This window comes from Xenopus laevis, chromosome 9_10L (genome assembly GCF_017654675.1).
Source record: "Xenopus laevis strain J_2021 chromosome 9_10L, Xenopus_laevis_v10.1, whole genome shotgun sequence".
NCBI classification, from domain to species: domain Eukaryota; kingdom Metazoa; phylum Chordata; class Amphibia; order Anura; family Pipidae; genus Xenopus; species Xenopus laevis.
In genome coordinates this window covers 130618688-130762866 of record NC_054387.1, presented here as the reverse complement: position 1 = coordinate 130762866, position 144179 = coordinate 130618688, and the positions used below count along the sequence as shown (strand labels likewise).

The 144179-nt window shown below is 39.4% G+C and overlaps 5 protein-coding genes and 1 long non-coding RNA gene across 7 annotated transcripts in view; all 6 read left to right on the top strand.

Annotated features, from left to right (window-relative positions):
• Positions 1-7335, top strand: part of LOC108703965 (serine protease 27) — a 13399-nt gene extending 6064 nt beyond the window's left edge. Inside the window, exons 2-7 of one of the 2 annotated variants that reach the window (XM_041576998.1) lie at positions 1534-1560; positions 3462-3630; positions 4110-4375; positions 6130-6299; positions 6515-6714; positions 6745-7335. In XM_041576998.1, coding sequence (XP_041432932.1) covers positions 1534-1560; positions 3462-3630; positions 4110-4375; positions 6130-6299; positions 6515-6714; positions 6745-6826 — 914 coding nt within the window. In that variant the 3' untranslated portion in view covers positions 6827-7335. Of the gene's footprint in view, positions 1-1533; positions 1561-3461; positions 3631-4109; positions 4376-6129; positions 6300-6514 lie in introns of both variants that reach the window. The other variant, XM_018240277.2, reaches the window with a different exon arrangement.
• An 11291-nt stretch (positions 7336-18626) lies between these two features.
• LOC108703964 (transmembrane protease serine 9) lies at positions 18627-50830 on the top strand. Its single transcript, XM_018240276.2, has 12 exons — positions 18627-18993; positions 25081-25107; positions 27528-27696; positions 27829-28094; positions 29012-29181; positions 30862-31140; positions 43374-43482; positions 43867-43893; positions 47218-47380; positions 47519-47790; positions 49068-49237; positions 49324-50830. Exons 1-12 carry the CDS (start codon positions 18954-18956, stop codon positions 49660-49662), a joined length of 2031 nt encoding a protein of 676 aa, XP_018095765.2. The 5' UTR covers positions 18627-18953; the 3' UTR covers positions 49663-50830.
• A 12790-nt stretch (positions 50831-63620) lies between these two features.
• On the top strand, positions 63621-73721 carry LOC397829 (serine protease 27). Its single transcript, XM_041576999.1, has 5 exons — positions 63621-63888; positions 66267-66477; positions 69943-70214; positions 71200-71369; positions 72787-73721. Exons 1-5 carry the CDS (start codon positions 63846-63848, stop codon positions 73042-73044), a joined length of 954 nt encoding a protein of 317 aa, XP_041432933.1. The 5' UTR covers positions 63621-63845; the 3' UTR covers positions 73045-73721.
• A 6930-nt stretch (positions 73722-80651) lies between these two features.
• On the top strand, positions 80652-110221 carry LOC108703887 (transmembrane protease serine 9). Its single transcript, XM_041576334.1, has 9 exons — positions 80652-81286; positions 83744-83954; positions 85879-86150; positions 87053-87222; positions 87526-87925; positions 104749-104959; positions 106334-106605; positions 107313-107482; positions 109346-110221. The coding sequence occupies exons 1-9, from the start codon at positions 81244-81246 to the stop codon at positions 109634-109636; spliced, it is 2040 nt and encodes a 679-aa protein (XP_041432268.1). The 5' UTR covers positions 80652-81243; the 3' UTR covers positions 109637-110221.
• A 16338-nt stretch (positions 110222-126559) lies between these two features.
• On the top strand, positions 126560-128555 carry LOC121398256. Its single transcript, XR_005964209.1, has 4 exons — positions 126560-126726; positions 127209-127258; positions 127402-127748; positions 128274-128555. It is a non-coding gene; the product is annotated as an uncharacterized LOC121398256 (long non-coding RNA).
• Positions 128556-130660: 2105 nt separating this feature from the next.
• Positions 130661-131738, top strand: LOC121398214 (protein FAM135A-like). Its single transcript, XM_041577080.1, has 3 exons — positions 130661-130726; positions 131028-131138; positions 131463-131738. Exons 1-3 carry the CDS (start codon positions 130687-130689, stop codon positions 131636-131638), a joined length of 327 nt encoding a protein of 108 aa, XP_041433014.1. The 5' UTR covers positions 130661-130686; the 3' UTR covers positions 131639-131738.
• The last annotated feature ends 12441 nt before the right edge of the window (positions 131739-144179 follow it).

The window sequence follows — 144179 nt, the reverse complement described above, 5'->3', positions numbered from 1 at the left end:
CAATTAGATGGTGAGGAGAGAGGGGGGAATGTGAGGAGGGCAGTTACATTTCGAGAGTGCTGAATGGAAAGTGAAAGTAATTGCCTGCCCTGAGTACTGGAGTTTTGGTTTTATCCAATAAACACATATCAGTGACTGGATCTTGTCGTTTTCTGTTTTTGTTAATTTTTTTTATCTTTTCTCATTTGCTCTTGAAGTCACTTTTATAGAGAAGTGTCTATAAATAAAGAGCACAGAGTACAAAGTTCATAGGCTTAAAGATTGTTATTGAAAGACAGGCAGTAAAACATATTTAACTATGCAGAGCAGTAAACTTTCTGAACAGGCTATAGTTACACATTGCATTTCAGTCATGTTGTGTCTATGACAACCACTTGGAACAAACTCTAGGTCCTTCCCTGAGACCCTCTTATAGGAGACACATTCTGTCCCTCTCTCTACAGAATCCTGATCACCCCCTTGGTGAAAATATTGGTGTATTTAACTGGATAAGAGTTATATATTGCCAACTATTGTTCCACAACTCTACTCAAGCCTCTATCTTCTCAGACAACAAACCAGAAGTCCCCAATTGCTCTTTCTTGTGCAGATGATGGTTCAACAGTTACAACTCTGGGCATATGTTTTTAAAGGGAGTTTCTGGATACTTTCAATTATATTTATTGGGTTCATTTACCACCACAACCTCACATATTGAAGACATTCATTAACTTGTTTCCAAAGCTGGTTTTGCACCCAACTCTGTTGCACTTATTGACTTAGCTATTGTGGTTTAAAATGTAGTGGTGAGCACAGCTTTCCTTTTTATAATTTATACAGGAGCAGTGGGCAGCACCATGTTGTAGCTCCTATTATTCTCAACTGTGGTCAGGTGATCCCAGTGATGGGCGAATCTGTGCGAAATGCATTGAAGTCAATGGGCATCAAAATAATTCTGACGCTCAACAATTTTGATGCAAGCGACAATATTTATACACGCGTTTTTGTTGCTGGCGGATTTTTCCCGGAATTTTCATAGCAGTTTTGCGAATTTATTCGCTGGCGGGGAAGCACAGACATTCGCCGCAAATTTGTGTCTGCCATATTTATTCTCCCATCACTATTGGCCAATATAAAGTATAAATATAGGAACTATTTGCGAGTTTAAACCTTGGAAAGTAAGTAAAAATGTAGTAGTAACAGAATTCTTAATGAATCAGATGAAAATTAAGCGTAGGACTGGCCAGACCAGGAATGACTTTGATGTAGTTGTTCAGCTTAAATATATTGCAATATATGGACAAACAATCCCTGTTTTGTTTAAAGGGTAAGGCATTTTTTTAGTAGCTTAAAGCACAAAATGGCTTAATGTCCTTAGCATAGTAATTATGGTCAACTGCAAACACATGTTTTGACTCATCTGCTGTAATTTTAACAGACACAACCCACCCTTGTCAGAGGGATCTGGTACTGATTCCTCCCTGTGACTAATTATCCTACTCTTTTATTACCAGCATAAATACTCATTTGTGTCTATATATTCTCTTCCTTCAGGTCTCCTTGGGATTACTGGAGCTTCAGGTGAGTGTGAGGTGTCATTAGACCTGTGCTGTGAGTTTCATTCTAAGAAAAATCTATGTTGTATTGTTAGAAATACTTTTTCATGCTTTTGGCACCCACAGTCCTACCATTTTATACTTAAAAATGTATTAAGCATTTTTGGCGTCAATAAAGCCTTTCTTACCACTGAGCACCTGAGGATGCACAAGTATTGTGGTTTTAATAAGAAAGAGAAGATCCTAAAATGTAACTTTCTAGCAACCTAATTGTGTGGCTGTTGATTCAATGAATATATTTGATGCATAGTAATGTAGGAATGGGAATTTAAACACAACAATATGTCACAAGAACAGAAGATAACAGAAAAGTAACAAAGTACATAGTAACATAGTAAGTTAGGTTGAAAAAAAGACACTCTAACTCTATTTTAACCTGCCTAACTGTTACTTGATCCAGTGGAAGGCAAAAAAAAACTTTTCAAGCCTCAGAGGGGGAAAAAATTCCATCCTGACTCCAAAATGGCAAAGGGACCAGTCCCTGGATCAACTTGTACTATGAGCTATCTCCCATATCCCTGTATTCCCTCACTTGCTAAACACCATCCAACCCCTTCTTATACCTATCTAATGTATCAGCCTGTACCACTGATTCAGGGAGACAATTCCACAGTTTCACAGCTCTCACTGTAAAAAAAAAAAAAAAACCCCTCTGAAAACCTCTTTTAAATATTTAGGCAGAACCTCCGTTCTTCTAATCGAAGTGACCTTGTGTCAGCTGGAAAGACATAAAAATGATATCACAAAGACATCTTAGAGGAAAAGATAAATGGTAGATGATAGATAGATAACGTATAGGTGGGTTGATGGATGGATGGATGATAGATGGATGATGAATGGATTAAAAGATAGATGATGGATGGATGGAGAGATAGATGGGTGGGTAGATGAATGGATGATAGATGGGTGAAAACATAGATGATGGATGGATGGATGATGGATAGAGAGATACATAGATAGATGAGTAGATGGATTGATGGATAAAGAATTATATACATAGGAACATAGATGGATGGGTATATAAATACATGATGATGAATGGGTTGGTTGGATGGATAGATAGATGGATAGAGAGATGGATAGATAGACTGATAGATGATAGATAGATAGATAGATAGATAGATAGATAGATATGGGTGGGTGGGTGGGTGGATGGATGATAGATGGATGGAAACATAGATGATGGATGGATGGAGAGATACATATATAGATGAGTGGATGGATGGATGGAGAGATAGAGAGTTAGATACATAGGTAGGTAGATAGATGGATGGTATATAGATAGATGATGACAAATGGTTGGATGGATGGATAGATGGACAGACAGATAGATAGAGAGAGAGAGATAATGGATGGGTGGGTGGGTAGATGGTGGATGATGGATGGATGGAGAGATGGATGATGATTGATGAATGGATGGAAACATAGATGATGGATGGATGAATATATAGATGGATGAATAGAGATAGTAGTGTATAGATAGTTGATTCACAAAACTATAGATACATTTCTTCTGTGTTATAAACTCATAGGAAACAGTTTTGCAGTGCAGCTGTGGTTATAAATATTGGATTTATAAACCAGCTAAAGCCAAAAAGCACTTGGCCTTATTTATCTTGTTTATCAGTAAGTAATGCTTAGAATAACACTTGCTGCCCTTATCATAAAAATAAGTCTGCCTGGAAAGGAATTTCAAACATTACTTTTATAGATGCTTAAAACTTCCACCTTCAATTAAATCTTATGAACAACTATTGCAATGAGATGTAAATTGCAATGTTATAAGCGCAGGTATTTGTTCTCAAGTACATTAAGACAAAGAACAAATTATTATGTAAAACATAAAGTTCCCACATTTCCCTGCAGAATGTGGAACACCGTTGGTCTCAAGTCGCATTATGGGGGGGCAGGATTCACAGGAAGGACGATGGCCCTGGCAAGTCAGCTTGAGGAGGAATGGACAAAACTTCTGCGGTGGAACTCTTATTTCCAACCTGTGGGTCGTCTCTGCTGCTCACTGCTTCCCTGATCCTAGGTGGGTAAATGTGTGTAAACATGTAAGTGAAGGGCTTGGGGGTGTTTGTGTGGAGTAAAAAGTCTGGTGAGAACAAGCTGTGGTGTCAGGCATATAGAATGTGTTGAATTAAAGATGGCAGTTGCTGTATGGTTTGGACATGGACTTTGGCAAGGAAAATCACCAATTCAGCAAATTAGTTTTTTTTTTCAGGGGAGAAATAAATGCATTAATGTTGGCAGATGTAGTGTTTATGATGATCGCTGAACTAATAGGACAAAAGTTAATTCATTCAGTGGAAAATAAAGTCATTAATTACAAGAGAGAAAAGTCATTATTTCCATAAATTAGAACATCATGGCTTAGAAGATGTCTTCCGCTATTCTCCTGGTGTAGGTCAGTAAATGCTAGAAGCTAATGCTTTGCTAATAGATGCCATCGAATATTTCCATGGATTTCTTTTTTAAAGAGTAGTAAAATATATTTATGTTCTTTTCTAGCACTGCAAGTTCTGTCACTGCGTTTTTTGGGTCCCACAAGATAGACCAGCCAGATGACAATGAGGTTCCCATTGCAGTTAAGAGCGTATATAATAATCCCGATTACCATAAAGAAGGAGACAGTGGGGACATCAGCCTTATAGAACTTGTGAAGGAGGTCACCTACACTAACTACATCCTCCCAGTTTGTCTACCTGATTCTACTGTGACTTTCCCCAGAGGCCTAAAATGCTGGGTGACCGGCTGGGGAAATATCATGTCTGCATGTAAGTATCTTTGCCTGTTAAGGGTGATCTATCATCTTCAAAATTATAAAGAAAAAAGTACCCCGTATGTAACAACCTAATCAGTATCCAGCATACGTTAAATCTCTTAGGATTTAAATTAATTAATTAAATAAGTAAGTTAAAATGAAAAAAGTGCCCAATCAATTAATGAATTAATTGATCAACTACTTGATTTTAGAATAATTCATAAATACTATAAAGTGCCAATTAGTGCATAATACCCATTAAGTAGTTTAATTAATTATCATTCTCCAATAAATAACAATTCATGGTTGAAATCAACCAAAAAAAAGCTAAAAAGGATAAAAATGACAAAGTTCATCAAAGGAGTGCAATTAGCTGGGAAAATTGCTTGAATTAAGTGAGGATTATTGAAAACACGAAAAAAAGGATATATTAAATTAATCAAGTGCTATTATTTATATAAAGAGTGCTGGAAATTAAATTAATTGAAAGGATCCCATTAGATTAAAAAATGACCACAATTGGGTAGAAATGATACCAATGCTACGGTCAGCAGAAAAGAGAGAGGATATAATGAAATATAAGAAGGTGGAGTTGTCCCAAAACTAACTGCCTGTTGTTTTCTAAGTCTGGGACACCACAAAGAGGAAGGCAGGACAGGGTAACCGAGACTGTGGCCTTGGTATATTAACTTGCCCTGATCTTGGAGAGACTAAGTTAACCCTAATAAGCCACAAATCACCGGCCCCTTAGAATGGAAGGAAGATTGTTTAAGATAAAAGAAAAACCGTAGCAATAAGGATTAGATCCAACCCCTGTAAAAGCACCAAGATTCAATAATTAAAATATAGGATTTGAGCGACTCGCCAACGCGTTTCGCTTAATAGCTTTCTCAAGGCGAAATAATTGATCCGTTTGGAGACGCTGTAGAAATAGGTTCCGGGTTCGTTGTCAGAATGCGTCATTACGTTTGTAACGTGATCTTAGGATTCTTCTGATTCGTAGTTACAGCTAAAACGTCAAGCGTATCATCAGAACGTTTGACGTCGGGAGGTGCAGACCCATGCGCAAGACGCACACCCCCCGGCAAACCCATCTCATGTGTCAGCACAATCATGACACTAAACGCATCATTAGGATTTCATGATTACTGATTAGGTTGTTACCTACGGGGTACTTTTTTCTTTATAATTTTGAACATTTTTGACTTTCTGACGGTTGTCAGCCCTCGTGTGTAACCTTTGAGATCCTGTTTATTTTGGGAGTTAAGAGTTCCCTTTTTGTTTTAATTTTTCAAAGTGATCTATCATCTATCATCTATCTATCTATCTATCTATCTATTGCCGATCTACAGTGTTATGATTTTGCCAATATTATTTCTGATATGTTGATATATAGAGATAGATAGATAGATAGATAGATAGATAGATAGATAGATAGATAGATAGATAGATAGATAGATAGATAGATAGATAGATAGATAGATGATAGAGAGAAAATAAATAGATAGATAGACAGATAGATAATAGATAGATAGACAGATAGATAGATAGATAGATAGATAGAGAGAGAGAGAGAGAGAGAGAGAGAGAGAGAGAGAGAGAGAGAGAGAGAGAGAGAGAGAGAGATAGATAGATAGATAGATAGATAGATAGTAGATAGATAGTAGATAGACAGATAGATAATTGCTGAAAGGATATAATTTATATATATATTAGGAAATTAATATTCAAGAGTCCATGTTTCTGGTTCTTCATCTAACTTTTCAGCCAGTCTACCAAGCCCAAAGACCCTGCAGGAAGTAGCTGTGCCTCTGATTGGTGCAACCGAGTGTGATGGTTATTATCAAACCCCAACATCTGCTGGAACAAGTACCCTAAGGGTTCACAATGACATGATATGTGCAGGGTACCTCAATGGCGGCAAAGACTCCTGCCAGGTGGGTTGTTTTTACTCGTAAGCCAAGACTGTGGTGCAGATCAGGCAAACGTGATTCATTTTAACTGATATAACTCTGTCCATGTTAGAATGTTGAATATGCTCCGTGGAGCCTTAGATGATACACATTCTTGATCTGCCCCATTGAAATACCAAACATCTCCTTGTTACAACAACGCATATTTATAAAGCTGCATAATCTTATTTCATTTTCAGGGAGACTCTGGGGGACCGTTGGTTTGTTCTACAGGTCACCAATGGTTCTTGGTCGGTGTGGTGAGTTTTGGTGAGGGCTGTGGGGAGCCGTACCGCCCAGGTGTATATACTCTCCTGCCTGTGTATAGTGACTGGATAGTGTCAAACGTTCATAATGCCTCTGTGAATGTGAAGTCTGCAACATTTTCAGGACCTATTATTTCTCTTGATAACACAGCTCCAGCTACCAGTTCTATTGATAACACAGCTCCAGCCATCATTGCTTCCACCCTACATATCAGTTGGATAACTATCCTGCTACTTTGCTTATGATGTCCTAACGAAGTGAATCACATCTTTGCATTTTGGTAAATGTAAGAATTGGAAACCAGGTTGGTAGAAACACCAAAGATGAAGCTGGAATTGATCTTCACCAACCATTAATGTTGATGTATGAATAAATAGCATAGATTGCCTTCTTCTGAAATTTTTTCTTGAAGAAGTTCAGTAATGATACCTGTGTCTGCAATGATGGTGGTGTCTTAAACAACTGATTTCAGTAATTAAAACAGGTGACCACAAATGCTTGGCCATATGTGATTTGGAAAGGGGGGCCAATCACTCCTTAGCACAAGCTAAGGGGTTCCTGCCAGCGCTGATGTCATGTTGATGACATCACTGTGTCAGGATAATAAATTAGCCGTTCCACCATGTTTGTTTCATAAAATGTTGTTGATAAAATTTCATACATCAGTTTATATTTCTGCAACTGTAAGACAATGTTCTTTTTGTATTCTTGTAAAAAATATCATGTTTTTAATAAAATGCCATATTATCAAGTACATTGTGAAAACAACAGTCATGTCGAACAAGATGGAAAAGGGAGTTGTAGCATTTAGCCCAACAGAAAATGTATTTGGAGAAATGCTTTGTTTTTGCTCTGGGTACCCCTGGAACTATAGTAGGGTGACTGTTACCCCAATTTTTCTATATATCTGTAACCTTGTTATGAGCTAAGGGGGCCCAGTCTGAAGGTCAGTTAGGGGGAGATTTGGGGTGAGTGCTTATTTGTACCCTGGGTACCCTGGAACTATAGCAGGGTGACTGTTACCCCAATTTTTCTATATATCTGTAAACTTGTTATGAGCTAAGGGGGCCCAGTCTGAAGGCCAGTTAGGGGGAGATTTGGGGTGAGTGCTTATTTGTGCCCTGGGTACCCCTGGAACTATATCAGGGTGACTGTTACCCCAATGTTTCTATATATCTGTAACCTTGTTATGAGCTAAGGGGGCCCAGTCTGAAGGTCAGTTAGGGGGAGATTTGGGGTGAGTGCTTATTTGTGCCCTGGGTACCACTGGAACTATAGCAGGGTGACACCCCAATGTTTCTATATATCTGTAACCTTGTTATGAGCTAAGGGGGCCCAGTCTGAAGGTCAGTTAGGGGGAGATTTGGGGTGAGTGCTTATTTGTACCCTGGGTACCCCTGGAACTATAGCAGGGTGACACCCCACTATTTCTATATATCTGTAACCTTGTTATGAGCTAAGGGGGACCAGTCTGAAGGTCAGTTAGGGGAAGATTTGGGGTGAGTGTTTATTTGTGCCCTGGGTACCCCTGGAACTATAGCAGGGTGACACCCCAATGTTTCTATATATCTGTAACCTTGTTATGGGCTAAGGGGGCCCAGCCTGAAGACCAATTATTGATAAACACCCTGGGGTGCACTGTGAGGTTTATGAAGTGAAGGAAAGGATACAAAGACTGAACATGAATGGCAGAATGGAGATGAGGAGAGGCAACAAAAGTGTCTGAGGCATGAACAAATTGTGCCTTTGGATGTGTTTTCTTTCAATAAAATCAATTTGGAACTGCATCATTTACTTTGAGATGGTCCAGTTTGCGCCAACTTGCCGTTTATGAAGAAACTTTTTCTTATTCATAATGGTTTGTAGGAAATAACTATAAAATATAGCCGATATCCATACTATGGTTAAACCCCCAGAATCTTCAAAAGTTACCCTAGATGTCTTGTTGGATAATGACACATCATATGTAAAGGGAAAACAGAATGGGAGAGAGGAGAGGAGCTGAGAATTTCGGCATGACCCACTGACAAACTGGAGATGATGAAGCTTGATAAACAAATAAAGACTATGTTGAGAACTTTAGTCACTTAGGGGTTATGTGACCATATGAAGGCACAAGGCTGCAGGCTGAGTTATACAGGAAACTCTGAGTATCACGCATTTATTATAAGGGATAATGTACCCCCTACTGTAAATGATAAGGATATTAGAAGTCACTGAGGGGTTGTTCTGTGACCATATAAAGGCACAAGGCTACAGGCTGAGTTATACAAGGAACTCTGAGTATCACTCATGTATTATGAGTGATAATGTACCCCCTACTGTAAATGATAAGGATATTAGAAGTCACTGAGGGGTTCTGTGACCATATAAAGGCACAAGGCTGCAGGCTGAGTTATACAGGGAACTCTGAGTATCACTCATGTATTATAAGGGATAATGTACCCCCTACTGTAAATGATAAGGATATTAGAAGTCACTGAGGCCTTTATCACAACAGGAGACACGCTGGATCTTTTTTCTACACTCCCACAGGCAGACTCACGTGGGGGCTCACACAGAGCTGAAACAGGCATCCATGTGATGACATCCTCAGAGGCTCCAGGCTCGCCTAGCTGAGCACACACTTGCTTTATCCTCCGTAGCTGAACTATAACACCCATCACTGTCCATAGCGCAAGCACAAAAAGTCCAGGTTTTGCATTTAGGAGAATCAGACCCTCCTGGTCTAGCTGCCGCACCCTAGCCATCCAGGGCTCCTGCCCCTACATCTTTGCAGGAGTCTCTGTCCACCCTCTCTCAGTGAAAGTGAAAGCAGGAATGGCTGTGAGTACATGGCATCTCCTATATATACAAAGATTGTGCAGAAGCAACACCTTGTGACACCCTCCGGTATCTGCCAGACACACTGCACTGGGACAAGGGCTGCATCCCCTCCCAAGACTCTAGGAGACCCTGTAGCTGCACAGGCAGGGGATTTCCACCATAGGGGAATTAACCCTATGGGTCCCTACACATTATTTGTGGTCTTTGAGTTATTTAGCAGCTCTCCAGTTTGCAAGTGTAGCCATCTGGTTGCTAGGGTCCAAATTACCCTGGCAACCATGCATTGATTTGAATAAGAGACTGGAATATGAATAGGATAGGCCTGAGTAGATAGATAAGTAATAAAAAGTAACAATAACAATACATTTGTAGCCTTACAGAGTATTTGTTTTTAGATGGAGTCTGACCCCCATTTGAAAGTTGGAAAGAATCTGGAGAAAAAGGCAAATAATTCAAAAACTATGAAAAAATAAAAAATGAAGGCCAATTAAAAAGTTACTTAAAATTGGCCACTCTAGAACATACTAAACAGTAACTGATTGGTCAACCACCTCGTCTGCAGCTTAAATATATGCTCACATCATTACGTCCAAAAGCTGTCCCAAGGAATAAAAAACGAAATGTAAGCTGCAGACATTGGAAAAAAAGCTTAGGTGCTCTAAGTCCTGATGTAAAGCTGACTTCCAGTTCACCCTACAAAGAAATTCAAGCTGCCGTTGCCTTTTTGCTCCTATGGGGAACTTTACAAGTCAAATTCAAGTTGATTATTTTAAAAAAATCCTAGGGGAAGTGAGCCATACCCATTATTATAGCTGTTTTGGGAGAATTAAGTATTAAAAATAATTGGTGTTACTGGTCCTTTAAAAATGCAGCTTTAATATCCTTTGGGAAAACTTAAAATAGTTGCATTCTTTATTTTCACCAGCAGAGAGCAGCTCATACAAATTTGTGAATTTGTTACAATAGTGCATGTATTAAGGTGGGGAAAACAGGAAAATAGCTGAGCTGGTATTTCTAATTGGTATCTCTCTGTACAGACTATGAGCAAACTTAGGGACTGTTCCTGCTGAATTGTACTTAGTACAGGGAATACCTTTGGGATCTCTCTGTACAGACTATGAACAAACTAAGGGGCTGTTCCTGCTGAATTGTGCTTAGTACAGGGAATACCTATGCTGCTATAGTTTTATGGGATCTCTCTGTACAGACTATGAACGACTTAGGAGCTGCTCCTGCTGAATTGTGCTTAGTACAGAGAAATACCTATGGTGCCATAGTTTTATGGGATCTCTCTGTACAGACTATGAGCAAACTTAGGGACTGTTTCTGCTGAATTGTGCTTAATACAGGGAATACCTATGCTGCCATAGTTTTATGGAATCTCTCTGTACAGACTATGAACAAACTAAGGGGCTGTTCCTGCTGAATTGTACTTAGTACAGATAAATACATATGCTGCCATGGTTGTATGGGATCTCTCTGTACAGGCTATGAGCAAACTTAGGGACTGTTCCTGCTGAATTGTGCTTAGTACAGGGAATACCTATGCTGCCATAGTTTTATGGAATCTCTCTGTACAGACTATGAACAAACTAAGGGGCTGTTCCTGCTGAATTGTACTTAGTACAGAGAAATACATATGCTGCCATGGTTGTATGGGATCTCTCTGTACAGACTATGAGCAAACTTAGGGGCTGTTCCTGCTGAATTGTGCTTAGTACAGGGAATACCTATGCTGCCATAGATTTATGGGATCTCTCTATACAGGTTATGAACAAACTAAGGGACTGTTCCTACTGAATTGTGCTTAGTACAAGGAAATACCTATGCTGCCATAGTTTATGGGATCTCTCTGTACAGACTATGAACAAACTTAGGAGACTGTTCCTACTGAATTGTGCTTAGTACAAGGAAATACCTATGCTGCCATAGTTTTATGGGATCTCTCTGTACAGACTATGAGCAAACTTAGGGGCTGTTCCTGCTGAATTGTTCTTAGTACAGAGAAATATGTATATATATTTGGACAAGGGTCCTCTTTATAGTTCTGAAATATATGTTACTAGGCATTTGTCCCCTCCAAATCTAGCCCTACTCGTCCTACAGTCCCCCCATATTCAGTAGTAGTGGACCTTCCTAGAGCCGCCCGTCACATAGTGAATATAATGAGAGGGGGACTTACTGTGATTAAATGTACCTATAAAATCAATATGTGTATCGCTTTATGATGTCATTACATCTAAGAACAATACTTCTGAAAAGTGGAACTGTTTATTTCCCTCATAATTAAAGCCTTTTGCCCTGAGTCATGTCACTATTGTTATTACTCCTATTACTCTAACAATGATTATTGTGTAGTGCATTGTGTATGTGTTTCCTTCCAACAGGGACAATAGCCGTCTCATCATCTCCCATTCTATCACAATAGCACTGAGTTATTATAAAAGGTATGTTTGCCTCCAATTATATATGAAAGTGCCGCCACTCTGTTTATTTTGGCTGCGGAAAAGCCTCTCATTACCCAGTACTAATGAGTCAGTGCATAATTAATAGTCGCTGTCATGTGACTGGCGTGCAACTCATGTGCTGTTTTACACTATAACCTGTGCAGCAGCTCCGTGCTGAAGTATGACTGGGCTAGTGTTTCAGGAAGCAAAAGGAATGTTAGAAATCGTTGTAAGAAAACAATTTGCAAGAAGGAAAACGACTCAGACTTTTAGGAACTGTAAATCCCCTGTGACTCTGAAACCTCATGATGTATAAGGAATAATTTAACCCCTGTTGCAAAATATGAGGATATTATGACATCAGGTAGTAAGTGGTAATAAGAAAAAGTCATCTTCAAGGTGTAATGAAGTTAATATAATGAAATTGTTTGCGCCAGATCTAGTAATCCACAGCAACCAATCAAATATTTGCGCCAGATCTAGTAATCCACAGCCACCAATCAAATATATGCGAAAGAACCGGTAAATTCTTAACGGTTTGCTCAGCTTGATTACATTGAGCCTGGACCTGGGAAAAGTTGGCAGCTTTTGCGGTTGATGACATTTAAATATAAGCTTCACCGTACTGAAATAAGAAACTTTGTAAATACAATCAATTAAATATTCTGCATCATTTCTGAAAAAAAATGAAGTTAATCTTCACCATCCATCTCTCAACATCTGTTTCTCTTCATTCTGTCTTCATGCAGCAGTTGGGTGTCAGATGAATGATCCAATATATCTTATAGGGGGGCTCCTTTTGCCTAGAAGATGTATTAGAGCTCACTCAGATAACTGATTCCAGTACAAACAAAATCTAACAAAATAACTGCCTTTTGCACAAATCCCGCATGTAGAGAGACTTCGGGGCAAATTCACTAAGATGCGAAGTTGCGCCAGGCGCAACTTCGCCGCACTTCGCCAGGCGTAGTTTCGCCAGCGGTTCACAAATTCACTAAAATCCGAAGTTGCGCACAGGGGTAGCGTAAGGTTGCGGAGTTGCGCTAGCGTTGTTTCGCTATATAAAGTGAAGTTGCGCTAGCGAAGGCTAATTTGCATACGGCGCGAAATTCAAATTTCAATGGAGGAACACGTATCTGCACTACAAATGCCTAGAAAACCTTCAAAACATCAAATAAAAATTTTATTTTGCCCTACACATGTGCCCACTGTCTAGGTAAGTTGCCATGAGTCAGGAAATGTAGGGGGGAGGAAGGGGAGCCCCAAAAAATTTTCGATCTTTTTCAGCCTATCAGCCATCATGTAGAAAACACGCCAGCGTTTTTTGGGATTTAGAAAAAATTTTGACTTTTTTTTTAAACAATCCCTATCTACTCTATTGCGCTTCGCCAGGTCTGAGGTGGCGAAGGAAGTCTAGCATAAAAGGTAGCGTTCAGTACACTGCGCAAGTTAGTGAATTTGCGTAGTTTCATCGCTAGCGAAGATTCGCCTGGCGTAAGGTTGCGAAGTAACACTAGCGAAACTACACCAGCGTTCGTTAGTGAATTTGGACAGTAGCGAAAATGCCCAACGCTAGCGTTCGGCGCTTCACGCGTTAGTGAATTTGCCCCTTGATGTCTGGTGAGTTTAATAAAGTGAGCTCTAATACATCTGCTAGGCATGTTCTAAGCATATGGAATTCTAATCCTAAGCAATCTAGGAGATATTTCCTATAGTAAATATGGGTTTATAGACCTAGGTAGAATTAGAAACTTTTATGGTTAGTATGGAATTGTAGACCTGGCCAAACTTTAAGACATCAACGTCCATATGTAATAAAATGCACTAAAATTGCCCAGAAGCAGTAACCTATAGCAACCAATGAGATGTTTGTGTTTCAACAGGAGACCAGTAATTTCTACCTGCTGATTGGTTGCTATCCGTTATGGCTCCTGGGCAAAATGAGTGCCTTTTTATAACACAACCCTTTTTTTATAACATAACCCTGGTTGGTATGGGTTTCTAGACCTGGGTATATCTGGAGACTTTTTTGGTTGATTTAGGTGCTACACCTGAATAAACTAGGAGGCTTTTATGGTTAATATGACATTCTAGACCTGGCTAGGAGGCTTTTATGGTTAATATGACATTCTAGACCTGGCAAAGTTGGACACTGTGATGGTTGATAAATAATTCTAGACTTGGTTGCTATGGGTTACTGCTCCTGGGCAAACTTTCTGCCTTTTATTACATTAACTCTTTGTGGTTGGCATGACATTCTACACATGGGCAAACTTGGAGACTTTAATGGTTGATATAGTATCTCGGCCTGGGCAAACTTGAAGACTTTAATGGGTGACATGGCATTCTACACATGGGCAAACTTGGAGGCTTTCATGATTGAAATGGGATTCTAGATGTGGGCAATCTTGGAGGCTTTCATAATTGATATAATATATAGGAATCTATGACTGGGCAAACTTGAAAACTTTAATGGTTGACATGGGATTCTAGATGTAGGTAAACTTGGAAACGTTCATGGTTGATATAGTAATCTAGGCCTGGGCAAAACTGAAGACATTAATGGGTGACATGGAATTCTAGATGTGGGCAAACTTGGAGACTTTCATATTTGATATAGTAATCTAGGCCTGGGCAAATTTGAAGACTTTAATGATGGAAATATAATTCTGGACCTGGGCAATTAAGATTATTATTTAATTAGCATCAATGAGAGGACGGGAAGTGGTCAGGAAGAGAGAAAGATGGGTGATAGGGCGTGGGTAAGTATCTAAGGATAAGGTAGTAGTTGTCATCTAGGGATAGATACCTAGTTCTCTTAGATAGCTAGAATCTCATCTATAAAGCAAAACAGAACTGCACACTTGTAGATGTGAAATACAACCAGGAGACCACATTGGCAACATGAAAGTTATTCTATACATAAAGGACCAGATTCAATTCAGTGAGAAAAAGTTATCGCATGGTTTATCACATAAAAAGTCATGGACAATCTTCAATTCAAAGAGAAATACATTTTCTCCAAATCCAGTTTCAGTTTTTTCCCATAGACTTCAATAGAGTTTTCATGTGATAAAACATGAGATGTTTTTCTGAATTGAATGGCATCTCAAATCGAATCTCAGCCATGAGTTTTCACGTGAGAAACCTTTTTCTAACCAAATTGAATCTGGCCCATAGTGTCTGTAGGTGTTCAGGGAATAACAGAAAACTAAAGGTGACAGATAATAAACGGGAGGTCAGGGTATGACATAGGATAGATGTTTATTAGAAGGGATTATGCAGATTTCCTTTCAATGGAAGCGAAAGTACACAGAGACTTCTATGAATTCATATTGTAAAGATAATCCTTAGTACAAGTACACTGAATCACTGGGGTATCATTTATGAAGTTCTCATGCACACAGTTGGGTTCATCTACAAAGGATGGAGATAAAATATAATAACATGACTAATTTGGGTTAAGACAACAATCATCTGACAAATTCAAAAAAAGGGGGCACATTCCAGTTTTGTGGCCTCTGCCCTTCTGCTCTATAGGATTGGAATGTGCTGTTGTTGTACTCGGATCGTGGGAGGAGGGCAGGGTTAGACTTCGTTTTTAGGTTAGCTGATAAGAATCTTGAAGTCAGGTGGTGACAAATAAAGGGGATGAATACTGAGGAATTAGATAGAGGTGTGGTAAGGTCACAAGGAGGTTCCTGGGCAGGTTGATGAGAAATTGCAACATACAGTAGTCATTGTTTACTATGAATATTTATATAGACAATCTTTTAACATGTTTTTACTGTTTCACTATAATATTTCCTGTGATATAACCCCCCCCCCCCAGTGGCCAGTTAGTGTTAGTAGGTTGAGATTTTGGGAGATGCTAATCTGTATTCTTGGATAAGTCTGCAAAACCACAGCAACACGGCTGTTTTATCATATTTTTATGTAACATTGGGGGCATCCCTAACAACTGTTAGACCCAAAATGTGGTTTTTAATCCCAAAAGTGTAAAAACATCTGGTTAAACACAAGAGCAAGAGGAATATTACATTGAATATAGACAGAACCTCACCTCTTAAGTGAGCTGGCCTTAGGGGACCCAAGTAGGCCATATCAATGTGGTCCTACTTTAGGTCCTTAGGTACTTTAGGTTATCAGATATCAATTGAGAGAACATTGTGTGCACCCACTTTACTCTGTTTTCATGCAGATCTGCCCAACTGGAGATCTTCAGGATGCATGTGGTCCCCATGCCTCTGAATATGGAATGCGTTACATCACTGAGGACAGATTAGAAGAATGGAGTTCAGAAGCCATACTGAGATACCGGCAAGTAAAACAAAGTCCAGTCAACTGGCCAAACATTGGGCCAGGCAGCTAGCAGCAAAAGTCCAATAAACAAGCCGAGGTTGAGACAGGCAGATGTCCAGAGGGAAAGGTCCAGAGAGTAGGCCGAGGTCAATACCAGGAGTTCACATGAAGTAGGCAGGGAGTCAATGAGAATGTCCAGAGAGCAGACTGAGGTCAGTACCAGGAGATCCACACAAATCAGGCAAGGAACCAGGACAAGAGTAAAGGAACAGGGAGAGGACTCAGAGACTAGGAACTTGTAACTTGGCAAAGAACAAGGTGTTGCAGGCTAGATCTGGCTGGGGAGCTCAATGATCAAGCAACTTGAAGCATAAAGGGGGTAGATTGCTAAAAGTAAACAAGGAAGGTGGAGCAATAGAGCAGCAGAGAGCCATCATATTAAAAAACCCGCGCTAATTCAATCAGGCCCGGTGGCTCAGGAGAATAGTGCCAGTATACGTCACCATCCAGACGAGGGTTTATTTTCCATGTTATTGTCAGTTCTTATCTTAATACATGGAAAATGGTTATCAACACCAACCTACTTTATAACAAATAAATATTGCAAGATGTACCTTCTCTTTGTTGAGTCTAGCAAAGGTCTTTGCCAGGTTATGCAAAGGTTTCTCTGTTTTCTTTGCTGAATTTAGAAAGATTTCAGCAAAAAATTCCATAACAGATTTCCTGACACTGCACTTATTAACATTTCATGACATCAACATATACAATCTCTATATTGTGTTGTGGAAGGACTAATATTATCACCTCATTTCCCTTCAATTAATCTTGCCCTTTGTGTTTTTCTCATGCTATATGAATTTCAATTATATAATTTCAAAGTGTTTTGCATGTGATGGCTCATCTCTGCTTGACATTTCTGAGCTGAGACAATAGAGTTTAATCAATACCTTTTCATAGAATAGAACAATAGCACTTTCATGTCTCTGATCATTGTTCTTCACATGATTCATGTTCTCATACACAGATATTTGGAATGCCGATTGCCTTTTTTCAAAATGAAGAAGTAAGTAAGATGGGGCCTGTTTTATAATGAAAGAAATATGACAATTTCACAGCCTATTGATGTTTACAGTGATCTTTTATTTACAACGCTTCAATAAAGAGGGTAGAGTTCTGGAGTAATGACATATAAATGTCATATAAACTCAATAGTGGACTATCACTTTCTCCTGAAGCAGTGAGCATGGGGAGTAAGAGAACCACTGGACCTTACAATGCCCATGCGCCATCAATCCTCCTCAAAAAGTAAAGCCCCTTATTTGATGCAAGGTACAGTGTAGCCAATAAATACAGTGGCTGTACAGTAGGAACAATCCTCGCTATACCTGTGTTAGAGGTTTATTGTAGTCCTTTCCAGCAATCAGTCTGTTCTAAAACAATATATAATCTCTATATATTTACTATATGGAGTCACTGACTGCCCTAGAAGTAAAGTGGAATCACATTTCTGTCCTGCATTCCTCAGTGTTGGACTGGGTCTCCTAGGGCCCACCAGAGAACCTGATGCCCTGCACCCACTCTTACAGCAACAAGACCCTGGCTTATCTTAATTAATTCTTGTCCACTGACCAATGGAGCCAAGTAGCCTAGGGCAGTGGCTCCCAATCTGTGTGGCTGGCCTATCTCAAGGAGACCTAGACAGTGGTTGGGTGGGCTTAGCCTGAAGGCATCAGCACGACATTTGCTATTTCTTATCTGGACATTCTTGGAACCTTACTGAGAACTTCAAGTAGGAGTTGAGGTCAGCACTATGTGAAAGTTGTTGGTGATGGAACTGTTGTTGATACAGCAATGTTTTAATATACCTTTAACTTTGTTATGAATTCAGTGGCGTCATTTGCTCTTGGCTGGGGTTCCAAAACGTTTTAACCCATGCATGAAAAATGTTCCAGGCAGTACTCCTGATTTTATGCAACCAAAATTCCAAGCCTGGAATTCAAAATCAAGCACCAGCTTTGAGGCCACTGGGAGTAACATCCAAGCAATTGGTGAGCAACATGTTACTCATTAGCCACTGGTTGGGGACCACTGGTCTAGAATGTCACCTTGTATTCTGTAGCATTTCTACTGTGAGACATCAGAACTATCACTGGTATGGCAGGTCTATTAATGCTTGGTGTTTACAGCCAAACTGTTGTTCTTCCAAATATCATAACACTTCAAAAATATAGTCTGTTTTAAATGAGAGATGTACAAAAGGGGGCTTATTTACAACATTCTACAGTTTCCCTTATCTAAGGATAACCCTAAAACTGTGCTTTAATGATTGGGATTTACTTCTGGATCTTCTTTTACTGGATCTCAATTCATTAACAGAGTGTGACATGTATGAATATAAAATTTGCACTTGTTATTTGATAGGTCTCAGGTGGTGATACTGAATATACATAAAGTGAGATTAGCCCTAGGGCACAGACGAGATGCACGAATGGACAGGGGGAGGGTAGGACAGTGCAAATCTATGGCACCTGCAACATCTTTGGAGATGAATGGGAAGAGGATGGGCTTAGACAAAGAGCAACGTCAGAAGTATAAATTAAAACTAGACGTCCAGAACTCACACGTGAGGAGGTTTTGGGCGTGTTTCATTATTTGTATACACAGACAGGTTCAATATCAATAAACAGGTTGACCAACATTCTTACAAAATAAAAGATGCAATAGGCTAGCTATTAGCTATAATAACGAGACTGACTGTTACTATTACCAGACCTGTCCCAGCAAGAGAAGAATAAAGATGATTCCCCTACCGCAAGCTCTTCTGCTGTTCACCTTGGGTAAGTAACACTCATATATATATATATATATATATATATATATATATATATATATATATATATATATATATAGTGGGATGGTTAAGGGTTTGAACATTGAGATATTCTGTGTATATAGAAATTCATTTTTACATTTGTGTTATGTATTTAACAGTAGGGGTATATTATTTCTTAGAATACCCAGGTTTCTATTAAACTAGTGAAAGTGACATCATTAGGCTCAGCTTTTAGGGATAACCTATTATACTGGTATTCATGGCTCAAGCGTATTATATATTAACATGTGAAGATAGAGATAGATATATTTGCATCTGACATGTGTTCTGGAAGATATTACTTATTAAGCTATCAATACATTTATACTACAATGTGTCCTGGGGTTATTATCAACTGACATTGTATTCATCCTGGGGGCGGGGGAATTATACATTGAATAGGCAAGGCATTTGTCCTGCCCTGTGTTCCATGAAATAAGAATTTACTGTATTTATCTTCTCATGTACTCTGGAGTATTCTACATGAAATTGTTAGTGCATTCATCCTGACATGTTCTGGGGTTTTCTACATTTAACTGAGTACAGCAAATGAATCCAGGTAGAAGGTAGCTACAGCCTCCCCAAACTCAAAAATCACCCTTCAGCCTATGGGATAGTAGAATAAGTGTTGAGAGAATTTTAGCTTCTCTGTGAGGGATTGGAAGCTTACTGGACTGTTATATGACATTAGTTCCTGGGGACTTCTTAGGTGGACATTGGTAGAGAAGGACTTTCTGGTCAAAGGTTTTCATTCGAGTAGGATCTTCTTTTGTGATAAGAGTAAGATCTTTTTTTTTATAAGAATATGTTTAAAAACACTCACTTTGTTTAGTCGAGCAAATAGGGCAGTATACATGGAACAGGCAAGAAATTTGTCCTGTTGTTTCCGTAAAAAGAAGAATTCACTGTATTTATCTTCTCGTGTACTCTGGAGCATTCTACATGAAATTGTTACTGCATTAATCCTGGCATGTTCTGGGGTTTTCTACATGAAACTGAATACGGCAAATTAACCCAGGTAGAAGATATCTACATTTAGCCTCCCCAAACACAAAAAATCCCCCTTCCGCCTATGGGAGAGTAGAAGTAGGTGTTGAAAGAATTCTTGCCTCTCTGTGAGGGATTGGATGCGTAATGCACTATTATGTGACATTAGTTCCTGGGGACTTCTTAGAGGGACATCGTCAGAGAAGATCCTTGTGGTCAAAGGTTTTCGTTCAAGTAGGATATTCTTTTGTGATAAGAGTAGGACCTTCTTTTGTGATATGAATATATTTAAAGGGATACTGTCTTGGGAAAAACATTTTTTTTTTCAAAATGAATCAGTTAATAGTGCTGCTCCAGCAGAATTCTGCACTGAAATCCATTTCTCAAAAGAGCAAACAGATTTTTTTATATTCAATTTTGAAATCTGACATGGGGCTAGACATATTGTCAATTTCCCAGCTGCTCCAAGTCATGTGACTTGTGCTCTGATAAACTTCAATCACTCTTTACTGCTGTACTGCAAGTTGGAGTGATATCACCCCCTCCCTTTTCCCCCCAGCAGCCAAACAAAAGAACAATGGGAAGGTAACCAGATAACAGCTCCCTAACACAAGATAACAGCTGCCTGGTAGATCTAAGAACAACACTCAATAGTAAAAACCCATGTCCCACTGAGACACATTCAGTTACATTGAGAAGAAAAAACAGCAGCCTGTCAGAAAGCATTTCTCTCCTAAAGTGCAGGCACAAGTCACATGACCAGGGGCAGCTGGGAAATTGACAAAATGTCTAGCCCCATGTCAGATTTCAAAATTGAATATAAAAAATCAGTTTGCTCTTTTGAGAAATGGATTTCAGTGCAGAATTCTGCTGGAGCAGCACTATTAACTGATGCGTTTTGAAAAAAAAAATTCCAATGACAGGATCCCTTTAAGAAAAAAGCCCCAAGTGGAGCTTTTAGTGTCTCACAATCCCTACCTTTTCCATTCTCTGTTGCCTTTGATTAGGGGAACAATTGCAAAAATGAAAATTTAATATAAGCTTCATCATGCTGAAATAAGACATTTTCTTAATATATTCAATTCAAAATTATTTGCAGTTTCTGAAATAATCATGTATATCTTCAATCACCCCCTCTCAGCATCTCTTTCATTTCATTCTGTCTTTATAGAGAAGTTGGGTCAAATTTTGGTTGACAGTTAGATCCAATTTTTCTTCTATGGGGAGCTTTTTTTTCCTAGCAGATGTATTAGAGCTAACTCATTCCAGCACAAAAAAATCTACAAAAATAATAAAAATAATCATTTTGGCACAAATCCTGAAACCCAAGAAGGAAGCAGGATACAACATGGCCAGGAAGGTGGCACCCCCTCTCCCCTTTTTTCTAGATCTACACTGGGTTTGATTGGCTAAGGCCAGGGGAGCAATAAGCTTATGGGGTTAACACTACAAGTTTTTCATAGGAAAATAATGGGAAATGATATCCAGTCTAGTTTGGGCAGCCCTGACACCATCCCTCACACCCTCCCAGTTGTTTCATTCATTGAGTAGTAGAAGGGGTTTGTAGTGAGTGGATGAAGCCATGTGGAGTCATTCATTAATTATGAATAAAATTATTATGAATAATCAGGGAAGGTCGGAGAACTTGGGGACAGATATGGTAACTTGATTAGGTGGAATGTGGTTAAAACTCATCAGGAATCAGGGATTTCTGGGGTTGGTCACACTAGGGGGTGGGGGCTGAACTTGATGTTGCTCTGGTCATTCAAGTAGAGAGAAGGGATGTCTGGTGATTTTGAGTGAGCCCTAAAACATCTTCTAGCAAAAGGAACCCTCCAAAGGTTTTATTAGACCCAACTGTCCTTCAGAATCAGGTTCCCAACTCCGGCATGAAGAGAGAATGAATAGAGACAAATGCTGAGAAGCGGAATAACTGATCAAATTTAGAACATTGTGTATTGCAGTATGATGAATCTTATTATATAATTTTTTTATTATCATGATAGTTCCTCTTTAATTAATTCCTGTGTGACTAAGCACTTAGAATAACCATCTGCATAGTATAACCCGTGGGAACAAAACATTTCTACAGTGGCACACGTTCAACTTGTTTTACTTGGGGACCATTAATCGGCTTTGAGTCACCGTGTTAATCACAGCCATGTGCAAAGTACGGGGTGAGACATACATGTACAAATGGTGTTTGAGCCTTATGTTTATCTAGAGCTAGAAGTCATAACAAAACACCATTCTGGTAATTCTGCTTAAAATAATTCCAAGAAACTTGACTCTGGTTTTTAGATGTGCATTTGGGGACGCAAATTCACTAACCTCCGGAAATTCGCCAGCAACAGCTTTGCTCACATCTCCACACTTCGCTAGGTGAAAATTCGCAAGGACAACGCTAATTAACTAAAAAGCAAAGTTGTGTCCAGGACGCTGAACAATGGCAAAGTTTCGCTAGCGTTAATTCAGCAAGCAAAGCGAAGTTGCGATATCGTTGGTTACTACTGCAGGAAGTTAAAGTTCAATGGACGTATATGTTGCAGCAAATACATTACACTACACATTAATAAAATAAAGTTATTATATTGTGGTACACATGAGCCCAGTGTATAGTTTATGTGCCATATGTTAGGAAATGTAGGGGGGGAAGCCGGGTACCCTAAAAAAAAATTGCGATCTTTTGCAGCCTATCACTCTGAAAAACTAAAAAGTTGCCAGCGTTTTTTGGGACTTAGAAGAATTTTCGAATTTTTTGGAACTCCTTGCTACTCTATTGCACTTCTACATCTACATCTTGGTGAATTTGCCTAGTTACGTCCATTTTCCAAAGCGAAAATTCTCATGGCGTTAGAGTGCGAAGTATCGCTAGAGTCTATCTTCTTCACTAGCGAATTAAAGCCATCGCCCGTAAGTAAATCGGCGAAGTCCCGAAATGACGTCATGCTGGCGAATTTGCCCCATAGTGATTCAGGGAAAGTTTGGCAAGCACTCCATATGCAGATTAAAAGGATCATCTTTCTTTCAGCAGTTTAAAAAATCCATGTCCTGGATGCGTTTCATATACAAAGACACGTAGTCATAGGCCTAGGTATATGGAGTGCTTGCCAAATATTCTTCGATTGCATTTCACCTTCAGCTATAAGTTTGGGACAATGCACCCGGGCCACTTGTCTAAGCTGGTGAGTGTATTCTTCCATTTAAGATCCATACTTTATTATATGTAATGGAGACTGGGACCTGGGGTATATACATACAACACCGCCGTCAGGGGGGGACAAGTGTCCCAGGCCTGGGCCTAAAGAGGGGCCTGGCAGTGCTGCACTTTCGAAAGAGCCGGGTCCCCCTTGACAGCGCCAAAGCCGTGCCACCATTTCCGAAAAAAAAAACCAACAGCCAAAGTCCCGACTCGAAAAGACCCGAATCGGCGAAAACACCCAAAGTCACGAAAACACCTGAAATTGAAGTCCTGAAGCAGCGAAAACACCCAAAGTCACAAAAGGAGGTGAAGTTGAAGTCCTGAAGCCACGAGTTCAATTCTACTGAACACCAATTTGTGTTTTTTTTAATCCCCTGGCGACCAATGTATTATTTTAATATTCTATAGGCCCCTGGTGCCAATGTTTTTTTAAAAAAATATTCTTTGCTGCCCCAATTTTTTTTTTAACTTGTAAGGGGGGCCCTGGCGCCAATGTTTTTTTAAAAAATATTCTTTGGGGCCCCATTTTTTTTTTAACTTATAGGGGGGCCCTGGTCATCAATTATTTTTTTTTAACTTGAAGGTGGGCACTGACCACCAATTTTTTTAAAAACTTTTAAGGTGGGCCCTGGCACCACAGTTTTTTTTTTTTAATTTATAAGGGGGCCATGACTATCAATAGCTTTTTATAACTTGTGTGTGTGGGGGGTTACTGTTGTGTGGAGTGGGCACGATCTGCGGTGGGGCTTGGGGCCCGGGTGTTCGGGGCCCAGGGGATAGGCGGGCCCAGGGGGTCCCGAAAATTTTGTTGTATACACCCAGGTCAGAGAGTTTATTGAGTGAGCAACTTAAGCTATAAAGAAAAGCCATCTCCACGCATATCGGATTTTTAAAAATGTATAGCCTCAAATATTGAGTTTATTATAAGTAGCAATTATGGTTTTTTGGAATGTATAATATGAACTGAGCTGTACCATATGACGTAGTGTATCTATAGAGATTCAGAGCTGGTTTTCCCTGCAAGGAAGTTCCGGGGTCTCTAAACATTTATTTACCCATCAAATGTTTCACTGTTTCTTCCTTAATAGTCAACTGAATGACTACACAAGAAGTGCACACAAGTCCATTGATATTTTTGGTTTCTTCCTTAATAGTCAACTGAATGACTAAACAAGAAGTGCACACAAGTCCATTGCTATTTTTGGTTTCTTCCTTAATAGGAAATTGAATGACTACACAAGAAGTGCATGCACGTGTATTGCTATTTTTGGTTTCTGATGCACTGACCTTCCTGGAGAGTTGTTGGATCAAAAACCTAGTATTATCAGTCTAAAACTGCTAAAATATCTTAACAATAATGTAAACTGCAATAGAACCCAGAAGAGAAAACATTACTTAATGTTTTGGCTTTAGATTCCCTTTAGTTTAATGCTGACATAACATTTGCTAAAAACAAGCCACCAGGTGGCCATACATTAGAAGAGGACAATGGGTGCAAAGTTAAAAAATCATGCACAAAATGCTGCTCATCAGGACAGAAATGGTAAATTGTTATCTAGGGGAACAACATTAATTAGCAATGTTAACACAAACAGTGGACTTTAATGTGTAGGTTGCAATTATATTAATTCCCTCTATACATGTTGGGATTATGGGGAAAATGCTGCGTTGTGAATAAAAAGTACTTTTGATCAGATAACGTATTTTACCTACATATTCCAAATAATCTGAGGTTGCTTGTGGTTGGTGCAATAGATTAATGGGAGAAGGATCTGTTACTGATACCTCCCTTGCACTAATTACTTATCCTTTCATTACACGCACTGATACTTATTCATGTCTCTGTATATTCTCTTCCTTCAGGTCTCTTTGGGATTACTGGAGCTACAGGTGAGATATTATTAGACTTGTGCTGTGAGTTTCATTGCTAAGAAAAAAATTTTTCTTTTGTTCCATAAAGAACAAAGTTTTAAAGGTTCCCACCCTTCTGTCATTCAAATGGATCAGGTGCTTTGTGGTATCGATCAAATGATTCCCATCAGTACGTGAGGATACACAAAAGCCTACAAACGTTTACTCTCAGTGAAACTCTTTGTGTGGCTGTTGATTCGGAGTGGAAATGTACTGCATCATTAATCAGGAAGTAAACACAGGAAATTGTCACTACAGCAGATAATAGAGAAGTGATATCACTAAGAGTTCTTAAAGCGAAACTATAGATAGATAGATGATTTATAGATATATTATAGATATATGATTCAGGGGCGTAACTACCGGGGGAGCAACTGGGCCAGGGCCCGCACCCCCGCAGGGCGCCCTGGCAGATTGTGCGCGCTGCAGCCGCAGAGAAAGATGACACGGACGAGGGTGGTGGCGGCCCCCGCTTCACGGCCCGCACCAGGGCCCGCCCCCACCTAGTTCCGTTACTGATATGATTATAGATAGATAGATAATAGAAAGATAGATAATAGATAGTGGACAAGCCTAAGGGATCCAAAATATGTTATGGAATGTATCTGTCAATAAAGACCAATGGTATTTTACCGCTCTTGATGGGATTTTTGCTAGTGATGGGCAAATTTGCAGCGAATTTCCACGTTTTCCCCTCCAGCGAATACATTTTCAAAATTGGCATGAAAATGTTTTGATGCCGACAGACAATTCTGATGCCTGCGACAATTGTCATCAGCGTCAAAATTCACGTTTTGCAAATTTTCTGCCGTTTTGCAGGAAATTCACTAATTGTTTGGTAAAACGAAACGGGAGAAATTCGTCGATCACTTGTTATTGCTTATACTTATAGTTTTGCAAGATTAAAGGACTAACAGCTTAGAAAGCTCCTTCTTGGGCCTTGCAAACCCTCTGATCTATTATATTTCTTATATCTTTGTTATCATTTCTTTTTACATGCCCATGTTTTCTGCCCTACCCCTATTGTTTCCTTTGCTTTTGCCCTTATATGTCTTGTCAGGGATCCCTTCCCTGTTTACATACTGTAGCTCCTTCAGCCATAATGGTGTGAAAACAAGTATCTCAGGAAGCCATAGTTTAGTGAGTCATGTTGTGCCCCTTGAGATCCGGTTGCTCAGTGGGTTTGTGATGAGAACTGTGCATATTTCTATTTAATAGTGTGACTGCAATGGGGACTCCGCATTTAAATGCACGTGGTGGACCTGTCATGGTGTTGGTAGATCATTATATTTCAGCTGGTTGATAGACTAGAAGTGTTCACCAAAACCCAGGTTCCTTGTGGCTCGGTCCACTCATGAACAAGGTTCGCTCTGCAGAATGTTCCAAACCTTTATGATTTAATAAAATTGTATTGGGCAATAAAACAAGCCCTTAGAAATAGGCCATATAGTCCCTTCAGAGTGATGTCTGCCACTGCCCAGTACCACACCCTGCTGGTTAATGTTGAATTCATTTTCAAGATAATTATCCAACTGCAATCTCATTCTATTGTTCCATTGTACTCCTGCTCATACAGTCTACTGGAAATACACATCTCATATTTGCCATCAGCCATTTAGCTTGTGAAGGACTTTATTGTGCCAGGCAAGTTGCTCTTGGCACAGAACCTGACAACAACAATGGCTTTTCCTGATCATTAGGTTCTCATCATTAATGGTATGATCCTATCCTGTTGTCATATACTTTTATACAATTCTATATTCTTTGTATTCTGTTGTTCCCTCTATTAACCAACACATGAGCTCACTTTGTCCCTTAATTAATAATGCAGCAGTGGTGGTATTTATTAAAAAGCTAATTGTTCGGTAATTTTCAGCATAGTCAAATACTATTGTCCATTCTGGTTTCACTCAAAGGTCTTCTCATGACTTAAAGAGCACCTTTATCAGAGAGTTGAATCCAGCTCACTACTACAGAAGCAATATAATATATATATATAAAAGCAATGGGGGAGTCATGGGGTAATGATTTGAGAACTCTGATGTTGTAATGCATTTCACTTTCTGTTTTGGCTTTTTTTAATCAGGAACAACACAAGGCATTGTGGGTAAAAATGGATAGCACTTTTCCCTCATTTATCACATTTCCACGAGGTGCAGGGTACATATTAGTGCATAAAACCATCCTTTCTACGATTACTATGTCAAATAAATCGTGCTGTATTTCCAGCATTACTTTTAGATTTTATGGATGCAATACATTTCCACTTTAAATTAAGTCATATCAAAATGTAAATGAGGTGCCAAGGGCAATATTAGAAGCCCAAGAACTCTTTCTCAAGTACATTTAAACAAGCAAAAACTTTAGGTTCCCACATCTCATTGTATATTTCCCTGCAGAATGTGGAATACCGTTGGTGACCAGCCGAATTGTGGGGGGGCAGGATTCACAGGAAGGACGATGGCCCTGGCAAGTCAGCTTGAGGTTTAATGGACAACACTTCTGCGGTGGAACTCTTATTTCCAACCTGTGGGTCGTCTCTGCTGCTCACTGCTTCCCTAATCCTAGGTGGGTAACAAAAACGGCAGTTGCTGTGGTATGGTTGGGTTTGGACATAGAAGGTCAACTAATAATGAGTTATTATTTCCATGGATTACATTTTTTTAAAGAGTAGTAAAATATATTTATGTTCTTTTCTAGCATTGCAAGTTCTGTCACTGTGTTTTTTGGGTCCCACAAGATAGACCAGCCAGATGACAATGAGGTTTCCATTGCAGTTAAGAGAGTATATAATAATCCCACTTACCATAATGAAGGAGACAGTGGGGACATCAGCCTTATAGAACTTGTGAAGGAGGTCACCTACACTAACTACATCCTCCCAGTTTGTCTACCTGATGCTAATGTGACTTTCCCCAGAGGCCTAAAATGCTGGGTGACCGGCTTTGGAAATATTAAATCTGATTGTAAGTATCTTTAATTGTTAAGATATATATCAAAGTCTGTCATCATGAATGTACCAGATATACTGCAACTGATATTGTGACCCCTCCATGAAAACTGGAATTCAATCCAAAGCAGATAATTTAATGTTAAGGGCAGCCCATCCCTCAAATGTTGCCTCCTCCATAAACAACATCTGGTAAGATCAGTCAAAACATAGGCTAGCTATGGTACTCTAAGGCAGGTCTGTCCTTCTTTGGAACAGATAGATGATAGATAATGGATAGATAGATGATGATAGATAGATAGATGGATGGATGGATAGATAGATAGACTGTAGATAGATAGATAGATAGATAGATAGATAGATAGATAGATAGATAGATAGATAGATAGATGGATCAGTCAAAGATCATTCAAAACATAGGCTAGCTATGGTACTCTACGGCAGGTCTGTCATTCTTTGGAACAGATAGATGATAGATAATGGATAGATAGATGATGATAGATAGATAGATGATAGATAGATAGATAGATATATGATAGATAAATAGATATATGATAGATAGATAGATAGATGATAGATAGATAGATAGATAGATAGATAGATAGATAGATAGATAGATAGATAGATAGATAGATAGATAGATAGATAGATGGATCAGTCAAAGATCAGTCAAAACATAGGCTAGCTATGGTACTCTACGGCAGGTCTGTCATTCTTTGGAACAGATAGATGATAGATAATGGATAGATGATGATAGATAGATAGATAGATAGATAGATAGATAGATAGATAGATAGATAGATAGATAGATAGATAGATACTAGACAGACAGACTTCGGATGGATGGATAGATAGATGATAAATTGATAGAAAGATACATTAGGAAGAATATACTTATACCATCTTTTCCTAACTGAACATTTTATTTCTTAGCCATTCTGCCAAGCCCAAAGACCCTGCAGGAAGTAGCTGTGCCTCTGATTGGTGCAACCGAGTGTGATGGTTATTATCAAACCCCAACATCTGCTGGAACAAGTACCCTAAGGGTTCACAATGACATGATATGTGCAGGGTACCTCAATGGCGGCAAAGACTCCTGCCAGGTGGGTTGATACAGTGACCTATTTAATCAACAAAAATATAAAATTTTGTGTCACTTCTTAAAGGTCCAAAAAACTGTAAAACAATGGTTTATTTCAATGACACACCAGCTATTATTCCTCTGTATGTGTTGTCCATTGTGCACAGTGGAGCCTTAAAGGAACACTAACACCAAAAAATGAAAGTGTTTTTAATGGAATGACAATATAATTTACTGTTGCCCAGCACTGGTAAAACTGGTTTGTTAGCTTCAGAAACACAGTAGATAACAGGATAATATATAAGCAAGCTGCTGTGTAGCCATGGGGACAGCCATTCAAGAACAGGATACACAGTAGATAACAGATAAGTACTACTATAGTTTATATAAACAAGCTGCTGTGTAGCCATGGGGACAGCCATTCAAGCACAGGATACACAGTAGATAACAGATAAGTACTACTATAGTTTATATAAACAAGCTGCTGTGTAGCCATGGGGCAGTCATTCAAGCACAGGATACACAGTAGGTAACAGATAAGTACTACTATAGTTTATATAAACAAGCTGCTGTGTAGCCATGGGGGCAGCCATTCAAGCACAGCATACACAGTAGATAACAGATAAGTACTACTATAGTTTATATAAACAAGCTGCTGTGTAGCCATGGGGACAGCCATTCAAGAACAGGATACACAGTAGATAACAGATAAGTACTACTATAGTTTATATAAACAAGCTGCTGTGTAGCCATGGGGACAGCCATTCAAGCACAGGATACACAGTAGATAACAGATAAGTACTACTATAGTTTATATAAACAAGCTGCTGTGTAGCCATGGGGGCAGCCATTCGAGCACAGGATACACAGTAGATAACAGATAAGTACTACTATAGTTTATATAAACAAGCTGCTGTGTAGCCATGGGGGCAGCCATTCAAGCACAGGATACACAGTAGATAACAGATAAGTACTACTATAGTTTATATAAACAAGTTGCTGTGTAGCCATGGGGCAGTCATTCAAGCACAGGATACACAGTAGGTAACAGATAAGTACTACTATAGTTTATATAAACAAATTGCTGTGTAGCCATGGGGGCAGTCATTCAAGCACAGGATACACAGTAGGTAACAGATAAAAGTACTACTATAGTTTATATAAACAAGCTGCTGTGTAGCCATGGGGGCAGCCATTCTAGCACAGGATACACAGTAGATAACAGATAAGTACTACTATAGTTTATATAAACAAGCTGCTGTGTAGCCATGGGACAGCCATTCAAGCACAGGATACACAGTAAATAACAGATAAGTACTACTATAATTTATATAAACAAGCTGCTATGTAGCCATGGGGGCAGCCATTCTAGCACAGGATACACAGTAGATAACAGATAAGTTCTGAAGAATTCCATTGTATCCTACAGAGCTTATCTGTTATCTGCTGTGTATCATGTGTGTTTTCTCCTTCTTCGGCTGCTCCCATGGCTACCCAGCAGCTTATTTATATAAACTATTGTAGAGTTTCTGAAAAAAACACACCAGTTTTATCAGTGCTACATGACATTACATTATATTGTCATTACTTGAAAAGACTTGTATTTTATATAAAATTATATGTTCACCTCCCCCAACTGAAATATTGCCAGAGTGAACATATCTATAAAAACAAATCATTAAAATGTTATTTCTTCTTTCAGGGAGACTCTGGGGGACCGTTGGTTTGTTCTACAGGTTACCAATGGTTCTTGGCCGGTGTGGTGAGTTTTGGTGAGGGCTGTGGGGAGCCGTACCGCCCAGGTGTATATACCCTCCTGACTAAGTATAATGACTGGATAGCGTCAATAGTCCGAGACATCTCTGTGAATGTGAAGTCCGCCACATTTTCAGGACCTATCATTTCTCTGAATAACACAGCTCCAGCCATCATTGCTTCCACCCTACATATCAGTTGGATAACTACTATTCTGCTACTTTTCCTATGAAGTCCTAATGAACTACATGGTAACTTAGAAAAGACACATATTTGTCAGATGGAAGTATCAGCAACCAGGTTGGTAGAAACAACCAGCTGAAACTGGGATTGTCCTCCACCCACCACCAAAGATGTTGATCTATAAATAAATTTCTTCCAATGCCTCAACCTTCTTGAAGATAAAAGAGAAATTGAAAATGACCAAACAGTTTTAGGTTACATCTATCAACCATATCTAGTATAGGTCAATCTAAAAACTGGTGTCTTCATAGTCATCTATCAACCATAATGAAAAAGTAAATAAATAGAATGTAAACAATTTGAGTCATTGGAAGTCAATTACTGAGAACTCACAAGTCTAAGCACACTTCTGGAAGCATTTCAACTAGATGTCGGTGGGTTTGGTTTCTATTCATAAGAAGTTGGGCACCGATGTTGTTTGGGGCGATCAGTCTTGACTTGGCTCAGTGTTCTAATTCATCAGATGTTCAGTTGGGTTGAGGTCAAGGTTCTGTGCAGGTCGGTGAGGGTTTTCCACTCCTGTCTCTGCAAACCAGTTCTGGACTGACCTTACTTTGTGCATGGGGTTATTATGGATAGAGACCTCCACAAACTATTGCCAAGAAGTAACAGAATCGCCAATAATACCCAATTTCAGTTATTAGAGGGGCAGATACAATAGTTTTGGTTTGCCCATTTAAAGTATTTCATGATGCATTATAGAGCTTCTAAATAAAAGATGGACCCATTTGCCTCTTCTTGGTGAAAAGCACAAGCCAATGGGTTCTAAACCTGCTTTTGTCGGCACTGATGTCATGTAGATAATGATGAATAAAGACATTACACCGTGTTTGCTGTTAATAAAAAGTTATTTGTCAGCTTCTATTCCTGTAACTGTAAGTCACTGCTGTTGTTGTGTATTGTATATTTTGAAAAATTATTTTTTTATTTTTAATAAACGGACAGTATTTAAATGTTTTTATGTAAATAGTATTTAATGGAAGGCACAAAATAAAACAATAACAACCTTGAGTAGTCCTGTGCATGGAGAATGGAGAAGGTTATTGTAGCAATAAGCACAGCAGAAGATATATTTGTGGCAAATGCCTTGTTTTTGCTCTGGGTACCCCTGGAACTATAGCAGGGTGACTGTTACCCCAATGTTTCTATATATCTGTAACCTTGTTATGAGCTAAGGGGGCCCAGTCTGAAGGTCAGTTAGGGGGAGATTTGGGGTGAGTGCTTATTTGTACCCTGGGTACCCCTGGAACTATAGCAGGGTGACTGTTACCCCAATGTTTCTATATATCTGTAACCTTGTTATGAGCTAAGGGGGCCCAGTCTGAAGGTCAGTTAGGGGGAGATTTGGGGTGAGTGTTTATTTGTGCCCTGGGTACCCCTGGAACTATAGCAGGATGACACCCCAATGTTTCTATATATCTGTAACCTTGTTATGAGCTAAGGGGGCCCAGTCTGAAGGCCAGTTAGGGGGAGATTTGGGGTGAGTGCTTATTTGTACCCTGGGTACCCCTGGAACTATAGCAGGGTGACTGTTACCCCAATGTTTCTATATATCTGTAACCTTGTTATGAGCTAAGGGGGCCCAGCCTGAAGGTCAGTTAGGGGGAGATTTGGGGTGAGTGCTTATTTGTACCCTGGGTACCCCTGGAACTATAGCAGGGTGACTGTTACCCCAATGTTTCTATATATCTGTAACCTTGTTATGAGCTAAGGGGGCCCAGCCTGAAGGTCAGTTAGGGGGAGATTTGGGGTGAGTGCTTATTTTTACCCTGGGTACCCGTGGAACTATAGCAGGGTGACTGTTACCCCAATGTTTCTATATATCTGTAACCTTGTTATGAGCTAAGGGGGCCCAGCCTGAAGGTCAGTTAGGGGGAGATTTGGGGTGAGTGCTTATTTGTACCCTGGGTACCCCTGGAACTATAGCAGGGTGACTGTTACCCCAATGTTTCTATATATCTGTAACCTTGTTATGAGCTAAGGGGGCCCAGTCTGAAGGTCAGTTAGGGGGAGATTTGGGGTGAATGCTTATTTGTACCCTGGGTACCCCTGGAACTATAGCAGGGTGACTGTTACCCCAATGTTTCTATATATCTGTAACCTTGTTATGAGCTAAGGGGGCCCAGCCTGAAGGTCAGTTATGGAGAGATTTGGGGTGAGTGCTTATTTGTGCCCTGGGTACCCCTGGAACTATAGCAGTATGGCTGTAACCCCAAATGCTGCAATATTTCTCTAACCTTGTTGATATACTGTAAGGTATCCCTTAGAAGTAAGTATCACTGCAAAGACATTCAAGAGTAAATTGTTAATGGTGTAACATGCTCACCAATTGCCACCACTTGACAACTGCCTTTACCAAACAAATCAACAGCAAGTTGCAATTTACACAGTTCCTTGTGCAAGCACAGTTATGCTCAAATTTGGGGGGGGGGGCTGCTGCATTGTGATCAAACAATATTGACTTGTACTGTTTTTTTTGTGCTGCACATAGCATGGGTTTAGTAAATTAGGTCTCTGGTGTTCCAGGCCAAGGAATACACAGCACTGAGTAATAGGTCTTTAAGGATAACTTTGCCTTAATGGTACAAGCTAATGACCTATTTTATTCAGAGTACCCTGGATGAGTACTGAATTGTTGCTACAATAGTAGTAAGTCTCTGCATTACATATTGCTCCTGTATAAATTCCTGTCTTCATAGGGATTCTAATAAAGTGAAAAGATGAGATCTCATCTGTCTGTGAAGTGTTATTGCTTATTTTTCTCCTACCTCTGCAATAAATCTCTAGAAATAAGTCAAATCAACTGGACTTGCTGTGTTTTTTCCTTGAAGACATTTCACCAGTTGGATATACCATGACCTGGATGAATGGGAATCTACACAAACACCTCTGCAATTAAATATCCTGAGACTAAGAAAGTGCAGAGGAAGGGTGGAGGAAATATATGTCAGGAGGCAGGGTTAGAGCAGTGGATGGAGAATATAGAGAAAGAGACCCCAAGTGGGATATGAGGGGGGGGGGGAGGTAGGATATACCAGAAGGGAGAAACTGGAAGATGAAAGAGATAAAGCATAGGGTATATTTATCAAAGAGTGAAGTTAATAGTGAAGTTCCGCCACTAGAGTGAAATTCTGCCACTCTCCATTCATTTCTATGGGATTTTTATAGGCGTATTTATCAAAGGGCGAACTTTCACTTCACCCATTGATAAATACGCCTTTCAAAAGAAATGAATTGAGAGCTGTGGAATTTCACTCTAGTGGCGGAACTTCACTCTTTGATAAATTTACCCCATAGTGTATGAGAGGAGTGTGGTGAGTGTGTGAGAAGGTTGCAATAAAATAGGAGTTCAGGTAGGAGGGTGAAGAAGTGAAGGAAAGAACACAGAGACTGGACATGGGTGGCAGAAAGGAGATGAGGAGAGAGAGGACAAAAGCACCCTAAAGCACAAACGTCTAAGGCTTGGGATGCTTTTTGGAAGTGCATAGACATAAATGTTTCTAAAGAAAAAGTAATCATAGATCTGGGGAAAAAATGGGGGGAAATATCAGACCTAGTTCGGTTTTCTTTACGTTAAATAATACATTGGTGGTGGAGTAATTAAGGATCCCTTATGTCATCCAGTGTTAGAAGGTGATGTTCAACCAAATCAGACATCCTTTTACCTATAGCTCACATCCAATGGAATGTGCATTTTCACATTAGTAAGTAAGGTTGAAAAAGGACACACGTCCATCAAGTTCACACTTTTTTTTTTATATATATATATCTGCCTAACTGCCAGTTGATCCAGAGGAAGGCAAAAAACCCATCTGAAGCCTCTCCAATTTGCCTCAGAGGGGGAAAAATTCCTTCCTGACTCCAAAATGGCAATGGGACCAGTCCCTGGATCAACTTGTACTATGAGCTATCTCCCATATCCCTGTATTCCCTCACTTGCTAAACACCATCCAACCCCTTCTTATACCTATCTAATGTATCAGCCTGTACCCCTGATTCACTTCCCAGCTCTCCCTGTAACACCCCTTTCCCTCCTCTAATCTCATTGGCTCCCTCCTGTCTGCTGGGAGGAGCTACTGGGGAATAAAGCATCCAACCCCTTCTTATACCTATCTAATGTATCAGCCTGTACCACTGATTCAGGGAGACAATTCCACATCTTCACAGCTCTCACTGTAACAAACCCCTTCCCAATATTTAGGCGGTTAAACCCCAGAAAGACGTAGGGTCCATAACACATAATTAATTATGATATTTTGGAAATAGAGGAATTATCCAATAAGCAACATGGATGATAACATTTAGGGAAATAAAAAAAAGTCTGTGCTTAGCCATTGGGCTATTTAATTATACCTTGAAGAACAGAATCTGACCTACAGGCCTTCATGAATGGTACTATCCTAAGTCTATGGTCCAGGGCCCACAGTATTCATTACCCCTTTTATACATAAAATTGTATGGGGGATTGGGACCAATGCTCACCTGTTGTTCCACTTGACTCACCATAAACAAGATGGAGGGGGTTGCAGAGGTTCTCCTCTGGGGGGGGGTCAAAATCACTTTTTCCCAGGCAAAGTATTCTACATGAAGAAGTTGTACCAAACACACAAGGGCTGGTGAAGTGGGGCGAACCCCTGCACGTTTATTGGCATCAAGTGATGTAACATTTGGGGGGCGGACCCCTTTGTCAGACATGTATTTTACATGAACATGGAGATGAGACTTTCTAAGTATTCATTTTCTATGAGTTTAGTAGAAATGGATGTTTGTGCCTTGAGTAAAGTCAGCAATTATTTGCATTAATCTGCGTCTCATCCTCTTACAGACAACATTTTGTCTAATTATTGTTGTTTGTTATGAGCCAGGGATGTTGTGTGTCGTATCCTTGTGTACATCATCATCCCATACTGATTCCTGCTGACCTGGCTGTGTGCTCTCCACAAACAATATCACTTTGCATGGATAAAAGCACAGCCATCTCTTCCTTCAGGTACATCTTCATTTTGCACTGACTTGTCTCTCAGCATTTTCATTATAATTCATGACTAGTTCTATCATCTTGGGTGGTCACTTAAACAAGTTCTATATTGTGCAGATATTCTTACACAGGTACCTCTCACTGGTCTCATGGACCCTCTAAATACGATGCTGCACATTACCTTTCTCCTTCTCACTGGTAAGTACACTGAGCTAGTACTTGATTCTGTTCATTTTATAAGTGGGTTTAATGGGGATTTCTCTCTTAAACTTATAAAAAAAAACTCAATCGCAGAAAAAAAGTTGAGCTTCTTCAAGTTTTTTGCAGTTAGAATTTTGGTAAAAATAATAGAATTAAATAGGCTTTCCTCTGTGTGCCTATACTCAACAGAAACTAGATCATGAAGACTTTTTTTAGATATTCATATATTGAGGGCACTCAGTGCTATGTTGTATTGACCAAAACGTTAAGATTGTTTACATATTTTGTGATGATTTCCAGAGCCTTCAAAAGTTTTTCTGCCTCATTTTTTGGACAAGGACACATAATATGTTAATGCATCGATTCCAGTCTTGGAAGGCAAGTTTTGGTTTAATAAAAACCAGATTCGCAGTCAAACAGAGCTCCTTGTAGGTTGCCAGTCCACATAGAAACTGCCAAATAGCCAATCACAGCCACAGGAACTATTTTCATGCTTGTGTAGCTCCCCAACTCTTTGACCAGAAAGTTAAGATTGCTTAGATATATTGTGATGATTTCCAGATCCTTCAAAAGTTTTCCTGTCTGCCTTTTTGGACAAGGACACATAATATGTTAATGCAGTGATACCCAACCAGTATCTTGCCAAGCCCTTGAATTTTGCTCTCAGTGGCTTCCAAGCAGGTGCTTATTTTTGATCTCCTGGCTTGGAGGCAAGTTTTGGTTGAATAAAAACCAGTTTTGCAGCCAAACAGAGCTCCTTGTATGCAGCCAGTCCACATAGAGACTGCCAGATAGCCAATCACAGCCTCAGGAACTATTTTCATGCTTGTTTTGCTCCCCAACTCTTTTTACATTTGAATGTCTCTCATGAGATAAAAGGTAGAGGACTCCTGTGCTAATGGAACAGATTGAGAGGGAGGAGAGGTTCTAAGCATTTTAGCATGAACAATGTCTCTGTCCATAATTCCTTAATTAGGGGGGTAAAAGCCTATAATTATTGTTTGTTAGACAGGGGCCTATTTACTAAAATTCAGATTCTATTTTTTATACAAATTGTATTTTTTTCTCTAAAAATGTGTGGTTTTATTATTATTGCTCCAAAACTCCAAAAAATTGAGATTTATTAAATGTAAAAACTACAAAAAAAAAAACCTCTCCAAATAAGAGTAGTCAAGGTTCCATAGAATTCAATGGGAGCTGTGCTTATCCTATTGGACATTTTCAGACTTTTAGAGGTTTTTGTATTTTTTCCCCTAGTAATTGTCCAAAAAACTTGAATTTTTAGAAGTTTTAAAGATATTTATATTTTTTTAGTACATCTTTCAGCAATTTTCGTGAAACAGAAAAAAATTTTATTGGAAGAAAAACCAGCCTATTGGCTTTATTTACAGTTCTCATGATTATCTAGTAGACAAGATATGAAGATCCAAATTACAGAAAGATCCATTATACGGAAAACCCCAGGTCTTGGTAACAGGTCCCATACCTGTATCATCATCTTTCACCTAGAATGCTGCTATAATGTGTATAATATATTTCATTTTTAAATTAGTACATTCATTTTCTTATAAAACTGAAATGGGAATTTTTATAACTTTTATTTGGTTCTCTCCCCTGATTTAAAGAAATGTAAGCTGACTTTTTCCATAAATCATTGCGCTAGGAGATCCGTATTCCTCAGATATAGAGAGGACCACATGTCCTGTGAAATTCATTAGGGCTCTTACACAAGGGCGTTTTTAATGCATGCTGAGAGTGTAAAAGTGGATTGGAGTTCCACATTAAAGGCCAAATAATATAGCTAGGATGGAATTCTCTGGCTCAATGTAGCAAACTACACCTTTAGATGTGTCAGGCACTAGCAGGTAGTTACCCCTATCTGCCTGGGACCATTGCAGACAGCAAGCGACAAACACAACTATAACATTGGATTCACTTGCTCCAGATTGCGGTTTCTTGAAGGTCAACTAGGATGTCATTTGGGGTGAAAGCTTTCTTGCTAGATGTCTTAGATGTTCATAAAATATAGTAAACTGACTGATATGGCAATGTAACCTTGCTAAGTGGTGGGTCTGTCCAAATGTTGGACCAGTTAGGGTGGCCTGTACCCAAAACAACACTGATATAAAGCATATAGTAGATCAGTGGTCCCCAACCAGTAGCTCGCGAGCAACGTGTTCTCACCAACCCCTTGGATGTTGCTCCCAGTGGCTTCAAATCAGGTTCTTATTTTTGAATTCCAGGCTTGGAGGCAAGTTTTGGTTGTATAAAAACCAGATGTACTTCCAAGCAGAGCCTCCTGTAGGCTGTCTGTCTACATAGAGGCTACCAAACAGCCAATCACAGCACTTATTTGACATCCGAAAATTCTTTGAAACAGGCATTCAAAAAGGCAGACTTCCACCAGGCAAAGGTTTTCAAAGTGAAAAGTAGTTTATTATATCCATAGCCTTACGCGTTTCGTGTTAGCAAACACTTAATCATAGCCTATAAAATTATTCGGACGCCCATTGACTAATGCATTTGGACAAAATAGTCGTGAGTAGAAAAATTTTCACTTGCATTAAAATTGTCACGCATTAAAATTATTTTGACGCCCATTGACTTCAATGCGTTTTGTGAATTTTTCTCTGCAAATTTGCAAATTTTTCTCTAAATTCATGAATATTTCTGCAAAGCTAATGACTAATGTCTACCTATTTCAGGATGGACCAAACCCTAGTGCAAATGCCCTTTTAATTAAATCTTGTCATTTAATATTGATAGTCACACCAGCGGCAGGGTTATGTTCTACTGTTTCTGTCTGTGCACCAGCAACTGCTTTCCAATTGTGTTTCCTACAGTATTTCAGCAGAGTTCTCTAACTGTATAATCCTAAAGAGGGTGGATTTAAGGACAATTAAAAGTTGTCTTACCTTAGAGCCTCCAGTAGGCTGGAATCAATTAATGCAGGAGGTGGAAGGACTGCTTGAGGGAGTGACTAGGTTTTGCTAGACCAAGGATTTACAACCCAAGTCCATGAAGTACCTCTAACAATGCAGCTTTTAGGGTTATTTCTAAGTGAGCACATGAGCAGCTGTCTAATCCCTGCAATTAATGCTAATAAAGATTGATGCTTTGCCCTACATGTCTGCTTGACTTCTAGGAAGAAGAAGTTAATTAGAAAATACTAGAAAATAAGTCCTTTACAAGTGTCGTACAGAGGAATTATCTGATGGTCAACCTCAGATAATGTTAATTTGTGCAGTACAAACAGAGGATAGAGAGAAAATGATTGTATTGGCCCAAACTAGCTCCAGCATCTTATTCAGCATCCTACTGGAAAGTGCTTCCAGAGATGTACTAGGAGGCTTCCATGAATGTCTATCCCTCTAACACAGAGCAAAGGAGACCCTTGAAACCCAACCTCCAGGGACTTGTGCTGAATATATAAAATATATGAAACACTGAACATTCCTAATTACTTTTTAATTGTTTATTTACATTATATTTTAAACCTCATTTTTGTACACTTAGATGATTTGTATAGAGATACCCAACAGGTTTTAAATCATCAACCTAATCCCTTTCTCTGAGACCATTTCTGAGCACTTCCATTTATCAGCTAAAGTGGACTTGCAATTAATTAAATAGCATGGGTGCTAAAGTGCATCAGTGCAGTTACCCATATCAACCAATCAAATCTTTACTTTGATGTTCTAACTTATTGTAGGCTAATAACTAATTGCAGATTGGTTTCTATTGGTAACTGTCGATTAAATCATGTGCATCCCTGCTGTTCTCTTCTAGTGGCTTCAGATATTTCCTAAAAAATACTGCCAGGACTCTCTTAAGGACAGTACAGGCAATTCTATAATTAAAAATGAGATTGAAGTGCAAAAAAGTGAAACAACTTCACATTGCAAAATGATATACCAGAATAATCGTCAAATAGGCCTAGGAATCATAAATGCACCTTCATGTGTTGCTTTTGGGATGTCTGTAAAACGAAAGAAGTTAATTTCTCTTATTTGCTAAAAAAGTTAATTATAAGCAATACAATAAGATCAAGATTCTTCAGAACACGAAGGTTTATTTATGAAGGTCTGGTGGAAAGAGGAAGAAGATCTGAAAAACCAAGGCTATTAGAATTCCATCTACTAAGCACTTGCACCTAAACCTTCCAGCAAAAGGGAGCCATGTATTTAATTACTGCCATAAGTAGGGTTCCCTATCACTTTGTGTCTCCCAAGGTTTCTCACTTGGTCATTTAGACTGAATGGCTATCATGGAGCTTTCCAAGAAATGCTCGTGTGCCACCACCTCATGTCCTTCTGGTTTGAAGTAATGGCAAATGTGTGCCACACAGAGATGGGAGAACCTATTGGTGCACATAGTGTTTCATCTTCAGGAGCTAAGAGCATATCACATTGGAGTAAAGTGCAAAGTAGAAAACATATTTAACTTTGCACTCATTCATCGATTTTGCATCTTGCCCCTTTTTATTTTGTACATGAGGAATGCTCATCAAGGCCCTATAAGCATAAACACAGTTTAAAAAAAATGTTTGGGAAAAAAAATAAATGAGAAAAAAAAATGTAAATAAGCTGTAGGGATAAATGTGAAGATTTGATAATATTGTTGTTTAGAGGATTTACATGAATCTGCCCAGACTTTCAATGTCCGCAAGAACTTCTGGAATTAGAAATGATGCTTCTTACTGAGAAATTCAAAGCCCGGGGCACATTTATTAGTACAAACTGTCAGCTGGGAAAACAACTCATCCCTCAGAACTTGTTGGGCCAGAATTCTCCTCTTTGTAACACGTGTGTGGCTCCATGTGTAGCTACGCAAGTCAATGGGTTGAAAACAGGTAACCTTAATCTCGCAGTCTGAGCAGTTTCCAAACTGTATAATGACTTTAGTGATGTTCTCAACCCACTCAGACAGAATACTGTAGGATGGAAGGAGTTAACCTTAGCCACTCTTTGGGCAGGAAAGTGGAAAAAATGTTGACATAATGATTTGAAGTTTTTGTAAGGGGCAATATATATACAGTATTTACTGTAGATAAAGGGGTTGTTCACCTTTGAGTTAACTTTTAGTAATCCTGACAATTTGCTATTGGTTTTCATTTTTTTCTTATCTGTGTTTTTTGAGTTATTTAGCTTTTTATTCAGCAGTTCTCCTGTTTGCAATTTCAGCAATCTGGTTGCTAGGTTCCAAATTCCCCTGGCAACCATGCATTGATTTGAATAAGAGACTGGAATATGAATAAGAGAGGCCTGAATAGAAAGACGAGTAATAAAAAGTAGCAATAACAATATATTTGTAGCCTTACAGAGTATTTGTTTTTAGATGGGGTCAGCGACCCCCATTTGAAAGCTGAAAAGAGTCAGAATGATAAAGGCAAATAATTCAAAAACTTTAAAAAATAAATAATGAAGACCAATTGAAACATATCTATAACAAAGGCTAACTTTGAAGCAAGTCGTGATATTTTCCTTATCCTTGTTATTTCATTAAAGATACATCTGATCCCTCACTTGGCTCTGTTTCTCATCTACCCTCTCTATGCCACTGTTTTGTAGTGTAAACTTGTCTCCCCCGGTCACCCACTTATTGGAAATCTCTATAAAAATGTATATTTATTGTACTCCAAGGTACGGCACCTACCTCCTCATGTGAGCAAAGCCCATCCTTACATTAAAGAATAAAGGGTGTAACCAACAGCTGAGTCATTCAAATATCTAATACAAGTATGGGATCCATTAACCGGAAACCCATTATCCAGAAAGCTCCAAATGATACATCTCCCATAGATTCCATTTTATCCAAATAATCCACATTTTTAAAAAACTTCTTTTTTCTCTGTGTAATAATAAAACAGTAACTTGTACTTGATCCCAACTAAGATATAATTAATCCTTATTGGAGGCAAAACCAGCCTATTGGGTTTATTTCATGTTTACATGATTTTCTAGTAGACTTAAGGTATGAAGATCCAAATTACAGAAACATCTCTTATTCGGGAAAACTCCAGGTCATGAGCCTCCTGGATAACAGGTCCCATACCTGTACTTGATCCCAACTAAGCTATAATTAATTCTTATTGCAAGCAAAATCAGTTTATTGGGTTATTTAATGTTTACATGATTCTCTAATAGACTTAAGGTATGAATAATGGAAAGATCCCTTATCTGGAAAGCCTCAGGTCCTTAGTATTCTGGATAACAGGTCCCTTACCTGTAAACCATAAGTCACATCTTACAGATCATTCTTATCCACCTATTAATCTTTATCTACTGCCCCCAACATAATATCATCTTGTTGTCTTCTCACAACATTCATTTTGCCTTTAAACATTCATTATGTACATTGTATTATAATTTATAAACCCAGCCTAAATTTCCTGTTGTCAGGCTGCTATGCCTTTTATCAAAACCAAATAAGTAAAATAAATATATATGTGTGTATTTCTGAGTAACATTCAGGGAACAATTTGTCTTTGTTCATTAGTAGAACACTTCAAGTATCTGTGCCATACCTTGAGTGTGAAGTAAACCAGGAACATATTCATATGAAAACATAAAAGATATAACAATAGGACAAGGGGTGGGATGTGACTAGAGAAGATATTGATGAACCAGGAAGAATTTTCAGAATAATGATGGTACCAAGAAGGCAGATCTTTGAGGAGGCGCAGAGCGAATAAAGAGAGAGCAGAATAGAAGGGAGATAGACTCAAGGGTCAGAACTACCAGGTCATAGTAAAGTGAAAGATCAGGAGGAATAATGGAAGAGGATATTTAGAAGGAAAGTTTGAAGACATAAACGGGGAGATGCACGCCAACCAATGTCTTAACCCAAGGCATAATAATTCTCAGTGGTGAAACAAAGGACAGATATTTGAAAAACAACTACATAGAGATGTGGGTTACTGTCTAGTTATATTCCGCCAGATATTTACTAAAAGACTGGCTGGTTTTGGAGAGTTAGAGTAATACAGACCCTACGGGAAGATACTGGGTGTGAAATCCGATAGAGAGGTGTGACAGGGAGGCAACAGAAACAGAAAACTTCATCCATCTCAAGAGACTCGCTGCTGTCACACCGACAAGATGAGGCTGTGTCTCTGGGCAGTGGCCGGGTGTTGCCTTCTCGCTGGTGAGTAGACGTCCAACTCTTGTATAGACTTAGTATAGACTTAGCGAGCTATGGGCCCATTCTGTAGTTTGTCAAGCCAGCACCTTCTTGTTTCCTATGTGTAAGTTTAATGTAACCAGTTTTGGTGATTGCAATTTGCATAAGCTAAAAAGGTTGAATTATTAAGGTGTAATAGGATCATGGTGCATTGTGGGTCCATCCTGGAGGTTATTTACTAACACCTGGAAGGAGTGAAACACAAGACATGTATGGGGAGTGTGTTTTGTCTCAAACAAAGGCAGGTGTTAAATGTCACAACTCGTGTGTCTATTTATCTCTACCGGTGATACCGTTTGTGTTTCAGAATCCCCCAATAATGACCATCTCTTATTTTGACCCCTGCAGGTTGTACAGTGACGGCTGCTTCTTCAGGTAAAAGATTTTCTTAATTGAATTCATTGTTATGGAAAGACTGAACACGTTTTTAAAAGAGATTATTCACCTTTAAATTAACTTTTACTGTGATGCAGTGTCTGGTTTTTATTTTTTGTGGTTTTTGATTTATTTTGCTCCTCATTCAGCAGCTTAGAACTTAAGCAATCTGGTTGCTAGGGTCCAAATTACCATAACAACCATGCAATGATTTGAATAAGAGGGATATGAATAGGAGAGGCCTGAATAGAAAGATGAGTAATAAAAAGTAACAATAACAATACATTGGTTGCCTTACAGAGCATTTGTTTTTCAGAAGGGGTCAGCGACGCCCATATGAAAGCTGCAAAGAGTCGGAAGAAAAAGACAAATAATTAAAGAAAGAATTGATAAATTGCTTAGAATTGGCCATTTTATAACATAGTAAAAGTTAACTTAAAGGTGAACCGCCCCTTTAATTGAATTTACATATAAAGAACTGTACATTTAATATAAATACCCAATTGTTTATTTATATGGATAAGGTTGGTGCATTCAATTGGCTGTGCGGGGAAACATAATGGATGTTCTTTACACGTTGCTCAAACATTACTCACGTGTGAGAGCCAATAACCTCAGCAGCTGCCAGTGACTTTATTATAAAGATGAATAAAGCCATAAAGATGCGTCACCTTAAGATATTCATGTCTGTATTGAGCAATGTATTTATGATCCGCACAAAAACAACCAAGACACTATATTGCAGTTTATTACAGGTCTATAATAGGAATTAAATTTTGCAGCCATAATTCAGCTGGGAAGGGATCAAAGAGGAGTAAAGTAATAAATAAAGTTAAATAATCTTAGTCATGAGGAAGGAGGATAAGATTTTGTTTCCAGAGAAGTCGACCACAATATACAAGACAGTACATAACATCAGGTATTGTGCAGTCAACACAAAGTCTAAAATATAATAAATCATTTTGAGTCTAAATTCTTCCAGCAAAACCATGGCACAGTACTGTAAATTATAAGGGATAATGTACCCCCTACTGTAAATGATAAGGATATTAGAAGTCACTGAGGGGTTGTTCTGTGACCATATAAAGACACAAGGCTGCAGGCTGAGTTATACAGGGAACTCTGAGTATCACTCATGTATTATAAGGGATAATGTACCCCCTACTGTAAATGATAAGGATATTAGAAGTCACTGAGGGGTTGTTCTGTGACCATATAAAGGCACAAGGCTGCAGGCTGAGTTATACAGGGAACTCTGAGTATCACTCATGTATTATAAGGGATAATGTACCCCCTACTGTAAATGATAAGGATATTAGAAGTCACTGAGGGGTTGTTCTGTGACCATATAAAGACACAAGGCTGCAGGCTGAGTTATACAGGGAACTCTGAGTATCACTCATGTATTATAAGGATAATGTACCCCCTACTGTAAATGATAAGGATATTAGAAGTCACTGAGGGGTTGTTCTGTGACCATATAAAGGCACAAGACTGCAGGCTGAGTTATACAGGGAACTCTGAGTATCACTCATGTATTATAAGGGATAATGTACCCCCTACTGTAAATGATAAGGATATTAGAAGTCACTGAGGGGTTGTTCTGTGACCATATAAAGACACAAGGCTGCAGGCTGAGTTATACAGGGAACTCTGAGTATCACTCATGTATTATAAGGGATAATGTACCCCCTACTGTAAATGATAAGGATATTAGAAGTCACTGAGGGGTTGTTCTGTGACCATATAAAGGCACAAGACTGCAGGCTGAGTTATACAGGGAACTCTGAGTATCACTCATGTATTATAAGGGATAATGTACCCCCTACTGTAAATGATAAGGATATTAGAAGTCACTGAGGGGTTGTTCTGTGACCATATAAAGACACAAGGCTGCAGGCTGAGTTATACAGGGAACTCTGAGTATCACTCATGTATTATAAGGGATAATGTACCCCCTACTGTAAATGATAAGGATATTAGAAGTCACTGAGGGGTTGTTCTGTGACCATATAAAGGCACAAGACTGCAGGCTGAGTTATACAGGGAACTCTGAGTATCACTCATGTATTATAAGGGATAATGTACCCCCTACTGTAAATGATAAGGATATTAGAAGTCACTGAGGGGTTGTTCTGTGACCATATAAAGACACAAGGCTGCAGGCTGAGTTATACAGGGAACTCTGAGTATCACTCATGTATTATAAGGGATAATGTACCCCCTACTGTAAATGATAAGGATATTAGAAGTCACTGAGGGGTTGTTCTGTGACCATATAAAGGCACAAGGCTGCAGGCTGAGTTATACAAGGAACTCTGAGTATCACTCATGTATTATAAGGGATAATGTACCCCCTACTGTAAATGATAAGGATATTAGAAGTCACTGAGGGGTTCTGTGACCATATAAAGGCAAAAGGCTGCAGGCTGAGTTATACAGGGAACTCTGAGTATCACTCATGTATTATAAGGGATAATGTACCCCCTACTGTAAATGATAAGGATATTAGAAGTCACTGAGGGGTTGTTCTGTGACCATATAAAGGCAAAAGGCTGCAGGCTGAGTTATACAGGGAACTCTGAGTATCACTCATGTATTATAAGGGATAATGTACCCCCTACTGTAAATGATAAGGATATTAGAAGTCACTGAGGGGTTGTTCTGTGACCATATAAAGACACAAGGCTGCAGGCTGAGTTATACAGGGAACTCTGAGTATCACTCATGTATTATAAGGGATAATGTACCCCCTACTGTAAATGATAAGGATATTAGAAGTCACTGAGGGGTTGTTCTGTGACCATATAAAGGCACAAGGCTGCAGGCTGAGTTATACAGGGAACTCTGAGTATCACTCATGTATTATAAGGGATAATGTACCCCCTACTGTAAATGATAAGGATAGTAGAAGTCACTGAGGGGTTCTGTGAACACATAATCAGAGCTACTGGTCTTTTCACTCCAGTTACAGTAAATATTGTCGCCCTCCAGTGTGTTATAAATACATTAAAAGTCACCAAGTAGGTGGGACATCCAGGTATGAATTCAAACACTTGCTTTAGTTTGCTTTAATTAGTCACAGAACTCTATTATTACTATTCATATTCAGGTCCCATTATGAGAATATAATTTACAGGGTAGGAGTAACTTTTTTGTCTCTTTTGCTGGGCAACAGACAGGATATTAAACATATATTAGATGATCATAGTTTTCCTTTCTCTGATGCAGTTGAGTTTACAGCTAGACAGTCACCTCTGAACAAACATACTGTATGTTTTCATGGATTATTGAAACTTACTGTGTATCTTGTTTATAACAAAGGTTGTGGCCAGCCCATCTTCTCAGACCGCATAGTAGGGGGCAATAATGCCGTGTTTGGAAAGTGGCCTTGGCAAGCCAGCATACTCAATCAGAATTCTCATGTCTGCGGAGGTTCCCTTGTGTCCAGTAACTGGGTGGTGTCAGCGGCACATTGTTTTCCCAGGTGAGAAACCGGTAAAATGGAATTATATGACACTAGGCGGATTCATGTGTTCCTATGGCAGTTGCAGGTGGACTAACTAAGGGTTCTTTGTATTCTGGTTCTTCAACCAATTTAATTTTCCTCTATTTTATGTTTCAGGAGCTTCAAGATAGAAAATCTCCGGGTGTTACTGGGTTGTAACAGTCTCACAAATCTAACCTCAGAAGCAGTCATCACCCGTGTGAAACGCGTCATTACCTATCCATTGTACAAGGGAGATGGAAGCAGTGGAGATATATCTCTGGTGGAAATGGAGAGTCCCATCATCTATTCCAGCTACATCCTACCCATCTGCGTCCCATTCCAAAATGATGACTTTCCATCAGGAAAGATGTGCTGGGTGACAGGCTGGGGAGACATTCAGACTGATGGTGAGGACAAGCAGAACGTAGGACATGTTCTTCCCCTTTAGATGTAATATTTACTGGTTTCTTGTTGGCTCTAACCTTGCTTCACCTCCTCATACATACATAATTCTCACTGTTGATGTTCACAATGGATGCCTTGTATACACTAAATTATCTATATGTAGCACCCTAGAGAAAGAACCGAGTAAAGATGGATGTAATTTTTAATATTTTACTTTATCTGGCCAACAATGTACAACAAAGTGGCAGAAAAAAAAACTTGAAATGATCCAGCTTTTAAAAAAATTTAAAAAAGATTTATTATACCCTGACCCTGGAAATAGCTCAAATTTGAAAATACACCACCTAAAACCTATGGAGGTTCTGTAGAAGTCAATGGCAGAGGTTCGTTGAGCATATGAAGAGGTCAACAGCCTGGTTGATGTTCCAGTATTTTTTTTGGGTTAAAAAAAAACTTGAAATGATCCAGTTTTTTAAAAAAAAAGATTTATTATACCCTGACCCTAGAAATAGCTCAAATTCAAAAATACACCACCTAAAACCTGTAGAGGTTCTGTAGAAGTCAATGGCAGAAGTTCCTTGAACCATTTGAAGAAGTTAATGGCCTGGTTGATGTCCGAGTATTTTTCGGGTTAAAAAAAAAAACTTGAAATGATCCAGTTTTAAAAAAAAATCAAATATTTGAGATTTATTCTACCCAGACCCTGGAAATAGCTCAAATTCTAAAATACACCACCTAAAACCTGTCGAGGTTCTGTAGAAGTCAATGGCAGAGGTTCCTTGAACCATTTGAAGAGGTTTTGCGCAAAACTCAAATAATGATTCAAATGTTTTTTTTTACCGAAAACTTGATCAAGTCGAGTTTTTTGGTTGTGGGACTGAAACTCGCAGAATTTGTTTTTTCACATTCGAGTTTTTTCTTAAATAAGATTCGATTCGAGTTTTGATTTCATTGGAGTTCATTAGAGGTCATTTGAGGTAAAAAAAAACTCTAATACCCCACCTTTGATAAATAACCAACCAAGTCTCAAAAATAGCCCCTCATTTAATAACCCATAGCAGCCAACCAGGTATGGTCTCTTTAAGAAGTGGTCAGCAAAAACTACCTGCTACCAGTTAATACTACCTCCTTTTTGTATGCTTTTCTTGTTCCTTGCAGCCACCAAGTTTTTGGGATGGAGTTGGTTCAGATAAGCTCAATAATGAATGCTATAGACCGTATTATTTTGTATTATCTCAGTGTAAGACCCTCAGTTTAACCCAGATTTGTTCTACTGCAGTGAGTCTTCCCCCACCATATTCACTCCAGGAAGTAGAAGTACCTCTCATCAGCGCTTCTTCTTGCAACAATATGTACCACTACAACTCTGACCTTGACCCTGCCACTAAACTAGTGTTTGAAGACATGATCTGTGCCGGTTATCCAGAAGGCCAAAAAGATGCCTGTCAGGTATATATAGCTATCTATTGGTGATACGGTTTAGATGAGGATACCAGGGAAGAGAGTGTTTCATATTATCTCTTCTCACTCTTTAGGGAGACTCTGGTGGTCCATTGGCTTGCAAATCAGGTAACTCTTGGTTCCTGACCGGAACTGTGAGCTGGGGGGATGGCTGTGCTGAACCCAACCGGCCAGGAGTTTACACAAAGGTCTCCAGTTTTTCTTTCTGGATTAATCAGTACATAAGTTTGAATGCCAATGTTACCATGCCAACTCCATTTGGCAGCAGCAGTCTCACCAAGAGCAGCCCAGCAAAAGAAGTTGTAACCAACACTGACTATAAAAGCAGCATTAATTCAGTGGGACTCGGTGTCCATGGCCCTGCATGGCTTTTAGGAGCCACGCTCCTTGCGTCAATTTTTAGAGGCTTCTGAAGAATGGATTTGGAATATAAATAGCTCAGAGGCACAATTTATTTTGCATATTATTCCCTTTATTCATACCTTCCCAAGCGAAGATCACAAACTAGAGACTTTTCTACTGCACCTGAAGATGTTTCCTTGGTCTTCAGAAATGTTTTGGATGTATTATTAGCAACTGCTTTTTCTCTATGATCAATTTTGAGCTTGACCAGGATCCATCCAACCTGATCGCCTGATGCAACTAACTTTTATACTATCCTAATAATATCCTTCTGTAAAAACCTTAGGTCCAATAGCTCACTGTATTGTTGCCTTCATCCTCTTGCTTGCTCCTCCTGCTATTCACACATATATCACATTTTGTAGCTGTGCTCCATCTCGTGGTCAAACATATGAAATGAATAAATTACCTTCATGATGTATTTCTATAAACTGCATACTGTCCATTTCTGGGGATGTCACATGTAGATATGTTATATGTATGCAGAGATGCTGAACTCAAGGCTTAGAGGCCACACACATTATTATTAGTATTATCATCTGTTATTGAGTTATATGTTGTTTAGTAGGTACTAGATACTTATATGTTGTTTAGTAGGTAGATACTTATTATTCACACTATCTGGGACTGGCATCACTGTGCAACACTGATCTACTCTATTCCCTCTGCATATGGAGTCAGGGGAACAACAATGAACAAAGCATACTGCCCCCCATAATAATAACTGATGAAGCTGAAGGAGCAAACTGTTGGCAATAACAGTAATTCAGGTTGGGACCAAGGCAGGAGAATTAGCACCGGAGTGGCTCCATGAGGCAATATGCAATAACTTCCATCATCATGGCGGCATAAGCAAAGAAGAGTCACCCACATACCATCAGGGACCAATGGGAGAAGCTGCTGGGTCTTCCTCTACCAAGCTGAATGTCTGAATGGTCTTGAACAAAGTTATGGGCCCATAGCTTGCTGACAGCTCTTCTTGAGAACATAAGGACATTCTAAAATATGTGTGTGTGTGTGAAATAATTGGTAATTTGATAATGTCTCCTTGTATGTCTCAGAAGCACCTCAGCACACACTGTATATATGATTATTTATCAGGGGAATATAATAAACTGTCACATTGTAAATTGCACCTGTATCATATTTAGGGAATATATAAATACATTTTGAGTCATATATTGGCGTGGCACTGGGTTTATTTAGCAAACACAGGTCCCTTTGTGCCGGTTCATTAGATGAGAGGTCTCCTTCATATCCAGATGCAGGGATACCTAAAACATGATTTTGTGACTTCCGTGTAACATCTGGTAAGTTTTATACTGGTCTAGTAACCTATAGCAACCAATTAGCCAGTGGCATTAATTGGTCAGCTGGTTGAAAACGAACATTTGAATAGTTGTTAGAAATCAACATTGTGCCTTCTATTACCCTTTTTGTCTAAATGTGCCCATAATTCAGAGAAGACTGTGGGGGTCGTTTATGGTCTTGCAACCCTTGTTGCCCTTGCACTCAATGGGGCTCATTTATAAACATTGGGCAAATTTGCACCTGGGCGGTAACCCATAGCAACCAATCAGTAATTAGCTTTCTTAAGCTAACTGCAGGTTGAGCACTGAAAGCAATCTTCTGATTGGTTGCCATGGGTTACTGCCCAGGTGCAAATTTGCCCAATGTTTATAAAGAGACAATTCGCTTGCATCAAAACGGGCGCCAGCATCAAAGTTGCTGGCAAGCAAGGGCTGGCAAGTCTGCTGTTAGGGGTATCTGTTAAAAGGGTGGAGCTCGGGCAGTTTGGTGCTTGGTTGTGAAGGTCAAGGGGTGAGCAGACAGCTTGTCTAACTCTAAGGGGCCCATTTATTAAGCTTCTTATTTTTTTTTGGTAGTCTCTTCCAGATATTTATTATACCCCAAAGCTGCTAAAAATCCGAATACGAAAACACTCCATCTCAAACCTGTCGAGGTCATGTAGAAGTCAATGGCAGATGTCCCAGAAGTTGTTTCTTGATCTGTGCTGGATAATCCGCTAAAGTCAGGGGGTTTTGTCCAAAAATCCAATAAAGTCAAGTTTTTGCAGTGACAATTCGAGCAAGTTGAGTTTTCGGAGCACCAAATGTAATTGACTTACAAATTTGTCTCGATTTTGTTTTCGCTCCTACTTTTTCGAGAAGAATTATTGATAACCAATTTGGGGATGGGAGTTAGGTCGACTTTGTTGTCTTAAAAAAAATTGATTAATTTGAGTTTTAGTAAATTAACCCCCTAAATGTGAGATTAGAGCTCTCTGGAAAAAAACTCACACATTTTCTAATCATTCCTATGGGATTTTTAGAATCGTATTTATCAAATGTGAAATCAACCTTTAACTCATTAATAAATGTGATGCTAAAATCCCATAGAATAGAATACCATTGAATAGAAAGTGGGTGAGTTTTTCTACAGTGAGTTCTAATCTCACATTTTGCTAAACCTGCCCGTGAATGTTAGTTGCTCCCATAGCCATAATAAAGGGAAGCAGAATTGGACAACTGATGCCAATAGGCAATTTTACTGCAGTTTTTATATATAGTTGAACTACAAACAACTGCTGACTCAGCGACCAGCAACTGAAGATACAGATCAGGAGGCAGGAGTTTGGGCACGCAGAGAGTGACGTAGCAGTGAAAGCAGAGACTGCCGTAGGCTAAGAAAGACAACACTGATGTTTAAACCAAACTGATTCCCACCGCAAATTAAAACAAAAAACTTGTGGAAAATCCCAGGGTGCGGTGTGTTAGAGTTTCAGCATCTCGGGTGTTGTCCTGTGCTCACATTTTATTCAATTGGTAACAGCAGGGGACGGGGTCTCACTGGGTCCAACTGCAGCTCAAACGAATTCCCGAGCAGGGGCTTATGAATACACTACACTGAGCTTTGTCAACACTTAGGCACTTTCACAACTACCATGGGCTGAATCAAAAAAAAAATTCTTAACCCGAAAATGTGATTATTGACCAAAATAAAAAAAATTCTATGAAAAATTAAATTTTCGTAGAAAACACAACCGGATCCTTAATAAATAATCCCCTTAGTCTCAAATCTCCAATCAAGAAGAGTACTACACATCTCCCCTTGCCATGCAGTGGCTCTGCCTTTGGTGCCGTCTCAATACAGGAAAGCACAATCCAACAAAACACAGAACAATAATGCACAGTACAATAAGGCAAAATACTTTAGGTCTACAATGGCCCCTGGGGGTACTGTTCTTGTTTTATGCAGTTCCTATTTTGTTTTACACCTGTAGAGAAATAATATGCCTCGACGGGTCTTTAGAGTTGGTCTGTTCTAGTGAGAACTTGCCCGGCACAACGCAGCATTAGTATTTGTGCAACAGTAAAACACCCACTTGTAGTCATTACACAACAGATACTATCAATGAAAGATACACACAGGTTAAGAAGAAAAAAAGACATGCCCTAAGGAAACCTGCAACAATAAAAGCAGCTACACAATGCACACAATGCATGTAAATCCTCAAGAACAACCCCTGAAGTGACAGAAAAGAAACAAGGTGACAGTTTTTGCAAGACGATAATATTTGTGCCTCCAGTCTGTATTTACCAAAGTTTGGGTCTTAAGGTTTCCGTTGTGATGTTAGGAATTTAATGTAACAATGCGGTGAATTCTCTACTGAAGCAGCAAGAAAACCAGATATACCTGAGGAGTAATAGAGTCTCTGATCTTCAGGTACTGGTAAAGGAAGATTCCTCACGGATCCCAGGAGAAGCTGACCCACACGCTGACAGAAGAGTGGCCTGAGCTTCCAGGAAAGTAAAACTGTAGCGGGAAGATAATTCCGACTGGAGATATGTGGTCTTAATGATGACCTCTTCCTACAGGTATTTGGAGAAAAGGGTCCTTCACAAGGTGAAGCTCCTTGTGGGAAGGGATGGGGTTAATCCATACAGCTGAGAAGAACACAGATTCTCCTAGAGATAAGTAACCATGGACCGTTGGAAACTTGGGTATGTATGCAGTCCCAGATTTAGGAGCCATCAATGATGTAAGCCCCCCCACTTAGGTAGATAACCATGCAATCAAAATGGAGTAATGCAGTAATAAGCTAAGTCAGAACCCAGAAGATCTGTACCACCGATGCTGAGATGCCAAGGGAGAAGAACTGAGCCGAATCCAGAACCGAGCCGAAGTCAGGAACCGAGAGAACCACGGAGAATGCAGACGCCGAAGTTACTTCCGGATTGACGTAGTGCCCCTTAAATAGTCAGAGGAAGGCAACTGCAAGCTCCGGCACAGAGCTGCCTTACATATGACTAACAATATGACAGTACAGATATGGGACCTGTTATCCAGAATGCTCAGGACCTGGGGTTTTCTGGATAGCAGATCTTTCCTTAAGATGGATCTTTATATCATAAATCTACTAGAAAATCATGTAAACATGAAATAAACCCAATAGGCTGGTTTTGCTTCCAATAAGGATTAATTATATCTTAGTTGGGATCAAGTACAAGTTACTGTTTTATTATTAATGAGAAAAAGGAAATCATTTTTAAAAATGTGGATTATTTGGATAAAATGGAGTCTATGGGAAACGGCCTTTCGGTCTTTCTGGATGATGGGTTTCGGGATAACGGATCTTTCTGTAATTTGGATCTTCATTTCTATTAGAAAATCATATAAACATGAAATAAATATAGGCTGGTTTTGCTTCCAATAAGGATTAATTATATCTTAGTTGGAATCAAGTACAAGTTACTGTTTTATTATTCCACAAGAAATCATTTTAAAAAATGTTTATCTTCATGTTTATTTGGATAAAATGGAGTCTATGGGAGACGGACATCCTGCAATTCAGAGCTTTCTGGTATATTTGGTTTCCAGATGACGGATCCCATTCCTGTACTCTCAGAGGACTGTTCATTGAATGCAAAGCAGCTTAATCCTTTCCATTCAGTCCTGCAGGCAAATTCCTTTTGATAATAAACTAAAGAACAAAGTAAAGAAGATCCTAGTCCAATCAAGGCATGCTCCTTGGCCACTCCAGGTCAGTAATCATGGGACCTTCCCCCAGGGGACCCTTACTGTTATCCCACTGGTTACCTGGCTATCAGGGTGATAAAGTAAACTGGAGACCCCGATGAAAAGAAAATGTTTCTGCAGGCACAGTCCACCCTTGTTCCACCCACTCCTTAGAGGCCTCACCCTTTCATGGCGTTTGAATCACATCTTTCCATCTCAAGCCCCACCTCCGTCTTGAGGACCCTGACTTCAGTACCAGCTCTACCCCCCGGATGGCAGCTCTGGTATCATAGGGGAAAGAGCACGTTATTGGAATTGTTTTTTAAGTGTGGGAGGGAACCAGAGTTCCCTGGTGGAAACCCACAAAGACTGTACAAGCTTGGTTGGGGGGACAGGTAACAGTGGAAAGGGGGCACCCTGCCTTCCCAGTGGTAAATGACCCCTTTAGCCTTGTTAGTTAGTCTTCAGACTGTGTCACTTCCAATAACTAGCAAACATATGTTAGTTACCCTAAATGACTTTCCTGCTTCACTCACCTTCTATTCTTCTAGGGTAAAATCCATGAGTATTCTATACCCATGTTCTATATTCGCTAAGCCCCATGCTAGTGAAATAGGAAGAAGACTAAGACAGGTATGTGAACGTTGGTTGAGATAAGATTCGATTTCAGCTTACCTTAAAAAAAGGTTATTGTGATTTACTTGCTTTATAAGTAATAGTCAAAATTGAACTCTCAGGTTGGGGGGGGGGTGAAATTAAAAAGTAATGTGTAGCCTTTAGCCCTATTCTGAAAAATACAGAAGAAAGCTCCTTAGGGGCAGATCTTCAATACAATACACGTTGGAGCAATGGTCCCCAACCAGTAGCTCGTGAGCAACATGTTGCTCTCCAACCCCTCGGATGTTGCTCCCAGTGGCCTCAAAGCAGATGATTATTTTTGAATTCCAGGCTTGGAGGCAAGTTTTGGTTTCATAAAAACCAGGTGCATTGTCAAACAGAGCCTCAATGTAGGTTGACAATCCATATAGGGTCTTTCAAATGGCCAATCACAGCACTTATTTGGCACCCAAGAACATTTTTCATGCTAGTTTTGCTCCCCAACTCCTTTTACTTCTGAATGTTGCTCACAGGTTCAAAAGGTTGGGGATCCCTGAGTTTGGATACCACTTAGGTGAAAGGAGTGGCTGATTGTTGAATATTCACCCAGTGCTTGTAGAGGCAAAACATTTGTTTCTATAGTCCCTCTAGCATAATTGTCCCCAACCAGTGGCTCACAAGCAACATGCTCCTCACCAACCCCTTCGGATGTTGCTTCCAGTGGCCTCAAAGCAGTTGCTTATTTTTGAATTCTAGGCTTGGAGGAAAGTTTTGGTTTCATGAAGCCAGGTGTACTGCCAAACAGTTCCTCCCGTAGGCTGCCAGATAGCCAATCACAGCCCTTATTTGGAACCCCCAGGACTTTCTTCATGCTTGTGTTGCTCTCCAATTTTTTTTTCATTTGAATGTGGGTCACAAAAGTAAAAAAGGTTGGGGCTTTAGCTGCATGTTGAGATTGTAGCGGCATGTAGGTGGTACTGTATCTGTGTATGGGCAATGAACCCTATAATCTATAAAGGCCACTATACTGTATGTTGTTAATCTTAGGTACCATGTCTTCTATACATGAATCTTTCTCATGAAGTGCAGATAATATAGTAAATCCTATACTGTACTTTACAGATAATACAGCAAATCCCACCATGTGTAGGGCAACTACAGTACACTTGGACTCAATGAATCTGCAATAAAATTGGAAATTAAATTAACAGACCTGGATTGAGAGACTGGTTATTCGGGCCTGTTTGTCTGACACAGGAAGTAACTATCTGCCAGTTTATCTGATTCTGTGCTGGCTGTCACCTGGATGTGTGATGCACAGATATCAGATGTTTGCTAAGACAGTGGGGGTCATTTATCAACACTGGGCAAATTTGCCCATGGGCAGTAACCCATGGCAACCAATCAAATTGCTGCATTCATTATTCTACTTGCAGCTGGCTTTAAAAAGCTAACCACCGATTGGTTGCTATAGGTAACTGCCCATGGGCAAATGTGCCCAGTGTTGATAAATGAGCCCCAGTGTCACTTCTTGCTAGCCAAATCAAGCGCATTGTTTCCTGTAGGTAGTTTCCTATTCTATGCTATTTATATTGTGATAAGGATGCCCCACCTGCATTCTATGTGTTATAGAACTACAACTACCACAGAGATCCTTCATTTTACTGACACCGATGTTTAGGAACCCTGTATATTAGTTCCCCAATATGTCTTTTTTTAAAGGCGCTATCAAGCTTTGGGCCATATTTATGAAAAACAAATGCTTTGTAAGGCTACAAATGTATTGTAATTACTACTTTTTATTACTTATTTTTCTATCCAGGCCTCTCCTATTCATATTTCAGTATCTAATTCAGATCAGTACATGGTTGCTAGGGGAATTTGGACGCTAGCAACCACACTGCTAGCAGTACAAACTGGAGGGCCGCTGAATAAAAAGATTATCACTCTCTACATCATATTTAGGGGCACATTTACAAAGCTCGAGTGAAGGATTCGAATTAAAAAAACTTCGAATTTCGAAGTGTTTTTTGGGCTACTTCGACCATCGAATGGGCTACTTCGACCTTCGACTACGACTTCGACTACGAATCGAACGATTCGAACTAAAAATCGTTCGACTATTCGACCATTCGATAGTCGAAGTACTGTCTCTTTAAGAAAAACTTCGACCCCCTAGTTCGGCAGCTAAAAGCTACCGAACTCAATGTTAGCCTATGGGGAAGGTCCCCATAGGCTTGCCTGAGTTTTTTTGATCGAAGGATATTCCTTCGATCGTTGGATTAAAATCCTTCGAATCGTTCGATTCGAAGGATTTAATCGATCGAACGAATAATCGTTCGATCGTAGGATTTGCGCTAAATCGTTCGATATTCGAAGTCGAACGATTTTAGTTCCTAGTCGAATATCGAGGGTTAATTAACCCTCGATATTCGACTCTTGATGAATCGACCCCTTAAAGTTACAGTATATAATGAGACTGCTCTTGAAGGTGTCACTAAGTGATTACTGAGTACTTTCCTGGTGACCCAATTCATGGATTGACTCATCACTTTGATGTTTGATGAAGTTTGTCAATGGCTTATGCACAGTAAGTTATCAATCATTTCCACACATGTTCCAGATTTCATTCCTAGAAAATAGAATGTCCCTTAGCTCCTTCATCCACATTTGCCTCCACTTGATGTATTTCCCACCAACTTGTAGGCAAGTGCTTAGTACAGGGCACATGGTTGCAAGGACGCCTGGATGTGCCTAGACGTGCAATGGAAGCCATTTACTGGACGTGACGTAATTCCAACAGAACTTGTGTAAGAAAAACTTAGCTTATTTGTTTTGCAGTTTCTGTTTCACTTTGTATCCTTTGAGCAGATATTCATTCACCAATGGACAGCTATCATTTTTACCTACTGAAATTTCACCTGTTAATATGATTCTTTGACTTGGCCCAATAGTCGAATACACAGTCGGCCATGTGACCGGAGAAGTCCCTTTCCTGGAACACAAGTAAACTCCTGAGGATGGCCCTGAAGTTCCTCATTTTGTGCTACTGATAAAATGGTTCTGCTCCTGTAGACAACTGCTTCCTCCTCTCATTACTGAAGGGAGTAGAATAAAAATCATTTGATTACCAGGATTTATCCGTAGCATCGCCTGTCAACCAAGAAAATACGTTAAAAAGAAACTTTTCTCCACATTTGTGGCAAACTCTTGTCACTGAACAATGACTACGTGGTTCTACTGCTGGAGACAAATGTTTCCTCCTCTCGGTACTGAAGTGAGTAGAATAAAAGTCACGTGATTAACAGGAATTGACTTAGTATCTCCAGTAACTCTAGAAGTCAAAAATAACTTTTCTCCACATTTGTGGCAGATATTTTTCTCTGAACAGTGACCACAAGGTTCCAGGTCTGGACTGGGAGTCAAAATAGGCCCCTGGCATTTAAAGTACCCAGAGGCCTAACCAATCTCCCACCAGCCCACTCCACAGTGATTGTCTATGGCATCTTACAGCAGCCCGTCTGACATTTGCCAGGACTCACAGATTACCAGTCTGGGCCTGCCTGGAAGCAACTGTTTCCTCTTTTTGGCACTGAAGGAATAGAATAAAAGTCATGTGATTAACAAGAAGCAACATAGTATCTCCAGTCAATTAAGAAGATACTTTAAAAAAAATAACTTTTCTCCAGATTTGTGGTAGATCTCTTGTCTCTGAACTGTGACCACATGGTTCTACTCCTGGAGGCACCTGTTTCCTCCTCTCGGTACTGAATTGAGTAGAATAAAGTCATGTGATTCACAGGAATTAACGTAGATTATCTCCAGATAATCAAGAAGATACCTTAAAAAAGAAACTTTTCTCCACATTTGTGGCGATCTCTTGGTCTCTGAACAGTGACCACATGGTTCTACTCCTGGAGGCAACTGTTTCCTCCTCAAGGCACTGACGGGAGTAGAATAAAAGTCATGTGATTAACAGGAATCAATGTAGTACCTCCAGTCAATCAAGAAGATACTTTAAAAAAATAACTTTTTTTTGTGGTAGATCTCTTGTCTCTGAACAGTGACCACATCATTCTACTCCTGGAGGCAACTTTTTTCACCTCTCATTACTGAAGGGAGTAGAATAAATTCATTTGTTTACCAGGAATCTCATAAAGCTTAATTTTTATATTATATTGTCCAGTAAAGCTTAATGTTAATAACATTTTATGGTATATTGCGTTGGCCTGTAAAGTGGTTTTGTTTCTGGTCAGATTCAAACTCTTCCGTGTTAATAAAGAAATGCAAATGATATAATGGAAATAACCAGTGGGAGACATCCTTATATCTGTTACTTGTCAGGGATATTACTTATTCCTTATAATACATGAATGATACTCAGAGTTCCCTGTATAACTCAGCCTGCAGCCTTGTGTCTTTATATGGTCACAGAACAACCCCTCAGTGACTTCTAATATCCTTATCATTTACAGTAGGGGGTACATTATCCCTTATAATACATGAATGATACTCAGAGTTCCCTGTATAACTCAGCCTGCAGCCTTGTGTCTTTATATGGTCACAGAACAACCCCTCAGTGACTTCTAATATCCTTATCATTTACAGTAGGGGGTACATTATCCCTTATAATACATGAATGATACTCAGAGTTCCCTGTATAACTCAGCCTGCAGCCTTGTGTCTTTATATGGTCACAGAACAACCCCTCAGTGACTTCTAATATCCTTATCATTTACAGTAGGGGGTACATTATCCCTTATAATACACGAGTGATACTCAGAGTTCCCTGTATAACTCAGCCTGCAGCCTTGTGCCTTTATATGGTCACAGAACAACCCCTCAGTGACTTCTAATATCCTTATCATTTACAGTAGGGGGTACATTATCCCTTATAATACATGAGTGATACTCAGAGTTCCCTGTATAACTCAGCCTGCAGCCTTGTGCCTTTATATGGTCACAGAACAACCCCTCAGTGAATTCTAATATCCTTATCATTTACAGTAGGAGGTACAATATCCCTTATAATACATGAGTGATACTCAGAGTTCCCTGTATAACTCAGCCTGCAGCCTTGTGCCTTTATATGGTCACAGAACCCCTCAGTGACTTCTAATATCCTTATCATTTACAGTAGGGGGTACAATATCCCTTATAATACATGAGTGATACTCAGAGTTCCCTGTATAACTCAGCCTGCAGCCTTGTGCCTTTATATGGTCACAGAACCCCTCAGTGACTTCTAATATCCTTATCATTTACAGTAGGGGGTACAATATCCCTTATAATACATGAGTGATACTCAGAGTTCCCTGTATAACTCAGCCTGCAGCCTTGTGCCTTTATATGGTCACAGAACAACCCCTCAGTGACTTCTAATATCCTTATTATTTACAGTAGCGGGTACATTATCCCCTACAGACAGAGATTTGGATCAATTCACAATAAAAAGAGCTGAATGAGACCAACCATATTGCCATGCGTATTGCCAGCTTTGTGTACTGTTAGCTCTCCTGTAAAAACACAAAAACCTCATTATCATACAACTGCCTTCCCTTTATGGACCTCACAGATCATACTCTAGTCACTAAAGTGCTTCAATTCCTCAATCTCCATCTAAATCCCTGAGGGGCTTTGGGGCTCTTCAGGCAAGTTGATTTTCAAATCCACACCTAGACCTGGTGAAACCAGTCCATTGTTCTGAAGTGACCCATTCATATGAGATTTTTCGGACTGTTTGGTGTTATTTTAACAGTCAGTATATGCATTGTATCATTGATACCTGCTTCACTGACATTTTGAGGAACAGCAATGGGTTTCTTTTTAGAGAGTTCATGAATTTTACTCTATTTAACAGGGCATTGCGCAATCATATTAATACCTGAGATTACTGGGATCCAAGTCCTCTTTATGCAGATATGTTTACTTGAGATGATGATATGGACACATACAAACCAAGTAGTAACTGATGAGTTACCTTACTAACTGGTGCTTATCCTTTACAAAATTTCTGCCTTGGTTTATGAATATTCTCTTCAGCCTCATCCCTACACTGTCACTTAGTAGAACAAATATCCACCTGCCTCACCTTTAGCTAAATTAGACTCCTAAAACACATTATTACAGGATCTCACTTAACCAGCTACTAGCTAACTAGCAATTTAACTGTAATCCTTTCTGAGGCTGGCCTGGAAGATTCCACCCTGACTCTATTAGGAACAACCAAAAACAATTGCAGATAAAGAGATTATTTCTTATGTTGAAGAAGGTCAAGAGACTTATTATAAAGTAGGTGTCTACAGTTTACCTAGGCAGTCTAAGTATAATAAACTAGTATTAAGTAGATAGAGTAATGGATAAAGAAACTGGTACTACAGGGATAAAAATAAGAACATATTTAATAGAGTCAGGGTTTTATTTGAAATGGTTTTATAATTGAGTAAACTGGGGAGGAAATATATTCATAAATATATTATAGCTGTATAAGTCTGGAAGAAATTTCCCGTACAACCAGGAACTGATTTAATTCCCCTGCAGGTCAGGACACGCCATCTCAAATGAAGAGAGAAAAGAGTGCCTGCTTGCTGAATCATCTTGGGTAGAATCGAAACTTCAAGTTTCCCTTAATCTAGGAGACTACACCGTCTACTTCGCTACTGTCCAGGGTATTTGTAAACAATCCAGAAAAGCAGCAGGCGCTCACAGATCCCACAAACAGGCTTGTAAAAGAACTTTTTTTCAGGCCACAAAGTATGATTATGATTAAGTGCCTAATTGCACAAAATGCGTGAGACTATGTATTAATTTACTTTGTGGGCTGAAATAAAGTTCTCAGTTCTTTTACAAGCCTATTTGTGGGATCTGTGAGTGCCTACCATCCATGGTCGGACTGGGATGCCTTGGGCCAACCAGAAAACATTAGACTGTGGGCCCACTTTCCAAACTATTATTCCTCCTCACTCAACCTCTTTATTCTCCTAGTCTTTTATATTTACTTAATCTATTCTTCCATTATTAAGCATTTTTTCCCCATAAAGAAATAAGGAATGACCATGAAATTGGCCACATAGTAAGAAGCAGAAGGGCCCATTGGGAGTTTTCCTGGTATCCTGGTGGGCCAGTAACATAGTAACATAGTAAGTAAGGTTGAAAAAAGACACACGTCCATCAAGTTCAACCTTTTAGTTTTTTGGGTTTTTTTTAATCTGCCTAACTGCCAGTTGATCCAGAGGAAGGCAAAAAAAACCATCTGAAGCCTCTCCAATTTGCCTCAGAGAGGAAAAAATTCCTTCCTTCGGAATGGGTGACCTTGTGTCAGCTGGAAAGACCTACTGGTAAATAAATCATTAGAGAGATTATTATATGATCCCCTTATATATTTATACATAGTTATCATATCTCCCCTTAAGCGCCTCTTCTCCAGTGTGAACATCCCCAACTTGGCCAGTCTTTCCTCATAGCTAAGATTTCACATACCAGCTTAGTTGCCCTTCTTTGTACCCTCTCTAATACAATAATGTCCTGTTTGAGTGATGGAGACCAAAACTGTAAGGCAAATTCTAGATGGGGCCTTACAAGTGCTCTATAAAGTGGAAGAATGACCCCCTCCTCCCGTGACTCAATGCCCCTTTTAATTCAGCTCAAGACCTTATTTGCCCTTGATGCTGCTGACTGGCATTGCTTGCTACAGACAAGTTTATCATCTACAAGGACTCCAAGGTCCGTCTCCATAATGGATTTTCCTAGTGCAGTCCCATTAAGGGTATAAGTGGCCACTGCCATCTTCAGTTTGGTTGGATACCTTCACCTTGAGCTGTAGGTCTGGAGCATGTGCACCCAGACCCCACTGCTAAGATTATAAATTTATTGGCCTTGCATTGGGAATATGTTTCTTTGAATGCTACAGCCTTATAATTAAACTTAGATTGAGAAATTCCAGCATTCCCCAATAATTCAAGCATACATGCAACCCAGCCAAAGAGGTGGGCACAACGATGATACACTGGGTAAAGGTCCCAACAAAATGTTGGCCATAGAGCCATCCAAAAATATGCAACAATACGACAACCAAAGGTGCATTATGCTGGCATGACATAGACATATTACTGTAGTAGATGGAGCCCACTTTATTTCGACTGCTGACTTGTAAAGCCAAGTTACTGAATATTATTTCCCTTATTTACTTTTTTTTCCCTAAAATATCTTTCCTGGCTCAGCCCCTGCAACTGGATGACCTGGTTTGCTTTTGGTTTTAAAAACAAAACCACATGTAATAAGGTTTCTATGAATCTCCTACGTTCCTCATTGTTGTGTTCCAGTGGGCCAATCAGGGAGACGTTGGCAGAATGGAAGAGACAAAGGAGAGGAATGCCTCCAGGGATATGAGACACCAGGAACAAGCCAAACCACATTCCTAGGTGAGGGTGTAAGCTGATAGCTTCATCCTTTAACAAGCCAGATCAAGCCAAACACTTGGAACCAGAGCACACACAGTCGCACAACTGCTCTGCACAGCAACACATTGGAAGCTCTGCTGCATCTGCACCAGCAACGCTACTGTTTAAGGAAGAATAAAATGGGGAAATGGCTGCTTTATGTGACCACTCTACTGCTTTTTGGTAAGTAATACAAATATATATATATTCTTTTTAATCAAAATGTTATTTTTGGTGTCCCAAAAGCAATGAGGGCAGTGTTTTCTTTTTTCTTAAAAAAAAGGTTCAGATTACATATTAGATAGCAGAGAAGCTCTGTAGAATATAATGGTGCTCCGTTATCCATTATTTGACCTGTGGTATTAAGCCCAATTTCAATTGCCTCCATTGCAACAAAGAACTGTGTTTATATACACAATAGTAGCGTTTCTAACACTCCAGTTGCACCAGTGCAGGTCAGCAGAGCATTATATATGAATTACTTTAAAACACTATGTTTTTTTTTATTAAAGTCTGAATGCCAAAAACTTTTTGGGTATTTATTATACCCTGAGGATGGAAAAAGTCATAATCCGAAAATCTGCATCTCAGACCTGCCGAGGTTGAATATAAGTCAATGTGAGAATTCCCGAAGATATCCTGATCTGCGCTGGGTTTCATGCAATCAGATTTTCCAGGTGGAAAATCAGGAGAATTCACCCAATTCGAATTTTAGGACGACTTTCACGATTTTTCAAGTTTTTTCCCCACACTGGAATTTTTCAGGAAAATGTGTTATTAAATAAGGGGAAATAACCCATGCGGATTTGGTCGGAGTATATTTTAGAAAATAATGAGATAAATTCAGATTTTGATAAACAACCCCCTATGATTTTTTGGTGATACTGTTCATTTAAGAACAGTCACATGGGTTTGCTGTTAGGGAACGCCGGCAGTTGTAGTTTAGTAAGCAGAGGCCCACTCAATGCTGACTGAATGTCAACTGTCATATTTGAAAGAGGCTATAATTCCATTAATTGTGGCACTTTGACCGGTTGAAGGTACCTTTAGATTATCTGCCTCTTCTTCCGGATCAGGAATTGAATTTAGGGTTGAATTTGATTGGTGTGTCCTTTTCAGCCTTGAATTGATATGATAATTAAGGCTATTACAGTATGTATTTAAGAACCATGGGATTGATAGGGAATTTATGATGACTAATCTAAGGCAGTCATCATTCCAAGGAATCATATCATTATTCATTGTGTAACTGGTGAATTCACAAGTTTAATACAACAGCTGTGGGAATTTACTGTTATTTACTCATTTAAATGCATCAAATAAATCTGGATTTCCTCATTTCAACTGATACTAAGGAGTCAACAAAATAATCTAAAACAGGTGGTGTAATGATACTGGAAATATAAGAAAGTTCTACCCACTGTTTTGTAGGAGGTGATACCCAGGCAAGCTCAGACAGATTTAATATCAATGTTGTGACAACTGGGAGGCAGGGAGAACATCATAAATATATACACACTTCCAGTAATGGAAAATTATTCACTTTCTGGAATATTGCCTACCCACAGCAACTTGTCTTAGTTCCAACAGTTTTGGCCAACCACCATGGTTAAGTAGTTAAAGGGATCCTGTCATCGGAAAACATGTTTTTTTCAAAACGCATCAGTTAATAGTGCTACTCCAGCAGAATTCTGCACTGAAATCCATTTCTCAAAAGAGCAAACAGATTTTTTTATATTCAATTTTGAAATCTGACATGGGGCTAGACATATTGTCAATTTCCCAGCTGCCCCCAGTCATGTGACTTGTGCCTGCACTTTAGGAGAGAAATGCTTTCTGGCAGGCTGCTGTTTTTCCTCCTCAATGTAACTGAATGTGTCTCACTGAGACATGGGATTTTGCTATTGAGTGTTGTTCTTAGATCTACCAGGCAGCTGTTATCTTGTGTTAGGGAGCTGCTATCTGGTTACCTTCCCATTGTTCTTTTGTTTGGCTGCTGGGGGGGGGAAAGGGAGGGGGGTGATATCACTCCAACTTGCAGTACAGCAGTAAAGAGTGATTGAAGTTTATCAGAGCACAAGTCACATGACTTGGGGCAGCTGGGAAATTGAAAATATGTCTAGCCCCATGTCAGATTTCAAAATTGAATATAAAAATATCTGTTTGCTCTTTTGAGAAATGGATTTCAGTGCAGAATTCTGCTGGAGCAGCACTATTAACTGATTCATTTTGAAAAAAAATGTATTTTTCCCATGACAGTATCCCTTTAAATGCTTGAGGTTGATAATAAGACAACATGTCCATCAAGTTCAACCTTTTGATGTCCTATAGACAGGTCTACTGGTGATTAAAACATCAGAAAGTTTATAATAGCATCCCATTATATATTTATCCATAATTACAGTTGTTAAGGGGCAGATTTATTAGCGGTCTAGTTATATTTAACTAGAACTATGTCAGTAGGTCAGTTGCACAATATGTACAGTATTTCACTGTGATATGGCTAAACTTTATAGCAGTCTTTATCACTTAAACATCCTTTTTTTTATTCTCTCCTTTAGTTTCACCGCACCCGTCACTATCCAACATCACCACAGCTGCCCCTCCTCTATGTGGCAGTCCAGTGTTTTCAAGTAGGATTGTTGGAGGAACTGACACTAGGCAAGGAGCATGGCCTTGGCAGGTCAGTTTAGAGTTTAATGGCAGCCATATTTGTGGGGGGTCCATCATCTCCGACCAGTGGATTCTAACAGCGACCCACTGCATTGAACAGTAAGTATATAGTTACATAGTTACATAGTTACATAGTTAAATCGGGTTTAAAAAAGACAAAGTCCATCAAGTTCAACCCCTCCAAATGAAAACCCAGCATCCATACACACACCCCTGCCTACTCTCACATAAATGATATATACCCATATCTATACTAACTATAGAGTTTAGTATCACAATAGCCTTTGTATTATGTCTGTCCAAGAAATCATCCAAGTCCCTCTTATAGTCATTAACTGAATCAGCATCACAACATCACCCGGCAGTGCATTCCACAACCTCACTGTCCTGACTGTGATGAACCCCCTACGTTGCTTCAAATGAAAGTTCTTTTCTTCTAGTCTAAAGGGGAGGCCTCTGGTACGTGATTCTCTTTATGGGTAAAAAGGTCCCCTGCTATTTGTCTATAATGTCCTCTAATGTACTTGTAAAGTCTAATCATGTCCCCTCACAAGCACCTTTTTTCCAGAGAAAACAACCCCAACCTTGTCAGTCTCCCCTCATAATTTAACTCTTCCCTCCCTCTAACCAGTTTAGTTGCACTTAGTCTCTGCACTCTCTCCAGCTCATTTATATCCCTCTTAAGGACTGGAGTCCAAAACTGCCCCCATACTCCAGATGAGGCCTCACCAGGGTCCTATAAAGAGACAGAATTATGTTTTCATCCCTTGAGTTAATGCCCTTTTTTATACAAGACAGAACTTTATTTGCTTTAGTAGCCACAGAATGACACTGCCCAGAATTAGACAACTTGTTATCTACAAAGACCCCAAGATCCTTCTCATTTAAGGAAACTCCCAACACATTGCCATTTAGTGTATAACTTGCATTTATATTATTTTTGCCAAAGTGCATAACCTGCATTTATCAACATTGAACCTCATTTTCCAGTTTGCTGCCCAGTTTTCCAGTTTAGACAAATCACTGTGCAAAGTGGCAGCATCCTGCATGGAACCTATAGTTCTGCACAATTTAGTATCATCTGCACAAATAGAAACAGTACTTTCAATGCCCACCTCCAGGTCATTAATAAACAAGTTGAAAAGCAAGGGACCTAGTACAGAGCCCTGCGGTACTCCACTAACAACACTGGTCCAATTAGAAAATGTTCCATTTACCACCACTCTTTGTAGTTTATCTTTTAGCCAGTTCTCTATCCAGGTACAAATACTAGGGGGCAAATTCACTAAGATTCGTAGTTGCGGCAGGCGTTACTTCGCCACACTTCGCCAGGTGTAGTTTCGCCAGCACTTCACAAATTCACTAAAATCCGAAGTTGCACTCAGGGGTAGCGTAAGGTTGCGAAGTTGCACTAGCGTTGATTCGCTAAGCGAAGCGAAGTTACGCTAGCGATGGTTAATTTGCATACGGCGCCAAATTCAAATTTCAATGGAGGAATATGTAGCAGCACTACACAAGCCTGGGAAACCTTCAAAACATCAAATAAAATTTTTATTTTGCCCTACACATGTGCCCACTGTATAGTTAAGTTGCCATGAGTTAGGAAATGTAGGGGGGAAGGAGGGGAGCCCCAAAAGATTTTTTTATCTTTTTCAGCCTATCACCCATAATATAGAAAAAACGCAAGCGTTTTTTGGGACTTAGAAAATTTTTTAACTTTTTTCGAAGAAATCCCTATCTACTCTATTGTGCTTCGCCTGGTCTGAGGTGGCGAAGGAAGTCTAGCGTAGAAGGTAGCGTTCAGAACAATGCGTGCGTTAGTGAATTTGCGAAGTTACACTAGCAAAGTTACGCCAGCGTCCGTTAGTGAATTTGCGAAGTAACAGAAATGGCCAACGCTAGCGAATTGACGCTAGCGTTAGGCGCTTTGGCGCATAGTGAATTTGCCCCTAGGTTCCAGACCAACATTCCTTAATTGAACCAGTAACCTTTTGTGTGGCACTGTATCAAATGCTTTAGCAAAGTCTAAGTAAATCACATCCACTGCCATCCCAGAATCGAGGTCTCTACTTACCTTCTCATAAAAAGAAATTAAGTTAGTCTGGCAAGATCTATTACGCATAAAACCATGCTGGCACAAACTCATAGTATTATGATTTGCTATGAAGTCCAGTATCTTATCCTTTATTATATGTTCTGATCTGTATTCCTTCAAAGGACATTGTGTTTTTTACTTTCTCTAAGTAGTGATGGGTGAATAAATTTGCAAGACACAAATTAATTCGTGAAACTGTGCTGACAATTTACCGTAGAAGAATCCGCTGCGACAAAAATTTGACGCTCGTCAAAATTATTTGGACGCCCATTGACTTTAATGCATTTGGATCAAATAGTCGTACATATAAAAATTATCACTTGTGTCAAAATTATTTTGATGCCCATTGTCTTCATTGCGTTTTGCATATTTTTCACTGTTTCGCGAATTTCTCTGTAAAAAAAAGTGGCAAAGATTCTCCCATTAATATCTCTATGTCCTGTGCCCCCAATTACACAAGTAACTGTCCAATTTTCTGCACTTGTGGTTATAGCAAGAGTTTTAGATCACATTAGACATATGAGGGTTTGATTACTCTATGCTGTGCACCTCTATTAGGATAGCATGCACTTACAGGGATTCTGGCTGTGCAAACAGATTTTTTTTTTATATTTGATCTTGAAATCTGCCATTGGGCTAGACATGTTGTCAGTTTCCCATGTGCCCTCAGTCATGTGACTTGGGCTCTGAGGTGTATTCAGTCACTGCTGCACTGCTGGAGTTGGAGTGATATCACCCCTCCCTTCCATCCCCAGCAGAATAATGGGAGTTTAACAAGATAACAGCTTTCTGACACATAATAACAGCTCTCTGGTAGATATGAGAATAACACTCAACAGTAAAAATCCAAGTCCCACTGTGACTCCTTCAGTTACATAAAGTAAGAGAAACAATAGCTTATCTGAAAGCAGTTCCATTTTGAAGTGCTGGCTCTTTCTGAAAGACATAAAAACTAGGCTGTAAAAATCATGAAAGAATCCCTTTAAAGAATAAGTCAACCTCTACATGCAAAAATCCCTCCCCCCTTTCCCTGTGTAGCAGGAGGGGTAAATAACAAGTTAGGGGCATTTGCAGGGGGGGGGCAAGTAGGCCGGGGGAGGAGGGAGGGGGCCTACACAGGGGAGGGGTTTTGCATGTAGGGGTTGATTTCTCCTTTAAAGGGGTCTTTCACCTAAAAAACTATTTTTGCATTATAAATTAAAATGTAGTTCTAAACCACATTCCAATATATGTTTAATAAATATGCTTGAGTTGTTTGTAAATGTAATAGCTATTGAAAGCAATAGTAATAGTTTGGCTGCCAGGGTCAGCGATCCTCGTCACTGCTTAACTGTAACTTAAATAAGCTCATGAAAAGTCAATAGAAGTCTACTGGAAAATATAGAATTAAATTAGGATTCATGAGATCAATTCCTTTCATCAAATTGGGTGTTGTCCATTGTCTAATACAGAACCTATTTTCTTTCCAGCCCTGATTTACCTTCTGGTTATGGAGTCCGTCTAGGCGCCTACCAGCTGTATGTGAAGAACCCTCATGAGATGACAGTCAAGGTTGACATTATCTACATTAACTCAGAGTTTAATGGCCCTGGCACAAGTGGAGATATTGCTTTACTGAAGCTGTCTAGCCCCATTAAATTCACAGAATACATTCTCCCAATATGCTTGCCAGCTTCTCCAGTCACCTTCTCTTCTGGGACCGAATGCTGGATAACAGGATGGGGACAGACTGGTTCTGAAGGTAAGTGTTGAAGGGTAATTCTAGCTACCAATAATTAAAGAAGCAGTGAAGTGTAACAATCAATGACTACATATCCATGCTGCATGGTGTGATAAAGTTGTGTTAAAGGAGACGTAAACCCAAAAAAGAAATATGTCATATTTTATATAATGAACTTATTAAAACTATTGAAGCCTAAAGTTTCAGCATATCAATAGCAGCAATGATCCAGGACTTCAAACTTGTCACAGGGGGTCACCATCTTGGAAAGTGTCTGTGACACTCACATGCTCAGTGGGCTCTGATTGGCTGTTGAGAAGCTAAGCTTAGGGCTCGTCACTAATTATCCAGCAGAAAATGAGCTTCCCTGGCTGTAATATAAGCTGATGCTACAGGTTTGCTGATTATTAAATTCTGATGCTAATTGCACTGGTTTCTGTGCTGCCATGTAGTAATTATGTGTATTAATTACTAATCAGCCTTATATTGTGACATTTCTATTCTATGTGTACTGTATATTGTGAGTGGGTCCCTAAGCTCAATAAGTGACAGCAGCCCAGAGCAATTTCTTCCAAGAGCAATTTCTTCTCCATCAATACCACCCAGACAGTTCCTTATATAGTGGGTGACCTGGAGAGGACTCAGATACCATTGGCTGATGTGGAAGGCAAGGGATGGATAATAATAACATTTGAGATTTTTTTTTTAATTCCTGGCTAAACAGATCACATTTTGTTTCCCAGTGAAACAGACCACTTGGCAAAAAATGTAGCTGCTGGCAAAACTATAAATTCTATAATGAAAATTTACTAGGCAGAAAAATGTGCTCATCTCTACAATGCATCAAATAAGCCTCATTCTTATCACATTCATTTTCCTGCTAAGGGCTCTTTGTAACTAACATTATCAACACATTGTTCCAGAGTTATAGAGAGATTAGATGGGGTAGTAGAATCAGGGAGTCAAAGGCCTTCACAAACTAATCATGAACTTTGTCCCTGCCCAGTTCCACTGCAATATCCAGCAACTCTTCAGAAGGTGATGGTGCCCATCATCAACAGGGATTCATGTGAGAAGATGTACCATATCAACTCCGTCATCAGTGAGACAGAAATTCTGATCCAAAGTGACCAGATCTGTGCCGGCTACCAAGCAGGACAAAAAGATGGCTGCCAGGTGAGTCTTGTATCATTTGAAGGCCATTCTTGGTTCCGGTGTACGGATGCCGGTGCTAATACCTTGAAATCTTCATCATTTAGAAGTAATTAATATTGGTCATTCTGGTTCCAATAAAAACTCTTTCCCTAGTTTGTATTATCATTTATTGTTATTGGTGTCTACAAAAGTCACGTTTTCTTCTTAAAAAGCCCAAGTTATATCTTGAATTGTCTTTATAATTGGACACATTGCATGAGTACCATAGGTCTAACTCCCTGTGACCCATTATCCATAGCAGTGCTTACTTTAATCACTGTAACAATTTCTATGATGGGAACATTCCCAAATAATTGTCATGTACTAACAGAAAGTCAATAGGATGAAAAGAAACACATCCATTTCTCTTCATATTTTTGACTTACGAGTGTATGGAGGTGTGTTTTTTTGTTTGTCAACGATAGTGATGGGTGAATAAATTAGACAGACACGAATTTGCAGTGAGTTTCACGGCAAATGAATTAATTTGCGAAACTACGGCACTGGCGAAAAAACTGCCATGTCAAAAAAACATTGTCGTGCCTCAAAATTATTTGGACGCCCATTGACTTCAATGCATTTGGACCAAATAGTCGCGCTTATAAAAATTGACGTTTTGAGAATGGCACCGATTCGCCCATCACTAGTCAACAAATATTAGGAATCTTTTATCTCTGTGGAAACTGAGGGGCACATTTACTAAGCTCGGGTGAATGAATAGAGGGGGAAAATCTCAAATTTCGAGGAGTTTTTTGTGCTCCTCGACTATCGAATTGGCGTAAATTCGCCTGAGTAGAATGATTCGAATAGATTGAGCGGAAAAATGCTGCGATCCAGTACTTCGACTATCTCACATTATTGTATAAATAACTATTTTTCTTTTGAATTAAAAGATCTATTCCGATAGAAGAATGAAGAATGTAAGGGGGTATTTATCAATGGTCATATGTTTTTCTGCCATTCAAATATTTTTGAGCTAAACATCATGAATGTGAAAAAACTACATTTTTGATATTTATTAAGCAAAAAAAACCATGAAGAACTTTGGTCATCTAAAATCATGGGAGATCATGTAGAAGTCAATGGGAGCTGTCCTAGGCAAAATGTATACTATCCAATTCGAGTTTTTTCAATTTTTTTTAGCTTGTAAAAGGCATTAAACTGATGAGTAAACCACAAATTTGAATTTTATTCATTAAAGTTTTATATATATGATTTTTAATGAATATGGTAAATTTGTGGGGGGGTTTTGAAGTAGAAAAAAAACTCAAAAATTACTCAAAAATATATCAATAGGCCTCCTCTTTTATTTTAAAGAACAGGCCTAAAGTTCATTCAGATGACAAAACAATTACTGGCCAGACAGTCAATTAAGTTCTTTTTTTTTTTTCCATTACAGGGAGACTCAGGGGGACCACTCGTCTGTAAAATACAAGGGTTCTGGTATCAGGCTGGTATTGTGAGCTGGGGAGAAAGATGTGCCGCTAAAAACCGTCCTGGTGTTTATACTTTTGTTCCAGCTTATGAAACATGGATCTCTGAACGCAGTGTAATTAGTTTCAAGCCTTTCACATCGTCATCATCACCATCATCATCATCAGTTCTCAGGGCATCAGCCATCTTACTTGGAGTCAGTTTGCTTTTGCATGACTGGTGAAATGTCGGACCTCAGATAACATTTTTGAACTATTTTGGACTGAAAATGAGTTTCATTTACTGGAAACTTTTGTGATGAAACCATGCACGTCTATGGGGCTTTGTTGTGATGTGCACCATTAGACTGACCAAAAAATGTGAACTGTACAGTATTGCAGATTGGGGAATATTTTTTTTTTTTTTCAACCTTGCAAAATCCACTCGTTTTTGCATCTTGACAAAGTTCAAGGTTGTTTGAGGCTTGTTTCAAGAACGCAGGTCAGTTACAGCCAATTGACTTCTAAAATTGATAATAAATAATGGTATAAATTGCAAGAAACAGAATACTATAAATGCTTTATATTTGTATTATTTCTGTGCTTATTTTTGCACATTTGTAATGTGCCAAGACTTCCCACAATGCTGTGCATTTGTGGCAATATGTGTGTGAACCGCACTTGTGAGAGCTGATAGTACTCCAAATAAATATAAAAAACAAGCATATTTAAGCTGCAAAATACAATTTTGTGATAATGAAATGAATTTGTCAGCAAAAAAAAGTAATGAGCACAAATTAATATCAGCAGAGATGTATTATAAATTATGTTAGCACAGAATTCTCTAAATTGCAAACGTTATTTTTCTACTGTATTCAGAGACGACATTTTTGTTTAAAAAATAAATCAGGATTGCATTGTGTTTATAACATTCATTTTGTGCTAGGGAAATGTGTTTTGTGTTTAAAATATTATTTTGTTAGTATAAAATGGTTGGGATGGATTTTATTTTTAGGAAGTGCATTTTGTTACAAAATGTGGTGCAAATGGAACCTAGTTATAGCAAGCAAAAAAAAAAAAAAAATGCAAACAAATTCATGATTTGCTTATTACGCTATAAAATATAATTTCTTATAACAACATTTAAGCAAGTGATCATAAAATGAATCCTTTAGATTGCAAAAAAGTATTTTCATACTTAAATTATAATTTGTATTCACAGAATGCACTTTAAAAAAAATGTAATTCTTTTGCTTATAGCATTCAATTTTTGATCATGTATTTATCTATTTTTTTATTACAAAATGTTGTCAAATGGGACCTTGTTGTTCCAGCCCGCCATTGTCACAAAATACATTTTGAAATGAAATACCAAAAAAAAAAAAAAAATGTTAGTTAAGCTGGAAAACATCTTTGTGGTCACAAAATTAAGTATATGAATCACAAAAAAATGTACTAAAAAATTCAATATTTTTCAAATGTTTTTTTGTTTATAGAAAACATTTTCTTTACCTGTAAAATCGAATGCATTGATTTTATTGACATGCATCTTGCAGCACAAATGGTACCTTGTTGTTCCAAGCATCGCCTTTCTAACTTTTCAAAAAGTTGGTAGGATTTATTTGAATAACACTAGTGACTACTGTGGACTAATTTATTTGTGTTGTCACTCATGCCAGTCTTTAAAGCTGGGCTTTATCACTATGTTATTGTTCTGTAAAACTGGACTTTAGAAATACATTTCAGACATTGACTGAAAACTGAATTTTTGATACATTTATATGTGACGTCAGTTTTTTTTTGTTTTAGGGGCCGATTCACTAAGGGTCGAATATCGAGGGTTAATTAACCCTCGATATTCGACTAGGAATTAAAATCCTTCGACTTTGAATATCGAAGTCGAAGGATTTAGCGCAGATAGTTCGATCGAACGATAATTCCTTCAATCAAACGATTAAATCCTTCGAAATCGAAGGATTTAAATCCAACGATCGAAGGAATATCCTTCGATCAAAAAAAGTTAGCCAAGCCTATGGGGACCTTCCCAATAGGCTAACATTGACTTCAGTAGATTTTAGATGGCGAACTAGGGGGTCGAAGTTTTTTTAAAGAGACAGTACTTCGACTATCGAATGGTCGAATAGCCGAACGATTTTTAGTTCGAATCCTTCCATTCGTAGTCAAAGGTCGAAGTAGCCCATTCAATGGTCGAAGTAGCCCAAAAAAAACTTCGAAATTCGAAGTTTTTTACCTTCGAATCCTTCACTCGAAGTTAGTGAATCGGCCCCTATTAATGTTTTGTTGGGGAGTGCTGTGCTAAAGTGTCCAATATGATCCTTGGCAGGTAAATATTTCTGTGTTTAACAAACTGTGCAGTATTAACCCTTCTGTTTAATAGCAAAACACAGATCTTTTAGTCTTCAACTCATCAACAATCCCTGTATCTTTAGAATGATCCAGCCCTAGCCAATAATGGATTGAAAAAAGAATTTTAAAAAAGATGTTTATTGTTTAGAGAAAAAACAACAACAAAGTTAATGAGATCAAGATTTATTAATAATTAATAGATGTGTCTCATAATAGTGACATAGGGTGAGGTCTTAAATACATCTGGAGTGGATCACCCTAATGACAAGGGTTAGCTGCTGTCTCTGTTACTGGAATAGTACAGACTTAAAAATAAAATAAAAAAGCCACTAGATGTCCCCATATAGTCTTCTAGGAGCAAAGGCAATAGCTCACAGAACCATAAAACCTTTATAGTAACGAACACAAAATATACAACTAGAGATTCTCAAAGCCCCATTCAAGTAACCTACCCAACCCTCTACCATGAAAAGTTTTTATTTTTCACCTGGTATCTCTGTTGCTTTGTTGATTTTGCAATATTTTTTGTTGTCATGACCGCAGAAGACTATTAGGTAGTCATTTAGCAATGGCAGCCATACTGCCTAGAAACTGTCTTGGAAGTCAGGTGACTAAAACATAGTTGACTGGCAGTTTTAGGGTTGATCAGGACCCTGTACTACAGTCAAAATATTTTAATATATGCAACTTAGATATGCACTGCTGGCCTTCAGCTGTTTTACCTACAATGAGTTGTTGTTGTTAAAGTTTTTCACGGCAGTTTGGGCATTACTGATTTGTGTCCAAAAGAGATTGGGGGACCAGCCATCTCTAACTCTGGAACCATGGGTGTCCACATAAGGGGGCAGTTGTCCCACCCTGACTTCTCCAGCTAGTTCCAAGAAATTGTTGGTACATTTAATTCCCAACAACACAAAATGTTTTTTAAACTTCCCACTTCCCAAGGCAAGTCTTAATCAGATTATCTTCTACATTGTCATGAATAGGTTCATCTACAGTCAGATACTACCCTATGTGATATAAGCTTACTTACCCCCCCCCACCCTGAAAAATGTCTGCGGAATCCCTTGTCTGGAACTGCCAATAAACAAAGGGCACACAACAGAAGCAACTAAAGACTGAAATAATGACCTCTGATTACTTGAACCTGTAGTGTATTTCTTGTTTCTTTGTATGTTTTTATAAAATAAATCTGTAAAATATATGAACATTTCTGGGTTTTCATTTCACAGACTATTGGAAACATCTATATGTTTGCCTTTTACTCGTTCCTCTCATGACACTCACAGAAAAAAGACTACCAGGCACTGGCTCTAGAGCAGTTGTAGAATCTTGATCCCCTCTGGTTCAGGGAAATCACTAGTAACATATTGGACCATCCTTCACCACTTCACGGATGCAAGTGTTCGAGCACTAAGGGGTTCAAAATCTTGGGGTCTGTTGTTCTCTGCACCAAGTGCTGAATTGGAAACCCCCTCTACCCCTCCTCCTGTGGACCCTGCACTTTTTCCCTTTTGTCCACAATTAGAGGGAAAGTTAGACACCTGTGGCAATTCAGAAAGGTACAGGGCAGAGTGAAATTGTGCAAAAAGCACATTTAATTTGCACCCATTTTTTGCACTTTGCACTCAGACTTTATAAATGACCCTTCTATCTTCAGAAAGGTTTTGAGAAAATGTAGTGTACCTTAGTAGAAACTGTAAGAGAGACCTGCTCAGGTTTGGGCATAAAACCCAGAACTGCTGACCCACAAACCAATTAGAATGTGCCAACTGGCAATGGGCACCATTTAGAACTTCTACTTGAATGAGTTTTAAGGGAAGGCAACTCTAACCAATTAGCCTCTTCAGAAATGACATCACTATGAACCAGAAGGGACTTCCCTTTGGGAGGAGGATCAACCAGATCTGGAATATTTTTCTTTTTTTTCATTTTCACATTTTACAATGACTTGTACCTTACCCAAGAACCTACATTACAGACCCAGTCCAGTGTTTTCCATCTCAGTGCAGGACTGCAGACTGTATTCATGCTCCCCAGTGCCCTGCCAATTGGAAGGAGTTTCATCAGGTGGTCTTTGCTTTAAGTTGACACTTTCTGCCCACTAAACATTAGTAGTAGTTACATTGGAAAGAACAAGGTGTTGACCTAGAGAAAATGCTTTATGGGGATGGAGCAATAAACTGGATAAAAGTTAATGTTGATTGGAGTATAAGACAGAGCCAAAACACATTTTCTTCGGCACACCACTTACTTTCTTTCCATAGGGTGTATTCAACTCCTCAGGCTACTTCCAAGCCAATTTCTCATACAAGAATTCCCATAGGGAGGAAGCACACCAGACACTTGGCTTTGCCTTTTAGAACATTTATTCCAGCAGAGTTGGCACAAGCTTTCAGGGTCAACCCCTAAAAAAGGAGGAAGGGGTTGACCCTGAAAGCTTGTGCCAACTCTGCTGGAATAAATGTTCTAAAAGGCAAAGCCAAGTGTCTGGTGTGCTTCCTCCCTATGGGAATTCTAGTGTAAGACAGAGACAAGGGAAACGTTTCTGAAATTAAATATAATGGGGGAACTATTATTTTCCAAAAGAGCTGATTCATTGTTACAGCAATACAAGTGGAAATTCCAGAGTTAGTAGACCATATTATTGCATACGTTCCTCAAGTACAAAGGAAAGCGTGACAAAGAGCATTATGCAACCATCATAATGTGTTTTTTTTTAGCATCTATAAACTTGTATGTCTTTGTCAAATGTTATATGTCAACTAGAAGAGATCAGCACACAGATACAGCTTTCATAAATGTTTATTTTAGCATGGAAGTACTAACTTGCTTTTGCAGAAGTGACTGGCTCAGATTTGCCTACACAGATAACTTCATAAAAGCAATTTCCTGGTGCCATTTACAGTGTAAAAAAGTGGCTCATAAATCTCTAAATAAAAAATAAGGACATATCTTGCCATACAATCATTTACCCAGCAATGTCCACATCGGCTGTGATTGTGCCCTTTCTTACCATTGGAACTCATGGGATAGTTAAGGTGGCTATACACAGGACAATCAATTCTGCTGACCTGACCCCTCCAGACTGAGTTAGCAGCTTCCTGGGGTTTATGGGGGCATCGCAATGGCTAAAAATCTGGTAGATAATTATGGGACAGGCAAAATAAATCCTACTAGATGAGTATTTCATCAGTGTGTTGATGAGGTCCTTTCTCAATGGGTCTTCCCATTCATTTGTTGGCCTATTGGCCTGGGTGCCAAATATATTTGGCCCAGCATATTAGTGGCAAAATCAGAAAAAGAGAAGATCATTTGGTGACTAAAGGTTGCCATACACTATAAGATCCTCGGTTGGCAAGGTTGCCAAAACGAGCGGATCTTACCCGATATGCCAACTAACGGCTGGGCGATATCGGATGAATCTAAGGGCTGAACGATTGGATTACAATACTACGAATGGGCTCCAAAGGGTCACAGGACCGCATCAACTAGCCAATGCGGTCCTGGATCATACAAAAAAATCAAACTTGACCGATCGATATCTGGCCGATTTTTGGCCTGATATCGATCGGGAGGACCCATCGGGAGCCCCCACACATGGGCAGATAAGCTGCCAAATCGGTCTAAAGGACCGATATCGGTGGCTTTAATCTGCCCGTGTATGGCCACCTTAAGCCAAACCAGCACATCTTTCAGCTTATGCCCCCCACGTTACCAAAACCAGCTTTCTGTTCTTCAGAACAAGAGCAGAATAGAGTGTTGCAAGTTTGTTCAACTAAAAACATCAACTTCCTAGAATAAAAACAAGTAACTCATTAAAAATATTGATTCAGAAATGGGACTAATACTTATAGCCCTCTTGGTAAAGGACTGTTTGAGTTGCGTTAAACACATTGGGGTGCAAATGAACGTTGTTTGTAATGGTATAAGGATACAGCACACTTGTAAGACTTACTAGGTTCCCACCATCTCATTGATGTCATATCTTAGTCCTTAATTTATTACTACCTCTATCCTATAAGAGGTATTTGTATTGGGTTTATTGGGTTAGTTGTTGCTGTACAGTAGACATGAATATTGGTTACAGTTAATTACTGTATATGGTCCAGGGATCAGTGCTTCTACTTCTCTTCTTCCCATGTCTGTTTGGGTTTCCTCCCACTGTTAAGATACAAAATGTAATTTCCTCCAGTGACTCACTGGGGGTCATTTATCAACACTGGGTAAATTTGCCTGTGGGCCGTTACCCATGGGAACCAATCAAATTGTTGCTTGCAGCTGCCTAAAACAAACCAGCACTGATTGATTGAGTTACTGGCCAGGGGCAAATTTGCTCTCGCATATAAAAATAAAATATAAAATATATATATACAGTATGCCATAGAATGTAATCTGTTAAACAGGGAACTATTGGTGGGGGTGGCTGGGAAATCATCCTTATATGGTGCAGAGCTGTCAGCCTATTCACATTAGTTTAATTGGGAAATCCATTAACCAGTAATTCACATGTCTTGGTCCCCAGCCAAACAACCATAACGACTGCTCCTTGGACAAAGCACGTCTGGGCAGGGTGGACCTTTAATGGATGGTATCAGTTTGCGCATTTTTTTATGGCTGCAATTGTGTAATTCACCACTTAAGTAACAGCTAAAGGATCTAATTAAAGATACACAGAAGGAATAATGGGGCTCTAATGCTGCATTGTCAATTAACTGGGCACTTCCGCTTCAGCTGGAAAGTACTTTACATATCAAAGAGGCAACGATTAACCCAGTATGTAGTAGGGTCTCCCCACACCTGGATAATAATAGCTGTCAGCCCTCTGTTCCCTGGAGAGTTCTTAACTACCTTCTTGACCCATTCTGTCTGTTGGTTTACACAGTAATATTTCCCCTTATCAGTGGCGTAACTACAGAGGAAGGGGGTCCAGGAGTGTAGCCCCTAATTAAAGAGATATCTTTGTAGAACAGGCCAACTTATCAATGTTTTGGGGTGTCCAATTGGATCTGCTGTGGGACCCAGAAACATCTAGTTACACCACTGCTCTTTATTGATTAGTAACAAAGTAACATTATAAGTTTGGTTGAAAAAAGACACACGTCCATCAATTTCAACCTTTTGACTTTATTTTTAACCTGCCTGACTGCCAGTTGATCCAGAGGAAGGCAAAAAAAACCCATCTGAAGCCTCTCCAATTTGCCTCAGAGGAGGAAAAAATTACTTCCTGACTCCAAAATGGCAATGGGACCAGTCCCTAGGTCAACTTGTACTATGAGCTATCTCCCATATCCCTGTATTCCCTCACTTGCTAAACACCATCCAACCCCTTCTTATACCTATCTAATGTATCAGCCTGTACCACTGATTCAGGGAGACAATTCCACATCTTCACAGCTCTCACTGTAACAAACCCCTTCTTATACCTATCTAATGTATCAATAAGTAGGTTGAGACTATATACTACCTATATGGATTATCCCCCCTGTAGTGCCTCTTAGTTACCCCTAAGCAGCACAGAAATTGTGTCGTTTGGGTCTGTTGTAGCACAAAAGTCTTTCCCTAATCCGATTGCTGAACTGCTGTGGGTTAGTTCTCATCCTTGTACAGTCAACTGGTTAAAGAGCTAAACAGGTAATAATATCAGTAATCTTCTGAAAAATTATTCAGTCTTCTAGTTTATGGCCGGCTTATGTCTCTATGTGTGTCATAGTCCAAAAGATGGCACAGTTTTATAGAATATGGGAATCCCTAGCCATTGTAGACCCTTGGCTAATGGTGGAACCTCCCAATGGGCTGCACAATGACAACATGAAGTGGGTTAAAACAAACAGAAATCCGGTATGTCTGTCACTTTGTTCTTGCTATTACTCTACACAAACTGGTTTGTTCACATTCCCAAGGACAAGGAAGGGGTATACACACACACACACACACATATATATATATATTCCAACCCTGTCTACAATGTGGCACACAAAAGAATAAAGCACAGACACTGGAGTCTGAGGAGCACACCATTGGGATCATCTCATTATATAAACCACAACTCAGCAAATCCTTAACTTGGAAGAGCAATGGCATTCTGGGAGTATCCAGGGGTCGTCCTACTTCTTCTAGGTAAGTTTCTAAATAACCATGACTAACTGTCAGCTTCTAAAGGAACTCAGAATGCTTTAATTCATACAATAGGATCCAACCCCACCCCGACTTTGCTTTAAAGGAGAGCTATAATGCTCCAGCGGCAGCCTATTAAAGGGATGGGGATTGTATCTTGGGACAGTGAATAGGATAATATAAAAAAATTGTCATGCTAGTTTCCCTTTAATGCATCCAGGTTATAAATAAAAGTTATTGATGAGACAACCAACTCAATCTCACTACCTGGGTTAAAATGACCGCCATTGTTGAGACTTTTTGTGAAGATGCCAGCGTTTTTGGAGAATTTTACAGTATGTTCAGAAGAACCAATAAATAAATAAGGATTGGTCACATGGTGCAAAATTGAAATACATTGTTATATAGTTCATATGGGTTGATAAGAAGACACAATCAAGTTCAACAATTCAGTGTTGTTTGTTGCATTGTTTCTCTCTAATTAATGTCTTTCCTATGGGCTGATACACAAAACTGCGGTGAGAGATATAGGGTGGAACACTGGGGGGCAAATTCACTAAATGACAAAGTGCCTAACGCTAGCGTAGCACATTTTTGTTAATTAGCCGATTCACTAACGGACACTGGTGTAAATTCGCTAATGTTACTTCGCACCCTTTCGTCTGGCGAATTTGCACAACGGACGTAACTACGCAAATTCACTAATGTGCGGATTTTTCTGAACGCTACCTTTTACGCTAGACTTCCTTAGCCACCTCAGACCAGGCGAAGCGCAATAGAGTAGATAGGGATTGCTTCAAAAAAAGTTAAAAAATTTTGTAAGTCCTAAAAAACGCTGGCGTTTTTTCATTTTTTATGGGTGATAGACTGAAAAAGATCGGATTTTTTTGGGGGGCTCCCCTCCTTCCCCCCTACATTTCCTAACTCATGGCACCTTAACTATACAGTGGGCACATGTGTAGGGCGAAATAAAAAATTTAATTTGCTGATTGAAGGTTTCCCAGGCTTGTGTAGTGATGCTACGTATTCCTCCATTGTAACTTCAATTTGGCGTCGTATGCAAATTAAGCATCGCTAGTGCTTGGCGAATTAACGCTAGCGCAACTTCGCAACCTTACGCTTCCGCTGTGCGCAACTTCGGATTTTAGTGAATTTGCATAGCGCTGGCGAAAATACGCCTGGCGAAGTGCGGCGAAGCGGACGCTGGCGCAACTACGAAGCTTAGTGAATTTGCCCCTGGGACAATGAAGAGGTCGGAGCAATTGATAATGACAAGGGGAAATATGTCGGAAGGGTTACTGCCTGCTCTGCTGTTATTTCACCTGTAGAAATAATGATTGGTAGCTAGTAATGTGTGAATTATTTCGCCTGGCACGAATTTGCAGTGAATTTCCGCATTTCGCCACCAGCGAAAAAATTCGCTGGTAATAATTCACTGGTGTCAATTTCTGATTTTCACAATTTTTTCGTGAAAACATTGAAATTCCTTGATTTTTTCGTGAAAACGTTCGAATTGCTCGATTTTTCCATGAAAACTTTCGAATTGCTCGATTTTTCCGCGAAAATGTTTCAATTGCACGATTTTAGTAAAGACATTGAAATTGCTCGATTTTTAAGGAACTATCAATGTTAAGTTAATATGAGGAATAAGGTTAAGGGCAGCGTTTATTTTTACAAGCAGCGACTATTTTTACAAATAGTGACTATTTTTAGGTTTGCTGTCAAAGACATAAACCCACGCTCATTCCAAAGATTCCCCACGCCTAGTTATTTGTCAAGAGCCAGTGGTAGGAGAACAGCAGCAGCTCCTCCCCCTATCGGTGAGTGCAGGGTACAAGCAATATGGCAGACTCCTCCCAGATTAGAAAAATTAAGGCAAACTGTGCACCATAATTGTAATTCAAACAAACCCATTACTGCACCCAAAACCCCTCACACAGTCATTTTGGCGAGGGGACAGTCGGTAGAAAATTACGTTTGTGAGAAACGAAAAATCTTTTGAAAAAATAATAAACTTTTCATAAGAGGCAGAATTAGAGCTGTCAGGCAGGAATAGCAAGTCAGAATACCCAATAAAAGCAACTGGTGGCTGGAACAAGAAGCTCACTTTGGTGACTATTTAGAGCTACATTCCTATCCGTCTGGGAAATGGCCCTGTGTTTTGCATTCCAATTCCACTGCAGAACAGCCATTTGGAGACCAGGGAAAATGTGTTTATTGGAATCTTTTTGTTTTTTTCATATGAGTGAGAGTTGTTCTTTGTCATTGCAACCAGTAAAATCAGAACCATTGAGAAGTTATGGCCAATAAATCGCAAGAAAAAATATGGCAGAATGTTTGCAAGAAAATCTTTGGGACCAGAGAAATGGGTTTGAGTGGGTTCCTCAGCTCAGAGAATCTGCAGATTATATTAATACAGTAATGATGATTAACGCTTCCACTCTTCTGTCTCTTCCTCAGTTACATCCTCTCCCATTTGGTTGGCCACCACCGTCTACTCTGCTCCAGCTTGTGGTTCTCCCATGGTCTCAAGTAGAATAGTGGGAGGTACGGCTGCCACAAACGGAGCGTGGCCCTGGCAGGTCAGTCTGCGCTACCAAAAGTCACATATATGTGGGGGTTCAGTGATCTCCAATCAGTGGATTATGACAGCTGCTCATTGCTTCCAAAAGTAAGTTATTTATTATTAGTGTGTGTGAGAGTGTGAGTGGGTGGATAATATGTTGTAGGTAGTCTAGAGAGTACACTGGGAATACTGCACTAACTTACCCTTGTTAATACAGTGACAGGGTTATTAGGGGCACGATATAGCTCACCCCAAAATATACCCAAGTTAGCCTTGAGGCTGGGCCCCTTTAGCTCATAACAAGGTTACAGATATTTATAAACATTGGGGTAACAGTCACCCTGCTATAGTTCCAGGGGTACCCAGGGTACAAATAAGCACTCACCCCAAATCTCCCCCTAACTGACCTTCAGACTGGGCCCCCTTAGCTCATAACAAGGTTACAGATATATAGAAACATTGGGGTAACAGTCACCCTGCTATAGTTCCAGGGGTACCCAGGGTACAAATAAGCACTCGCCCCAAATCTCCCCCTAACTGGCCTTCAGGCTGGGCCCCCTTAGCTCGTAAGAAGGTTACAGATATATAGAAACATTGGGGGTAACAGTCATCCTGCTATAGTTCCAGGGGTACCCATGACACAAATAAACACTCACCTCAAATCTCTCCCTAACTGGCCTTCAGACTGGGCCCCCTTAGCTCATAACAAGGTTACAGATATATAGAAACATTGGGGTAACAGTCACCCTGCTATAGTTCCAGGGGTACCCAGGGTACAAATAAGCACTCGCCCCAAATCTCCCCCTAACTGGCCTTCAGGCTGGGCCCCCTTAGCTCGTAAGAAGGTTACAGATATATAGAAACATTGGGGGTAACAGTCATCCTGCTATAGTTCCAGGGGTACCCATGACACAAATAAACACTCACCTCAAATCTCTCCCTAACTGGCCTTCAGGCTGGGCCCCCTTAGCTCATAACAAGGTTACAGATATATAGAAACATTGGGGTGTCACCCTGCTATAGTTCCAGGGGTACCCAGGGCACAACTATTACTCAACCCAAATCTCCCCCTAACTGGCCTTCGGGCTGGGCCCACTTAGCTCATAACAAGGTTACAGATATATAGAAACATTGAGGTAACAGTCACCCTGCTATAGTTCCAGAGGTACCCAGGGTACAAATAAGCACTCACCCCAAATCTCCCCTAACTGGCCTTCAGGCTGGGCCCCCTTAGCTCATAACAAGGTTACAGATATATAGAAACATTGAGGTAACAGTCACCCTGCTATAGTTCCAGGGGTACCCAGGACACAAATAAACGCTCACCTCAAATCTCCCCCTAACTGGCCTTCAGGCTGGGCCCCTTTAGGTCATAACAAGGTTACAGATATATAGAAACATTGGGGTGTCATCCTGCTATAGTTCCAGGGGTACCCAGGGCACAAATAAACACTCACCCCAAATCTCTCCCTAACTGGTCTTCAGGCTGGGCCCCCTTAGCTCATAACAAGGTTAAGATATATATAGAAACATTGGGGTAACATTCACCCTGCTATAATTCCATGGGTATATACAGGGTAGCAAATAAGCGTTCACCCCAATTTCACTATAATATGCTTTTATAATGGGATTATGCAATGACATTTTTAATCATCACCTAGGGGGCCACTGAAAAATTTGGGAGATTATGTTCCACACTGAAAAGACTGAACACAATAGGGGTCATTGTTGACCCTAGGGGGAACAAGTGCAAGAGCACACTCTTGAATGCCCATACTGGGAGCACATGGGCCCCCTGGGTAATGCCCCCTGCACTGAGCCCGGATTAAATATTTGCCTCTCTAACTGAGTCAGCGCTGGATCCATAGGGCACAGGTCTTTGCACTTTGCTTTCTGAATGCAGAGGCCCGGGGCATTCCATGTTCAGCTGGGCAAATGTGGCCTCCAATGTTCACTTCCAAATGAAATATAGTAGGGGAGCCCTGCAAGGGCAGTAACTCACTCTGCTGCTTTGTTCTTGCCCCACCAGCTCCTTGTTTGCATCCCAGTATCAAGTTCGGCTGGGTGCATACCAGTTATCTCTCTCAAGTCCTAATGAGATCATATCCAATGTGGAGAGCATCATTGTGAACTCCAAGTACAACAAGGACACTAACTTTGCAGACATTGCTCTAGTGAAACTAACAAGCCCCATTACCTATACCAAGTACATACTACCTGTCTGCCTACCTTCAACTTCAGCCAACTTCACTGAAGGCATGGAATGCTGGGTAACTGGATGGGGCACAATCAACTCTTCAGGTGAGGGTTTGTTCAGACACAAATGCAATGTTTTGTATGTAATGCAATGTTATGTGAGGTGCTGTAGGAGCACTTATCTTCTCATGCTATTCAAAATGGTTGTTATGTCCTACTCTTTTTCTTCTTTCACAATTACTCTCGCATTATCCTATTTTATCTGCTTACAGGCCATTTGCCAAAAAAGCCTTTTAGGGGGTTATTTATCAAAGGTCGAATTTTAGAGCTACTGTATATGACTTTTTTAAACCTTGAATGAACTTGAATTAACTCACAACTGGAATGGTTTCTAATTTAAGAAAACTTGAATCACTGAGTTTGAGTTAACAACTCGAAAACTCGAATTAATCGAGTTTTGGGTGAAAAAAAACTTGAATTGATCAAGTTTTCGAGCAAAACCCTCCGAAAAACTCATTAAGGCTATTAACATCTGCCAATTGTTCAAGGGACCTCTGCCATTGACGTCTACATGACCTCAACAGGTTTTAGATGCTGTATTTTCCAGGGTGAGGGTATAAAAAATCTTGAAATATCTGAGTTTTTTTAACCTAAAAATTTTAATTTTAACTCCAATATAACCTTGAAATCTTAAATTTTTAATGGAAAACACAATTTGAACCAATATAAATTTGCCCCTTAATGTTGTGTAGTCACTCTGCCACTTTCCAGTTGGTTATTAAACTACTATATAATATTAGGATTATTCCAACAAGCTGTTTTTTGGGTTAAGTTCCAGAAAGTTCAATAAATGTGGGGCTTTATAAAGGATGATGGCAAAAGTAATCTTTTGTGAGTACCAATTCAATTGATGTAGCTAAACATTTTCAAAGATTGATCAATAAGCTTTTGCTTAATATTTATCATATATACCTGTCTAATAGTCAATATGTTGTCTTGTCTTACAGTGAGCCTTCCATATCCTCAAACTCTCCAGCAGGTGATGATCCCTCTTATTAGCAGGAACACATGTGATCAGATGTACCATAATGGCACCAAGACCAGTTCCAGTGTTACCATAGTTCCAGTAGACCAGATCTGTGCTGGTTATGCAGATGGTCAAAAGGACTCATGCCAGGTATGCAGGTCAACCAACCTTGTATTGGGTAAACTATCATCAAACACAGATAATTCCCCTCTAAACCTAAACTCCCTAATCTGAGCCTTTGTGTTAGCTCATTGTTGGGTCAATTGGTTTCTTTCCAGAGGTTCCAAAATTTATAGTGATTACAAAGATACTGCAAATGCCACAAAGTCTTCTACTGGTGTCGGAGAAGAATGTACTTCAGTTGTCATTACCCATTCTTTAGCATTAGGCAAGCTGGAGTTAGGACGTTCATGAAATGAGTTTGAAAACATATTCTTTTTTTCTCTCTTCCAGGGAGACTCCGGGGGACCCCTTGTCTGTAAATTACAGGGAACCTGGTATCAAGTTGGCATTGTGAGTTGGGGAAAAGGATGTGCCCTTCCAAACTACCCTGGGGTTTATACCCAGGTAGCTGCTTACCAGCCATGGCTCTCGACATATAATGCAACAACTGATTTTTTAACCAAAGCAGATGCTGCCGCCAGCACAGTTAGTGCAGTCACAACAACTTATGTGGCTTCCACAGATGATATGAGCACCATGCTTAATGTAGCCAATGTCAATATTCAAGCTAATAAAGTGACAGTAGCTAATGCTAATACTCTATTTAAATCCTCTTCGCCGACTCTAAGTATATCAGTGCTATTACTTGGCTCCAGTGTACTTCTGTGTTGGCGACTCACAACTGACCATTGACCATTGAATATCTATTTATATTAATTTGTGCTTCCTTGTGTATGGTCACAGTGAGTCTGGTGCTCATTCTATATAAAGCCGAATTGGAGAAACCACACACCTCACAAGACCAAAACAGAGTGGCCTGGTGCCCGGTGGTAGAGGAATCTGCAACCTCTAAGCCAAGGTACGTAGAAATTCACCAGCACACAGGAATCATATTAGCAGGGCAAGCCCTTGCAATTTTATTAATGCACTGCATTAATAAAATTGCAAGGGCTTGCCTTGCTAACTTGATTCCTATGTGCCGGTGAATTTCTACGCTCATTCTATATAAAACATGGAAGCAGCTCTATGTTTTCTGTCTTGCTTATGGAGTAAGCATGGGGCAAAGCAGCCATAAGAAAGGAATGACATGAACTGAAGTTCTGTGTAGGGGAGACTAGAAATACTCAAAAGAAACATGTGACTCAAACAGTCAGATAAATATATTAAGGACTGTGGGGACACCTTTATAATAATAACCCTACGGAGCTGAACTGGACCTATCCATACAGTATATATATATATATGTACTGCTAAAAGTACTACCATGTGACATTAACCGTCTACAATATATGTTCTCAAACTGAGGGGATAAGTTCCCTGAAGGGGCCCATGAAATGGATGGTTGCTGGACCTCAGACTCAACACCACAACGGATTACATTTGTGGGTGAACCATTATTTTTTTATCCTACATAAACCAAGATGGATGGCAGTAGATTATATATCATCAACATTGGTTTGGTCTTGTTTTAATGATCGTGATGAGCTACAAATGGCTGGTGTCAACCCAACAAACCTTCCTACATTAACCAAGATGGTTGGAAGTAGATTAGATACAGTATCAGCAACCTTGGTTTGGTCTTGTTTTGAGCTACGAATGGATGGTGTCAACCCAAACAAACCTTCCTACATAAACCAAGGCGGCTGTCAGTAGATTAGATATCAGCAACCGTGGTTTTATCTTATTTTAATAATAGCAATGAGCTACAAATGGCTGGTGTCAACCCAAACAAACCTTCCTACAGAAACCAAGATGGCTGGCAGTAGATTAAATATCAGCAACCTTGGAATGGTCTTGTTTTTATAATCACAGTGAGATGAAAATGGTTGCAATCAACCCAAACAGTCTAAAAATCCTTCAAGGATAATATTCTCATATAAAGAAGTTTAGAGGTGTCCATTTTTAATGATGAGTAGTTTCATTATTTATTTGTGTTAAAACAGAGTCACTTGTCCATCAACTTTAATCTTTCAATGTAATACCCAACGTCACTAACCCAACTGCTATTGCTAAGTTGTATATAGGTGATATATATATTACATTTTTTGGTAAGAGGAATAATTTTGTGAACCAACTTGATTATTATTGTAAATATTATTTGTTATAAGGATCTGACTTATCCATCATTCTACAGAGATTATACATGATTGCAATCATTCCTTGACTAGTGTCACTTACCTAACACATCCAAATGTACTATTGACAATTGTATCAGGAGCCAACAAACCTTCTTGTATAGTTTTGGAGTTTTGAAGTACAGGGTGAACATACACACTCCTCATACCCACGTGTGATTTGCATTGGGAAACAAGGACATGGATGGGTGTTGCTGAGGAGCAGCACTGAGCACTAACACCCCATTTAACAGAATGGTGTTCTACTGCTCAAAGCAGCAGTTGAACAACATAATCTTGTTGCTAGGGTAACTCATCCTAACAAGGGCATGGCTGACTGGAAGATGAATAGAAACAAACTGGATTGTGTTTAAAAACTGCCATTCGTGACTTACCTTTATTTAAACCAGAACTGTTTTTATATTGTTATTGTTTGTGAAATAAATGTTTTTTATACAAATTGCCAGAGTGTGTCTATCAATTAGCAAATTAGTGAATATTAGTCTGACACTATGGCTAGAAATACATTGATTACATATGGAATAGTTGTAGATTAAATCATTTAATAGGCAGAAGTAGCAAAATAAAATTACAGAATTTGACCAAATTTGACACATTTCGCTACAATGTTTTTTGTTTTGCTTTTAATTTATTTTTATTTTGCATTTATCTAACACAAACATTCAGTTCCTGTAGTAGATACGGAGCATGGGCCATCCAGAAATATATGTTGCCTATCTGTTCCACACAGAACAAAATCTAAATTATTTCCAGAAATGAAATTTTACTCCATTAAAGTTTGTGTAGACTGGGGACACCACACATTCTACATCTCAATGTTCTTTTATTAGGTTCGAATTTTACCCAGAATGTATGGTCTATAACCACCACAATAGATCTTACACCCCATGCCACTTTATTACTTAAAGCCCCGGAAAGACATTTTGATCTATATTTTATTTACATGTAAAATGTAAGTTTTTCTCTTTGAAAAGCTCATCCAGCCTTTCATAATCACTGGGGACCATTAAAAGGCAGAATCAATTACTAGTTCTTTAATATAAAACTCCATCATTCCCTAGTTTATTTTAGCATTTGTCAAACTATTAGATTAACCTCCCATGGTTGCTGTGCTTACAGTTCTGTAGAGTTTCTCATCTCACAACAATACGTGGTAAAAGTCAAGAAATCTTCATACAAATAAAATTCCATTGGGCATGCCCCTCTTGAATTTTACCAAAGCAGCACAACGGCTAACCAACCATATACTTACAGCAACTAGGAGGCTCATATGCTCATATGGAAGCAGAGAGGGATACCCACAATGAATGAAGTCCAGGAGAAAGTAATCTCTGCCATACACAAAAACAGAATGTCTGCCTATGACGATATATAGACAAACTGGGTAAACCTCTTCCCCAATACCTTCATCTCAGTAACATGATCCAATGGAGACTGACCCTTTCCATCTACAGGTATTGCTCACATGTTGTGGTTTTTGTTTTCTGTTTCTTCGCTTTTTATTTTTCTCTTTCCTTTTCCTTGTGGCTATTATTTGTGTCAAAATATCAATAAAAACAAATTTTAGTTAAAAAAATTCTATTCTCCTCCTTTTTTTGTATTGAATGCTCCTGGGTCAGGTTTTTATAGAAAATGTCAATAAGATGCTGTAGAGGAAATGGAGGAAAGTATATCATGCTGGTCTTTCCATAATTTGGGTCTTCATACTTTAAGGGGCACATTTATTTTGGCTACTTCGACCATCGAATTGGCTACTTCAACCTTCGACTACGACTTTGAACAATTAGAACTAAAAATCGTTCTAATATTCGATGGTCAAAGTACTGTCTCTTTAAAAAAAACTTTGACCACCTACTTCGCCACCTAAAACCTACCGAGCACCAATGTTAGCCTATGGGGAAGGTCCCCATAGACTTTCTAATTATTTTTTAGCGAAGGAAAATCATTCAATCGATGAATTAAAATCCTTCGAATCGTTCGATTCGAAGGATTTAATCGTTCAAAGATTTTTCCTACGATCGGTCGAACGAACGAATTGCGGTAAATCCTTCGACTTCGATATTCCAAGTCGAAGGATTTTACTTCGACGGTCGAAATATTGAGGGTTAATTAACCCTCGATATTCGACCAATAGTAAATGTGCCCCTAAATCGACTAAAAAAAACTTAAATATTAAACCAAATAGAATTGTTATGGGTCCAATAAGGATTAATTATATCTTAGTTGGGATCAAGTACAAGCTACTGTTTTATTATTACAGAGAAAAAGAAAGTTATTTTTAAAAATTTGTATTATTTGTTTAAAATGGAGTCTATGGGAGACGGCCATCACATAATTAGGAGCTTTGGGTTTCAGGATAACAATTCTCATACAATGACCATATTTTCAGAAATGATATTTCAAAGGGTGAGACCTCAGTGCTGACTTTGATAAGAGTCTGAGATGAGACTTGGTTAAAAAAAACGCTTGGAAGAACTGGTTTAGATGATGAAGGCGTATTCAGTAAGTCACATTGGAGCGACACTCATCAATGGAATTCAAAAAAATCTGGCTCTTCCCTGTTCAAAAAACAGACTATAATAGATGAATAAGGAATGAGATGAAACAACTATATTGCTGAAAATATGGCTGAAAGAGGGATGAATAAGAATGAGCCAAGGACTTTATTTTAAAAAAAGGCGATATTAGTGCATTGTCTGGTAGTAGTGATGGGCGAATTTATTCGTCAGGCGCCAATTCGCGGCGAATTTGCGTGATTCGCGCCCAACGAATAAATTCGCGAAACACCCGCGAAAATTCGCGGTAAAAATTCGTCAAAGGCATCAAAAAAAAAAAATTTTCCGAAAAACGTACGCCAGCGTCAAAAACGGGCGCCGTCGTCAAAAACGAGATGCCGGCGCTGTTTCGCGAATTTTTCGCAGTTTCGCAAATTTCGCACGAAATTCGCAAATTTTTCGGCGAAACGTCGCAAATTCGCCCATCACTATCTGGTAGTAATAGGAGACTCAGTGCCAATAATGAGCACTGAAAGCAATAAAAGGACAGAGAAGATAATACATTTTATTTGAATTGCATGAAAAAAAAATTACTGAATTAATCGGATGCACTTTGGAGTCAACGTTTTTGACACCACAAAAGGGTCATCATCAGGTATTGTCCACCCCGTGTTGTCAAAACGATGAATCAATACAGGTTTGATGTGGAGAAGTCAAGAATGCAAGTAGTGAAAGTAATTACATGAAATGGGGGGGCAGTGATCTATTTGGATTTTGCCAAAGTGTTTGATACTGTGCCCCACAAACGACTGTTTTCTAAACTAAGGTCTGTTGGGCTTAATGAAGTCATTTGCACATGGATAGGAAACTGGCTACAGGATCGGGTACAGAGGGTGGTTGTTAATGGGACATTCTCTACTTGGAGTAAGGTTCTTAGTGGGGTCCCCTGGGGCTCAGTATTGGCTCCACTTTTATTTAACTTGTTCATTAATGACTTAGGGGAGGCTAAGTTATGTATCAGTGTTTGTAGATGACACAAAACTATCCAGCCCAATTAATTCCATCCAGGATGTGACACTTGCAACAGGATCTTGACAAACTGGCAATCTGGGCAGCTAAGTGGCAAATGAGATTCAATGTTGATAAATGTAAAGTCATGCACCTGGGATGTAAAAATATCCACTTATACCCTTAATGGGACTGCACTAGGCAAATCCATTATGGAAAAGGACCTTGCCAGTCAAGCAATGCCAGTCAGCAGCATCAAGGGCAAATAAGGTCTTGAGCTGTATTAAATGGGGCAGAGATTCACAGGAGGAGGGGGTCCCACTGTATAGAGCACTGGTAAGGCCCCATCTAGAATATGCCGTACAGTTTTGGTCTCCATCACTCAAACAGGACATTATTGTATTAGAGAGGGTACAGAGAAGGGCAACTAAGCTGGTAAAGGGAAAATCTTAGCTATGAGGAAAGACTGGCCAAATTGGGGATGTTCACGCTGGAGAAGAGGCGCTTAAGGGGAGATATGATAACTATGTATAAATATATAAGGGGATCATATAATAATCTCTCTAATGATTTATTTATCAGTAGGTCTTTCCATCTGACACAAGGTCACCCATTCCGATTAGAAGAAAAGAGGTTCCAGCTAAATATTGGGAAGGGGTTTGTTACAGTGAGAGCTGTGAAGATGTGGAATTGTCTCCCTGAATCAGGGGTACAGGCTGATACATTCGATAGGTATAAGAAGGGGTTGGATGGTGTTTAGCAAGTGAGGGAATACAGGGATATGGGAGATAGCTCATAGTACAAGTTGATCCAGGGACTGGTCCCATTGCCATTTTGGAGTCAGGAAGGAATTTTTCCCCCTCTAAGGCAAATTGGAGAGGCTTCAGATGGGTTTTTTGCCTTCCTCTGGATCAACTGGCAGATAGGTAGCTAATAAAATAAAAAAAAAAAAGTTGAACTCGATGGACATGTGTCTTTTTTCAACCTAACTTACTATGTTACTATGTCACAAATTCAGGATAAATAGGTGCATTGGCACTAGATGAAAGTTGCTTAGAGAATGTATGGATGACTAGTGAGGGCCCTTTTGTCCCTGACCCCCTCTGGCTAAAAGTCCCCCAGGGGTTTCAGAGCTCCTTCACCACAAGGCTAGGGGGATCCCTTTATATATATATATATTTGCCCTATGTGTTTCGTACCAACAAGGGCACTTAATTATGTGGGTAAAATGTAATGCCACTGTACTTTCTTTTTGCAGCATACTCTCTAAGTCTGCTAATTTATGCTGTCATATTAATTTTTCTTGTTTATGTAAAATCAAATAAAATATATTTACATAATTATGTGGGTACGAAACATGTAGGGCAGATGGAGATGCAAGTATATATATTTTTTAACTTTGTCTAATAGAGATAACTTTTTTTTGATCAAAACATTTTGGTCCTGTGGATCCGCCTGGACAGCCCTGCTTCTTCTTCGAATTTTCTGGCGTGCCACTCCCTAAAGCTGGGGGTCTGGGGCTGGTGTACCCAGACCACATCTACTAATTGGTGAGCTATCTACAGTACATTCTGGGGCACCTTTTCTCTCTCCTCATGCAACACAACAAAAAAATATATTCAATACAAAGAATGGATTTGCTTAATGTCTGTCTTTGCAAAATATTTTCCTGAATATAATATATTGCTTTGTATTTACACCACCAACCAGTGAGCTTGAGCTGTGCATTGCAATATATCCTTGTACCTGATTGTTCTACAACGCAAGCCCATGTTGACTAAAGTTGGCGTCAATCATCACACTACAATTGCATTGAACCTTGCAAAGCACAACAAACGGCTGTACAATAGAAAGATAAAAAAATAGAAATATAACGTGTTTGCCTGGGGCACCTGCTAACACACACACATTATTTCCATTTATACCGCATCATTGTTAACTATAGCACTTTACAGAACAGGCATAGGAGTACTTATCTTCTCTTCCAATGTCCCACTTGTTTACTTCTTTTTTTCAACTTAAACACACACATTGTTTGCTTGGGTCAAGTTTTACAAAGTTCAAAAAGTTTGGGACTTTTGAAAGCATGATGGCAATTTATGTACACACAAGGGATTTCTTGGGAGTAACATTTCCATCTATAAGAAGAAATTGTCAAAGTGTAACCCCACCCCTATTTTAGTTTAGGTAGTCACAACTCTGCTTTATATTTTTAATGTTTACCTGTCTAATTGTGAGTGTGGTGTCTGGTCCTATCTTATTACAGTGAGCCTTCCATATCCTCAAACTCTCCAGCAGGTATTGACCCCTCTTATTAGCAGGGACACATGTGAGCAGATGTAAAATGAGTTCCATAAGACCAGATCTGTTCTGGGTATGCAGCTGCCCAGAAAGATTTGTGCCAGGTAGGTCATCCAAGCTTTTCTTCTACAAACATAAAGTCCCTCTAAGCCTTTACTCGCATAGATTCCTAGTTCGAGTCCTTGTGTTGACTCCTTGTCTTGATCGGTCAGTTTGTTCCTCACCTGAAGTTTCTAACTATTTAGGGATCCTGATAAGTCAACTGCCACAAAGAAGAAATTTACAACTGCTATCATAGAGTAATATACATCAGTAGTGGTTATGCCTTCTGCAATACTGCATGAATATCCTGAATAAGTCAGTAAGGGTGTATAGTAGCCAATTAAATATTCTCTGGGCTCCTGGTTATACCTCGCCCCCCTCCCATGTTCTGCCCTTGCTCTGCCCATGTCCCATTGCTCCACCTTTGTCCCTCTCCACTGCAACCATACTTTGCCCCACAATGAGCCCACTGGTGATTACAGGCCCAGACAGACCTAATGGAGATTCATCTCTGGGGACGCCAGTACTCAAATCTACGGGGCTTATTTACAAAAGATTAATTTGGCGATTCCAGAGGAAATCCTAACATTATCTCTTTTACCATGTATTCAGACTTTTTCTAAATGTTAGGAAAAATTTCCCATGACATTATTGGATGTAAGAACTAATCTTTTTTTTCTCTTCTTCCAGGGAGACTCCAGCGGACCCCTTGTCTGTAAATTACAGGGAGTTTGGTATCAAGTTGCCATTGTTTGGCAAGTTGGGGAATAGGATGTGCCCTTCCAAACCATCCTGGAGTTTATACCCTTGTAACTGCTTACCAGTCATACGTCTCATCATACAACGCTACGATAGATGATTTACCCATAGTTGATACTACAGCCAGCACAGTTAGTGCAGTTACAGCAGCTAATGTAGCTTACACTGGTAATAAACTAAGAAAGTTACACAAGTCAACACCGAGAAGTATACCAGTGCTATTACTTGGTGCCTTTGTGTTTCTGTGTAGGTGTCTCACAATTGGGAATTGACGTAAAGCTCATACATTTAAAATTATATTCTTTAGTGCTTTCTTGTGTGGCACTTTGTTGGCACTCATTTTTGGATGTGGTCAAAGTCAGCATGGTGCTCGATCCATATAAACTGCAGAAGCAGCTCTATGTCCAGGGTCGAACTGGGGAGTCCTAGGCCCATGGGGTTCCATCCTTAATGGCCCACACCTTTTACTCCTCATGCCCTGCCAGCCCAGTCTGACTCTATATATGTCTTCTGTTTTGTACATGGAATAAAAAACAAGCATGGAGCAAAATCATCCACAAAGAAAGGAACCACATAGTAAAGTAAAGTTCTGTGTAAGAGAGATTTTATAAAATAAGAAGAAAGAAGTATCTCCAAGAGGCAAATAAACATATAAAGGACTGACAGAGACACAGTAAAAATAATAACCCCAAATAGATGAAAATGAAATTAAATTTGTTTTTTCAGCACAATTAAATATGACACTCAATCTCTGGCTCAAGATGAGCCCATGATGGTGTTGAGAAGTGTCCAGATGGGTTCCTTGTGTACCTCCATTCTTGCACTTTGCAATGGGATAACCTTGCAACCCTATGTTGCGATTTATGTATCAGTGCAGACTGATGTGACCCATGTATTTAATATATTTGTTGCTGTATGTTGCTGGATTAAAATTAATGTTATTGTTCACATTAGATGACAATGCTATTAAAACAGGCTTGTCTCACTGGAAACACCAACAACTAAGTGGCATTTGGGCTTGATCTTCTAAGGAGGACATGAAACTGATGGGTAGGGACCCCAGATTGAATTCCACTGATGTTTGCCATAACGGGTAAATGCTTATTTTCCATCCTACATAAGCCAAGGTGACTGGTACAGGCATTGGACCTGTTATCCAGAATGCTCAGGACCTGGGGCTTTCCTGATAACTTATCTTTCCATAATTTGGATCTTCATGCCTTAAGTCTAATAGAAAATAATTTAAATTTAGGCATAAACAATAGGCTGGTTTTTCCTCCAATAAGGATTAATTATATCTTAGTTGGGATCAAGTACAAGCTACTGTTTTATTATTACACAGAAAAAGGAAATCATTTTTAAAAATGTGGATTATTTGAATAAAATGGAGTCTATGGGAGATGGTCTTTCCGTAATTCTGGATAATGGGTTTCCAGATAAATGATCCCATACCTGTAGTACATTAGACACCAGTAACCATACTCTTATTTTGTTGATCATGTTGAGCTGGAAATGGGTGACTTTAACCCAAACTATTGAAATGCATACTGGGATAATATTGTTAATAAGATTCCAATGCTGCCAAGGGTTTAGAGGTGTCGGTGTCAGTTTAATGATCTGATTGAATAAATTGCTTGTAAATAGTATTTGTGATTATAGATTTATAAAGATAATAATACTTAGTTCATCTATTTGTGTTGGAAGATGTCCATCAAGTTCAACTTTTCGGTTTAACACCAGAACCCCCTATAAAAATACAATTAATGGGCTGATTTTTTTTTTTTACAGAATTTCCTATTAAGCAATTTTAGTGTTGCTGTTTGTTGAATAACATTTTCTGATAAAAATTGCCGAATTCTGTCCATAATTTCAGATGGCAGAGACTAGGGGGCAAATTCACTAAGCGCCGAACGCTAGCGTTATTTCGCTAGCGTTTGGCATTTTCGTTACTGCTCAAATTCACTAACGAACGCTGGCGTAGATTCGCTAGTGTTACTTCGCACCCTTACGCCTGGCGAATTTTCGCTAGCGACGTAATTACGCAAATTCACTAACGCGCGCAGTGTACTGAACGCTACCTTTTACGCTAGACTTCCTTCGCCACCTCAGACCAGGCGAAGCGCAATAGAGTAGATAGGGATTGCTTCAAAAAAAGTCAAAAAATTTTCTAAGTCCCACAAAACGCTGGCGTGTTTTCTACATTATGGCTGATAGGCTGAAAAAGATCGACATTTTTTTGGGGGCTTCCCTCCTTCCCCCCTACATTTCCTGACTCATGGCAACTTACCTAGACAGTGGGCACATGTGTAGGGCAAAATACAATTTGTATTTGATGTTTTGAAGGTTTTCTAGGCATTTGTAGTGCTGATACGTATTCCTCCATTGAAATTTGAATTTGGCGCCGTATGCAAATTAACCTTCGCTAGCGCAACTTTGCTTTACTTAGCGAATCAACGCTAGCGCAACTTCGCAATCTTACGCTACCCCTGTGCGCAACTTCGGATTTTAGTGAATTTGCGGAGCGCTGGCAAAACTACGCCTGGCGAAGTGCGGCGAATCGCGGCGCAACTACGAATATTAGTGAATTTGCCCCTAGGAGTTTAGGCAGATACTGTGACTTGATATATATAGAAATAAGGCTGCAGAACTCATGTGTCTTTGCTTCATTAAAAGCAATTTCTCCAATCCATGACCACATTGTGTTGAATATGTCAGTGTTTTATTAAAGGGTGGAGAAAAAGTTTGGAAGTAGAAATGCATTTAAAAAATAGGAGTTTATCAGACAAAAGTAGAACAAAAACAAAATCACAGAATTTGACCAAATCCAACCTATTTTAATACTTCAATGGTATAAATTGGGCCAACAACATTACAATGTACAATGTAACCCAGAAACATATATTCCATAACACTCTTCTAGCACCGTAGAGTCTACAACCTATACTACTATATAGTTTAAGATTCAGGAAAAACATTATGCATTCAATGTAGAATTTAATTATTCTTTCAAAACTCATCTCTCATCATAATCAGTGGGTGGGGTCACTAAAGAAAACAGGATATATTTAGCTCCTTTAATCTGTTAATAGAGCTTTCACAGTTTTTTTCTAGAGTTTCCTCGGTTGGTGTACTCTGTAGAGGTTTATACGGACTCTTTGCTCCTGAAACATTTTCATAAAGCTATAACTGGTGAGTCACTATGATGCTATGGGGGAATAGAAATATTTAGATGACGCTAAATGCTTTTGTGGAACCTGATTGTCCTAGGATTAGTTAGGATAGGCTAGGCCCCTTAAGAGGTTACTCTAGGAGTGACAGATAGACAGGTTATTTAGCTGAGCAGCTCAAGGCTCTGACGAGGAGAGGGATTAAGATCCCGGGTACTAATAGACCAGAAGTAGGGACTAAGTGTATAGGAACAGGGTAGATAGATTCCCCTGATTCCCCTCAGGTTCCACTTAGGGAAAAGGCTTAAAGCTGGGTGTACCTTTATTGCTGCTGAGCTTGTCCTCTTGCCTGTGGGGACTAATACTGACCAAATGGTGCTGTGAGTATTGCCTATTCAATGTTGATGCAAAATCCTGTCTGCTCTATTGTATATGTTCATTAAATATGTTCATGGTTAAGTTACTAAGAACCACTGGTGCCCAATTATTATACCCTGCAGTCCAGTTACAGTTCATATTACACTCTGCCTCCACACCGTTGCGAGGGCTCACTCCCTAAGATTAGAGGTCTCATCCAAAACACATTTATTGGGAGTGGAGCTAAATAGTAGTGTACAGAACACACAATTTACTATAGCGCTACACTAGATCCAAATCTGTTGAAAGCAAAAACAGGACAGAGAAGATGATGATGATGAAATAGAGAGAGAGATATAGATATAGAGGTAGATATAGAGAGAGATAGATAGATAGATAGATAGATAGATAGATAGATAGATAGATAGATAGATAGATAGATATAGATCGATAGATGATAGATAGATAGATAGATAGATAGATAGATAGATAGATAGATAGATAGATAGATAAAAGAAAGAAAGAAAGATCTAGGGCTAATATTTCAGTTTTTTCAGCAAGGCAATTTATTTCAATATTTATTTCAATTTCACTTGACTTCTCCTTCCAGGGTCATAGATAGATAAATAGATAGATAGATAGATAGATAGACAGACAGACAGACAGATAGATAGATAGATAGATAAATAGATAGATAGATAGAGCGAGAGAAAGAAAGAAAGAAAGAAAGAAAAAGATCTAGGGCTAATATTTTTTTTCAGCAAGGCTATTTATTTCAATATTTATTTCAATTTCATTTGACTTCTCCTTCCAAGGTCAGCAACCTTGGTGTAGTAGGATGGCCTAGAAGAATTGAGGGTACTGTGGGGTACTGACTGGGGCAAGATTTGAGTTAACAGATTGAGCATACTTAATTTTCACACGAACGACATGATCCCTTCTGAAATAACAGGAGAGACGTGTGCATTGTGTGTGCCATACACCAATGATGTTTTTATGCTGTAGTGTCCAGTAACTTGGACCTTGAACTATTTATACCACTGCTACTGGGCATCTTATTCCTAAAATGAAGAACCCAGATTAGTTATAAGATTGCATTCATATCTGGCATAGGTTTAACACCTGCCCTGCCAAAGACAAAGGGACAAATAAAAAAAAGCCATGCACATCCATGCATTCCTCAAGTCAAGAGAAAACAGGTAAATTTGACATTTCCAGCGTCTGTCATGCGAGACAGAACTGTAACCAACAAAAGTAATCTTACCTTTAAGGTCTGGAAACCTTTGTATAATTTGCATAGCTTATTGGCAAAGTGCGCAAATTGTCTGCATGGACAGGTTTTTTTACATTCCCATAAAAAGGGGGAGGGTCGTGAACATCTTCGCAACGTGTAACACAAAGGGACGCAACAAGGTGTCTGATCTCATGTGTGGGAACTAGTGGGACACTTTCTCCAGAGATGCTCGGCAAACCATGCATAAGCTCCATCTCACCATCAACTGACATTCATAACACAGAAAGACAATGACATACATGGAATTGACTAGGGTCCTTCTGCTTCTGCAGGGTAAGTAAGCGGTTATATAATGGGATGGTGATTATGTTTAAAGGTCCATATGTTAAGGATAAACATTCAGTTTTGACAATTGCCCATAGTGCTGAATAAATGTGTGAGATTCTTCTTACCAGTGGGGTCTAGGGTTGATATAGACTTTAACCCAACTGAAATAGGCAATGGCGAGAAACAACAATGAAGACGATAGTTCCTCATACTCTTTGCTGGAGAGCCACCGACTGTCATATGTAGGGCCAACAACTGTAATAAGTAGTCTGACTCCAAAACCATCTGCTGAGTGGGAGAGCATGGTCCAGGAATTGACTTGGTGGTGCCTTCACCAAGCTATCTCTACTAGGTTCCTCCTTAGTTTCTAGAGCTATTTGTTCAAACAAGGATGTGTTTAAACTATTGCGAAAATGAAAATTTAATATATGCTTCATCATACTGAAATAAGAAACTTTCAAAATACAATCAATTAAATACCTAAATACCTAAATTAAGTACCTTAAGTCTACTATGCAAACTTTAAATAAACCCTATAGGCTGTTCTTGTTCCAGTTACGATTAATTATATCTTATTTTGGATCAAGTACAAGGTACTGTTTCATTACTACAGAGAAAAAGGAAATAATTTTTAAAAATGTGAATAATTTGATTAAAATGGGAGATGGCCTTTCTGTAATTCGGAGCTTTCTGGATAACGGGTTTCCGGATAACGGATCCCATACCTGTACAAACAAAATCTAACGAACTGCCTTTTGCACAAATCCTGCATGTAGAGAGACATGAAGTCTGGTGATTTTAATAGAGTGAGATCGAATGCATCTTCTAGGCAAAAGGAAGCCCCCCCTATAAGATATATTGGATTTAACTGTCAATGAATATCTGACACCCAACTGCTGCATGAAGAGAGAATGAAGAGAAACAGAGGCTGAGAGAGGAATAGTGAAGATAAACTTGATTATTTCAGAAACAGTACAGAATATTTAATTGATTGTATTTAGAAAACGTATTATGCTGAAGCTTACAGTATATTAAATTTTCTTTTTCCCTTTTAAGAGTTAAGAGGAAGCAAGTGAATTTAATTTATCGCTAGCAGCATTCAAGTCCTGCTCTGTTCCAAGAGACAAAACATGCCTGTCCCTTAGGGATGGGCGAATTTGACCTGTTTGGGCAAAAATCTGCCACAGGTCAAAATTCGCCGAATTGAATTGAAGTCTATGGGCAACAATTTCTTTTTAATAGCACCCATCTAATAGAATCCTGCATTGAATCTTTTTTTCAACAGAGGTAACAGATTTTTTTTATATTTGATATGGTGATGGACATGTTCTTAGTTTCCCAGGTGCCCTAAGTCATTCTTTATTCCTGGTCTCGGAATTGGAGTGAAATCATCCCCTCCCTTTTCTCACCAGCAGCCTATCAACAGAACACTGGGAAGGTAACAAGATAACAGCTCACTGACACCTGCATTGCTAAAAAATGCTCCCATGCCCCACTTGGTGGTAGATAGGAAAATAGCACTGAATGGTAAACATCAAGCCCAACCGTGACTCCTCCAGTTACATTGAGTCGGAGAAACAATAGCTTGTCGGAAAGCAGTTCCATTGTGAAGTGCTGGCTCTTTGTGAAAGCACAGGATCAGGCAAAATGAACTGAGATGGCTTTCTGCACACCAATATTACAACTAAATAAAATACATTTATTTCAGCTCGTCTTGATCCATTTTATTCAAAGTAACAAATAAGAATACTGCTTTGAATATAACTACAGAAATAATGATCAGAAACCTACTGCCAAATCTATTCATTTTCCAATATTTAAGAATTTGTTTGTTGCATTAATGCAAACATATTTTTTTACAAATTTTAAATAATTTGAGAATGGCCAGAAATGCTAGATTGAAAAATTCCCACAGTATGATCTCTGTTGCCAATGAAGTTTACCTGTTGTACAAGGTTGAGGTTAGGGTGGGCAAATGCTAGACCCTGAGGCAGGTTTAGAGATGACCACCTATTGTTTGTAAACAAAGAACTGATCTTCAAACAATAACTTAACTGGCAACAAAGATGGCTTCACCTTTCCAGGAACTGGAGGTTACATGTATAAACCTGGCCCCTTGGGGATTTTCATTACATGTTGTAGAACTCTATTAGAATAATTAATCACCGTGATAAACAAACAATTGTAACTCTTGTTTGAGAATACTACCAGGCTTGTGAGGACAGCACAAAACACCAAAACACTATACAATCAGTATCACACCCTCAAAGTCTTGTTTCAGAATGAATTTATAATGTAAATATTCCCAACTTAGAAGTGGAGTTTCCTGTCTTTTTATTTTTCTTTAATGATTAAAGGGATACTGTCATGGGAAAAAAAAATTTTTTCAAAATGAATCAGTTAATAGTGCTGCTCCAGCAGAATCCTGCACTGAAATCCATTTTTCAAAAGAGCAAACAGATTTTTTTTATATTCAATTTTGAAATCTGACATGGGGCTAGACATTTTGTCAATTTCCCAGCTGCCCCTGGTCATGTGACTTGTGCCTGCACTTCAGGAGAGAAATGTTTTCTGGCAGGCTGCTGTTTTTCCTTCTCAATGTAACTGAATGTGTCTCAGTGGGACATGGGTTTTTACTATTGAGTACTGTTCTTAGATCTACCAGGCAGCTGTTATCTTGTGTTAGGCAGCTGTTATCTTGTGTTAGGCAGCTGTTATCTGGTTACCTTCCTATTGTTCTTTTGTTTGGCTGCTGCTGATGAAAGGGAGGAGGGTGATATCACTCCAACTTGTAGTACAGCAGTAAAGAGTGATTGAAGTTTATCAGAGAACAAGTCACATGACTTGGGGCAGCTGGGAAATTGACAATATGTCTAGCTGCATGTCAGATTTCAAAATTGAATATAAAAAAAATCTGTTTGCTCTTTTGAGAAATGGATTTCAGTGCAGAATTCTGCTGGAGTAGCACTATTAACTGATTCATTTTGAAAAAAATTTGTTTCCCATGGCAGTATCCCTTTAATTAAATATAAGCTTAATCGATGTACCTTAATTAATCAATCATTGCTGTATCGTAAATCACAAAATTGTTTCTAAAATCCTAATGTCTCAATTGTCCCCTAACCTTCAGTTTGTAAACTCTCATTTGTAGGGCCCTCTAATCCTATTGTATCTGTAACCCCCTGTTGATTATCCACCATTTATTCCCTGTTTGTTATAACCAAGGTAAAGCACTGCATTTCTTGTCGGCGCTATATAAATAAATGATGATGATGATTAAATATATGAGCATTATTATGTACAGACATTCTTGATTATCTAGGTATTTGGAGTACTATGAGCAATATTCTCCAATTTTTCATTGTAAGAAAAATGTACAATTTACCTGAAAGGTAAAAAAAAAAAAAAGCTCTTGAAATTGTGCATTTTTGGAGTTTTAGTAAAACAAATATGAGATGTTGCCACTCAGGACTTCAGCAAGAAATATCCACCCACCTCAGGTGCCTCGTTGGCTTTCCCCAGGTTTGCAATAGGGATAATGATTGTTTTTCTGTTGGATTTAGGGTGTTACACAATTTTCCATGCAGCAATAATAATTCCCAGGCAGAAGGTTCTCCCTGTGATATGGATGATAATGTTGGCACTAAGCATTGTAACTTCACAAGCATTGTGACATTTCTCATCCTCAGCTTCTCTCTCACCCACAATCTTTGTCGACACAAGTTCCACCCGACTGGTTTGCGGTTCCCCATTGGTCTCCAATAAAATAGTTGGAGGAACTGATGCACCAGATGGGGCATGGCCTTGGCAGGTCAGTCTGCGCTATAAAGGGGGACATATCTGTGGGGGGTCCGTGATTGCCACTCAATGGATTCTGACAGCAGCCCACTGCTTCTTAAAGTAAGTCTCTCTTTGCAAAATGTATTATTTTTTGTAGTTTCTATTTGTAAGACAGCAGTGTGGCACAATATCTTTACCATATAACTTGAGCTTTTGTATATGGTGCAGCAATAAACTCTGTCGGATGTAATATTGTGTGGGCTAGACACTATGGGGCAAATTCACTAAGATTCGTAGTTGCGCCAGGCGTAACTTCGCCGCACTTCGCCAGGCGTAGTTTCACCAGCGCTTCGCAAATTCACTAAAATCCGAAGTTGCGCTCAGGGGTAGCGTAAGGTTGCGAAGTTGCGCTAGCGTTGTTTCGCTAAGTAAAGCGAAGTTACGCTAGCGAAGGCTAATTTGCATACGGCGCCAAATTCAAATTTCAATGGAGGAATACGTACAATCACTACAAATGCCTAGAAAACCTTCAAAACATCAAATAAAACTTTTATTTTGCCCTACACATGTGCCCACTGTCTAGGTAAGTTGCCATGAGTCAGTACATGTAGGGGGGAGCCCCAAAAAATTTTTTGATCTTTTTCAGCCTATCACCCATAATGTAGAAAACACGCCAGCGTTTTTTGGGACTTAGAAAAAATTTAGACTTTTTTTGAAGCAATCCCTATCTACTCTATTGCGCTTCGCCTGGTCTGAGGTGGCGAAGGAAGTCTAGCGTAAAAGGTAGCGTTCAGTACACTGCGCGCGTTAGTGAATTTGCGTAGTTACGTTGCTAGCGAAACTACGCCAGGCGTAAGGGTGCGAAGTAACACTAGCGAAACTACGCCAGCGTTCGTTAGTGAATTTGCGCAGTAACGAAAATGCCAAACCCTAGCGAAGTAACGCTAGCGTTCGGCGCTTAGTGAATTTGCCCCTATGGGCCAGATTCAATTCATCGAGAAAAGTTATCTCCTGGTTTATCACCTGAAAACTCATAGACAAGATTCAATTCAAGGTATAAAAACTTTTCTCCTAATTCACTTCCAGTTTTTTCCCCCCATAGACTTCAACAGAGTTTTCATGTGATTAACCGTGAGATACGTTTTTCTGAATTAAATTGCATCTCAAAATGGAATCTCATCCATGACTTTTCAGGAATTGAATGTGGCCCTATGTTTGAGGTATTACAATGACCAATCCCTGATGAATAGCTTCTTGTCTAACATATAGGTGGTTGGTTATAAAATATTGATATTACAGAGAGAGTTTTTTAATATGTGAAGACAATAGGGCTCATTTGCAACCCCAAGTGCAGCAACAAAGTGCAAACAAGGCAGCAATTATATCATATACAATAATAAAATGCAAAGTGTATTGTGAAGCAGTTGTTTAGTATGTTGTACTGGGCAGTACTTGAAGGACCCATGGTAATGTTCCTTGTTATTCTCCCACCAGTTCCCTGTCTCCATCAGACTATACAGTTCGGCTGGGCGCATACCAGTTGTCTCTGATAAGTCTTAATGAGGTCACGTACAAAGTGGACAGCATTATTGTGAACTCACAGTTTGTCAGTTCGGGACATGCTGGAGATATTACCTTACTGAAACTGGCAAGCCCCATGACTTACACCAAGTACATCCTACCTGTCTGCCTGCTTTCAACATCTGACAGCATCACTGAAGGCATGGAATGCTGGGTAACTGGATGGGGCACAATTAGCTCTCAAGGTGAGGGTCTAATCATTTAAATACAAAATATGTGAAGACATCTTTTCCACCAAATGTCAGTTTATTGCTCCTTAGAGACACCTTTCCTGCAGAGTAAGCCTCAACGTACTGTCTTGGTAGCTTGGAGATGAAGTGTTAGGAATTGACTGGTATATTACGAATAACCATTTGCAAATAACTGAGGTTCAGAAAGAGGATTTAGTAGAAAACACAGAGAAACCACAAAATTCAGTATATGGAGCCGACAATAAAAAAAGTCCAAGTTCAGGAAGCGGCAATCAAAAACGCCGTTCTTGTGAACATGTCAAAGGTCAGGGCAGGCAGAAAACAGGCAGAGTCAAATATATGGTGGAAAGATGAGGCAGAAACAGAACTTACAGGATTCAGGATCAGAAAAAGGAGCAAGAACATGAACATAAGGCTTGGGCAACACAATAAGATGAATGTTCCAGCACAGATAAATGGTGGTGGCAGGCTTAAATTACCCTAAAATTAGGCTACAGCTGCATCTGGATTGAGAGCTTGGACCAGGGAATAGAGGGGAGAAACAATCAGCACTTGCCAGGCCCCATGTTCTCAACCACAGAGCTCTAACAAGGAGTAGCACTTGATTTACTATACAAAGTATTATCAGAGGTGAACTTCACTCATATATATGTTCTAAGTGTGTATCTGTATCATAGTGACATATCAGTGTCTGTTTTCAGTGAACCTTCCATATCCTAGGACCTTGCAGCAAGCGGTGACCCCATTTATTAGTAGGGCAAATTGTGAAAAGATGTACCACATTGGATCCCAGGATGCTTCTAATACTGTGAAAATACCAGCAGATCAGATCTGTGCTGGATATGCAGCTGGGAAGAATGATTCTTGTCAGGTAGGTCTGATGTCTTCTTTACCACCAACATTTCACTTCAAAATTCATAAACCTAATGCTCCATCTTTAACCTGATTCCTGGAATAGATGTCCGTGCTCTGACAATGAAGCTCAAATGTAAACGCTCAGGGTTTCATCTATCATGGAGTAACTGCTTTTTCATTAGTGCATGTAGGACAGTGAGACCCAAACCCATCTAGTTCTCAGATTTGAACCTCCTTCTTGTGATAGGGTTAATTTATCATGGAAGCACTGTTTATCATTTACGCTACTAATACCCAGTCATGTAAGTGCAAAGCAGTTCAATTTTGTTAAGTTCTAGTGTACCATGGATGGTTAACATTTATGATCACTGTGATGCTTTACCCCAGGCAAGAGCTCCAAGCACCAGCCTGTGGTACCTTTAAGCATCACAATATTGACTGCCTTTCCCAGTAATCTCCAGAGTAATTGTTGGCACGTTGTGTTCAAGTTGTGGCACATGTTTATTTCAGTGGGAATGCATCACTTCCAGCAAACCACTGTGCTGACAACTGCAATAGCCCCCAATAGCAATTTGATTGGCATTAGCTGTTTGTGTCCATGGACATAGCCCACTGGTGGAACTCTGGAATTCCTGCCAGGTTCAGGCTTGGGGTAATGCCAGGGTTTCTTAGCATGCATGCAGTTTTAGAAAAGTCAGCCTGGATGGGTACATTGGCATTAGGTGCAAGTTATTTAAAGCATATGCACTTGGTGTTAAGAAGAGCAGAAATCACTAGCTTGATATAAATTAATAAAGTGAGCTCATGGGTAACACTAGTCAATGTTATCTGGAACTAATGGTCTCCAAATTATTCACATTCCTGTCTGTAACACTCAACGACTGTCAATCACTCCATGAACCCCATTCAAGGTTGCTTTAAAACAGCCAACCAGCTGCTACATTCTTGTTGGTTGCTATGGAGCACTAGATCTGCAGGAAAACTCCAACCACCCTGCCAGGCTGATATCTGTCAAAAAATCCAGTTGGGAAACGACCATATTGATGAGTTGATGCAGTCACTGCCCAACAGGTTTCTGTAGCTCCATAGTATGGCCCTCACATCAACAAGTGGATGAGCCATATTACAGAATGTCCATTGCATAGGTGGTGACATTGGGCTTATCTGGAGAGAATACCAAATGAGTGGACCTTTGCATTACTGACCTTTCCAAATGAGTGCCTCTTTCCATTTATAAAAGATCTTACTTGATTTTCCTGGTACATTCTGGTAGGATTGAAGATTACAGGTATACTGCCCTCTAGGTATTCAGCATCTATAACTACACCATTCAGGATTTTCAGCTAACTCAGTTTTGCAGTGTCAGGAGCCTATGGGCTCCCAGCAGGAGATGTCCGGACCAAGGAGGAAGCTTAGGGTTAAAGTCCAAGTTTGCGGTATCTAAAAGGGGTCAGGCGTAAGCATAGTCAAGTTCAGGCAAGAGTTCAACAATGCAGGCAGAAAGAATCAGAGTCAGGCAAAGGGTCAGGAAGCCGGGAAACAGCAATTCAGGACCACCTGTATCATGGGTACAGCCATCTTTGAAGGAACACCGCCGGAGATGTGAGCGTCAACAGGCGCTCCTGACATGCAGTAGATAAGTAAGATGTATTCAGAATTTCGTGTCACATAATGCCAGCATGAGCTGTATCATTTGAGGAACATCTTACTGACCTGTAGATTTTACTGGAAATATATTCTCCAATTATAGCCATTGCTGATTTAGCACATATGGACTTGGGTTGTCACCAGGTTCTGCATTAGTCCTAATCCACTTTGGCCAGATATTTCCCATCTCACAGTTGAATTCTGATAAAAAAAACCTCTTTTTATCTCACAGGGTGACTCCGGGGGACCCCTTGTCTGTAAATTACAGGGAATCTGGTATCAAATAGGAATTGTGAGTTGGGGAGAAGGATGTGCCGTTGCCAACCGACCTGGAGTTTATACCTTGGTACCTGCTTTCCAGTCATGGCTCTCCTCATATAATGCCGCAGAAAACCAAGTAAACATCACATCAGCACCCACCACTCAGAGAGCAGATACATCCTCCTCATGTTCCTTAAATAAATCGACCTTTCTGTCTGGCTTCCTACTCTGCATCTGGCTCTTTGCGGTGGCCAAGGACTAAGCTACTAAAATACCATATCAGCTTGAGATTTGCTATCATAGCAGCAATTCCATAAGCACCAGGAATATATCCCTATCCCTATCACACCAGTTCTATCAGAAGCCAATCGTATGTTGTTGGAGTATGGGAGGAAACCAGAGTACCCATGGAAAAACAATGGCAACACATGGACAACATACACACTCCTTGCAGAGGATGTCCAGGCTGGAATCAAAATCAAGAACCCAGAGCTGCAGGGAAGCAGTGCCACCCACTGAACCACCATCCTGCCTAGCAATAGATTAAATATGGTGGCACTGACGCTATTTTCCATGACAAGTTTCACTGATCACTGATCAACTAATCACATACCTGAGGGGATAAAGTTTACTTTAGTGCCTATTCACTACAGTGGTTTAATTATTGTGATTTTTATTACTTTAACTTTAAAAAAAACATAATTTTTCATGCTTTTACTCCTAATGTTCTGTGTCAGTTTAAAGGAAAAGATCTCTTAACCTTCATGAGGGCCAATCTCTGTACATGTAAAAATAATATATTAACATTATATATTAATATATATAACATTATATAAATAAGTTATGGTTGCACTGTATTTAAAAATAAAATTAGTAAAAAATTCACACATAATGTTGATATCCCAGCACCATCTTGCTGTTATCTTAGAGATTATTATGTAATTGTATTCTTCATTATATGACACAGGAATCAGACATGGGGATAAAGGACAGACTTGTTTAGTGCTGGGAAACTGGGCTTAAAGCTTCCAACTCCAGTTGCAGGAACAAAGAACATGGAGCCAGATTTATACAGATCAGCTGGGATTCTCATTGGAGAATTATTTTGCATATTAAAGCAGCCACTGGCTCTGGAGAGCTGGGGAAAGTTTTATTGTGCAATTTTGCTTTTAACAATACGACCTTGATGTTCCTGGACTACAACTCCATCAATACCTTATCTTTAAAAATATGTGTGTTGGGATTTGTAATTTATCAACAACTAAAGGGTGGTTGAGAAGTGCAGTGCAAGTGTTTAGGGCCCCTTATCGTTAACTTTTGCTTGTGCTACTCTGTAGAGCATCGAGGGAAGACAAGTAAATTTGACATTTTCAACACCAACCATGCAAGAGCAACCTGAAAGATGAAAATCATAGCTTAAGGCTCAAATACCTTTGTACATACGGTATGCTTTATTGCCAAAATACAAGTATAACCTACACAGACAGGGTTTATTTACATTCCTACAGTAGATGGGCCAGACATATCTCTATGACTTACACCTGAATGCACCCTGACACACAATTGGACACAACAAGGGTGCCTGACCTCATAAGTGGGAGTGATGGTCAGCAGCTTGAGCCATTTTTATTGAGCTTCAGTTCTTCAGAGCTTCAGCATAGGAATTCATAGTTTTGTCAATGATAGCAAGCATGGCCAAACCATGATACTGCCACCACCATGTGTCACAGCTGGGATACTACCAGGAGCTTCCTAATCACTGTATCCATGTGATCTTTAGATGGGCAGCAATGTTCTTTTTGGATGTTGGAGGGTTTCTCCTTGCACCCATGCCAGGCACACCACTGCAGTTCAATGATGTCTCTGGTCAAAGTACATTTTATAGTTGCAGGTGATTTTGGGTTCACAATATCTGTTCTCTAATTGAGCTGTAGATCTAAAAATAAGGGCAATATATTCACTTGTGATGAACACTGAAGCTTAACTTGCTGGCTTTTTGCCATTACTTCTAAGTTGAAAGGTCAGCAGTCCGGGTGGGCAGAAGAAACAGGTGCCTAGGGTGCAATGTTAGGGGAGTGCTAAACACATACTTCTTCTGTATGCCCATCAGTGCCATTGTCTGCTGCCTTCTGCGCCTGTCAATCCGACCCCCCTCCCCGGTCGTTACCATAGCTTTAAAGCTGGGGTGCCCAAAACGTAGATTGGGACCTACCAGAAGACCTTTAGCTGGTGATCAGTAGATCTCAAGACACGGTCAACAATCATTTTGTCTAAATCAACCTCCATGCTTTTCATTCAGATGTTTACTATGTTAAGGTTACAGAAGAAACACTATACATTTTTATTCTCATAAATCAATATGTTCCATGAAACAGAATGCTAACAATGCTTTTATGGATACAGATCATAATGGGACAATATCACTAAAAGTAGATCTCGCATTAGTAAAGTATGGGTACTCCTGCTTTAAAGAATGGAGTCAATAAATGCAACACTGGAGAATTTAAAGCATGCACTTGGGGTTTGAAAGGAGCCCCAAAGTTTCTCATCCGCCTCAAAAATAGCAGCCAGCACGATGCCACAATACCTGGTTATTCCCGGTTCAAATAACATTCTCAAAAGGAAGGTATCTGGAGTTTCACAGCATGTAAAGAATGAGTTTTAGGTATAGAGATCCATTATCCAGAAATCCCTTATCCAGAATGTTCCAAATTACAGAAAGCCACATCCCATAAACTCAATTTTAATTAAATAGTTCAAATTTTAAAAAGCAATTTCATATTTCTCTGTAATAATAAAACAGTAGCTTGTACTTTATCCAAACTAAGATATAATTAATCCCTATTGGAGGCAAAACAGTTCTACTGGGTTTATTTAATGTTTAAATATTTTAGTAAACTTAAGGTATGGAGTTTGAAATTAGCGAAAGACCGCTCATCCAGAAAACTCTAGGTCCCTAGCATTCTGTATAACAGGTTCGCCACCTGTATAAATAGATGATAGATATATAAATAATACATAGATAGGTGGTACCAGCTTTGCCAGGTGCTTTCTACAGGGTCCAGCCATACACCTTCTCAGGCATTAGGTTTTAAGCACATCAGGGTCCTTCCTATAAGCTAAAATTTCCACTTGGGAACTAATGACTGACTCCTGGGTGTGGCACAAGGTGCCCTTTCCTAGCTATTCTCTCTGCCTATATCCCTAGGGTTGCCACCTGGCCGATATTTAACCAACCTAACTGGCAAAATACTTGCCAAGGACAGGGCCAGTAATATAAATTTACCGGCAATGTATATGCTGGTAAATTTGTAATAACTAGTCTTCCGACCCTGGCATGCCTCCTATACACCCCAAATCCCCTCCTGATCTGCCCAAATTCCCCTCCCAAGCTCCCCCTCTACCAGCTCAACTCTCGCATTCAGCTATCATAGAAATTGTCCCTGGCCTGTTCAGATCATTGCCATGCCTCATACATCATTGATCCGCCCCTTCATCGACCTCTGGAAGGTAATGTATTGGCCAAAAGGTGGCAACCCTCATCATCTCTAGGATGAGCTATGACACAACCTATCCCTGTCCTGGCTAAACCAGACAGCTAGCTAGTGGCTTGCTTCCTTAGATGTTCACATTGGCCAAAACAAACCACGCCCTGTCCTGTCCTGTCTCAACTTTTACTATAAACAAGATAGTAAACTCTAGATACAAAGATAGTAACTCTCTGCTACCATCTGTTGGTGAAAAATATACATTAAACTATTAACAAGATAACTATCATCATCTATTGGTGAAAAATATACATTAAACACAACATGAAATTGTAACCTTTTTACACTCCGATCAAGCAGGCTTAATTACAGCTGTCCACACCAATACCATAGGGCTCATTAATGTCTCCAAGTGCAGTTGTGATCCTTACGATTTCCCAGAACCCAGATTTTTTATAAACTTGCAGCTATATCTGGTGCAGGTTTAACAATTGGCCTACAGAATATCTAAGTAGATATGAGATGTACCATTCTGCATGTGTTGCTCTGTAGCGACCCAAGGGATGTGAATAAACTTGACATTTCCAATATCTGTCATGCAAGCACAAAGAAACAATGTTAAGCCAATAGGGAAATTACGCTTTGAATATGCTGTATAATGTAGTGCCAACTTACTAAAACAATCTATAGTACAGACAGGTTTTCTTGCGTTCTCATGAAACACAAAGAGTTGTGTGTATTTATGGGGTTGTGTGTATTTATGATGTGAGTAGATCTGGATGCACTCGATGACACAACAGGACACAACGAGGTGCATGAATTTATCTTCCCCAGAAGTGCAGAGCTCACCATGCACACGCTCAATCTTAACATCCACATCAACAGAAATCCAGAACGCAAAAAGACAATGAATGTGAGTATCTAGTTATAGAGATTTTGTCATGGTTCAAAGGGACCTTGCAAGGGGACATGATTACTCTTTACAAGTACATTAGAGGACATTATAGACAGACATGAAATAACATGGATCATCACACCAGAGGCCACTCCTTTAGGCTAGAGGAGATAGTAACGTAGAAGGTTCTTCACATGAGGACAGTGAGAGTGTGGAATGCACTGCCGGGTGATGTTGTGATGCAGATTCAGTTAATGACTATAAGAATGGCTTGAATGATTTCTTGGACAAACATAATATCCAAGGATATTGTAATACTAAAATCTACAGTTAGTTTAGATATTGGTGTATATATATATATATATATATATATATATATATATAATTTATGTAAGTGTATGGAGGGGTCAGTTTGAGTGTGTGAATGTATGGATGCTGGGTTTCATTTGGAGTCTTGAACTTGATGGACTTTGGTCTTTTCACAACCCAACTTAACCATGCAACTATGTAATTTTACACTGGTCACAGTGAGACCTCTTGTGTCTAATCTAAAAATATCAGTGAACAATGCACAACAACACTGAATATATTTACAACGTGTTTAAATCTGTCTTTCATATCTTGTCTGTTTTCAGTGAATTTACCAAATCCTCAGACCCTGCAGCAAGTGATGACACCATTTATTAGCACAGCAACTTGTAACCAAATTTACCAGGTTGATTCCCTGGTGAGTCACATAATTTCACTAGAGGTCCTCTGCACTCACCTATTATTAATATATTACAGACATTAATCACATCACTTTGATGTAGTAGTCCAGCGTGAATATATTGCAATATGTGCTCAAACAATCCCTGTTTTGTTTAAAGGGGAGGGCATTCATAGCTTAAGGCACAAAATGTCTCTGTGTTCTTAATATATTGATAATGGGTTGAGCGCAGAGGACCTCTTGTTTTTTTATGTATGAATTTTATGCGGTCACAGCCTCATTGAACCCCAACAAATGGGCACACCATTCCTTTTTCTGCTCTAGATAATTCCACCAGACCAGATCTGTGCTGGATATGCAGCTGGGCAGAAGGACTCCTGTCAGGTAGGTCTGATGTCTTCTGCAACGTATCACATAGAATTCTTCCCAAGCAGTAAGACTCCAACCAATCCGCGTCTCCAAATTTAACCTCATTATGACTCAGTTTGGTCACCATGGTTTAAGATTCAAGGACTCAGTCAGGAAGTCTCTGCTTTGTTGAATGTTTTGGTAGGACAGTTAAACCTAAACTAAGCCCATCCATATTTCCAATTTTAACCTCATTATGACTCTTGTTGGAACGAATGGTTTAAGAATCAAGGACTCAATCAGGAAGTCTCTGCTATGCTGACTGTTCTGGTAGGGAAGTTAAACTCAAACTAAGCCCATGCACTTTTCTGATTTTAACTTCATTATGTCTTCAGTTGGATTCCATGGTTTGAGGCTTAAGCACTCAATCAGGAAGTCTCTGCTATATTGAATGTTCTGGTATGGCAGTTAAACCCAAACTAAACCCATCAACTTTTACAGTTTTAACCTGGCAACCTGGCAAAAAAACTTTGACATAGTTTAAGACTGAAGGCAGAAGGTTAAAGACTGCCTATGGCATACAGTAAGAGCCAGGAATGCATTGTGGAACCAGCACCATATGATTTCTATTGCTATGTGCCACAACTAAATAAGAAATTATATTATAGTTCCATCTTTATCATAATCCCCGGCAAACATATATTTATTCCAAAATGGTGCTGGAGAATGGTGTATAGGCCTCATTGATATATACCATGGGCACAAAGTTGCATTCCTTATGACGAATTGATAAAGCAAAGATAAATGAATGTGACATTCTGGGTTACAAGCCTTGAAGACAACTCTAAACCTTTGTTAGATTTGCATAGTATGGAGATTATTGCTATACTACCCCCTTACATAGTCTACATCTGCAACCGCACATCTCTGGATTTTCAGACAACTTTCCTGTGCAGTAGATACACAAATAAATACACAATAAATATGTGGTATATAAGGAAAGCTGTCAGATTGGCATCATGCAAGGCTGTATCATTTGAGGACCATCTTCTATTCTTCTAACTGGATGTCTACCCTGTAGCCTGATCATCTCCAGTGACAATTTGATTAAGTACACAGGGACTTCCCAGTTCTGCAGAGTAATGTTAGTAGGTTCTGTACAAGGCCTAAAAACAAGCTTGGCCAGAAATTTACCATCTAGAAACTAAAATAAATGTCCTTTTTGTCTTACAGGGAGACTCCGGAGGACCACTTGGCTGTAAATTACATGGAGTCTGGAATCAAATTGGCATTGTGAGTTGGGGGAATGATGTGCCATCCCCAACCGACCTGGTGTTTATACCCTGGTACCTGCTTACCAGTCATGGCTCAACACAACAGAAGAGAAAATTATTGTAGCTATTGTGGGCACAGCAAATAGTGTACCCACAACAACCGCCACTCTACAGGAGGCCAATACCATCTCCTCATGTTCCTTAATTAAATCAGCCCATCTGCTTGGCCTTTTGTGCTTCTGGTTCATTGTGTTTGCCAAGGGCTAAGCTAGATCTAATGAATACAATCATTTCTTGTGATCCACTCCATACCAGGAACATCAAGAATATCTCAAGCCTAGATTCAAGATGGAGGCACTTTCATTCTTTTTTGGGGCACACTTTTGGTATCCAGTCTGATAGACTTGATTGTACTTTCCTGTAATAATATAGTTGAGGGGTTAAAAGTTTGATTAGGAAGACATCTCCTAATGCAATTTCAGATTTTTCCATAGACTTCAATGGAGTTTTCTTGTGCTAAACCATGAAATAAAGTTTTCTCATTGAACTGAATCTGATCATATATATTTGATACCATATCCTGACAACCTATATGGAAAAATAATTATTAATATTGTTTTCTATGGTAATGCATGGAATATCAAGTATTTCTGATCTAGGTGGGTGCTGCATATTGTAATTCAACAACAATTTAGTTGTTATAAACTGGGCAACATCGACATATATTGACACAGATGCTTTCTCTTCTATACCTCGTATACATCAGCCTACTTCACTGTTGAAATGCTATATTCCCACTACTGTAGGCACCATCTCTCCCTACTATACCTGCTATCCCACAGTCACACTCCCTTCCCAGAGACTATTATCCACTGTTACTATAGACACCATCTCTCCCTACTATACCTGCTATCCCACAGTCACACTCCCTTCCCAGAGACTATTATCCACTGTTACTATAGACACCATCTCTCCCTACTATACCTGCTATCCCACAGCCACACACCCTTCCCAGAGACTATTATCCACTGTTACTATAGACACCATCTCTCCCTACTATACCTGCTATCCCACAGTCACACTCCCTTCCCAGAGACTATTATCCACTGTTAACTATAGACAACCATCTCTCCCTATATACCTGCTATCCCACAGTCACACTCCCTTCCCAGAGACTATTATCCACTGTTACTATAGGCACCATCTCTCCCTACTATACTGCTATCCCACAGTCACACTCCCTTCCCAGAGACTATTATCCCATGTTACTATAGTCACCATCTCTCCCTACTATACCTGCCTATCCCACAGTCACACTCCCGTCCCAGAGACTATTATCCACTGTTACTATAGACCCATCTCTCCCTAACTATACCTGCTATCCCACAGTCACACGTCCCTTCCTAGAGACTATTATCCCACTGTTACTATAGGCACCATCTCTCCCTACTATACCTGCTATCCACAGTCACACTCCCTTCTAGAGACTATTATCCACTGTTACTATAGGCACCAACTCTCTCCCTAACTGTACTGCTATCCTACAGTCACACTCCCTTCCTAAGAGACTATTATCCACTGTTACTATAGGCATCATCTCTCCCTACTGTACCCTGCTATCCCACAGTCACACTCCTTCCCAGAGATTATTATCCACTGTTACTATAGGCACCATCTCTCCCTACTATACCTGCTATCCTACAGTCACACTCCCTTCCCTGTTACTACACAACTATACCTACTGTTACTATAGGCAACTATACCTGCTATCCCACAGTCACACTCCTTCCCAGATTCTTGAGATCTCTTATCCCACAGTCATATGTACTACTATAGACAACCATTGTAACCAACTCCACGTGTGGCGCTCACCTGATGACACGGGACAAACCTGAGCCACTCCGCAGTGGGGTACCTGGTACTTACTAGCGCAGTGCCTCCACCTAGTGGGATCCGGGAATGACTTACGGTTGGCCCCACTAGGAATACAGTAATAACACACACACACTATTGGTTAAACTAAATAACAGTTTATATAAAATAAATGGGCACCTAATACAGGCAGCACTCCTAACCGGTGGCAATAGGGCCTCACTAACTAACTTGCTAGTGCAATCTGTCTAGCTAACTAAGGAAAAAGGTAAAGTCCTTTAAAGTCCTTTAATACACAGCCTGTTTATCTTCAGTGCTCTTTAGGGTACTGTCCCTTTAAACAGGATACTCACAAATCCTCTTTGGATACTTCAGAGCTCTGTTTAGGTGAATCCAGCACAGTCAGTCACACAGTGCGATTACCAACCCCTTTGGATGCTCAGATAGGAATCTCCTGCTGTTTGTTCCTCCAGTCTGTATTCCTCTCACACTCTCTGGGGCAAATTCACTAACATTCGTAGTTGCGCCAGGCGTAACTTCGCCGTACTTCGCCACACTTCGCCAGGCGTAGTTTCGCCAGCGCTTCCCAAATTCACTAAAATCCGAAGTTGCGCACAGGGGTAGCGTAAGATTGCGTAGTTGCGCTAGCGTTGATTCGCTAAGTGAAGCGAAGTTACGCTAGCGAAAGCTAATTTGCATACGGCGCCAAATTCAAATTTCAATGGAGGAATACGTATCAGCACTATAAATGGCTAGAAAACCTTCAAAACATCAAATAAAAATGTTATTTTGCCCTACACATGTGCCCACTGTATAGGTAAGTTGCCATGAGTCAGGAAATGTAGGGGGGAGGAGGGGAGCCCCAAAAAAATGTTCGATCTTTTTCAGCCTATAACCCATAATATAGAAAACACGCCAGCGTTTTTTGGGACTTAGAAAAAATGTTGACTTTTTTTGAAACAATCCCTATCTACTTTATTGCGCTTCGCCTGGTCTGAGGTGGCGAAGGAAGTCTAGCGTAAAAGTTAGCGTTCAGTACACTGCGCGCGTTAGTGAATTTGCGTAGTTACGTCACTAGCGAAAATTCGCCAGGCGTAAGGGGGCGAAGTAACACTAGCAAAACTATGCCAGCGTTAGTTAGTGAATTTGCGCAGTAACGAAAATGCCAAACGCTAGCGAATTAACGCTAGCGTTCGGCGCTTAGTGAATTTGCCCCTCTGTCTCTCCAGGCACAGTATGTGCCTTCCCTGTGCAGCCTGATCCAAATGAATACTTGTGGTGCAGCCTCTCTGGTCCCACCAGCAGCTCTCTTGCTTCCTTCTCTGTCCACCATGCGGCTCTCTATGCCAGGCTTTCTTCTTTTGCCAGTCTCTGTGACTTCCTGCCAGCCACTCACTAGCTGCTGTGTCACTTCCTGTTGCACTGAATAGCTGGTTGCTAGGTAACAGCTTACAGCACAGACACAGGCTCTCTGCCCTTACAGGGATAAGTGCAATGATTTTGTACATTATCTCTCCCTACATACCTGCTATCACACAAGTCATATTATCTGTTACTATAGCACATCTCTCCCTACTATACCTGCTATCCCACAGTCACACTCCTTCCCAGAGACTATATCCACTGTTACTATAGGACCATTTCTCCCTACTATACCTGCTATCCCACAGTCACACTCCTTCCCAGAGACTATTATCCACTGTTACTATAGACCCATCTCTCCCTACTATACCTGCTATCCCACAGTCACACTCCCTTCCCAGAGACTATTATCCACTGTTACTATAGGCACCCATCTCTCCCTACTATACCTGTTATCCCACAGTCACACTCCCTTCCCAGAGACTATTATCCACTGTTACTATAGACACCATCTCTCCCTACTATACCCTGCTATCCCACAGTCACACTCCCTTCCCAGAAACTATTATCCACTGTTACTATAGACACCATCTCTCCCTACTATACCTGCTATCCCACAGTCACACTCCCTTCCCAGAGACTATTATCCACTGTTACTATAGACACCATCTCTCCCTACTATACCTGCTATCCCACAGTCACACTCCCTTCCCAGAGACTATTATCCACTGTTACTATAGGCACCATCTCTCCCTACTATACCTGCTATCCCACAGTCACACTCCCTTCCCAGAGACTATTATCCACTGTTACTATAGACACCATCTCTCCCTACTATACCTGCTATCCCACAGTCACACTCCCTTCCCAGAGACTATTATCCACTGTTACTATAGCACCATCTCTCCCTACTATACCTGCTATCCCACAGTCACACTCCCTTCCCAGAAACTATTATCCACTGTTACTATAGGCACCATCTCTCCCTACTATACCTGCTATCCCACAGTCACACTCCCTTCCCAGAGACTATTATCCACTGTTACTATAGACACCATCTCTCCCTACTATACCTGCTATCCCACAGTCACACTCCCTTCCAGAGACTATTATCCCACTGTTACTATAGGCACCATCTCTCCCTACTATACCTGCTATCCCACAGTCACACTCCCTTCCCAGAGACTATTATCCACTGTTACTATAGACACCATCTCTCCCTACTATACCTGCTATCCCACAGTCACACTCCCTTCCCAGAAACTATTATCCACTGTTACTATAGGCACCATCTCTCCCTACTATACCTGCTATCCCACAGTCACACTCCCTTCCCAGAGACTATTATCCACTGTTACTATAGACACCATCTCTCCCTACTATACCTGCTATCCCACAGTCACACTCCCTTCCCAGAGACTATTATCCCACTGTTACTATAGGCACCATCTCTCCCTACTATACCTGCTATCCCACAGTCACACTCCCTTCCCAGAGACTATTATCCACTGTTACTATAGACACCATCTCTCCCTACTATACCTGCTATCCCACAGTCACACTCCCTTCCCAGAGACTATTATCCACTGTTACTATAGGCACCATCTCTCCCTACTATACCTGCTATCCCACAGTCACACTCCCTTCCCAGAAACTATTATCCACTGTTACTATAGGCACCATCTCTCTCTACTATACCTGCTATCCCACAGTCACACTCCCTTCCCAGAGACTATTATCCACTATTACTATAGACACCATCTCTCCCTACTATACCTGCTATATCACAGTCACACTCCCTTCCCAGAGACTATTATCCACTGTTACTATAGGCACCATCTCTCCCTACTATACCTGCTATCCCACAGTCACATTCCCTTCCCAGAGACTATTATCCACTGTTACTATAGACACCATCTCTCCCTACTATACCTGCTATCCCACAGTCACACTCCCTTCCCAGAGACTATTTTCCACTGTTACTATAGACACCATCTCTCCCTACTATACCTGCTATCCCACAGTCACACTCCCTTCCCAGAGACTATTATCTTCCTAGACTGTGAATAATTAATCTGTTACTTGAATTGTTACGTCTTTATTAAGAAATAATAATCCCAACTAAATAATATTAAATATTTAGTTGGGATCAAGTACAAGCTACTGTTTTATTATTACACAGAAAAAAGAAATAATTTTTTGAAAAAAATGTTTTATTTCATTATAAACGGAGTCTATAGGAGACGGCCTTTCCATAATTCGTAGCTTTCTGTATAATGGGTTTTTGGATAACGGATCCCATATCTGTACCTTATGGCTGATGTTAAACACAGGGACACACGGCAGGGTTACTCTGAGCTATTACTGTACATTTTGTACATCACACACAGTATAAATAAATATTGACAATAAATAGTGACTGACTCATAAAGTGCATGATGATTATAACTGTTCAGATTAAACGTTGGATTTCCACTAAATAAAATACATTTTATTTCACTTCTTCTGTCTCTTGGATTTCTGTATTCCCTTTCTATCCCATTGACTTTTATGGCTTATCTTCTGGGCTTCCCCCTCTTAATGTCTTTAAAGGGCTGGTTTACCTTTAATTTAACTTTAAGTATGTTATAGAATGGCCAGTTCTAAGCAATTTTTCAATTGGTCTTCATTATTCATTTTGTTATAGTTTTTTCATTATTTGCCTTTATCTTCTGACGCTTTACAGATTTCAAATGGGGGTCTCTTGTTCTAATTAATGTCTGGTTGCTAGGGTAAATTGGACCCTAGCAACCAGATTGCAAACAGGAGAGCTGCTGAATAAAAAGCTAAATAAGTCAATAACCATAAAATAATAAAACATGAAAATGTATAAAAGTATAAAAAGCAGGGAATGAATTAAAAGTGTAAGTTAAAAGGCCAGATAAAGTCCTGTATAAGGGCAGAATAAACACGGGGAATGAGGACTGATATGGTCGTGATTAAACTGATCCGTTCCTCAAGCCTCACTTATTTTCTGCTGATATCGTCCGTTTGTGTAACAGTCAGTAAATATAGATATTTAATAAGAGAAAGACATTTGAGCTCATTACGAGCGTCAAGCTCATTTATATGATGTGCAGTTAAACAGCTGTTTGCAGCTCTGCGAGGCTGGACATCGGGTCACATGACGCACCATTATGACATCACCAGTTGCGTTCAGTCAACACATAAAACTTGCCTTACAGCTGCACCACTATGACATCATCGTCACCATGGTAACGGCATCAGTAAACAAGTCAATGCCATTATGACATCACAAGGAATCCTGTGATAAGTCAGTAAACACATATTAAGCATCAGTTTTCCTGCATCTTCGCATCGTGACGCATCGCAGAAAAACTTCCCCCGCTTTTACTTCGATTTTTCTCAATTCTCTTTCTATTCTCAATTCTCTCAATTTCTTTCTTTATTTCTTTCTTTCTTTCCTTCTCAATTTCATCTTTATTACTAGGTAAGTGAAAAAAAAACCCTGAAATCTTGAATTTTATTACATTTAAACATATTTCAGTAATGAGACAGATAAAAAAGTGCATTTTGCAATGTTCATTCGTTTCCAGCTTTGTAGATTTGGGTTTGGCCGGTAGGATGGTTTATTCCTCACATGTAACACAAACCTACACACACCAGGGAACACGTACAACACCTTTTACAGCCACATTATCAGATGATTTGAAGCATTAACATGATTTTCCTCTTTGTTCTTTTGCTTTTTAGTATATTAACCTGAAACAACAATAACTATGGAAAAAGTACAAGCTACACTTGAATTTTCATTACAACTAAAGCAATTCCAGAATCTGAAGCCTTTCGTAAGTCGGTAAGTGTGTCTTAAGGCATTAAGGGCTCCAATTTGGTTACATGTTGGTTGAATCCAAATCCTCCAAAAACTTCCTAGGACTGAGTTGAATGTTAGATTTGGCGCATACTTCAATATGGCAGCTTGTAAGGCAATTGCTCTCACATACTCACAATGTCCTATGATCAGTGTTGAGTAAATAGTAAAACTGCAAGTTACTGGGCCCTGCAGTAAAATCATTTTAGGTCCTTAAGACATTGAGCAACATATTCCAATAGTTTTTGGATTGGCATCTCCTTCATAGAAGGGGGTTATTTATCAAAGTCCAAATTTATCTCAATATTTTCTCTGGAATCAAATCTGCTCAAGTTTTTTGCGCTTATTTATTATTACATTTTCCTGAAAACATTTTTGCGGGAATAAATCCGATTTTCGTGGTTTTTTTCTGATTTTTCTTCTGACCTTACCTAAAACTTAGATTTTTGTCCAAAAACTCTGAAAACTTCGGGTATTGCATAAAACCTAGTGCCCATCAAGAAATCATTGGGACTTCTCCCATTGACTTATATGCAACATCGACAGGTCTGAGATGCCGGATTTTCCGATTCAGACTTTTCCATCCTCTGGGTTTAATAAATTCCCCAAAAAAATTTTGATTTCTTTTTTTAAAAGTCAGATTTTATTTAAAAAAAAAAAAAATCAAAATTTTTTGTGATTTTTGCATTTGGAGTTAATAACCCCCTACATACGGACAGCAGCAAAGGGCGGCTTGTGTAGCAGTGAAAGGAGCACATAGAAACATTCAGGCAAATGAACGTCCCCTTTAGCAGAACGTGTTCATGAGGAGCAGAGAGAGTTTGATTTTAAATATTGATACTGAAAACATTGTTTTTGCTTTTAGATTTTGGCAAATTAAGACATCCTTTGAGATTCTGACGAGCATCCCTCACACAATCGAAGCAAGGATTTTCCATACTGAAGGTACGTGTTTTCCTAAAACAATGACCATCTCCGAGTGTTATTTACAGAAATATTGCGCTTTAAGGGACAGATTTATAAAGGGTCAAATTTCAAGTTTATGATATTTCCAAAAACTTCCATAAACTTAAAATTGGGGGAAAAAAAACGACCAATCAAAATTTATTACAGGATAGGCCTGCAAACTCGAATAAAATCGTATTAGATCGAATCTGATTCCAGTTTTTTTCACACAAAATTTTTAAAAAAGGTTTTTTTTCAAAAAGTCTACCAAACAACTCCAAATTAATTGTAGGAGTTCCCCCATAGCCTAAAACACCAACCCGGCAGGTTTTAGATGGTGAATAGTCAAATTCGAATTCTTAAAATTCTTTAAAAAATGAATTTTTTTTTAACTCAGATGAATAGGATCGGCCTGCAATCTCAAATCGAATCGTATTAGATTGAATCTGATTCGAGTTTTTTTGACACAAAAAAAATTTTCTTTTTTTAAAAGTCTACCAAACAACTCCAAATTAATTGTAGGAGGTCACCCATAGCCTAAAACAACAATCTGTCAGATTTTAGATGGTGAAATTTGAATTCTTAAAGGGGCAGTACATTATAAACTTTAAAATTCGATTTTCTATTTTTTTTTAATAAGAATTTGGATTATTCCCTAGTCAAATTACACTAAAATAGACCCTTGATAAATCTTCCCCTATTTGTTATTATTGCTGACGCAGTTTTTATTCACTCTGTTGTGTTATAGTTTGGTAAATTGATTAAAACTCTTCTGTTTTAGATAACGTGACGTATCCAGCTTCAGTTGAGGGCAGTGATTTTTTCAGCAGTGCGTTTACATTAAATAAACGTACTGGTAGAATTGACGACGTTGTGATCTACACCGTTAATATCCTCCTGGATGAGAGTCAAGTAAGTGATAAAAAGTCTTTTAGATCAGCTTTGTGTTTGTGTGTTCCGTATACCGTATCTTATGTTTCTTCTATTCTCTCTACAATGGCAGATTGAAGAGACTCTGAATACCCTGGAGAGCAAGATGAACTTTGGCGTTTACTGTGCACAAAACCAAAAAGAGTAAGTAGAGAAATTACCAGAATTGAAGAATAGATTAAAACTCTGACTCTATATTTGTGCTGTAATTCCTTTCTTTCCCATTTCTCTAATGTTTTTGCTTCACTGCAAAATGTTAAGATTCCCCCAACCACCCATGTATTGGCCACTTAGACTTACATATAGAAATTCATTTTCTACTTGAGCAGTTTAAGGGGTTGTTCACCTTTAAGTTAACTTTTCATACATTATCGAATGGCAACTTTCCTTATTTTCATTATATATTTTTAATCGTTTTTTTTTTCTATTTCTTGCCCTTTTCTGCTGATACTCTGCATCTTTAAAATCTAAAACACAAATGCTCTGTAAGGCTACGAATGTATTGGTATTGCTTCTTTTTATTACTGGTCTTTCTATTCAGGCCTCTCCTATTCATATTCCAGTCTCTGATTCAGAAATTACAAACTGGAGAGCTGCTGAATAAAAAGCTAAATTACTTAAAAATCACAAATAATAAAAAATGAAAACCAATTGTAAATTATCTCAGAATATCCCTCTCTACATCATACTAAATGTTCATTTAAAGGTGAACAACCCCGATAGTCTTGGTTAAGAGGCAATACAGTTCCATAAATCAGCATATAATTAATTCTAATACAATAAAGCTAACAAGACTGACGGGTTAGTGAAATCTGATTTGTGTTTAACACATCGATCTTCTGGTTTTATCTGAACAGATTAAGCAAATGTAAGCGTTCGGCACCAAAGCAGAGTGAGGACATGAAACTGCACTTTAACCTGCATCGAGGGATTCACGGCCACACGAATATCATATTTAGGACAAGTTCAAAGCTGTCGATCATTGTTCATGGCCTGTTGGTTGTATTACAACCCCCACTGAAGACGTAAGTACACAGATTGTTATTGTCAGATAGAGATGATGACATTATTTTACTATTCCATTAAGAAATAATATCAGTTCCAAAATAATACAATCATCTGTGTTGTTTTTATAGCTTTTCAAAGAAAAACTCAGTATTCCAAAGAATTCTTCCCAGCCGGTGGACAAAGGCTAAAAAAACGATGTTGGAAAATGTCATTTTTGGCAAAAACTTCAAAAAGAAATTGGCAGCAGACGTAAGTAACAAACATGAATTTGTATTTGAACCTTCCAGAGGGTAAAAACAGTGGAATGTGGAATTATAATTACAGACAACCCCAGGCCCCACTAACTGCCTCCCTCCCTCCTCCTGAACCCCAACAAGTCTCACCAATTCACCGATGTCTTTAACTGGCAAAAGAGTAGTGCTGTGGGGTAGTAGGGCACCATCATGTAATGATTTGTGTCCTCTTCTTGCTTCATGACTCTGTTTCTCTATTTTAGGGTAAAAGCTTCGTGATAGAAGAGAAATACTTGCAGCATGCCTACCGTTTCCTTTCAACACTACGATCCTGCTTGCTGCTTTCCTATGATGGATTGTACAGTTATTTCATCTCCGTATCAGAAACGCTGCCTTCCTCATGCAAGCTGGAGCTTGGTATGTGATTGCTTCTACTTTGTGACACCTAGTTGTCCTGTTCTTTAGGTTTTGTTCAAATTAGTTCATTTAGACATTGACCTTTCTCTGACCACCCAACATCCAAAATGGATAATAGATATTGATGAGTCAATGAAGACATTCTTTCCTCTTGGAAGTTGAAAGATTATGGGCATGAACAAAGTGCACATTTAGGTATCCCAAAGTGACCGTTAGTTTACACAATGGCCTTGATATCATCATAGAGTCAATATTAGGGCAGTGGCAAATGGTAAAACACCCGCTTCTCATATTAGGTCACTCACCATCATTAGGAAGCACCGCGAGTAACTGGGCACCTACAATTATTGCCTACACGTCTAACAAGGCTCCTCTTATTCATTTTATTGAGATGTTTCCTGTGGTGGGTAACAGGTGGTTATGTTGCTGCTACAAGTAGTAAATTTGTTTCCTTTCTTACATGGTCTTTGTTTCCTCCACAGAAAAACTGGATCTGAAAGTCCGGCTCAGTGAGATATCTGACAAAGTGATGGTAAATTTGCTCATTGCTTATTCTGTAATCTGATACTAACCTGTAACCCCAAACTAGTTTCCTTATACTATTGGGGTATTTAAAAGTGCTTTACATACTGTATTCTCTGTGTTTAAAACAAATTGTTGATTATTTAACTATAGGAAATAGAAGACCCCAATGATCTGGCAGAAACAATAAATAGCAGCCTAATATTGCTATCATCTCAACTTCTCAATCTGTGGGGAAAATTTCTTCAATCCTCCCTGGAGAGTGAACAAGAGAAGAAGCAAATAAAGGTAAGAAGCGCATTGAATAGGCTTTAAGGCAGGGGAAGCTTAGTGCTCAATCTTCAGTGGGACTCCATTTATTGTTTTACACTGCCGTTATCTCTCAAGGTTGTGCTTATGAACTGTGTCTATTTTATTGTTTTATAGGAAGAAAAGTTCAAGAAATTATTCGTCTCTACTGACCATCCCCGACAAGAAGCTATTTTATATGATGAGAAGATGTGAGTACATGGTGTTTCTTAGGGATGGGTGAATTGTTTTGCCTCGTTTCGCCGAAAAAATTACGCCCATAGACTTGTATGGCGGCGTGCGACAAATTTTAATGGGCGTCTGCGACATTTCGCCAGCAGAGAATTTTTGGCGAAACAAAATGGGTCAAATTCGCCCATCCCTAGTGTTTCTTCAAATAATTATGTTTAGATACAGTCAGTTGTTATCTGAAAATTACATTTACACACTTTTATGGTCCTTTAGAGTTTTACTTCTAAGAGATGCTTTTCTATGAAAATGTCATACTGTTGTCATGTTAATGTAATACATGGTACACATTTACTACAAGTCTAGTATCCTTAGCAACCAAACAGCAGATATTATTGGTCTGATTATCAGGTGTTTAAAATCATAGGATTGGTTGCTGTTGGATACTCCATCGGACACTGAATTTTTTATTCCTTCCCTCAGTTTTTAGTTTACTGATCTCTAGATGTGATTTATTTCTAAATATAAGAACCTGTTTCTCATTGCAGCACCGAAAGCCACAAAGAGATTTACAAAGAAGTCAAAAAAGCTGCAAAAGTCTGTTGTCTCGAGTGCCGGGACACGGTATCAAAATCTGCCCCCGTTGTCTTTGAAGACCGGTACTTAGAGCCTGAAGCAATAGGTACGTATGGAAAGAATCCACAGGTGCTGCTGCCTCAGTGTGTGACAGTTGTTCATCCAGAACTCCTTCCGTTCATTATTATCTTTTAAATACGTATTTCTAAAGTACCAACATATCCCACCGCTCTGTACAATAGAACCACTGAGATGACGTACTAAATGAAAGATAAGATCACTTTTCTATATATGAGTGTGGATGGGAAGGCATTTTCCTGCTAACATTTAAAATTTATTTTATAGATTGTTCAGAAGACTTTATAGACTGTTCAGAAGAGTTTATAGACTGCTCAGAAGACTTTATAGACTGTTCAGAAGAGTTTATAGACTGCTCAGAAGACTTTATAGACTGTTCAGAAGACTTTACAGACTGCTCAGAAAAGGTGAAATCTTCCCCTGTTGCTAGTACTAAAGAGAAGTGCAGAACAGAACCTGGATGTGCCATAACATCTCATTTGAGGAAAGGGTAAGTTCTGATCCCTACCAAATATAAATATAATGCACAAAATGTAATGTAAAAAAATTCAAATAGTAAAATATATAAAGGGCCATAACAATCCTAAATAAGTATGAATCCCAGGATCACTAGTTATCTTGCAATTTAGTTACCTGAGTTCAGCTACATAACATAACGTGCCTTGTACTGGAACAGCTGGATTTTTTTTGCTGTTTATAAGATTCTATGATTCTTTGACTAATCGTCTATTCACGAAAATTGCAAGACTTGTAGAATCTAACAGTCTGATCATATCCAGGATCAGGTAAAGGATGTGATATTGTACATACAGAAATGCTATCCATCTATCTATCATCTATCTATCTATCTATCTCTCTCTCTCTCTCTCTCTCTCTCTCTCTCTCTCTCTCTCTCTCTCTCTCTCTCTCTCTCTCTATCATCTATCTCTATCCATCCATCTATCTATCTATCTATCTATCTATCATCATGAATTTCAATGGACAGTTTTACTTGACCCAACATTGTGTGTTTTTATTGTGTAGATTATTCCATGAAACCAGCGAAAAGAAACTCGTTTGGGAGCGATTTATACCTACACAAAAACAGCAGAGCAGTTCTACTGGTGAGTTAAACATTGATTTTCCCATTAGATTTTAAAGGAAAGAGGACATTACTTTAATTCAATTTACTTATTTTATTGTAGGTTCCAAAGACGACTCCAGTAGTGAAGACGGAACACATCTAATAGTCTGTGTGCACGGCTTGGGTGGTAAGTAAAATTTTAAAGATTTGACTCTGACACGAACACTTGCGTGTGTTTTGTCATATGATTTACCATTGCCATGCCCTGTTAAAATTAATGGCTTTATTTCTACTCTAGGTTCCGAAAGTGATCTTCTACTTATAAAAACTGAGATCGAGTCTGGATTGACACATGGGAAAACCACCTTCGTAATGTCTTGTTGCAACGAGGTACGTATATCTGTGTGTCTAGTTCTGAGGCGTCTTCATTCCTATATGAAACTGTTCAAACATTCTATCCATCTCAGCTCAATGGGAACTAATAGGCAATGATGATAAAATGTAACTATCCTGAGAAATCCTTTTATTATTAGTATTTTATTGGTTTACTGATGATTAATATGAAATGATCAGTTGTAGTGGGGCCCATAAAGATCATTCTGATATATAACTGTAACAAGTGGTCTGTAACAAATTGACGCTATTATAGATCGACCAATGACAATTCCTTTTGAACAGAAACATCTTCTGTGGGGTTTAATACCTCATAAAGAAAATGTTATTAAATTGCATGAAAAATCTTTGAGCAACAAGACGGGAAGTGGATAGGTCTTATAGAAGATTATTGTTGCTGATTGTTAGCAGACAGGCCCTTTAATATTACTATTTTATACACCGTTAAATAACTGTGGTAACTATAATGTTTTCATTAGTGTCGGTCTCTGTGCATGTCTTGCCTTAATTCTGATGCAATATTTATTGTGTTCTTTTTCACTTCTTGTATTTTCTTTACAGCGCTGTACCAGTGATGATATTGATATGTTAAGCAGAAATCTCCTAAAAGAAATATTACAGCACATAACCATGAGGAAGCTCATTATTTCCAGGATCAGGTACAGTAATTAGCAAAAAATCTCTATACTTAATAATATATATAAATTTTTATAGTAATGTTACTTTTCTCTCCCCGCAGCTTTATCGGCTTTTCTTTGGGCAATCTAATAATACGCTCAGCCTTGTGGAGACCTGAATTTGAAGGCTACCGTGGAAAACTGCACACTTACCTCTCCTTCGGTGGACCACATATGGGCCTTCTGTACCCCAACTCGTTTCTCTTTAAAACTGGTAGGGATTTACTGGCCATTGCTTTATTATTGACAAGTAATTCAAAGATTAGAAACAACAAGTAATATATGTATATGGATTTAACCATGCTTCATTTACATCAAGTACAATTCATTTATCATTATGATAGGACAAAAGTCAAAAATGTCAAATTATGTTTGGGAAAGATCACGGCTGTATTTTAGAACTTTCAAGATGCAGTGTGTTTCCTGATAATATAACCCCACACCTACATTTCAATGAACTTTAACATGCTTTTATATAATACAATGAATAAATCTGTGCATCTCTTTTGTTATAGGCCTGTGGTTAGAGAAGCGGTTGCATATAGGTGTCTCCGTATCTCAGATGGCATTATCAGATCACAAAGACCCAAGACAAAGTTTCCTCTACAAACTCAGTCAGAAAAAAGGTAAGACATATGGCCCGTCTTTCGTATGGCTTTCATCTGTATATTAAATCTTATAAAACCCTAAAATAAAGCTGCTGTGATCTGAAAGTTTTATTAGAAACTTTTGGGAACTATTTTAACCATAACCAGCAAGGTAGTATTTTAAGAGATTTTCCATGTCTTACCATTGACCTGACATGGACCCAATACTCTTCAGTAACTTACATTAGTGATTTGAAATTTATCTTATTGAAAGTATTATGCCCGTGATTTCATGAAAGATACGTCTGTATTGATGCCTTAATATTGTTCTGGAATCTCATGGTGAATATTATTGTATTACAGGCTTGGAGCACTTCAAGAATGTGATTCTCGTGAGCGCGTTACAAGATTACCTTGTTCCCTATCACTCCGCTCGTATTGAAATGTGCAAAGATGCTGTGAAGGGAGATGAGTTAGGTAAGGTCTCACTTTTAAACATACGTCTACTGAACAGAGTACATGTACCACTGAAGCAGTAGCCAGTTCTCCTCCAGCCAAGACTACAGCTCCCACAATGCCTTGCACACTGATGGGATTCTTTACAGGTTTGTTTATCACAGATCATGCAACAGATTAAGGAAAGTAGGCCTCTTGGCTGGAGGAGAGTTGACCCCTGCTAAATAGTTCCAGCTGTACATTTTATTAAAAATCTTTCCTGCACATTAAGAAGATGCACAAGTCTTTGCTGGATAACTCCAAGGTCATTGTTTGTTGGTGGGATGGAAAGACTACCGTGTATTTATATAACAATGTAGTGCCGTTTCCTTTTCAGGAGCTGTTTACAGTGAGATGCTCCGTAACATCCTTGAGCCTGTTCTAAACAACGAGAACTGTAACTTTGTGAGATACGACGTGGGTTTTGACCTGCCCAAATCATACACTACCGGCCACTGCGCTTTCATTTCATCTTGGCAATTTTTGGACAACTTCTTTCAAAACGCTGGCCTGAAATATTTTGAATAGAAGAAATGTGATGCCCGTCGTGTTTAACACTATTGAAGTGCCAGAGACACCGAGTTGCAGAACCTTTTCTACCTTGTTGCACAATGGACTAATGGTGAGAGTTATATCTGTGTAGATTGTTCCATGTAGGTTTATATTTAGAATCTGTTTTATTCAACTGTGTTATATCTGATTAATATACTGACATAGTCTTATTCTTACCTACAGATTTACTGTGCAATGCCGACATTATAGACCTGGCCTATAAGCAAGAAGAAGAGAAATCTTAAGAGACTCTAAGTACTGTCGCTACAGACAAACAAGAAAATGCACTTTGTATATATACATCTGTGAAATGTATTTCTTCTTTATTACTGATTTACCAATAAAATAAACTTCAATAAACCTATTTGTTGATTCTGTTATCTTTTAGTAGAAAAGTGTCAGACGTGATACCCAGAAATAAAACAAGACGATAATTAGGACAATTTGTTTATATTTATTTTACCCTGTTGTTAGTTGTGGGGTGGGAAGTAGACAACCAAACATTGTAAAATCAGAGTTGAGGGGTGTTGGACACTGGAAATCTAAAAACTTCAGATCTGTGTTGTTTGTAATGGAAGAAATTACCGCAAAGATTGTCTGTAGGACATTGATGTTAATTAGTGGGGATACTGAGTGATGTCTGTCCTTAGGTGCCACAAGCAGCACGTGGGGGACACTCAGTCCTAATATAGGACATCATTACTAAGAAAGGGATGTCACTTTTCCTCCATGACTCAACACTGGGTCAGAGACTACCCTTATATAGCACCAGTGTTATGTAGAATTAAAAGGGTAGTTTACCTTAATAAAAGCTTATTGATTTTGAATGGTATACTTCAATGGGTTATTATTTATGTATTCGTTTTTACACGGTTTTGTTTTGCTGGCTCATGTTGGGCAGTAACAATGCAGGGTCTGGACTAAATCTTAACACTTAGGAGAATATTTACTAAAACTCAAATTAATTTCATTTCAACCTAACCCCCATTCACATATTTGACTCACAACAAAATCGTTTGTCAATTCAAATCATGCAACTTTTTCACTTTAATGCTCTAAAATCTCTACTTTATCAATTTGTTACCACGAAAACTCAACTTTATCGGACGAAAACCAGCACGAATCACAGCGTCAAGAAACATCTTCAGGGACATTTTCCTTTGACTTCTACATGACCTCATCAAGAGGCAGTATTTTGGGTTTTTTTGCAGCTTTTGGGTAGAACAAATCACAAAAAAAATCAAGGTTGTTTTACCCTTTAAAAACTCGACCAGAAGAATTTGAGGTTTAATAAATGGGCCCCTTGGTTAAATTTGTCCGCTGTTCAGCCCATATGAAGCATCCAGCCAAAGCTTTACTATAACCATCTGTTAAAATGTAATATATTAGTTGCAGGCATTGTCCTAAATCTAATGGCCCAGTACCGTGTACCTTTAACTTAAATTACTACTACTAACTGGTTGGGGAAACTTAAATTAGCATGGAAAAGCTAACAATTCTGATAGAGGTCAAACAAACCATCTTTATTTGCTATGAAGATCAAGAATAAAGTTTTGAAACAATATCAACAAGAAAAAACAACTTCAGTATTTTGCTACACATTCATAATTTGTAAAAAATGTTACTGAAATTCTATATTTTCTTAATTTTTATATTTATTACATCAACAATGTCTTCCGTATCCTCCCAGCTTCAACTTTCTAAATAGGCTGAACCATAAGAGAAAACTAGCGAAGTAAATGATTCTTCAAACCAAGTGAGACAACGTAATCCCTTCATACTGACACATTGTACTGACAAGTTCTACATCATCTGGAAGGAGATCTGTAAGAAACATTCCACCATCTCCATTAATAATCTGGCTGCTAGAGGGAAACATCTCAGTGTTGGTGGATGAGATGAGCTCATAAGAGCAAACATGGCTGCTCCCACTTACATGCATAAGCACCGATAGATCTCATATAACTGGGGTGTCCATTTACTGAATATGATATACATTAATAGGGAGGAGCAGACATGTCCTTAATACAATTTCCTAAACTGTAAGTCTGAACATCCTTGGGATATCTAAAGTAATCACACAGGGGCTTTAGAATAGTCTTGGTCAGAGCTTGAAGTTAAACTAGGGTGAGGTGTGGGATAAAAACATTTGCTGCCATTGATATCCTTGGGCCCTAAGGACATGCAAGGAGAGGTTTGAACTGAAAATATCTGATAACCGCTGATCTAATTTATCTAATTTATTCGCCAGGCGCAAATTCGCGGCGAATTTGCAAATAAATTCGCGAACAAGATTCGTCGAAAAAACGGGCGCCGGCGTCAAAAACGAGACGCCGGCGCCGTTTCGCGAATTTTTCGCAGTTTCGCGAATTTTTCGCAGTTTCGCGAATTTCGCGAATTTTTCGGTGAAGCAAAACGGTGCAAATTCGCCCATCACTAGTGATCAGTTAAATCAGGTGCGAATGATACCAATTCGATTTCAGACGCCATTTTCCCCCTTTTTGCAGATCACAGTAGCTGCAGCGACACTATTTTTGCAAGTTTATTAATGGACTTATCGGAAATCAAACTTGAGAGGTTTTTTTTTCTATTTCAGTAAACTCATAATTTAAAAAACAAAATTGGATACTTAGTAAAAAATCGGAATATAAAAAAGTTTGAATACCTTGCGCTTAGAAGCTCAAACAATTAGAACTTGTGCGTTTACAAGCGCAAAAATCTCAAGTAGTAAATGTTTGTTTTACAAAAATACATTTGTTCTTTTCTGAAACAAGTTCTTCTGAAGAGATCGTTCTTGATCATCAGTAGCTAAAATCCTGGACTAAATGGCCTCAACAGTTATTTATTATTATTAACACGTGCCGACCAGTTTACATGTTCCAAAATGCCATAAATCTTATACTAAGTGGCTGATCTACCAAAAAATTCAAGTTCACAGTTTTTTGTGTGATTGAAGATTTTCACGTTTATAAAACGTGTATTACAGTTTTTTTCCAAATTTGAGCCTTTTCAGTCTGTAGCAGTCGAAAAATCTCATCAAGTTTCTCAACGAGTCATTATTAAGTCTTAAGTGTATTTTTTTACCATCAAGCTTTTTTATCTAAAGTTTTTAAAATTCTAGGTTTACAGACCAGTTTACAATGAACTCTATAATCAGGGTCGGACTGTGGGGCCCGGGACCCACCGGGGCTGCTGTCCCAGGCCCCCCTCCGACCTCCCTTGCTGAGACGCGTGGTGTATGTACACATGCGCGCTGATGTGCAGTGTCCCGTGTGTTCACGTGTGTGTGCGCTGTTGTGCTGCATCTGTGCTCATGTGTACACTCGCAGTGTCTTTGCCGCAACCCCCGACAAAGGGAGGTCTCGCACGAAGAAGGTTCTGGGTGTGGATCTAGGCTGGCGGGGCCCACATGAGCTGGAGGCCCACCGGGTTTTTTCCCGGTGTCCCGCCGGCCCAGTCCGACCCTGGCTATAATGCGGTATTTATAAATGAAGGAATGAATGCTAATTTTTTTTTTTAAAAACTGAGTTAACTGTTGTTGTTTTTCTAAAAAAAAAAAATGTTGTTGTTTTTCCAAAAAAAATGTTCTACAATTTGCTAAGAATGCACCTACTGCACTTGTTTATGTTAATGAAGCAATAAAACAGCATGGATATGTGCAAGGAAACTCTGAATTTTATTTTTTTTGCCATTGACCAGGTCATTTAAAGCACTGACCCTGTGCTCATTTATTATACCTGTGCCAGTGAAATCATGTACAAGGTATGGGATCTGTTATCTGGAAACCCATTATCCAGAAAGCTCCAAATTATAGACAGGACTTCTCCAGATAGACTCCAATTTCATCCATATAATCCAATTTTTAAAAAAATTATTTTCTTTGTAATAATAAAACAGTACCTTGGACTTGATCCAAAATAAGATAAAATGAATCCTTATTGGATGAGAAACCAGTCTATTGGGTTTATTTATTGTTTTCATGATTTTCTCGTAGACTTAAGGAAAGAAGATACAAATTTCAGAAAGATTTGTTACCCTGGGAAACCCCAGGTCCTGAGCATTCGGGGTAACAGGTCCAATAGCTGTTCATTTTGTCTCCCTCTGGCTTTCCACCCAATAACTTCCATAAAGGTTTCACTGACTGAATGCGGCTTCAGACTTGTGTAAAATATCATTGACTGCTACATTAAATCCATCCTTTTTATTCAAGGAGAAGCCACTGGAGAAGTTTAATAGTGGACTGATTGGTGCATATTTCCTGGCTAAATATGTTACAAGTAATTTATTCTTTCATTCACTCTGCCCAGTTGCAGAGCATTGGTTTCAAAGTCTAATTCTCCCCCAGTCTAGTGATAGAAAAACATCTCCAACACTAACAACTTTTTCCAAAGACACAAGAGCATCCTTGGAGGGACTAGTTGGGGGAGCCACAACCACATGGAAGTTTGGATTTCCTACAGAATAAGAACTAAAAGAGAAAAGTACGGAAAAGAAAAGTTATGGATGCCCTCCAGGGCTGATTAACGTATATTTAGAATATAACAAAAAACATGGAGAAGCCAAGCAGGTAGAGATTATTATAAATAAGTCATAAATAAGACCACAGTGTAGGATTAACCTTGACGCGGCATTTTTATACTATTAACTTTGTATCATAAATTTGTAACAGAAACCCCTGTTTTGTACTGAATTAGTAAGAATTTAGACTGAATTAGTAGGAAATGTGAATAAACCAATCCCCATTTTTGTATGGCAGTGGATGAAACAGGGTTTAATTTGCAATGTTAGTTGTAAGCCATAGGGGTAAATTTACTAAAGGAAAATTTGCCATGGTGACGTTATTTCGGGACTTTTGAATTACTAACGGGCGCCGGCGTAAATTCACTAGCAAAGGAGATAGACTCTAATGCTACTTCGCACTATAACGACAGGCGTATTTTTGCTCTGAGCCCTGGACGCAACTTTGCATTTTAGTGAATTAGCATTGCCCTGGCAAATTTTCGCCTGGCGAACTGTGGCGATGTGAGCGAAGACGCCGCTGGCGAATTTCCGGAGGTTAGTGAATTTGACCCATAGTTGTTTAGCAAGAGACACTAGGGGGCAAATTTACTAAAAGGCGAAGTGACTAACGCTGGCGAATGTCATTTCGGTACTTCGCCGATTTACTAACGGGCACTGGTGTAAATTTGCTAGCGAAGGAGATAGTCTCTAGCGCTACTTCACACTCTAACGCTAGGTGAAGTTTCGCTCTGGTGAAAGAGCATTACTTCACGAATTCACTAAGATGCGGATTTTACTGACCGTTACCTCTTGCGCCAGACTTGCCTTTGCCACCTCAGACCAGACGAAGTGCAATAGAGTAGATAGGAGTTCCTCAAAAATAGCTGGTGACTTCAGGGTGATAGGCTGCAAAAGATCATACATTTTTTCTGGGGTACCCGGCTATTTTATTAAGGTTTCCCTGGGCTGCCTTGTATAGTGTAATGTATTCACATTACACATGTATACACAAATCAGGTGCAAGTTGCATTTAGAATTTTGAAAGTGGGTGTTGCTTCATTTACTGAGCGCCCATTGAGAATGGTGCTTGTGTCCTTTTTTACTGGGCACTAGTCTGGTGCACCAATTGATACAACCTGCTGTGGGAACCCTGAAGCAACATCAAGGTGATGGTTAGTGGTAGCGCTAAGGTTTCCCAGTGTCACTTAGTCTACAGTTGCTCACCGTTCATTGAAAAAGGTAGATAAATGTGGTGGCAACCATGCAGGAACATTTTTGGATGCAAGTACCTTAGTGAATGGTGACATTTTAGGTTCTCTGTTGCATCTATTTTAGAGCACCCGCACTTGGATGAATTTTTACAAGTGACCCCTACTCAGGGGCGATACTGGCCCCTCCATCGCCTGAGGCAGCAGCAGTTGCTGCCACCCCCCTCCCCCCGTGCACTGAGGGGGTCTACGAGGGCAGCACAGAGGGCCAGTACATTGGCGCTGAGAGCCTAACTGCGCTCTCTGCGCTAGAAGAGCCGAATTTCCAGTTTGAAAACTGGAAATTCGGCTCTTAAAGTACCAGGGGCTGCAATTTTTACTTAGTGGGGCGCTGCTGCCTGAGGTGACTGCCTCCACTCGCCTCATTGGTGAAGCGCCCCTGCCCCTACTTTGTCTGCCATATTGTTTTTTCAGCACCCACTCCTACGTTTCCAAAGTGAAAGTGCCTACCCATAAAGTTGATATACTGTAGTTAGCTATTGTTTTTTGGTGCTCCTCCATACAGACTTTACTTTTAGTAGTAAGTTAGGTTGAAAAAAGACACACGTCTATCAAGTTCAACCTACTTTTTTTTACCTGCCTAACTGCCAGTTGATCCAGTGGAAGGCGAAAAACCCATCTGAAGTCTCTCCAATTTGCCTCAGAGGAGGAAAAATTCCTTCCTGACTCCAAAATGGCAATGGGACCAGTCCCTGGATCAACTTGTTCTATGAGTTATCTCCCATAATCCTGTATTCCCTCACTTGCTAAACACCATCCAACCCCTTCTTATACCTATCTAATGTATCAGCCTGTACCCCTGATTCAGGGAGACAATTCCACATCTTCACAGCTCTCACTGTAACAAACCCCTTCTCAATATTTAGGCGGAACCTCTTTTCTTCTAATCGGAATGGGTGACCTTGTGTCAGCTGGAAAGACCTATTGGTAAATAAATCATTAGAGAGATTATTATATGATCCCCTTATATATTTATACATAGTTATCATATCACCCCTTAAGCGACTCTTCTCCAGCATGAACATCCCTAATTTGGCCAGTCTTTCCTCATAGCTAAGATTTTCCCTTTACCAGCTTAGTTGCCCTTCTCTGTACCCTCTCTAATACAATAATGTCCTGTTTGAGTGATGGAGACCAAAACTGTACGACATATTCTAGATGGGGCCTTACCATTGCTCTATACAGTGGAAGAATGACCCCCTCCTCCCATGACTCTATGCCCCTTTTAATACAGCTCAAGACCTTATTTGCCCTTGATGCTGCTGACTGGCATTGCTTGCTACAGACAAGTTTATCATCTACAAGGACTCCAAGCTCCGTCTCCATAATGGATTTGCCTAGTGCAGTCCCATTAAGGGTATAAGTGGATATTTTTACATCCCAGGTGTATGACTTTACATTTATCAACATTGAATCTTATTTGACACATTGAAATCACAGAAAACTGGCAGTGGGTAGTGACAAGTAGTGTTGCAAGATTTTTATATAAATTGCATTTTAAAGACATGATATTTGAAACAAAACAAAGCACCTACTTATATCTATAGTGTAAGAGATATGCTTGAAATGATCATTGTTGAGTGTTGAACCTGGTAAACAGTTAATTCCAGGGAACATTTTTGTTGTTGCAGCAAGTAAGGTTTTTATTTTGCAGGGTTAGGAAAAACCAAATAGATGGGCCCCTGGAGAAAATGGAGAAGAGCAGAGTGGGCCCTCCATTCCATACGGTCCCTGGAGACCTCCTTGTTCTGTAGGAGGTGTGAGACCCTGTGGACACCTCCTTGTGTTGGAGGGGAAGTATGAGGTCCCTGAAGACCTCCTTGTTCTGTAGGAGGGTGTGAGGCCCTGTGGACACCTCCTTGTGTTGGAGGGGGAGTGTGAGATCCCTGGAGACCTCCTTGTTCTGTAGGAGGTGTGAGGCCCTGTGGACACCTCCTTGTGTTGGAGGGGAAGTGTGAGGTCCCTGAAGACCTCCTTGTTCTGTAGGAGGGTGTGAGGCCCTGTGGACACCTCCTTGTGTTGGAGGGGGAGTGTGAGGTCCCTGGAGACCTCCTTGTTCTGTAGGAGGGTGTGAGGCCCTGCGGACACCTCCGTGTGCAGCGTCAGACTGGGCTGCCAGGGGCCCACCAGAAGACGTTAGGCTAAGAGCCCACTTTCAGAACTATTATACCTCCTCTCTTCACTCAACATCCTTGTTCTTATAGTCTCTTTTCTCCACATACTATACTCTATTCTTCCATTATTTAGCCTCTTTGTTCCTATAAAGAAATAGGGAATGACCATGAAATAGGCTAAATGGTTAGAAGCAAGAGGCCCACTGAAACCTGGGCCCACCGGGAGTTTTCCTGGTATCCTGTTGGGCCATTCCGACACTGTCCGTGTGTTGGAGGGGGAGTGTGAGGTCCCTGGAGACCTCCTTGTTCTGTAGGAGAGTGTGAGGCCCTGCAGACACCTCTTTGTGTTGGAGGGAGGTGTGATGCTGCCACAAGGTGAGCCAGGCCAGAAGCTGGTGAATTTGTATCCGTAGACAGGAAAGTCATAAGGGCTTAATGAAAAGCCTGAATGTTCCAGAGTGTGAAAGTTGCTCTGAATGGTGAGAACCCCAGAGAGGGGGGGAAATCCAGAGAATGGAGGTCTCCCTGCCAGATGCACAGTAGGAGGGGGATAGCCAATCACAACTTTGAATTTTGCATTATAAATTATCCCTTATACAAAATTTTTCACCATGCTTCGCGCAAAAAAAATTGCCATGCGTCAAAACATTTTGTTGTCCATAGACTTCAATGAAGTTTGCCGAATTTAAGCCTTTTTGCAAATTTTCAGGGAAGAGAAACAGGTCAGATTCGCCCATCACTACTCATTATTCAAGTGCTAAAAAAACATCTCATGGACCATTGGTCGAGAACCAATTTTAATGAAATCAGCTCACATTAATTTATAATTATCCAGTCTTTCCATGATTCATTATCTCAGACCCCAAAATTAACCAGTGAAATTTCATAGAAGGCCATGAATTTTTTTTTTAATTTCATTTGTTTTTTTTGATCAATAATGATAATCAAGTCACCCTCTTAGACAATTGACCTTGATGAGATAGGTTCAGAACAATTGATTCTTTTTTAACCAAAACAAGAAATCCCAAAATAGTTTCAAATCGATACTATCAAATGCATAGAGGAAATAATGGGAAAGGTCAAGCACACCAATGCTTATTTGTTTACATCAAATGGGAGTCAACACATTGTTCTACTTGTCACACGCTTGTAAAGATATGAATAATTTTAGATAAAATTTTGAATATAACAGAACCTTTCATCTTAAATATACAGTCAACTTTTACATTTTGTTATATAATATATACAGTTCATTCATTTTTGGTGTTAAAAAAACCTTTAAAAAAGTTTATGTAAAGGGTCAAATAAGAGAAAGTCTAAAACGCCTCTCTGTCTTCTTTCTCTCTTTCTAACTCCCTCTCTTTAAATTGTCTCTGCATCTCCTGCTCTTTCTTTCTCATTTCTATCTCCTCCTGTTTCTTTCTCATGTCTCTGTCAGATATGAATCTGAACATCTTTAGCTTCTGTTGCTCCCTTCTCATAACCGGATCCCCGATTTGCTCCAGGCAAAACCCAACATATTTAATCACTTTGCAGAAGAACCGTAGGACATCCTCGTGTCTTCCTCTTGTCTTTATGTGGTCTTCAGGGGTGCAATTTTCAAGTGAAAATACCCACTCCACACCCATGTTTTTAAATGTTCTCTCCACATCATTCACGTCCCGTTGAATCTTATGGAGGACAACGACAGGCCATATTTCTGTGAGTAAATAATTCATGATAATTATTTAAAATGTAAGCATGGCTCCCAAACTGGTGGTTGGCCAACATGGGGACAGTGGGAATTTGCTCTTTTAAAAGCTAAAAGCCCAGCTTGATGGTCATTTAGATTAAAATATGAGGAATAAACTCATTTTCTTATTTCTGTAACCTGGTTATGAGCTAAGGGGGCACTGACCAAAGGTTGGACCAACAAAGTGAGTGTGAACTCAAAAAGTCCGACAACCACTTGATTAAGATTTAAAGGATGGACTTTATGGTCGCAAAAATTTGTCCTTAGATGGTGCACCACCAGGAATAAAGTGTGCATGTTCATCAATGGCTTACATTCGAGTTTTTTTTTTTTATCACAAAGAGTTCTATTCCAATGAGCTGTATGTCAAGGTTCCTGCACTTTACACCTGCCCTTGACCACATGGTAAGGACAGGGCTTCACCTTATGACCAGCCAGAAAGGGCTGCTACAGTAGATATTTATTCACTTTGCTGGACAACAACTCCTTAATCTCTGGCACCACTGATGATTGCAGACCGGTTACCCTTCATGTAATTTGTCATTTCACTGATTCCATTCATGTTTGGTTGTGAAAACATGGCACTGTCCCTGCAGCTCCTGCAGCTGCAACCGGTGGGAATATAAAAAGGGAGGCAAAGACCCTTACATTCATTTATGCTTTAGCCCCATGGAAAGTGAAAGTAAGATCCACTGCTGAGTTCAAGTATTTTCACAGAGCCTACTATACGCCTCATATTTTGCACAGAATCAACCCTACATTTCCGGATGTATGCAACAAGTGTAAAAGCGGACACGCTGATTTCTTCCATCTAGCCTGGAGCTGTCCCTCTATACAAAAATTTTGGTCCGAAGTAGCAACATGCATCTCTCAGCTAATGGCTCTACCGATCGAAATACACCCTTTGGTCTTATTATTAAACTACCTCGACGACACTGTTACCTCACGGACGGAAAAAACTCTGCTTACTTTTCTGCTGTTTTTTGCCAAAAAAGCAATTGCTATGAGATGGAAAGATGACCTCCCACCAACACCCACTCTCTGGAAAACATTGGTTGAGCAAACTCTACCGACCTTGGAACAAATCTATGCAGCTCGTGGCTGCCCCTCGAAATTTTCTAAAATCTGGACTCTCTGGATACTACAGTATGAATCCTATACTAATAGGAAACAGACCTCCCCTCAACCAGCTCTGGACTGGCTTAATGATCTGGACTAAACTTGATATTACTCGTGTAGGGCTTTTGTCTTTTCTGTTTAGGTGGTTAGCTCCCATTTCAGAAGCTAGATATGATCTGAGGTTATATGGTTGGTATTAACTTGGTCTCAGTACCTATGTGCGAGGTGGGGATACCACTTCCTACGTAGTGGATATCCCTTCTTCCTCTTCTTGATCTCCCTTTGACTAAATCTTTCCTCTCTTTCTTTCTCTCCTTTCCCTGTTCTTACTTATCCTCTCTCTTACTGTTCTCCCCTGGGGTTTAATGTTAAAATGTCCAGTACAATGTGGTCATGTCTATTTTGGCTGTAAGTCATTCCACTGTACAATTCTGTGCTGGTGATAAATAAAAGTTTTTTAAAAGAAAAAGATCCACTGCTGAGCTCATCCCCATGGAATCTCATCAGGCTCAAAGCTGTTAAATGATTTAACGCTTATAAAGCGGGGCTAGTGGTGAACTTTTATTTGGGGAGGGTATAAGGCTCCCTTATCATTTTTAGTTTCAGTAACTTGTAGACCAAGTAGGGATTGAGTAGTATTAATTACTGCTGGACATCAGTAATTTTATTCTTATTACTTTTTATTCTTCCTGTTGCTTTTACTGTTGTCTTCCTTTTCTCGTTATTTCTAGCACACTATAGAGTCTTCAGAAGCCTCATTTATGAATACAATGGAGTAAGCCTACCATACTGGTGGGGACACCTTTATGTACTGTAACCTATACCCGGTGGCAGGGACGTGTCCCTATCAGCCTAGGGGTGTTATGGGTATAAGTAAAGGCATGCTTCTTGTTGGACTCTACTCAAGAGAGGGGGATAGGGTCTTTTGGGAAGTGTGAAGCTAGGAGCATCAGGATGGAGAAGCCTGGATCCTAAGGTAGGGGAGGAAAGGGACCTTGCATGATGGCTCATATAAGTGAACTAATGTCATAGCTTCCTCTAGGTGTGTGAGATAGGCAGAGTTAGTTGGTAGTCTGGGGTAATTCTGAGGAGACTTCAGTTGGTAGGACCCAGTGTAGCATGTGAGATCCCTTGTGGCAGACGGAGAGATCCTTGTAAGTTGGGGGCTGGACATCTGGGGTGTGAATAATATCCATGTGAAATGACCAAGTTATGATTAGTTGCATAAAAACCAGGCGCACTACCAAACAGAATCTCAATGTAGGTTGACAATCCACATAGGGGCTACCAAATGGCCTAA

What these genes read in the sequence shown, in the direction of transcription:
- LOC108703887 (XM_041576334.1), top strand. Translation starts at nt 81,244, where the DNA reads ATGGCATTCTGGGAGTATCCAGGGGTCGTCCTACTTCTTCTAG. An exon ending in GGGCACAATTAGCTCTCAAG is followed by an intron (nt 106,606 to 107,312) that starts GTGAGGGTCTAA and finishes GTCTGTTTTCAG; the next exon opens with TGAACCTTCCATATCCTAGG. An exon ending in GGAAGAATGATTCTTGTCAG is followed by an intron (nt 107,483 to 109,345) that starts GTAGGTCTGATG and finishes TTTATCTCACAG; the next exon opens with GGTGACTCCGGGGGACCCCT.
- LOC397829 (XM_041576999.1), top strand. Translation starts at nt 63,846, where the DNA reads ATGGGGAAATGGCTGCTTTATGTGACCACTCTACTGCTTTTTG. An exon ending in GACCACTCTACTGCTTTTTG is followed by an intron (nt 63,889 to 66,266) that starts GTAAGTAATACA and finishes TCTCTCCTTTAG; the next exon opens with TTTCACCGCACCCGTCACTA. An exon ending in GACAAAAAGATGGCTGCCAG is followed by an intron (nt 71,370 to 72,786) that starts GTGAGTCTTGTA and finishes TTTCCATTACAG; the next exon opens with GGAGACTCAGGGGGACCACT.
- LOC108703964 (XM_018240276.2), top strand. Translation starts at nt 18,954, where the DNA reads ATGATTCCCCTACCGCAAGCTCTTCTGCTGTTCACCTTGG. An exon ending in CGGGTGTTGCCTTCTCGCTG is followed by an intron (nt 43,483 to 43,866) that starts GTGAGTAGACGT and finishes TGACCCCTGCAG; the next exon opens with GTTGTACAGTGACGGCTGCT. An exon ending in GCGGCACATTGTTTTCCCAG is followed by an intron (nt 47,381 to 47,518) that starts GTGAGAAACCGG and finishes TTTATGTTTCAG; the next exon opens with GAGCTTCAAGATAGAAAATC.
- LOC121398214 (XM_041577080.1), top strand. Translation starts at nt 130,687, where the DNA reads ATGGGCCTTCTGTACCCCAACTCGTTTCTCTTTAAAACTG. An exon ending in CTCGTTTCTCTTTAAAACTG is followed by an intron (nt 130,727 to 131,027) that starts GTAGGGATTTAC and finishes CTTTTGTTATAG; the next exon opens with GCCTGTGGTTAGAGAAGCGG. An exon ending in CAAACTCAGTCAGAAAAAAG is followed by an intron (nt 131,139 to 131,462) that starts GTAAGACATATG and finishes ATTGTATTACAG; the next exon opens with GCTTGGAGCACTTCAAGAAT.